Genomic DNA, 144,179 nt, shown 5'->3' with positions numbered 1-144,179 from the left:
AATTAAATGATCTGCTGAACGGAATGAACAGTCTAATGAGTACACAGTATGGTTTGAGAGTAAATCGGAGAAAGACGAAGGTAATGTGAAGTAGTAGAAATGAGAACAGCGAGAAACTTAACATCAGGATTGACGGTCACGAAGTCAATGAAGTTAAGGAATTCTGCTACCTAGGCAGTAAAATAACCAATGACGGACGGAGCAAGGAGGACATCAAAAGCAGACTCGCTATGGCAAAAAAGGCATTTCTGGCCAAGAGAAGTCTAGTAATATCAAATACCGGCCTTAATTTGAGGAAGAAATTTCTGAGGATGTATATCTGGAGTACAGCATTGTATGGTAGTGAAACATGGACTGTGGGAAAACCGGAACAGAAGAGAATCGAAGCTTTTGAGATGTGGTGCTATAGACGAATGTTGAAAATTAGGTGGACTGATAAGATAAGGAATGAGGAGGTTCTACGCAGAATCGGAGAGGAATGGAATATGTGGAAAACACTGATAAGGAGAAGGGACAGGATGATAGGACATCTGCTAAGACATGAGGGAATGACTTCCATGATACTAGAGGGAGCTGTAGAGGGCAAAAACTGTAGAGGAAGACAGAGATTGGAATACGTCAAGCAAATAATTGAGGACGTAGGTTGAAAGTGCTACTCTGAGATGAAGAGGTTAGCACAGCAAAGGAATTCGTGGCGGGCCGCATCAAACCAGTCAGTAGACTGATGACAAAAAAAAAAAAAAGTTAAAACTGAGCACTGAAGGATGCTGCCTTATTAGAGCGTACATGATTGGTCGGTACGTGGATGAATTACTGTCATTGGTTATCGAAGTCATGCTCAAGACACGCTCACGTAGAGGGATAGAGAAAATCCAGTTGTTGGTGGGAGCGCTGTGTGCAAAGTACCTTTATCCTAGGATGTGAGAGAGGAACTTCGATTCTTGGCTCCGAAGCAGAGCAGTCTTTGATGCAAGACATGTAACTGTGAGTTTTGTAGCTACGACAGCAGCCACTCGCTGCCACTGGTAACTGTGTTCAGCAACACTAGTGTTGTCAAAGTGAGCTGTAGGAGGGGCGTGAAGACTTCAGGTTGAAGTTAGGACTTGCTCACTTTTAAATACGAAGTACGCCTATTGGCGATCACAGGTTCAACACGAGCTCCATTAAAACAGCAGGTGCATGTGTGATTCTTTCTGTTGTTGTTCCCCTCCTTCTTGATTAATAATCGGCGATCACTATGCAACTGCTCCGAGCTTAGTTGCTTCCCCAAATGTTTTTCTGTTGTTAACCTTTAGTTCTTGATCCATTATCTGACCTTTGCCATGGTGTTAATGCTTGTGTTGATATTTTGCGAACGTAACTGTTCTTTGGCATTTGCACACATTGAAACCCACAGGGATTTGAAATAAGTAGGGTTTTATAAAGACCACTTGTTTCATTCAGTAGTTGACTAATTTCAAATTTTTATCACATCTGTGAGGTACAGCACCCCTGTTTCAAAATGAGGCACTGAGAACCATATGGACCTGTAGTACTGATGCAAAGTTCTGGGAAAGATACATAACCGTGAAAAATCAAATTTTTATAGGAATACCTTTGATTTGTTTTTTAACCAAGTCTGCCGGCCGGTGTGGCCGAGCGATTCTAGGCGCTACAGTTTGGAACCGCACGACCGCTACGGTCGCAGGTTCGAATCCTGCCTCGGGCATGGATGTGTGTGATCTCCTTAGGTTAGTTAGGTTTAAGTAGTTCTAAGTTCTAGGGGACTGATGACCTCAGGTGTTAAGTTCCATAGTGCTCAAAGCCATTTGAACCATGTTTAACCAAGTCTCATTATCCTATATTGATCGAAACCCCGTCCGTATAGGCCTCGAAACGCCCAACGGTAGTGACCGATCGCCGTGTCATCCTCAGCCTGTAGACATTACCGGCTACAGTGATGGAAGGGCACGTGGTCAGCACACCGCTCTTCCGGCCGTTGTCAGTTTACGAGAACGGAGCCGCTACTTCTCAGCCAAATAACCCCCTCGGCTGAGTGCATCCCGCTTGTCAACAGTGATCGGTCGACCGGACGGTCATCCATCCAAGTGCCTTAACTTCGGTGATCTAAGGGGAACCTATGTTACCACTGCGGCGAGGCCGTTGGCACTATTCTTTATTGCCTATAAAAATACTGCAGCCATTTTATGTTACGGAAGTTTAATTAATGTTCAGGACTATTATCATAAACGTCAGTCCAAAAAAATTTCGTATATAATGATTAATAGACTATTGGCAATAGTGTCTTTTTGACTGTTGTGTAGTTTTTGATTAGTGTGAAACTAGAATGAGAACATGAAGAACAGAAACAAATGCACCAAACACATAATTATCACCTGTCCCTAAACTTTACGGCCGTCGCTATCACCATTGTCATTAAGTACATTCTCTGCCTTGTGGTTCAGATGAAACTGTTCAGTTCAGGCCTGACATCCAATATTTTTATGAAGTCTATGCCTTTCAAGTTTGATATAATAGTTTTGTTAAATCTTTGTGTTTCAAGGTTGATATTTGCCTTCCACTTATGTTGTAACTGGACGTTACATTGTGCAAGACGTCTAGAGATTGAGGGGAGAGAACAAATTGTGGTCGCCCTCGAGGTGACTTCATCAAAATGGTGGCCTCACACGCCTCGAATGAAGATGGTGTAACGTTTAAACAACATTTCATGGCAACCTTTTGGAAACTTCAGCCGGACGGTGTGGCTGAGCGGCTCTAGGCGCCTCAGTCAGGAATCGCGCGACCGCTACGGTCGCGGGTTTGAATCCTGCCTCGGGAATGGATGTGTGTGATGTCCTTGGGTTAGTTAGGTTTAAGTAGTTCTAAGTTCTAGGGGACTGACGACCTCAGATTTTAAGTCCTATAGTGCTCAGAGCCATTTGAACCATTTGGAAACTTCATCATTGTAAGATTTCTAAAACGTATTTTTTGGCACGAAAATCAACATTTTGTTCGGTGGTGAGGTCAGTATTGCTCCTGAAGGTTCTGCAGACCTGTCCGTTTTACAGACTGGAATATTGAAACTACGGAATTTGAGGTTATGCTGGGGCATTGCTTCCAGAGCTTCCCTTCAGCATTGAAAATTTGTGCTTTGGGCCGATACAGAAGCGAATATAAGAGAAATCGTAGAGTCAGAAAGTCACCAATGTTCACATACACAGTGTAGGGGTACAGGACTGATAAAGCTCGTTCACCGTAAGACCTACAGATGTCAGGAGCATGCTTACATGCCCAGAATCGTGCATGGTGTCCTTTAGGCCCTTATGGTTCTCAGCACCTCAGTTCACTTCATTAACTTAGCCGTTGTGCGACGACAGTAATTAATTTCACGTAAGCGTGTAGGTAGTGATCAATTTATCGGTAAGGTCGCGTGGCACAGGTCATTCTGACATCCACAGGGGTACTGCGACTGCGCAGTGACAGGCCCCCAAGAATCACTGTAAATCTTCGACTGTGTGGTCCTTATCTAAGAGCGCATGTTAAGGTTTCCAGCATTAAAGTCTCAGTGAGTGGCAACCACATCGGAACTCTTGTCTCCGAGGCCTATCCGGCGACAGACAGATTCGCTGGCGCCACAGAAGCGCTCACTGGCGCCATGAAATGCGGCGTGATGCCTTCATAACGCGCCAGCTGAAAACCGGAACGGCTTTCAGCGTGACTATTAACGGCAGCGGCGGCGAGCGTAAATCCGCATTAGCTTCGCTCGCTACACTCTGCGGCCACTAACCGCTAGCTAGCAGCATTCGCGCAGTTCCTAAACGGAACAAAAAAAAAGAAGAATAAAAAACACGAACAAATACCAAAAAAAAAAAGTTGGGGAAAAAATGGATGCAAATAGAACGGGGAGGGGTCGCTGCAGCATTAATCGCAGTCCGCAAAAAATGAGGCAACACCATCACGAAAAAGAGATGCACGGGTCTTGTTTTCCAGCCAGCAATGACTTTATTTGTGAAAAAAAATGTTGCGAGTACAGGAAAAAAACAGAGAGAGGGAGAAATGAGGCTTGGGGCCAATGGAGTGACGAGACCACTCCGGTAGCGTAACAGCGCTCCGGGCGATATTAAGTCATCAGCGGCCGCGTATACCCTGGTTTGGGAGGCCGTCGGACGGACGCTTGCAACGGCTCTCGGGGGCGAAATCCGGGCGGCGGCGCTATCTGCCGATAATTACCCGCCCCCACCGCCCCCACCGCCCCCGGCGCTGCTATATGGAATGCCGGCCCGGACAGCCCCCCATTAACAGGCGCTATCGCAACTCACTGCATCGATGGCCCCACGCGCGCTCTTCGTTACGCGCCGACAATTCCTCTTCAGCCCTCTCCTATTTTTTCCTTCCTTTTTTTTTTTTTTGCCCTGTGTTTTGTTGTCCACGCACGCAACCGTAGCTTTTTGTCACACAAACGGGCTGTTTATTTCGCTGCTCCGCTATTTTGCCTAGCCCGGAACTTGTTTTGTTTTCGTTATGCCAAACAGCGTACGTTCGCAGCTCATTTCTGTCGCGTTGAAAACTATGGTATTGCCGCTTCGAGAACGAGAGGGCAATGTGAACTACAATAGAAGCGCTAGAGTCCCGAGTTAACCCGCACTTATGTGTGCTTTAGAGCAGTCTATATGAATTCTTATGACGGCCCACGTTATGTGTTGTCTCAAAAAAGCAGCTCCTGACCATCGTAGCATTAGATATGGAGAGATTCAGATACAATGTCATAAGCTTTCAGGAATGCTTAGGAAAGATATATCAATGTGATGTGAAGGACACCGGTTTGCGAGACACACTGAGGTGACATTATAGAGATACACACGTATTCAGACGGTGGGGGAGTTTCCCCTGTCGTCTGTGGTCAGAGTTGTGTGTGAAAGGGAAAAAAAGAAACAGAATGAGACATTAAAAATAAGACCTATCTTTATTTCCAAGTACATTGAGACATTTGTCATGCCACTTTATAAGCTTCAAAAAGCCTTCCAGGAAAAAATTAGGGCGTTGCATACGGAAGAAACGTTGAACGGCTGGTTTGACGTCAGCATAGATGCCAAAGCGCCTTAAGCCGAGAGTCGTCTTCAAAGCAGGGAACAGATGGAAGTCACTTGGTGCGAGATCCGGACTGTAAGGCGGATGGTGTATGCGCTTCCAACTAAGAGCTGCAATATGGTTTTGCGTTGGTGTCGCCGTGTGTGGTCTCGCATTATCATCCAACAGCGGAACGCCAGATCTGAGAAGGCCAGGCCGCTTTTTCCGAATCACCTCTCTCCGACAGAGTGGCGCAATACCGCGCAGCGTTGATGGTTTCATCTTCCAGAAAGTCCAGCAGCAAAACTCCTTTGGCCTTCCAGAAAACGGTGAGTAGCATTGTACCTGCAGACGGAGTGCTTTTGAACTTCTTTCGGACAGGTGATGACGGATGTTTCCACTCCATGGATGCGGCCTTCGATTCGGGCGTGTAATGCTGGAGCCACGTTTCATCCCCCATCACAATCCGATGCAGAAGGTCATTGCCAGATTCATGGTAACGCACGAGCTGTTCCAGGCTGAACGCCATGCGTTGTTCCATTTGTGTCGGGGTCAGTTGGCGGGGCACCAATCGTGCTGACACATTCCTGTACCGAAGAATGTCGTGGATAATCTTGTGGGCTCGCTCATGTCAGATTCCAAGTTCTGCCGGTACTCCATCGATGGTGGTACGCCGGTTCGCTTCATTCATCTACCTTCCTGACATTTGCATCCGTAGTGGCCGTGCGCATCCGTCCAGGTCTCGGTATGTCATGCACTTGCTGACGTCCATCACTGAATTGCTGGCGCCGTCTCCGCACCATTTGCCTCGACATCACACCTGACCGCATACAGCTCAACGAGGCGGTTATGAACTTCTGTACTTGGTAGTCTCTACCCAATGGTGTATCGGTGTCTTGCACGTGCGCGTTCACTGGCCGTGTCGTCTTTCGCCCATATCACACAACTCTGCCCACACTCGACAGGGGAAACTTATTTTCCTACTCACCCTCGTAATATCACGTACACAGGGTGTAAAAGGGCAGTGCATTGGTGCAGCTCTCATTTGTAGTCAGGTGATTTGTGTGCAAAGATTTTCGACATGGTTATAGTCGCACGACGGGAATTAGCAGATTTTTGAGCGTTGAACAGCAGTTAGAGCTAGACGTATTGGACATTCCATTTCGGAAGTCTTCAGGGAATTCAGTGTTACAAGACCCAAATTGTTAACAGTGTGCCGAGAGTACCACATTTCAGCCACCACCTCTCACCACGAACAACACATTGGCCGGCGCCCTTCACTTAACGACCGACAGCAGTTGTGCAGCGTTGTCTGTGCTAATATACAAGCAACAGAGCGAGAAATAACCGCAGAAATCGATGTGGGGTGCACGACGAACGTGTCCGCTAGGACAGTGGGGCGAAATTTGGCGTTAATGGGCTGTAGCAGCAGACGGCCGACGCTAGGGACTTTGCTAACAGCATTACATCGTCTGCAGCGCCTCTCCTGGGCTCTTTACAGTACCTGTTGGACACTAGACGATTGGAAAAACCGTGGACTGGTCACATGAGTCCCGTTTTCGATTGGTAAGACCTGACGGTAGTCTTAGAGTGTGACGAAGACCCCACGAAGTCGTGTACCCAAGTTGTCAACAAGGCACTGTGCAAGCTGGTGGCGGCTCGATTATGGTATGGACTGTGTTTATATGGAATGGATTGGGTCCTCTGCTCTAACTGAATTGATCAATGACTGGATATGGTAATGTTTGGCTACCTGGAGACCATTTGCAGCCATTCATGGCTCTCATGTTTCCAAACAAAGACGGAATTTTTATGGATGACAGTGCGCCGTATGTAACACCCCACCCGTCACTTAGCTGGTTTTGGCGTGTGTTCACCCCAACTAATTGACTAACAGATCAACAGAGAGTGCAAAATTGCCGCAATATCGGATAACGCAAAAAAGTGATATGGCCCTGTGACTCCTGATTGAACTGCGGTGGGAGTGTTGACATTAATTGGTTCAGAATTGATCCCTTTTTAATAAAAAAGGGGAGCACATTGATGTTATATTCAGCTATTAAACACCAGATGCAAATGTGAACATAAATTTAATTAAGAAAGTGATTTGGGATTTCAACTACTTGATTGAAAACAGATGCAGTTGATTAGCACAAATTTATTTTAACTCACGACCTTCAATCATCACATTACATGTCTCTCCTAACAGGCAGTGGCAATAAATTACATTTGCGTGGAGTAAAGTGCGATAAATCAAAAGTAATTCCTATCGACTGACCAACGCGTAATGCGAAGTGCGAGAAGAATTCTACAATACATGACCCATGAAACCCTCATGGAAACTTTGCCGACGTGATCCAACAAATTAATCAGTGGCCGGAGCGGGCGCAATATCACCGACTACAGCGTGGCGGAGAGGCGTCGTTGTCTTGACGCCGGCCGACCTCGTGGTGCTGCAAGGCTGCGCTCGTCTATTCACTCCTAGCTATCTTGCTCAGTACATAGCTGAACCAAAACTTTCTATCTCCAATCTCAATCGTTCCATTTGCTAAGTCCTAAACTGCAGAGATGCTCACTCTTTCTCAGGCAAGCTGAGTAAAGAACGCCACATCCTCACTCTAGGCAAGCTGGGAACGGAAGACCTCTATCGAGACTTCTGCCAATCTGCTCTTTGCCTCGGTTTCCCCTCCAGCAAACTCACTTACGCCAACTGCAGCGCAAGTCGCCGACCAATGCCTGCTCTGGGAAGTGAACAAATTCCCACAAAATTTCCCTTCCTCTCAACTTCTTCTCTTTAGCTCCCTCCCAGGCCACCCATCAAGGTTAGCGTCTGCACAAACACCAAGTTATCCGGAATTCTGACTCCCAGGAGAGTACTTCAAATTCCTTGGTCCTACATTCCCATCAGAGGCCGTCGTATTTCATTCTGTCGCTCTTCACCTGATTTACTTCAGACTCTTCAGACCGTGAATTCAATGTGAAGTTGCTATAGTCACGAACACGCATATTTTGACCTCTGTTGACATCTCCATCGTAGCTTTGCACAGCTTTCTCGCATGTTTCACAGGAAACGGGACGACGGACATTTATCAACAGGCGTTTCCCGGTACACCAGCATGGAGTTGGGGTCAACCACCCCCTCACTGTCACTCATCTTAAGGCAGCTGGAGGCAGCGCACCGTTACCGCTTTCTCAAGAGTTCGAGTTCCCTAAGCTGCCTATTGTCGTTTCCCTTCGCCGCTCCCCCGCCGGCCGCGGTGGTCAACTCGAATACTTCCCTGGGGTAAACTAGCCTCCAGTACATTGACGTGTTTCCACAAAGTTTTCATGTCATGTGAATTACTTTAAAACCATCACCCGGCATTAATTATTCCAATACGTCCATACTATACCCTCTACAAGATGCATTGTGCCTTGTCAGTCATTTTTGTTCAGCCCTACTGTTCGCTCAACGAGAGTTAGGTGATCTTTAATGACTTCATGTAAGGGGCATAGTTCTTCGTGATTGATTTGAAGAACATTCTGGACAATTCAAGAGAGTGTTTCGGTCAGACAAGTATTAAAGCTAGAAACCGTGTGTTTGAGGCACCGTAAATAACGACTCGCATACTACGCCAACACTCTAGTCACCCAGTATTTGAGAACGAGAGAGCATTTTCTGACCTCCAACAATCTGTATTCCGAAACTACCTCTTCCCCCCTCGCCCACCCCCTTCAACCCCCACCGCGTCAAACCATGATGGCAAAAAATTTTATAGATTACTACATTTTCGCTGTCTATGAAGTAAAACGTCAGCAACAGGTACGAAGTTTTGACTTATTACGTCTTTACTATTCTGGTTCCCAGCACGAATCCGCCCGGCCTATTAGTGTCGAGGTCTGGTGTGCCAGCCAGCCTGTGGATGATTTTGAACGCGGTTTTCCATCTGCCTTGGCGAATGCGGGCTGGTTCCCCTAATTCCGCTTCAGTTACACTGCCCAAACCCTGTCTCCATGTACGCGTACACCATAATTACTCTACCACCCAAACATATGGGGTACACTCGTCTGGTAAGAGACATTCTCGGGGGGGGGGGGGGGGGAGAGGATGCCACGGCACAATAACCCTGGGTTTGGTGTCTGGCGGCAGTGGTGGGGGTGGACTGCTGTGGTCTGTTGTGAGTTTGTGGACCATTGAGGGGTACGGCGGGACGAAGCCTCTCCGTCTTTTCTCCGTCCCCGTTTCAATACACAATACACACACACACATTTTGTAGGCAATGCCCACATACGAGTTGCGACAATAAAGTAATGAGACTGCTTTTCTTTGCAAGATGTGGCAACCCTGCAGGCTTGCGTAGGCACAATATCTTTGACCTTGGTCTATAGGCTGCTTCTAGACCAAGCAGCACATCGATGCAACTGCTCAGTCTTGAGTTGGGCTGTAATAAGTCAACACGTGTTTGTGTCTCTCCTCACAGAAATGGAACCGCATAGTATTGCGCAACGGTATGCCATTCAAAATGGTTCAAATGGCTCTGAGCACTATGGGACTTAACATCTGTGGTCATCAGTCCCCTAGAACTTAGAACCTAACTAACCTAAGGACATCACACACATCCATGCCCGACGCAGGGTTCGAACGTGCGGTCGCGCTGTTCCAGACTGAAGCGCCTCGAACCGCTCGGCCACCAGCGGCCGGCATCTGTCTGTCCGTCCGACTGTTAAGAACCCTTTTTCTATGGAACGGATAGTTGTTTGTGTAACGATCTCTCTCCCTCTCTCTCTCTCTCTCTCTCTCTCTCTCTCACACACACACACACACACAAAATCTGTCATTTTATTACATGGCTCTCTGTCTGTTCGTCCGTCTGTTTAGACCTCTTTTGTCTGGAACGGGTAGAGGTATCAAGCTGAAATTTATGTCTCATACTAAGCTCATAGGGTCTTGGCGGTGTAAGAAATGTAAGCTCCTAACTCACTACAATCAAAACGTACGGCCTTTTATTTGATATATTTTGATACTGACAAACTCACTCATCAAAACCTATAGAGTACTTCCCGTTGATCTACAGTAATCAAAGTTGGTAAGAAGTAATATTTCACAATACAAATAAAGTAAAAAAGTATAAAACTGTTAATTTGTAATTACATAACAAAAAATATTTCATTTGTTATCTGTTTTCCTACGTGGGATTAAAATAATCATTAGTTCTGGATTCAGGCTGACTGGGTCGCAACAGTAAAACTTACCAGACAACGAATGACTTTATTGCTCATATGACACTTACCCGTGGTCTAGGGGTAGCGTCTTTGATTCATAATGAAAACGTCTTCGGTCCCGGGTTCCATCCCCGCCACTACCTAAATTTTGATAAATAATCTGCACTGTCGGCCGAAGACTTCCGGCATAAGAAGTCAGCCTTATTCTGCCAACGGCCTTGCCAAAGAGGGCGGACGAGCGGATAGATGTTCAGGGCACTCTCTTGTCCTAGGGGTGGGAAATTGCCCCTAAAGGCGGAAGAATCAGCAATGACCAAATGCAGCAGACAATGGAAACCACTGCATTAAAGACACGTAACGTGTATCCACAGAACATGTGGCCTGTAGTTAAAGAAGTGTATTGATGATCTCTCCATTGGCAAAAGGTTCCGGAATAGTCCCCCATTCGGACTGCCAAGGGGGAGGTTACCATGAGAAAAAGATTGAATAATGAACGAAAGGATAACGTTCTACGAGTCGGGGCGTGGAATGTCAGAAGCTTGAACGTGATAGGGAAACTAGAAAATCTGAAAAGGGAAATGCAAAGGCTCAATCTAGATATAGTAGGGATCAGTGAAGTGAAGTGGAAGGAAGACAAGGATTTCTGGTAAGATGAGTATCGGGTAATATCAACAGCAGCAGAAAATGGTATAACAGGTGTAGGATTCGTTATGAATAGGAAGGTAGGGCAGAGGGTATGTTACTGTGAACAGTTCAGTGACCGGGTTGTTCTAATCAGAATCGACAGCAGACCAACACCGACAACGATAGTTCAAGTATACATGCCGACGTCGTAAGCTGAAGATGAGCAGATAGAGAAAGTGTATGAGGATATTGAAAGGTTAATGCAGTATGTAAAGGGGGACGAAAATCTAATAGTCATGGGCGACTGGAATGCAGTTGTAGGGGAAGGAGTAGAAGAAAAGGTTACAGGAGAATATGGGCTTGAGACAAGGAATGAAAGAGGAGAAAGACTAATTGAGTTCTGTAACAAGTTTCAGCTAGTAATAGCGAATACCCTGTTCAAGAATCACAAGAGGAGGAGGTATACTTGGAAAAAGCCGGGAGATACGGGAAGATTTCAATTAGATTACATCATGGTCAGACAGAGATTCCGAAATCGGATACTGGATTGTACCTAGGAGCACATATAGACTCAGATCACAATATAGTAGTGATGAAGAGTAGGCTGAAGTTCAAGACATTAGTCAGGAAGAATCAATACGCAAAGAAGTGGGATACGGAAGTACTAAGGAATGACGAGATACGTTTGAAGTACTCTAACGCTATAGATACAGCAATAAGGAATAGCGCAGTAGGCAGTACAGTTGAAGAGGAATGGATGTCTCTAAAAAGGGCCATCACAGAAGTTGGGATGGAAAACATAAGTACAAAGAAGGTAGCTGCGAAGAAACCATGGGTAACAGAAGAAATACTTCAGTTGATTGATGAAAGGAGGAAGTTCAAACATGTTCCAGGAAAATCAGGAATACAGAAATACAAGTCGCTGAGGAATAAAATAAATAGGAAGTTCAGGGAAGCTAAGACGAAATGGCTGCAGGAAAAATGTGAAGACATCGAAAAAGATGTCGGAAGGACAGACTCAGCATACAGGAAAGTCAAAACAACCTTTTTGTGACATTAAAAGCAACGGTGGTAACATTAATAGTGCAACGGGAATTCCACTGTTAAATGCAGAGGAGAGACCTGATAGGTGGAAAGAATACATTGAAAGCCTCTATGAGGGTGAAGATTTGTCTGATGTGATAGAAGAAGAAACAGGAGTCGATTTAGAAGAGATAGGGGATCCAGTATTAGAATCGGAAATTAAAAGAGCTTTGGAGGACTTACGGTCAAATAAGGCAGAAGGGATAGATAACATTCCATCAGAATTTCTAAAATCATTGGGGGAAGTGGCAACAAAACGACTATTCACGTTGTGTGTAGAATATATGAGTCTGGCGACATACCAACCGACTTTCGGAAAAGCATCATCCACACAATTCCGAAGACGGCAAGAGCTGACAAGTGCGACAATTATCGCACAATCAGCTTAACAGCTCATGCATCGAAGCTGCTTACAAGAATAATATACAGAAGAATGGAAAAGAAAATTGAGAATGCGCTAGGTGACGATCAGTTTGGCTTTAGGAAAAGTAAAGGCACAAGAGAGGCAATTCTGACGTTACGGCTAATAATGGAAACAAGGCTAAAGAAAAATCAAGACACTTTCATAGGATTTGTCGACCTGGAAAAAGCGTTCGACAATATAAAATGGTGCAAGCTGTTCGAAATTATGAAAAAAGTAGGGGTAAGCTATAGGGAGAGACGGGTCATATACAATATGTACAACAACCAAGAGGGAATAATAAGAGTGGACGATCAAGAACGAAGTGCTCGTATTAAGAAGGGTGTAAGACAAGGCTGTAGCCTTTCGCCCCTACTCTTCAATCTGTACATCGAGGAAGCAATGATGGAAATAAAAGAAAGGTTCAGGAGTGGAATTAAAATACAAGGTGAAAGGATATCAATGATACGATTCGCTGATGACATTGCTATCCTGAGTGAAAGTGAAGTATAATTAAATGATCTGCTGAACGGAATGAACAGTCTAATTGAGTACACAGTATGGTTTGAGAGTAAATCGGAGAAAGACGGAGTCAATGAAGTTAAGGAATTCTGCTACCTAGGCAGTAAAATAACCAATGACGGACGGAGCAAGGAGGACATCAAAAGCAGACTGGCTATGGCAAAAAAGGCATTTCTGGCCAAGAGAAGTCTACTATTATCAAATACCGGCCTTAATTTGAGGAAGAAGTTTCTGAGGATGTACGTCTGGAGTACAGCACTGTATGGTAGTGAAACATGGACTGTGGGAAAACCGGAACAGAAGAGAATCGAAGCATATGAGATGTGGTGCTATAGACGAATGTTGAAAATTAGGTGGACTGATAAGGTAAGGAATGAGGAGGTTCTACGCAGAATCGGAGAGGAATGGAATATGTGGAAAACACTGATAAGGAGAAGGGACAGGATGATAGGACATCTACTAAGACATGGGGGAATGACTTCCATGGTACTAGAAGGAGCTGTAGAGGGCAAAAGCTGTAGAGGAAGACAGAGATTGGAATACGTCAAGCAAATAATTGAGGACGTAGGTTGAAAGTGCTACTCTGAGATGAAGAGGTTAGCACAGGAAAGGAATTGGTGGCGGGCCGCATCAAACCAGTCAGTAGACTGATGACCAAAAAGAAAAAAAAAATGACACGTTTCGGATTCATCCATCATCAGATATCCAGGAGCGAATACTGCATTTAGATATGGCGTTTCAAGTGGTATGTGAATAAAATATTCGACGTGTAGTCTGGATATCTGACGAAGGATAAGTTTCAAAACAGGTCATATGAGCCATAAACTCATTCCTTGCCTGATGTTTGTGTTTTACTATTCCGATCCATTCAGCCTCCCTGGATAATTGCTAAGTATTTTAATAAGGGTAGCCTGACTTTTGGCGGCCGGAGTGGCCGAGCGGTTCTAGGCGCTACAGCCAGGAACCGCGTGACCGCTACGGTCGCAGGTTCGAATCCTGCCTCGGGCATGGATGTGTGTGGCGTCCTCAGGTTAGTTAGGTTTAAGTAGTTCTAAGTTCTAGGGGACTGATGACCTCAGAATTTAAGTCCCATAGTGCTCAGAGCCATTTTTTTAGCCTAACTTCTATATAACTACATGCCACATATACATTACTGAAATTATAACATTTTCGAAACTCTTGGGACTGATATCTTGTCAGTATCAATGTCGATGACAGGCAAAAATGGTCGATTTTCTCGATTCCCGTTGTGGGTTAGCTGTGTTTATAAGTAACCAAGTTTGTACGAAACCCCCAGTGCGCGATTGCTACTCGCACCTGGACAATTTATTTTACGTGCTGCCAGTTTTTAAATAAAATATCGTCTATTTACTAGAAGTAGTTTCTCCAGGATTCGAGAAGTCCGCAGCGAATCATGTAATCGAATACTATTGGGGTCTCTGTCTTCGTCACCGGCACTATCTTTTCTGTTAGCTTCATCTACGTGATTGCTCTGCTATTCACAATAAAGTGCCTGGCAGAGGGTTCAATGAACCACCTTCAAGCTGTCTCTCTACCGTTCCACTCTCGAACGGCGCGCGGGAAAAACGAGCACTTAAATGTTTCTGTGCGAGCCCTGATGTCTCTTATTTTATCGGGATGATCATTTCTCCCTATGCAGGTGAGTGAAAACAGAATGTTTTCGTAGTCGGAGGAGAAAACTGGTGATTGCAATTTCATGAGAAGATCCCGTCGCAAGGAAAAACGGCTTTGTTTTAATGTTTGCCATTCCAATTCACGCTTCATGTCTGTGGCACTATGTCCTCTATTTCGCGATAATACAAAAGAGCGGCCCTTCTTTGTACTTTCTCGATGTCATCCGTCAGTAATATTACATCTTAAGCTGCATCCCACATCGACTATTTTTTAAAATTATGATAATTTGGCGACGAAGATACTACATCATCACCCATCTAATCTAGCAAAGCATGGCGGGGTGGCGGTACCGTATTTCTGTTCCCTGCAGTGAAGAGTCGCACTGAGGGAATATTTTTTTAAAAATATTTTTCCCTTTAACTCGCACATCACATCGCATTCCCCACGGGCGTATCCCCGTTATATCGTGCGGACACAAGCGCCTTAATGACTACACAGAATGTTTCGGCACGCTAAGCGTCGGCCACTTAGCTTAAATTACTCGAGCGCTTCGCTGCTTCGTTTAAAAATGCACCCTCTCGTGCTGCCAGTCCTCCCCCTACCCCGACATATCCGACCGCAAGAAAACAATTTTTCTTACAGCCTTGTCCCCCCCTCACGCACTCGCGCACAAACAGCGCGCATTCTGACCTTCGCTAATGATCCAAATTACAAGTCGGCTTTAACGTAGCCTCGCAATAGCCCTATTTAAAAGAATAAATAAAAGTTGAAGGAATTAGAGGAATGAATGAAATGAGAACAACACGCACTCCATCTCTGTGGAAGCTCTCTGCTTTACACAGGAATTCGACCCTCCCATTCTCTGCTACTCTCCTTTTTTTTTCTTTTTTTTTTGCCACCCCACTCTTTCCGAAATTTATTTGCATTGGCAAGTAATTACAGAGCGGGAGACTCAAACAGAAGAGGGGTGAGATTGCTGGGGAGTTCGGGGTTGGAAGGGGGGGAGGGAAGGGACCTTTCGACACAAAACAGCCGGCGGACGAACAGTTGCTCGCCCAAAATTAATTCTGGTAAACCTTCCGAATGCCGACGGCGTTTTAAATTGTAGCCGAACTGGCAGGGGACCCAAATTATTTATTATTACTTTTTTCCCCCTCTGTGAGTCCCGTCTTCTGTTCCTCCCCTTCAGATCACCGTGCCATCGGGAATGGGCGCATTCGACGTTCTTGAGAACAGCCCCCTCAACATATGCTCCTCCCTCATCCCCCATCCACCCCCAACTCCACCCAGCCGCTCTTTTTTGCTTTACGAGTTGTTGCGATTAAAGTATTCTTTTACATTCTGCGAGGCCCTTCCGTTCCGTTAAATTTCACTTAAGGAAAACATTCTGCAAGGGCGGAAGTAGTGCGGGCGACAGCTTGTGCTGCTACCCTGGCCTCTGACGTACGTTCTGCTGCCCCCCCCCCCCCACCCACCCACACCCTCTGCTAGCGTCAAGACGCCTATTGGCAGCGGAGGGGAATGAATGAATAAAAACAAAAAAGAATTTATTGGCAAAGCATTAAAAGCAGATCAGTAGCGGAAATTAGACTCTCGTACTTCAATGAAAGAAGCAGAAATTTTAATATAGCGTCTTCACGATCCATACACTGGAGCTAATGGTGTATTTCCATCTTCAGAGTCTTTGATATTAAATTACGAAGCACTGGAGTTGCAAATGACGTTTCCACATAAGGGGCAAGAGTCGTTTAGTAAGGAAAGAAAGGCGGTGAATCAGAGGACGTCTGTGTAAACCGATGATTCAATTACAGAGACCATGCGAGGCTGTGTAGATGTAAGTTTCCCGTGCTTCACAGAAGTCGGATATGTTAGGTGCCAGATTAGCTCCTCTGATAAGGAGACGGACGGTTTCCTTCCGAATTGCTACGGCCAATCAGGTTAAGCCTCTTAATAAAAGGCAGTGTTCTGGGCCAGCACAATCGCTCGTTGAAAATACTGACGAATTAGCTCTACTGGAGTGTTCATATGAAACAGATTGCTCAAAGAAATATCGGAGATTTTACTGAAGTGAAAATATTCTGGGTTGTTAGACCACGTCATATTTCCTTCTAAAATAACCGACGTTTCGACCCTTCTGCATATTATAAAAATGTGTGCGTGTGTGTGTTGTGAGTGTGCGTGTGCGTGTGCGTGTGCGTGTGCGTGTGCGTGTGTCTGTGTTTCTTCCATATCTCCTCATAAACCACTGGATCGATTTTAACCAGACTTTGTACACATATCCCTTACTGTCAGGCGACAGTCAGTGTCGGGGTACGACTCACCTGCCTACCATATTTCAAGAGATATGACGTCATAAAGAGGGAGGAGCGTGAAAAATTGCCGCATCATGCATGACTTACATTTTTTTTTTTTACTTTCGTGCTACTAACTCTATTCGCAACATATTTCGCAGACAGTGTCCACATATCCACCTGAATGTACCAATACAAATGTATCGTTGAACGATACAAATTTCAAAAGAGATGAGGTCATAAACAATGAAATGCATGAAAGAACCCTCCTTCATCCAAGAAGTCTTAGTAGATTTGTTCCTTACTAATAAGACACTCCTCCGGTCGGGGCCACTTCAGAAAATCCACCACACGTGGTAGAGATTTTGACAGTTTTCAACTGCGAATCGCAAACCGCTGCAGGCGAAAACAGTAGCCGTCTACAGAGCTATGAACAGACGTTGCCTTGGAGACGTCTACAACATCTCGTTGTCGACGTGCAAAACAGCAGTGCTCAGCGTACAGAAACTGTCCAGGATTACCTCACACCGAGTCTATTGCAAGAGTACATATAAGCTTTCGTTTCTGATGGAAAATTGGCAAAATGAATATCCGGGCCAAACTGGCTTTGTTAGATAGTAAATACAACATTTTCAGCATTATTTTGGTTTACTTTCGGTATAAGTAGCGTACAAACTGTAAATTAAAGCACAAAAGAATTAAAAAATGTTTCTGCATAGGGACTCGATGTTGCGAAATTCAGATTACTGTTCTGTACTCCTTCCGCTTTAGGAGAGGTAAAGGCTACAGAGAGGCAATTCTGACGTTGCGGTTGATAATGGAAGCAATACTGAAGAAAAATCAAGACACGTACATAGGATTTGTCGACCTGGAAAAATCATTCGACAGTGTAAAATGGTGCAAGATGTTCGAAATTCTGAGAAAATTTGAGGTAAGCAACAGGGAGAGGCAGATAACATACAGCATGTACAAGAGACAAGAGAGAACAGCAAGAGTGGACGACCAAGAACAAAGTGCTTGGCTTAAAAAGGATGTAAGACAGGGATGTAGGCTTTCGCCCCTACTGTTCAATGTGTACATCGAAGAAACAATGATATAAATAAAAGAAAGGTTCAGGAGTGCAATTAAAATTCAATTGAAGTGATATCAATGATAAGATTCGTTGATGACATTGGTTCCTGAGTTAAAGTGACGAAAAATTACATGATATGTTGAATGTAATGAACAATCTAATGAATACAGAATGTGGATTGAGAGTAGATCGAAGAAAGACGAAAGTAGCAGAGATGAGAACAGCGAGAAATTTAACATCACGAAGTAGACGAAGTTAAGAAATTCTGCTACCTATGCAGTAAAATAGCCAATGACGGACGGAGCAAGGCAGATATAAAAAGCAGACTAGCACTGGCAAAAATGGGATTCCTGGCCAAGAGAAGTCTACTAGTATCAAACACAGTCCTTGATTTGAGGGAGAAATTTCTGAGAATGTACGTCTGGAGTACAGCATTGCATGGTAGTGGACTGTTAGAAAACCGGAACAGCACAGAATGGAAGCATTTGAGATGTGGTCCTACTGAGAAATGTTGATCATTATGTAGACTGATAACATAAGGAATGAAAAGATTCTGTGTAGAATTGGAGAGGAAAGGAAGATATGGAAAGCACTGGCAAGGGGTAGGATCATACGATATCTGTTAAGGCATGTGGGGAATGACTGCCATGGTACCAGCGAGATCTGTAGAGAGAAGGAAACTGTAGAGGAAAACAGATATTGGAATATATCCAGCAAATAATTGAGGATGTAGGTTGCAAGTGCTGCTCTGAGGTGATTAGGCTGCGGCAAGAGAGGAATTCGTGGCGGGCCTCATCAAACCAGTCAAAAAACTGACGAGCCCCCCCTCCCCCCCCCCCCAAAAAAAAACCTCCTTCCGCTGCGCCGACCGCTACCTGTTAAGTACTCTAACCTAAATGACTCTGGCCTCGCCCGCCCTTCGCCAGAAATGCTATTTTCTCCAAGCACAGCCATGTGGAGGTCCCACTTCCCCAACTTTCATTTCTGGTCAAGCCCTGTGGACGAAATCGTTAACGACGAGTAGGCGTGGTCCTCTTGTTAGTACTGCTCTATGGAGTAGGGTACCGAACAGGTAGCATCGATGTAGTCGAACGCGAAGTGTGATATTTGTGTAACAGCTACGCATGACTACCTTCATCTTTAAGAACCAACTTCTGGCGTCTTTTCAGTCCTGCAGCAAATTTATTGAGAGCAGTCCAAGCTGTCAGTGATTTGAAATCCCTAATATTTTTATAACTAATGCCTTTCGACTTATCATTACGGAGTGAAAGAGTACTCTGAATTTATTTCCGATTTTGCTGACATTTAAACACAACTGCATGCTATTCCTCTCTTCAGTAACAGCGTTTAGTAGTTCTTGCAGATATTCCAACATGCCTGAAGCTAAGACAGTGTCGTCGGCGTATGTGACGTTGTCGTTCTTGATAACTAAATTAACTACTAATTGTTGGCTGTCTCCATATAAAACATCTCGGAATATCTTTTTCAGAGTAGACGTTGGAAAGCAATGAGGAGAGAATGCAGTCCTAGAGAACTCCTTTTATAATCCATACTACGAGACCATGCTGAAACGTATTGCCGCCAAAGTTTTTACGTGAAAACTCTTATAGCTTTTTAAATATAACAAACTTTATTAACGTTCTAAATCTTTATTCTTCATTTCTACATATTCATTTCTGAATACAGCCATCGTGGAGGAGAACGCATCCTGAGACGGCAAAAAATCGTCCGTTTTGTAATGGAGGGAAGTGTAAAGCGTAAAAATATTGGAGGGACACTGTAAGGGGTCTGTAGGCCCCTACTATAAATTTGCACTCGGCACAGGTCGATAGGGCGAACAATCGATTGTGTCGTGTTGCGAGAGCGAGTGTGGAGTTGAGCGAGTGCCATGTTGCGGGTAGAGGTGTGTGGAGGCCAGTTGTTGTAATGCGAGGCTTTAACGGAGAAGGGAGCCGCCATCGCCGTGGTTAGACCCCTTTGTACTAGAAATAATACCGGGAAAGTGAAGAAGTATCGTTACGGAAGTGGTCAGTGACATTTCTAGCGCCGATATTTTGGTTTCGCGTCTACCGCGCCGGCATCACCTTGGATTTCAGTGTTGGATTGCAGTGTTGGATGCAGTGATGGACTAGCGTGTGATGATAATGGAAAATGAAGAAGCCTGTGCTGAGATTAGCCGTAATTAAATATGTATTACGAAGGCAGTGGCTGTCTCCTCCTTTTTGTGTTTTGAGACGAATATAGGTTCGTAATTAGTGAAACTGTGTTGGCGTTTTTCTTGTTACCAGACATTTCATTATTACAGTATTGAGAAGGGCGAACTGGAAAGTAACAACTTCCGTAGCAGTCAATTCCGATTGCCAGCCGCATTAGGTACACGGTCACATTAATAATAATTATTGGGCTGCTATTCGATCAGATCAGGTCGGGATAAATAAACGGAGGTAATACAACACCCAAGCAGACTGAAATGGGTAAATGTTGCAGTAACTACGGAGAGATGAAGAGTCTTATACACAAGAGACTAGTGCAGAGAATTGAATCAAACCAGTATTAGGCCGAAAACAATAACAACAACAACAACAACAACAGGATTTTGAATCATGTATTGTGTTGAAACATTATGCAGTACCTCGAAGGTATCAGTCTGTTGGCACATAACCAGCGGGCAGTGACAAAGAATCGTCCTCATGGAACACAAATGTTTCTCTTTTCGCACAACCTAATTAATATTACCGAGAGAAAATCTGGCCTTGGTTCCACTTTTTCAGATTTCCAGAAGGCTGTTGACAAGAAACATGACCAATAGTTTTTAGTCACATGGTGTAGTTTTACTTGTACGACTGGATTAATGATGAACTACCAAAACTATAGAAAACGGGGATCTATCCTGCGCAATCCATGAAAGTAGGTGTATATGATAGGGCTTTTAATGTTCTTGAGAAATGATATAAAAGACAACGTGAGCAGTCGTCTAACATAATTTGCTGATGATGCCGCCGTTACCGCCATGTGAAGCCAACAGTAGATCAAAGTGAAAAAGAAAATGGCTTAGACAGTATCTCAATGGACGAAATGTAGCTGGTCATTCTCAACAAAAAAATGTGGGTTCCTCGAAACGTACACGAGAAAGTGCGTTAACCTCATACGTTGTCGTTTAAATCAAATTTCTAGCTATTACAGTTAGGAAGAATCTGAACCGGAACGATCATATAGCAAGTATTGTAGGGTAGCCGAACCAAAGCCTACATATTATCTTCAAAACGCTTAGAAAACGCAATAAATCCACACAGCAGTCCATTAAAATTTGCAACAGCATGACGGAGGGAGGCAACGAAAGTATAATAGCCATGAAGTGTGATGTGTCGGCAGCTGGGCCAACACCTTGTAGATAGAGGTGGCTTAAAAAGGCACGCGAGACTAACGCAGACAGGCGTGAAGTACTGGAACAGGATACGTAATTAATGCTATGAAGAAAAGAACGGAGTTTCTCATATACTTATCTTTAATTTCTTCTTGTACATCTCTATGGTGAAGACAAGTGAGACTCTAATTACAATCACTGTAAGGCTAATGGCGCCTTGCTAGTTCGTAGCCATTAACTTAGCTGAAGGCTATTCTGTCTCTCGGCTAATGAGAGAGAAAGGCTTCGTACGTCTAGTCGCTAGCTCTGTCGTCCGTACAACTGGGCTGAGTTCGAGTCAGTCTCTCGAGACCTACCTTGTGGTGGCGCTAGGTTTGCGATCACACAGTGGCGACACGCGGGTCCGACATGTACTACAGGACCGCGGCCGATTTAAGCTACCACCTAGCACGTGTGGTGTCTGGCTGTGACACCACAAAGTGTAATTCATGCTTGGAGATGTTAGTGATTACATTTCAGCGCAGCCACACACAGAATGAATACGTATGTGTACATTCTGCATACAGGATGATTCCCTGACCCTGTTACAGTTTTTAAGGGGTGATGGAGAAGGGTAACTGAATCAATTTGAGGTAACGACGCTGGTCCGGCAATGATGGGATCGAAAGATATAAGCGAAAATCTAATGAAGTTGCGCCATAGCATTGCGCACCACTCAGACTGAGGGCCCCAATTTCCGAATCCGGATCACGACTACAGAATTCTTGCTGAATACTCTCCAATAACCTCAAGTAACTTACTTTGTTGACGAGATAGTAACGCCGCACGTAACTTGATGTCACAGAGGCCGACGATTTTAATGATTCCACAACCTGCTACATTTACACCTGTCGTTCAAAATGGTGTCCCCCAGCGTCAATGTAAGCGCGGCATCACCGCACAAATCACGCGGAGTGAGGCTTGTTGACGAATAACAAGAGGGATATGTTCCAGAAACCAGGATGCTATATCTCTGATAAACACTGTGTGTGCACTTGAGAGGGAAAAAGAAGAGATGGACCACGTAGGTAATCATTCACAACGCCTACCCACACGTTGACTGATAATCTTTGTTGATGACTCTTCGCAACTGTAGCGTGGGGATTCACATTGGCCTAAACATGATTATTCTTCTTTTTCTTCTTCTACTTCTTCTTACGTTACAGCCTCTATACGACCACGTGTAGCCCCTTCGTGGACTGCATTTTCCTCTTCTTCTCCCAGAACCTCTTCATTCTTTCTCTTCTCCTCTCCCGCTCTTCTTCCGAGATCTTCAGTTTCCGTTTCTCCTGGCGGCTACACTGGTGACATTCTAATCATTTCCTGTATTGTTCTCTGTCATTGATCTCCGGCATATTTGTCGGTGTATCCTTGTTCCTCCAATTTTCCTTTCCTTCGCCCTTGATCCCCAGTTCCAACCAGTCCTTCCGAAGTTCAAGAGTCCACTTGGATCCTGTATTTCACCTTGTCCTCCCTGTTGTTTCCCACAATCTCTTCCTCATTCTGTCCATACTCATCCTAACTACATGCCCAGCAAACCTTGCGCTTTTGAGTCTGATTTCCCCGGATACTGTTCTCATGTTCCTGTACAATTCTTCTCTAGGTCTTCGCATCCACCTCTCTCCACCTCTTTTGGGATCTAGTACTTTTTTAACTATTTTTCTCTCTTCTTTCTCTAGTTGTTCTGCCCCATTTCTTCCTAGTGTCATCGTCCAGCAGCATATAATACTTCATTCCTCACTGTTGCCTTGTAGTGGCTAATCTTTGCGTCTGTGTATATATTCTTTTTATTGTATATCTCTCTTGGGCTTTTGGTCTCTGGAAAAACAGGCTTCATCTAGTTCATACAAGGGGAAGCAAGGGTCGACTGTAAAGTGGTGCAAGAACCATTGGCTAAACACGAAACGGAGAGCTGAGTCATCAGTAGTTAGAGGATTCGCTCTGTCCGGGTGGTAGGAGTGCAGCTGCATGTGCGTAATACTAGCCACACAGCACGCTTAGAAACATTCATTTCGCATGCAGCTGGTGAGTGCTCGTTGGGGCTCCCTACCGGTACATGCATTCCACCTTCAGAGGTATCAGAACGATAATCGCTTGTAAATTTCTACCCGGTCATTTCCGGACCTGGGTCCTTTACCTCAAATTCGTACATTTTCTCTACTCCATGATCCATGAAAGCTTTTAACATCATCATCGAAATATCCTGCATAAGGAGAAGCTCCATAGCAGGTATCTCTTTCAGAAAGCCCATTTGTGTTATGCCTCTTGTAAGAAGCAACAGTCGGGTTTCGACAGCTATAGGGTCGTGCAGTTTATCGTTACACAACATTACTGTCGCATCTGTTGGTATCGCATTACTATCATGCAAACATGGAATCGATGCATTCAGAATGGCCGTACTCAGTATCATGTAGGATCTCAGCAACCCCACTCGAATGGGGCGTGAGACGAGATGCATACTGATCGTTCGGCCTTGCGGGATCACGACGTCAAGTATCTGTGAATCAGAAAATCGGCTTTGTTGCTGGACGGCAAGTATCCACACAGACAGGGTGAAGACACGTAAGATACCACGGACTCCCGGTGCAGCACCCACTATTGCTGCTTCGCTTGACGCGGAGGCAGATTGGGGAGCACGAACACCGGCGGGCCGAACGACAACAATTTACACACAAGTGCCAGCACATCATCTGTTTCGACGAGTATCCGGTATGCGTATAGCTCACGATAGACGCAGCCAAGGGGTTGAGGCTACGAGGAGAAGCAATATTGCCAGATTTCATTCGTAGTCAGATGCCGGGACCCAGCATTTGGCATGACGGTATAGTGTGGGTATTGGGTACACAACTGTATCACCTCAGCTGTGAACAGCCGGTAGCATAATAGCAGGCTTTACATTTCCGGCATGTTAAGGTCTATGGATGAGCCCTATCAGAATGGTTCAAATGGCTCTGAGCACTATGGGACTTAACAGCTATGTCATCAGTCCCCTAGAACTTAGAACTACTTAAACCTAACTAACCTAAGAACAGCACACAACACCCAGCCATCACGAGGCAGAGAAAATCCCTGACCCCGCCGGGAATCGAACCCGGGAACCCGGGCGTGGGAAGCGAGAACGCTACCGCACGACCACGAGATGCGGGCTGAGCCCTATCGTCGAGGCCGTCATGAATTATTTTTACAACAAATTAACACAAGACGGTATGTTGCTAGTGCCTTCCTGAACTAGCTCTGGGCCGAGCATGGTAGCCGCATGGTCTTGTATCCCTTGCCGCGGTTCGCGTAGCTCCCCCAGTCAGAGGTTCGAAACCTCCCTCAGGCATGGGTGTGTATGTGTTGTTCTTAGTGTAAGTTAGATTAAGTAGTGTGTAAGCCCAGGGACCGATGACCTCAGCAGTTTCGTCCCATTGGAATTTATCACAAAACTAGCTCTGTACAATGTGTGTGACTGTTGCCTGGCCAGTACGCTGGCCTTATGTCTCACTCGCCAGCGACTGCAACTGATGAACTCTGGCCCAGAGTTGAAACAACATGGGACAGCATACCCGTTATCTGTCTTCCAGGTTCAGTTCAACATGATGGGTACCCGCACTGGACCAGTTGCTGCTGCCGGAGTTGGGACCTCCGTGTACTAATTTCGCACCTTGCGCACCTTCACATCATCTATAAATGGAATCAACACATGACGAGTATGGGAAAAGGCAAATTAGTTAACTAGTAATCAGCTATAAACAGAAGTGACTGTTGTAAGACGACCGAGGAACGAGTGGTCTCAGTGAAGGCAGAAAATCCTGTACGCCTATTCCCTAAAGTGAAGAAGTGCTATACTGTATATGTGCAGAAATAAATATTTCGTTTTGTGGATGTCCTTCCTACTGCATGGACGAGGGCATTCAGCTGATGATATAATTACCACCACAGATCTATCTTGATAATGTCTTTATTATCTCACACGACTAGTTTGGCCGACACATTACCGCCAGCCTCACACCCCACCATTGGTAAAAGGACATTAGATTTTCTTGGCGCATTTATTGTGGAGTCCCTGAAAATTGTGGTAATGTGCCGCCGAAACTAGTCGTGTGAGACAATAAAGACACTTGAAAAAAGTGACAGCTTTGGTCGTATATTTTTTACTATTGCAAAATCGATTTTCTGTCACTGAGTGACCATCTTCAGTGCTATATTGTTTAACTTAAATTGGGATGCACTGTTGTCACTAAGCTTATGTGATTGCCGTAAGCTTAGTGACAACAGTGCATCCCAATTTAAGTTATACAATATAGCACTGAAGATGGTCACTCAGTGACAGAAAATCGATTTTGCAATAGTAAAAAATATACGACCAAAGCTGTCTCTTTTTTCAAGTATACCTGTTATCTGGTCGTAGTGCACAAGACGACATGGAGTCGCCAATCAATAAAGACACTGTTAGGATACACCTGTGGTGGTACTTTTTCACAAATATTTCGTTATTTGCTTTTCTTTGTACTCTTGTGATACTTAAGAATGTCTATCACATTTACAGGTGATACCGACCAGTGAATTATTGCATCGATTAATCGTGATTAATCATAGGTACATACACAGCCTGACAAAAAAAGGAAGCGCCCAGGAAGGGAGGAGGAAACGAAATGACACTACATGGGTTGGGAGGATATGTGATACTACTTCAGAGATTGTAATTTAGAGAGTACTTGGGAGTTTAAGCCCACATATTAGGACCCAATAATGAGAGTTTCACACTCTGTCAGGTTCTCATAACGCTATCTGACTCAAGTACGTGGCATCTCTGTGACCTTCGCGGAGATGACTCTTTCATTTCCTTCACTTCATTTCAGAGGAAGATGACGGTAACGACCGAAGTAACTTATGTGTCGTCCCGTTGTCGCTGGAGGCTTGTACCATGGGAAGCAAGGGGGGATGTTGTTTGGTGGCCAGTATCCTCCTCTGTAACACAAACTCCAGCATGTATTTAAAGGGTTCTTTATTCATAAGAACAAGAAGTTACTTGATCTCAGATAGTCCAGGTGTTGTGGTACAAGCTCCTCTGTAATAGTCAGCCTCACTGGTAGTGAAGTACACGTCCCGCTATGCACACTGCTCTGGTCGCTAGGTACTGGCTGACTCTGAGCTAAAGACTGAGGTAACTGCGACGGCGACTCCCACTGACCGGTGACTGATGACTCGACTCGTTGACTCACTGCATGGCAGACTGGGCGTTGGTGGCGCGTTGTTTGCGAGTCTGTCATTGGCCTCTCGCCTGATAGGTTCGCTTACTCCACTGCCTACTATCAAACTTCTCACAATCTCTTTGCCAGTGCAGTAACAGTACAGACGATGACGACCAAAACCCCTTTGACCAAATCACTTAAGACCTGTAATGTAGATTCAGGTAACAGCGGCGGGCACATTGCTCGAGGTCTGTTTGAAGTATTCACACGCACCGTGGCTGGTCTTTCGTAGCCGAAATCTACAACTCATTCTAATCTTTCCTTCAGTCTTTAAAATTCCTACCCTTTCTACTAATAACTAAAATTCTTACTCTACTTAAAATCCTCCGTTTCAATTAATTACAATATTTTCTTAAAATGAGGAACAATTATGTTACCACATGAAAAATTATAAAATTTAAAATACTCGGAAAAATTTCAGGGATGATGGAGAAAGGTAAATGTACGAATTTGAAGTAAGGGACAATGAATCGGAAACAACCGAGTCGAAGGTTATAAGCGAAATTGTTCTGATACGTGTGACCGTGTACATGTACTGGTACTGTTGTTTCTAGAATTGTGAGACAGGCCAATGGCCTCGCCGCACAGGTAACACCGGTTCCCGTCACATCACCGAAGTTAAATGCTATAGGGCTGGGCCAGCACTCAGATGGATGACCATCCAGTCTACCGCGCGCTGTTGATTACAGGGCTGCACTCAGCCTTTGTGAGGCAACCTGAGGAGTTACTTGATTGTCAGTTTACGAGACCGGAGCCGCTACTTCTCATAGGGCCGTGAGAGTGGTGTGCTGATCACATGCCCCTCCATATCTACATCCAATGACGCCTGACGGCTGAGGATGACATGGCGGCTGGTAGGTACTTTGGGGCCTGTTCAGGCGGAGTTTAGTTTTAGGCAACTTTCAGAGGTGATAGTATGGATCAAAACCAGATAAAAACGTCCCGAAAACATGGGCTCTCAAATGCATACCTTAAGAGCTATCTTCGATACATCGAATCACAGTTTTTCTATTGCAAGCTCTTTAATTTCTATATTTTTGGAAGGTATAGTGTGAACTAAACAAGAAAAGAATGTCCAGTAAATGGAGGATCTAAAGTGCATACCATAAGAGATGTCAGCATGTGCATTTCAAATGGTGCAGGGACTGGAAACCACGAAGTGATGATGAATGGTGTCGTACTGGGTTCAGTGATAAATCCGCGATTCTGGACCGCAATGAATGACAGTAGTCGGTGGCTACGAAGGTGGCTTGGGGAAAGGATCGATTTTTGCCATGGTTCGGACGTCAACTCCATCCCAGTGTCAGTAACCAAGACAGCAATGATCAGGTACAGCAGTACTCTGCCAGTTTTCCTTATGAGACGATACTATGGCTTTATCCCATCCTGCCCAACTGAATCAATGTATGCACACAGGCCAGAAGTGGTACAGTGCCATAGTCATAAGCAGTTTCATAATGCCACGATTTTTAAAAATTTGACTCGATTTTGTAATCACTACAGTATCACCACCATGTACATTCTGAACCTATGGAGTTTCATTTCCCTTAATCCTTTCCACTGGGGTACTTCAATTACTAGTCAGGCACAGTATTTTGATACGTCAACGAGTTTAACTCTTGTAACTAGTTCAGTTACCATTGATGCCACTACAGCAGTGAGCGTTCATCAGTATACAGAAGAGGAAAATCACTTCAGAAAAGAGATCCCACTCTAATGGCACATTCATGAACATGGTTAAACTGACTATTTTCTAGGATGTGAAAAAGGTAATATATTTAATTACTACAGCAGTAACAAATTTCATAACAGGCGAGCGACGGACAAAACAGGCGAGCAACGGACGAAAAAGGCGAACAACGGACGAAACAGGCGAACAACGGACGAAACAGGCGAACAACGTACGAAACAGGCGAGCGACGGACGAAACAGGCGAGCTACGAAACTGGCGAGCAACAACAGTAACGCGCAACCACAGTCAGGAGCAACGAAAGTCAGGAGCAACGAAAGTCAGGAGCAGCGAAAGTCAGGAGCAGCGAAAGTCAGGAGCAGCGAAAGTCAGGAGCAGCGAAAGTCAGGAGCAGCGAAAGTCAGGAGCAGCGAAAGTCAGGAGCAGCGAAAGTCAGGAGCAGCGAAAGTCAGGAGCAGCGAAAGTCAGGAGCAGCGAAAGTCAGGAGCAGCGAAAGTCAGGAGCAGCGAAAGTCAGGAGCAGCGAAAGTCAGGAGCAATAAATACGTATGTGTTTCGACAATACTGAATACGAAAGTAACGAGTATCTACAGTAACGAGTAACAAATACTTTGTAAAGTCTTTGTGACACGAATGTATGAAATACTTCCGGCACCAAATTTACTCTTTACTTTCACAGGCTAGCTGATGATAATTCAGCAGCTCCCGACAGCCACAACTTTAAAGTATCGATACAACACGTCAGTACTAGAATTCGAGTCCCGTGGTTGGCAGATTTCCCCACTGTCCTGTAGACTCTAGCTGTGAATCCGATCACAGTGCACGGATGAGTTACACACGCAGTGTATTTATTTCTCGCCGCCGTCTGTTTAATGCCCCCTCCCCCAGCACAGTGGCTGTACGAGCGTCGCGTTTCGTTCCGCCGGCAGTTCGCAGCATTTCAAAGAGGAGCCGAGGAAAGCCACAGCTCGGGCAGGAATAGTTGCGCTGCGGGCGCGCATTATGGGGATTATGCCATAACGGCCACAAACTGCGTATTAAATTCTACTCCTGGTTGCCAAGTTTTAATCTGCTGAAATTTCGTCCGTCCCACTCCACCCACTGCCCTCCCCTCCCTGCGGCTAGCTGCCCCCCCCCCTCAGCCCGTGTGTGTGTGTGTGTGTGTGTGTGTGTGTGTGTGTGTGTGTGTGTGTGTGTTTTACGTAAAACAGACAGGGGGGTGAGGGGGCAGTGGTGGTAGGGTGGGGGCACATTGGAAAAGCCGCTAGCGCCGCTGTGTGGGTAGAAAAGGGGACGAAAAGTAGGATTTAGAGGTGAATTAAACTCATCCCGTATTCTCTGTCCCGCTTCGGTATTCACTACACACACACAACGGAAGGGTAATTCTCGCAGCCAGCCAATGTTACCGAAAGCGCACTAAGTCTCAATTCCTCTTTCCCTAGCTGCTGGAATAACGTAGCGCGTCCCGGCCCGAAACCACGTCGGCCAAACTCTGCATTATACGTCCCGCCTAAAAAGAGAAATGCACGAAAAAATGAGACCAAACCCACACTCTTGGGGAGAAAAAAAGTAGAAAGAAAAGAGAGAGAGAGAGAGAGACTAACAGGGAGAAATGGCCGTTGGCGAGGAAAATGGCCCCTAGATTGCATTTTAAGTTGAAATGATGCAGATTTTAAAGTATGCTGCGCTGTTTCCCCCGGAGAGCGGATTTTCGGCAGGTTTACCGCCTGACAATGGCCAGCAAAATGGGGGTCGAAACGTCCTTTACGCAGAAACCCTCTCCTCCCCCCATTTTTTTTATTCAGTCCGCCCCCACCGTTGCGCCTCTCGCTACCCGTTCGGAACTTGGCGGACTTCCCCATTGACAGCGGTTTCTATCGAAAAACCTACTTTTTTCGGTGGTGTTTAATCCTGCCGCGGACGAGCGATTAAAGCGATTTCGGGAGTACCATCCGCCCGCTTACATTTTATTCGGCGCTGGTATGTTTTCTCTCTCTCTCTCTCTCTCTCTCTCTCTCTCTCGAACACACACACTCGCGTATGTTGCTCACGTGTACGTGTTTGTGCGTGTGTGTGTGTGTGTGTGTGTACCTAGGGAATGCGGTGATCGGTAAGTGTGTGTGTGTGTGTGTGTGTGTGTGTGTGTGTGTGAGCTCGCCGCACCGCAGGCGGATTTAAATATACTTTGTGTTCGTCGGGCCGCGCGCGGACGCATAATGTTTCCGCTTATTCGGTAACACGTCGTCAGCGTAATGCAGGCCTGCCAACTTTACGGCCCCATTCGCTTGGTGCGCGGCCGACCCGTCTGCGGCGCCATTTTCATGGTGCTGCGAGAGGAAAAAAAAAAAATGAGAGAAAAGTGGGCGTGGAAGGAGGGAGGGAGGGAGGGAGGGAGGGAGGGAGGGAGGGAGGAAAGAAAGAAGGATAAAAAAATCGCTCACGCGTATTTTTAAATTGGCAATTAACGTTAAAAGCCTGCCAGCCGCGCTGTGTAAAGTATGGTCAACGGTGCCCACTGAAACACGTGCGGACGTGGTACGTAGCTCTTGCTTTCTCTATTACTGGCTCATTTTACCGTGAAAAACACTATTCTGTTCGTGCGGGGTGTTCGGAACGGACGGAGTTGAAACTGGCTGCCACGGAAACTCGTTAATGCGACAGAGCATCCGAGTGTGGACAGACTGAAAGGTTCACACACAAAATGAAATGCTAGTAAATCATCACTAGATCGGTATACTGACACTTGGTGCATCTTTACACAAATTTATTGAAAATTATCTGTTTATTCGGAATACTGAGACTTCAAATACATGCTTAACACACGAGCGATGCAGAGTGTCTGGTTTCTAGAAATTGTATTACTAAGAAAAGCTCGAGCAAGTTAAGTATGTAGCAGCCTTTCACTGTAGGGTTGTTGCGTCATGGAGAGAGGGTGTTGTGTTGTGTCATGGCGGAATGAGCAGCTTGTGTAGCTGATGTTCCGTAGGTGGGTTCTTATTTGCGATGTTCCATGATGTATACCCTTGAGGATGAAGGGCGATTTTTAAGGTGACTGGATAAAGAGACAGCTGTTTTGGAAAGAGAGATTTTGAGATTGTTATCTGCTAGCGCGAGTTAAGTTATTACTGCTGTGCAATGACTTCATTGTGAGCGAGAACATCTACGTACTGATAACCAGGGAGAACTATCAATCATGTGTTCATTGTTCTAATTAGCACTCTCCCATTTCGATCAGTTAAATAATATTGTATTAGCAATTCAAGAAAACAAATTTTTGTTATTTAAATATTTTCAGAAGCAAACATTACCGTGTGTGACAATACGGAGATAGAAAAAATGCTGATTGTTCGTATTAGTCGGAGTTCGCTTGCCTCTCATTAACAGACTTTCGAAGTGTTTCATTTTGTCATTTATTAATATTTCACAAAGCTTATTCGCACTGCTGACTATAGAAAAACGCTTCAATTTGCTTTGACACGCCTTGCACATCTGCGTGAACAGTAGTGGATAATTTTGAGCCGGCCGAAGTAGCCGAGCGGTTCTAGGCGCTGCAGTCTGGAACCGCGGGAGCGCTACGGTCGCAGGTTCGAATCCTGCCTCGGGCATGGATGTGTGTCATGTCCTTATGTTAGTTAGGTTTAACTAGTTCTAAGTTCTAGGGGACTAATGACCTCAGAAGTTGAGTCCCATAGTGCTCAGAGCCATTTGAACCATTTTGATAATTTTGAAAAGAGACTAAACAGTTAATTTGCTAAAATTTCAGTTTCAGAGAAATAACAATAAGAGGAAAACTGATACCTAGTGATTCATATCAGGTCATCTTTCTTGCAGTGCAGCCAGAACAGAATCAAGTTACCAGTTGCGAGGTAAGAATTTGTTGTAGGGCCCAAACGAACACTTCTTGACAGGATATTGGAACAGTTTTCAAGTAGCGAAATTTCGCCTAAATTCAACAGATGCGGTTTTATAATATTGCACATTTAAATTATGTAGTACTTAGTCGTTCCGAGTATTCTCGTGAATTGTTCTTTGAAGCAATCTAATTTAGAGACAATCAGGTGCATTTCAGATTCATTCCCAAAATGTAATTTGCATAAATTCATTTATTTAATCGTATGCCGTTCGCCGGGTGCCGGTCTTTCAATCCGACGCTACTTCGGCGACCTGCAGTCGATGAGGATGATAGGATGATGATGAGAATAGCACAGCACCCAGTCCCTGGGCGAAGAATATACCCCGACCTAGCCGGGAGTCGAATCCGGCCGCAGAGGATTGACAATCCGTCACGCTGACCATTCAGCTACCTGGGGGACGGACATTTGCATAGATGAGTTCACGTTTAAAAGTATGGCAGATACGCCGATTCTAGGTCTTAATCTGTAATCGAAGGTTAGAAGCAAAGACAGTATTCAGACAGTTAGCGATAAATTCAGTTACATACAGTTTCAGCATACAACTGCTTATAACTTCCAAGATGTGCGGTTGTATGTACAGGTCACTGAGATACGCTTTTATCTCGAAGTTTCCTGTAATACACACATCAAAAAAAGTTTTGTATCACCCCAGTTCCCAGAACTCAAGATAGACTGTCAATATTATATCACCCACAAACACATTCCCTTTGACTATCCACAGATGTCACTAAACCCTCCCAAAGATGTAAACAACCACGCATGCGCAGCGCCTGTAAGACGGAGAGGATCCTACAGCCGATCAGTTCCAGTCATTCCACAAGGAAGGAGGTACAGGGCTCGTGTTGTCTGTAGTTCAATCACGCCTAGACGGTCAAAACCGCAGTTCGACTGCGTCCACATCTTACTTTGTGCCAGGAAGGGCTCTTAAGGGGCTCCGGAACGCCCTATACTTGCAATGTTAAAACAACGCTTATAAATTACATCTTTCCTCACAAAGTATTTGAGGTAGGAGGTTGAACTTTTTACAGATTATTTATTGGAATATGGGCTACAAATTAACATAAGGATTTTGCAAAATTTTTGTTCAGTTATTAAAGATCATTTTTTTCAATTGTAATGAAAATTCACAACATTTTTTTGCAATTTTTTATTTATATATTCAAAAATATACATTTTTTTGGAAAAAGGCTGTGTTAAATTATGCAGAAGGTACTGTATAACATTTACTGAAAGTTTGAAACAAATATGTTTGGAAGATCCTTAGAAAACATGTAATTAGTATGAGAAAATAAAAGTTTTGGGAATCGAGCGACAAAGATTGGATTAACTTTTTAGTGCATTCCAGGTCCATAGGATGGATTATCTTCATCCTCTGCAAACCCCTCCTCCAGCTTCCTCTTGTTGCTCCTCCTGTTTACTCTTGCTTGTATTTCTAAACTCTTTACAGCCCTGTCTGCAGCCCGAAGGCGTTCCTTGTCTAAAGCAAGCATCACTCGTACCATGTTAGAACCTATCTTCATTCCCATATTTCTAAATACCTTGCACCTTACAATGGTGCCATCATTGAAAGTCGCAACAGCATCATACACACCAAAGTGAAGTGTTTCTATTCCAACAAATACAGTCTTGGGGGTTCTCGACCATATAACACTATTTACACTTTCATTGGGGTTTTGAGTTTTTCCGTGAATACACTTTTTCAACAGTTCAGGTGCTGCTAAGTCTCTGAAAATAGGTTTTATCACCTCCATTATTGCATGAGGCAGACTATGCTTATGAGTGTACACTTCACCAGTTAGCAATCCTTTGTTATATTTACACCAACTGTCTTCTGCTTTGGGACACAAGCTATGTTGGGGATTTTCATCGTCTTTATTGTTTACAGTAATAACACATACCTTTGGCTTTCCAACATTTCTCCTTTTCTTAAAAGCCTTCAGAGGATTTCTAATAACTTTACTTTTACTCATTATTATACTTCAACAAAACAGAGACTCAAGAAACAGAATTAATTACGAATATTTTCGAGATAACGACACAGTAAATAAACATGAAACAATCGACAATCACACCAGCGATATATATTGAACCATCACAGGTTAGCCACAACACATACTTTATCTCACATCACTGAAATGTCCCTGATGAACACAGACGTTAATAATAACACCATTTGACAGCAGTTTAACAGCGCCACAGTGGGTCACGCCCATGTAGAACACATTTCAAAAAAAATTTAAAAATAGTTGTAGTCTTCGGAATTGAATAAATTATATAGCTATTAAAAGGTAATAGTCTGCAGATTCAGAAAACGCAAAAAAGTAAAAATTGAACTTTTCATGATTCTGAGCCTTTCCGGAGCCCCTTAACAAGGTCATTGTCCATGCATCTCGTAGTGTACTATAGCGATGTTGTTCGGACATGGAATAGATACAGAGAGACAGGAACTCTCGATGACATGCCTCGCTCATCCCGCCCAAGCGCTACTACTGCAGTAGATGACCGCTACCTACGGATTATGGCTCGGAGGAACCCTGACACCAACGCCACCATGTAGATTAGTGCTTTTCGTGCAGCCACAGGATGTCGTGTTACGACTCAAACTGTGCGCAATAGGCTGCACGATGCGCCACTTCACTCCCGACGTCCATGGCGAGGTCCATGTTTGCAACCATGAAACCATGCAGCGCGGTACAGATGTGCCCAACAACATGTCGAATGGACCGCTCAGGATTGGCATCACGTTCCCTCCACCGAAGAATGCCGCATATGTCTTCAACCAGACAATCATCGGAGACGTGGTTGGAGGCAACCAGGGCTGGCTGAACGCCTTAGACATACTACCCAGCGAGTGCAGGAAGGTGGAGGTTCCCTCCTATTTTGGGGTGGCATTATGTGGATTATGTGGGACCGACGTACGCTGCTGGTGGCCATGGACTGTCCTGCACAGAGTCCTGAGCTGAATCTTATAGAACACCTATTGGATGTTTTGGAACGTCGACTTCGTACCAGGACTCACCGACCGACATCGATACCTGTCCTCAGTGCTGCACTCCTTCCAGAACGGGCTGCCATTCCCCAAGAAACCTTCCAGCACCTGACTGAACGTATGCCAGCGAGAATGGAAGCTTTCATCAAGGCTAAGGGTGGGCCAACACCATACTGAATTCCAGCATTACCGATGGTGGGCGCCACGAACTTTTAATTAATTTTAGCCAGGTGTCCGGATACTTTTGATCACGTAGTGTAATTTCCATTCGCAACACCACCAGTCAACCCAGAAGTTAAAGGGATATTGGGGGCACAGAGGAAGGCAGATAAGCAGTATCATCAGCATACCAGAGGACAAGGATTGAGGATCAAGGCGAGGAACATCATCTTGCCCGTATTTAAAGAGAGCTGCTGTATCTCGAATCTTTTGAAGCTTGCTAGCCAGATGACTCGGCCGGTGTCTGATATAGATACGGAACAGCAGCCAGGAGACACTTGTTGACGCTGGTGCTCCACAGTGCTGGGTGGTTCCACTGGGGGATTGGTTCAAATGGCTCTGAGCACTATGGGACTCAACTGCTGAGGTCATCAGTCCCCTAGAACTTAGAACTAGCTAAACCTAACTAACCTAAGGACATCACACACATCCACGCCCGAGGCAGGACTCGAACCTGCGACCGTAGCGGTCTCGTGGTTCCAGACTGCAGCGCCAGAACCGCGCGGCCACTTCGGCCGGCACTGGAGGATTATTGCCTCGGTAATTCCCTCTTGACTCTTCTGTACATTCACTTGTAGTTTCCTTATGTTACACCACAACTCGAACTGGAGATCAAGGATATGTTGGAGGCATGGCGGCATGCATGGGAGTTTTTTTGTTTTATTTTGTTATGGTTTTTTGGGCGCAAAACTACTACGGTCATTAACGCCCGGTCTGTGACTTAGGAAAAGGTAAAAAAACGAAACGAAACCAGCAGCAATGGGAGCGAAATTCAAAAAAGTGGGGAAACTAAAAACAGAAGGAAAGCTTAAAAACCAACTATGGAACGGGGGTTGTTTGGCCCCAAAAAGAGCTTCAAATTACTGACGTCATCTCACTGGCACTAATAAACTCGAGATCGTGATCGGCTGAGCGCGTGTCATCTGCTAAAATGGAAGATACATCAGGCGACAGCTGTAGACGGGCGCCTAACGGAGTAAAATAGGGGCACTCAAATAAAAGGTGTCTCACCGTCCTCAGCTGAGAGCAGTGGGGACAGAGTGGGGGAGGATCGCCGCTTAAAAGATGTCGATGGCTAAAAAGACAGTGCCCTATCCGGAGTCTAGTTAAAATTACCTCCTCCTGACGACGAGTTCGGGAGGAAGAGGTCCAAGCACAGAGAAGAGCTTTCACGTCGCGCAATTTATTATTGGGAAGTGTCGACCAATGTGCGTGCCATAAAAGAGCAACACGACGACATAAAACACTCCGCAGATCGGCGAAGGGAACCATGCGAATAGCAGGCTGAAGAAGAGAGACTGCAGCCTTGGTTGCTATTCGGCCGCCTCATTTCCACAGATGCCAACATGTCCCGGGATCCAGAGGAACGCCACAGAGACGCCCCCCAAGTGGAGCAAGTGGAGGCAGTCCTGAATCCGGTGGACCAGAGGGTGGACAGGGTAAAGAGCTTGGAGACTGACGAGAGAGCTGAGCGAATCTGAGCGGATAACATACTATATCCGCTGATGGTGACGGATGTGTTGGACAGCCTGGAGCACAGCGTAAAGCTCCGCAGTAAAAACCGAACACTGGTCGGGAAGCCGAAATCGGTTTGGGGTGTCGCCAACAATATAGGCACTCCCAACACCAAACGATGTTTTTGAGCCATCAGTGTAAATAAATGTGGCATCCTTCATTTGTGCGCAAAGAGCAGCAAATGGCCGACGATAAACAAGAGAAGGGGTACCATTCTTGGGAAACTGACAAAGGTCACGGAGCAGGCAGGTCCGAGGCCGGAGCCGTGCATGGGAGAGTGTGACGGGCAGGTGAGCAGTGTTGGCAGCACTGGATGACCTAGATAGGGGGATATGATGGAGGGAGATAACGTTGGCCTTATTTACAGAGTGCAGCCGTATCTGGAAGCTTTTGGAGTTTGCTAGCTTGACGAGTGGACCGGTGTCCGGTACAGACACGCTCCATGAGCCTGGAGAGACTTTTCGGGACTGGAGCAGCGCAGTGCTTGTCGGTGCCGTCAGGGGGCCGCGGCCGCCGTCGCCCCAGGAAGTCCGTCTCTTCTTGTGCAGGAGCAGGTGCCGAGAACACGAGCGCGCGCTCCAGACGGCCGCTTCTGCTTCCTGTCCGGCAGCCAGCAGGTGCCACCAGGTGTCACCGTCTCCCAATGGCCACTTCCTGGCCGGTCCTCGCGCCGCCATTTAGAGATTACCTTCAGGCGGGGCGGTACGCGCCGCCGTCCGTATCCTCATGGTCTCATTACGAGACACGGGTGCAGCTGCGACCGAACGCAGCCAGTGTGTGTGTGGTGTGTGTACTGCCGTCTCGGTAGCACGGAAGTTGTATCGTTTAACAAGTGCCTTTCTTTCTTTTGCACAGACGCAGGATGGCGGCTCAAAATGCACTAAACACTTAACAGCTACGACCGATTACTGGACTGCTCTTTCGAATTTTTCTAAGTAGATTTAGACGCTGAGGTCGCTACTCCACCAAGTGCCGCCGTGCAACTTCCGGTGTATAGTGGAGGGTACTTTTGGTTCCTCTGTTCCCCCTTCCTCCCCCTCCCCCCCCTCCTCCCGGTCAAAAATAAAAATAAAACCCACTGCATGCATACTTTTCACAAGCAAATTTTCCTGTAGCACAATAAATGTTTTTAGACCCTACAACTTTAACATCGCTTCCACAGCACATTAAAAACTGCAGCACACAGACACAACATAAACACACAGACGCATAAATACAAACGATCAGGCATTTACAAAATAATCATCTTGTGGTGCAGTTCTTCTTGTTGTCTCCGTGCTTGCTAAGAAAATGGGATGAGAAGTTCCGCCTTATGCAAGACACCTTTTTTTCTTTTGTTTCACCCATACATGTTTCAGCACTTTTGTGCTATCATCAGTGGGTTTTATTTTTATTTTTAACTTACATTATATTATTGTCCTCTTGTTTTGGTAGCTGTTATGCTACACAATATACAACATGTCATAGTTTTAAAGTTGTGGTACGTTTTCCTGTTTTGTTGGAGAAGTAAATGGGCTTACTTCTTTGCCTGTGTTCGTGTGGTACTGTATTACGACACGAACACAGGCAAAGAAGTAAGCCCATTTACTTCTCCAACAAAACAGGAAAACGTACCACAACTTTAAAACTATGACATGTTGTATATTGTGTAGCATAACAGCTACCAAAACAAGAGGACAATAATATAATGTAAGTTAAAAATAAAAATAAAACCCACTGATGATAGCACAAAAGTGCTGAAACATGTATGGGTGAAACAAAAGAAAAAAAGGTGTCTTGCATAAGGCGGAACTTCTCATCCCATTTACAAAATAGTCTGTAGCACATACAAAGTCTTCTATGTTGAGCAAATTGGTACGGACATGCAGCTTCCAAAAAAGATAAAACGTACACGTAAATGAAGAATGATGTTTGGTAAAATCCTTATTAAACAAGATCGCATACAGGATATTTGATAGTCAGTTTCGATGATTACCAGACATATTCAGATCAAAATGTCACAGCAGCGTCTAAGATCAGAGGACACTTTGTCAACTGGCTGTTAACAACGCAAGTAAACAAGTGTGCGGCCACTTTAGGTGAACTTTGACGTTGTCTCCATAAGCGGGGTTATCGTGTTTGTCATTCTGAACTGCACGACGACAGCGCCCGTCTGTATTTAGTATTTACAAGCATGAGTTCGAAGCTGACATTCCCTTACGTTGTTAACAACCAACTGACAAAGAGTCATCTTACCGTAGACACTGCTGATGACCGATCACGATCGAAACTGGTTACCAAATTTCATATATTCGAGCCTGGAAAATAAAGATTTTACGAAAAATCAGTCTTCATAAACACATCTCGTCTCTACGCTGACAATATCAGTATCTAGAACACATAAATGCCTGCTACACAAATAATTATATTGAATCAACAATAGCTACCCCCCACTAAGAATACTAGTCGCTCATCCCAGGGTATCGCAAATGATCTTCGTGTATATAAATGACATGGGAAACCAAATTAAGTTGTATGAAGAGCTAAAAAATTCTATTCATCGCGTAGTACGTGTTAAAATTTCTTCAGAGTGGTACGCTTGTTTCATTTACATAAAAAGTTTTAAAAACTATTGTCGTAACATTACTGAACAAGCAATAAGTATGAAATAATCAAATACTCCTTCCCAGCTTCACACCCCACCTACATTAATGGAGAAATTTTTGAAAATAGCCGATCGCTGTGGCCGAGCGGTTCTAGGCTTTTCAGTCCGGAACCGCTCTGCTGCTACGGTCCTAGGTTCGAATCCTGCCTTAGACCTGGATGTGTGTGATGTCCTTAGGTTAGTTAGGTTTAAGTAGTTGTAAGTCTAGGGGACTGATGACCTCAGATGTTAAGTCCCATAGTGATCAGAGCCATTTGAACCACTTTAAAAATGCTAAATCATAAATGTCTCTAATTAAAACTCTATCTATCGTGACACTTCCTCCATTAACAAAAGGCAAGTATTTGAAGCCATAAAAAAAAAAGATAGTTGAAACTTCCTGGCAGATTAAATCTGTGTGCCGGACCGATAATCGAACTCGGGACACAGTTTTCACAGTTTTAATCTGCCAGGAAGTTTCATAGCAGCGCACACTCAACGCAACAGAGTGAAAATCTCATTCTGAAAAAAAAAAGAAGTTGTAATTCCTAAAGCTGAAATATTTAGCTAAATATCGCATATACACTGAAGAGTTGTGCGATATAAACTGAAGTCGGTAGGCCCGTTTCTACACCTGAATGGTGATACTTATAGAGATTTCACTCCAGCTGCATCATAGCGGCGCCTGTACCACCACCACCATGTGGACGCTTATCGGAATTGCATTAAATACCCGCTGTAGCAGTCGTGTTCGCTACTTAGCTTTGACAATCAACTTCGTCAGTTGATGTTAGTCAACAATGTCTTCAGGCGACAAAGACGCCATTATCAACACCTTACTGGGTTTGACGAGGTGCTGGAGATGCTGGTGGTTCCCTCTGCCATACTTCAGAAAGAGTTGGCAGTAATGTAGCCACTGCGTGTGACTGTTGGCCGTGGTGGTTACGGGAGTGTACAGTTGCAAGAAGGCGTGCTACGGACGACCACGTGTTACCACTGAGAGAGAAGACCACAGTGTTAGTCGTATGGTTTTGGAACATGGTACTGCATCATAGAACCAATTTCTACAGCAGTTGGCACAACGGTGACGCAACGAAATGTTACAGAATGGTTATTTCAAGGACAGCTCTCAGACAATCTCTCTGCAGCTTGCATTCCACTGACTCCAAACCACCGCTATTTATAACTTGTGTCAAGCGAGAGCTCACTGGAGGGTAGACTGGAGGTCTGTTGTGTTTTTTGGAGAAAGCTGGTTCTGCCTCGGTGCCAGTGCTGGCCGTGTGTTGGTTAGGAGGAGGTCATTTGGAGGCCGGTAACCAATGCGTCTGCGTGCTACACACACTGGACCTACACCTGGAGTAGCGATTTTGTATGACATCAGGACTCTGACTGGAATTTTATCCGTCTGGTGATTCGAACTATTGTACTCCCATTCATGAACAGCATTCAAGAGACTGGAATGAGATTTTCACTCTGCAGCGGAGTGTGCGCTGATATGAAACTTCCTGGCAGATTAAAACTGTGTGCCCTACCGAGACTCGAACTCGAGACCTTTGCCTTTTGCGGGCAAGTGCTCTACCATCTGAGCTACCGAAGCACGACTCACGCCCGGTACCCACAGCTTTACTTCTGCCAGTATCTCGTCTCCTACCTTCCAAGTTTCATATCAGCGCACACTGCGCTGCAGAGTGAAAATCTCATTCTGGAAACATCCCCCAGGCTTTGGCTAAGCCATGTCTGCGCAATATCCTTTCTTTCAGGAGTGCTAGTTCTGCATGGTTCGCAGGAGAACTTCTGTAATGTTTGGAAGGTAGGAGACGAGATGCTGGCAGAAGGAAAGCTGTGAGTACCGGGCGTGAGTCGTGCTTCGGTAGCTCAGATGGTAGAGCACTTGCCCGCGAAAGGCAAAGGTCCCGAGTTCGAGTCTCGGTCGGGCACACAGTTTTAATCTGCCAGGAAGTTTCATTCCAGAGACTTGCCTCCATACCGCTGCTGTACCCTAACATGCTCTACAAAATGTCGACATGTTGCCTTGACCTGTTCGATCATCACATCTGTCTCCAATCGAGCACATATGGACATCATCGGACGGCAACTCCGGCCTCATCCACAACCAGTAGTAACCGTCCCTTCATTGACCGACCATGGAGTTCAAAAAATGCTTCAACTGGCTCTGAGCACTATGGGACGTAACTGCTGAGGTCATCAGTCCCCTAGAACGTAGAACAACTTAAACCTAACTAATCTAAGGAGATCACACATATCCATGCCCGAGGCAGGATTCGAACCTGCGACCGTAGCGATCGCGCGGTTCCTGTCTGTAGCGCCTAGACCCGCTCAGCCACTTCGGCCGGCCATGGAGTTCCATCCCACGAACCGACATCCGGCACTTGTGGAACACAATGCATGTTCGTTTGCATGCTTGCCTTCAACATTCTTCCTGTTACAGCTGTTATGAATGTAGCAGCATTTCATATTTGCAGTGGCTTAAATATGTTACCTAGACCAATGAATTACCGAAATTTTATTACTCTACACAAGTATTTTTAGGTGTTGCAATTTTGTCCTGTAGTGTATGTCAAACTCAACAATGATCAGAAATTTTCTAAATTTGAGTTGGTGAGGTTAAAAATGTCAGTCATGGAGGTCACATTGGTCACAGTGCCCTGCACACGCACCAACTGAGGTTTTTGGTTGTACCCAACAGCCCACCCTTCCTGCACAACACCACAGACGCCATTTTTCAGCAAGGCAATGCACGGCCTAATGTTGCTGCACAAACACGTGCCTTCTTGGTGTCACAGGATTTAAGCCTTTTGCCCTGGCCCGCCAGATCACCAGACTTGCCACCAATCGAAAGTGTATGGGATATGGTGAAACGCGTGTGAAGCGCTGTTACCCAATGCCAACCACCAAAGATAAACTTTGCACCAGGCGAATGCAGCATGGATGGCTATACCACGGGAGGCCATTCGCGCCTTATATGCATCGGTGCCCTCACGCATGGAACACGTTCTCAGGGCCCATGACAGACCCTTGGCCTATTAAGCAACAGGACACAATCTGAACCGAGGTGACTGAAATGCTAATCATTTCTGTGGAACACATTAATGTACGTGTCCTGTGAATATGAACGTTCTGTCTCTAGTCGCTCAAGGGGCTGTATGTTTTTTTTTTTTTTTTTTTTTTTTCGGAACATGAGTGTACTAACACTCTTATCTCTGACTTTCTCATCGTGATCACTTCGTCACGCGTATGTGGGAGGAAGTAATATGTTCCCTGACCTTTCGTGGAATGTTCGCTCTCCTTATTGTCATCTATTACACCCCCAATTTTGTTTCTATTTTTTTTCGACAGGGTATATGAGAGATTTCTACATGTCATCCAGGTTCTTCGTAAAAGGATATATACCACGGATATGTGTGATTAAAGATAAATGTGGCAATACAGTTTTGGAAAGAACAATAGGTATGGATACTGAAAAACAACAATGCTCCACGGAGAGATCGAATAATAGCTGAACTACTTAAAAAGGGAGGAGTTAGAAATACAAAACGAGTACAACAACTCGTGACCAACATTTCTGACCAAGAAAGAATTCCAGATGAGTAGACAGAAGCGATCGTAATTCCAGTCCAAAAAAAAAGGGCGATAACGAAGTAAGAAGTATTTATAGAGGCCCCTGATTAAGTAGCACATCCTAGAAAGTTATCTCCAGGATTCTTCGAAAAAAAATTGCAATTTTATTTAAAAGACATAATAGATGAGAAAAAATGCGGGTTTCACAAGCATCGCTCCACCACTCATCAGATTTTTATTCTTTGAAGAAGCCATATCAGAATATTGGAAATAAAACAAAACAATGCCATTTGTTGTTGATTTTAGTAAAGCCTACGAAAGGCTATACAGAGAAAAATTGTGGGAGAAAATGCAGCTTTGCAATGCCAATGGACATTAAAAATGTTGTAACAGTTATTCTGGAAGGCTCGAAAATGGATAAATTAAATTCAGAGTATTCCTGGGCTTCTAACACAAAACCAGTAGTCAGGCAAGGATATCGAATGGCACCTCTACTGTTCAACATTATAATGCAGGAAGCACTGGGTGCAGCAAACGAAATGAAAGAGGGATTTAGCACAGGAATAAAACATTCAGTGGCATATGCAGATGCTGTAGCACTAATAGCTGAAAATCAAGATGATCTGTAAGGACTGACAAGAAAGCTATTTAAAAATGCAAAGAAACTTGAATTAGAGGTAAATGACAAAAATCATAAACGGAGAAAGAAATTACAGAACCAAAAGGTGTAATACTCTTCACATTAACGGCTATGAGTTTGAAGAAGTAGATGAGTGTAAATCTGTGAGAGTGGAAGTAAAGAACAGCAACCATGAGAAACAAGAAACAGAAGCGAGGGTCAAAGCGGCATCCAGAGCGTCACATTCGATCAACAAATTACGGTTATGCGAAATCTCTTACAGAGGAACCAGAATAAAGATACGTAAAACTATTGTCAGACCTATATTTCTATGTGGGGTGGACTGCGGAGAACACATACAGGGTGTTTCAAAAATGACCGGTATATTTGAAACGGTAATAAAAACTAAACGAGCAGCGATAGAAATACACCGTTTGTTGCAATATGCTTGGGACAACAGTACATTTTCAGGCAGACAAACTTTCGAAATTACAGTAGTTACAATTGTCAACAACAGATGGCAGGATTCGAACCTGCGACCGTAGCAGTCGCCCGGTTCCGGACTGAGCGCCTAGAACCGCGAGACCACCGCGGCCGGCAGTTGATCGATAACCTAATGAGAAGGTGACGAATGCAAACGGGTAAAAAAGGAAATTTACTGCGCAACTTGACTAAAAGAGGGGGTCAGTTTTTAAGACACATACTGAAGCAGCACCAAGGAATGATCAGTACGATAACAGAAGCAAGTGTGGATAGTAAAAATTGTAGGGGAGCATCCAGACGTGAATACAGTAAGCGGTTTCGGATAGATGTAGGTTGCGGTAGTCATTCAGAGATGAAGAGGCGTGTATGGAATAGATTAGCACATAGGGATGTATTAAACTAGTCTTCGGGCTGAACACCAAACATCAGCAAACTCCGTGGGCGCCATCTTAAGCAAATAGACCGTTAGGGAAGACCAAACATGGTATGTGATGGGTCGACAATTTACTGACAAACAGGCTGCAGCGAACTACCCTTGTTGGAAAATGACTTGTAGGCAGTAATAGAATATCTAATCGTACGCCAGAGGAGCGTAATAGATTACTGTTGCGCATTAAAGGTTTAGCGAAAGCAATTACTTGAAACATTAAAATCCATATTTCTAAATTTCCGGAAAGCAACTGACACTGCGGATTAACGAAAGTACGATCATATGAAGTAGATTCCCAGATATACGAATGGAGTGTTAGGCTTGGACAAGAATATCGTCAGGAAATCTCCAGCGTAGTGTCGTAGCAGCACTGTTATTTCCTATATAAATAAATGGTATGGTGTGCAGTGTGGGCGGCAATCTGCTGATGGTGTTTCGCAGGGGAAGCTGTCGAAGGTGGGTGAATGTAGGAGGATAGAAGATGATTTACACACAATTTAGTAGTGTGTTGAGTGGCTGATAGCTCTAAATGTAGAAAAATGTAAGCTACCGCGGATGAATAGGAAAAACAAACCCGTAATGTTCGAATGCAGCGTTAGCAGTGTCCTGCTTGACGCAGTGGCGTCGTTCAAATACATAGGGGTGTCGTTGCACAGCGATCTGAAATGGAACTGTGTAAAACGAAATTTAGCTATACACTGTGTTTATTTATTACATAGCGTAATAATGCACGTTATAAGAAGCAGTCTGATGTGAATACAAGGCAGTGCACTCAACACCAGCACTGCATCTAGCCACACAACTTAAGGTTCTTGTAACACCTCCATCTGAAGATGGGCCTGCAGTGGCTCAAAAACATGTTCATCGTTGAATAAATCGTAAAAATTGTGACTGGCTGCACATTTACTACCAGATAAACGCCAAATGTTTAGTGATAGTTGTGGAAGAGATGCAGATGCCATTTGCTCATGAAGAACTGCGTTATCACCACTTGACAGTGTTTGCAAGGGTCTCATCGTGTGTGGGGCATTCATATGTGATGGTGACCCAATGTTCTACTATATGGGAACGAGACGCAGGCTTAGAGATCATCACAATAATTATCATCATCATCAAGGTTCCAGTCGAGTGGGTCTAATCCCTATAGGGGAGAATTGCCATACGAGGTGCATTCAAGTTCTAAGGCCTCCGATTTTTTTTTTCTCCGGACTGGAAAGAGATAGAAACATGCGCATTGTTTTAAAACGAGGCCGCGTTCATTGTAAATACGTCCCAGAGATGGCAGCACCGTACGGCAGATGGAATTTTACCGCCAGGGGCGAGAATGAGAACCGTTTTACATACTTAAAATGGCGACGTTTTCCTTACTTGAACAGCGTGCAATCATTCGTTTTCTGAATTTGCGTGGTGTGAAACCAATTGAAATTCATCGACAGCTGAAGGAGACATGTCGTGATGGAGTTATAGATGTGTCGAAAGTGCGTTCGTGGTTGCGACAGTTTAATGAAGGCAGAACATTGTGTGACAACAAACCGAAACCACCTCGGGCTCGCACAAGCCGGTCTGGCGACATGATCGAGAAAGTGGAGAGAATTGTTTTGGGGGATCGCCGAATGACTGTTGAACAGATCGCCTCCAGAGTTGGCATTTCTGTGGGTTCTGTGCACACAATCCTGCATGACGACCTGAAACTGCGAAAAGTGTCATCCAGGTGGGTGCCACGAATGCTGACGGACGACCACATGGCTGCCCATGTGGGATGTTGCCAAGCAATGTTGACGCGCAATGACAGCACGAATGGGACTTTCTTTTCGTCGGTTGTGACAATAGATGAGACGTGGATGCCATTTTTCAATCCAGAAACAAAGCGCCAGTCAGCTCAATGGAAGCACACAGATTCACCGCCACCAAAAAAATTTCGGGTAACCGCCAGTGCTGAAAAAATGATGGTGTCCATGTTCTGGGACAGCGAGGGCGTAATCCTTACCCTTTGCTTTCCAAAGGGCACTACAGTAACAGGTGCATCCTACGAAAATGTTTTGAAGAACAAATTCCTTCCTGCACTGCGCGTCTGCTGTTTCACCAAGACAATGCACCCGCACATCGAGCTAACGTTAAGCAACAGTTTCTACGTGATAACAACTTTGAAGTGATTCCTCATGCTCGCTACTCACCTGACCTGGCTCCTAGTGACTTTTGGCTTTTTCCAACAATGAAAGACATTCACCAGCCGTGCTGCTATTGCCTCAGCGATTTTCCAGTGGTCAAAACATACTCCTAAAGAAGCCTTCGCCGCTGCCATGGAGTCATAGCGTTGTGAAAAATGTGTACGTCTGCAGGGCGATTACGTCGAGAAGTAACGCCAGTTTCATCGATTTCGGGTGAGTAGTTAATTAGAAAAAAAATCTGAGGCCTTAGAACTTGAATGCACCTCGTATTGTGCTCCAAACGTATTGTAACCCTTTCACATTTATGTCTGCCACCTGAGAACAAGTAAGGGACTCCCTGGTTCCTTTCTGTTTCATCCAGCACCATTGGTCGGAGACTAGCAGCTATCGGACTAGGGAATTATCATACCACGCTTAAGCTCACGTTAGAACCACAACACTAACGGCTGTGTCTGGAGTGGTGCCGTCACAGGGAATCACAGACTTCAGAATATTCGTCGGTTGGTTGGCTGGTTGACCTGGGGGAGAGGACCAAACAGTGAAGTCATCGGTACCATCGGATTATGGAAGGATGAGGAAGGAAATCGGCTGAGCACTTTCAGAGGAACCATCTTGGCACTTGCCTCAAGCAATTTAGGGAAATCACAGAAAATCTAAATCAGGATGGTCGGACGCAGGTACGAACCGGCTGGTTATTGGCGTCGGCTTTCGCTCAGCGATTAACTGGAGTCCTGCACCAACCCGTGTGTCTGTAGTCAGAGAATCTGTTGCCAACGTTTGATTCTTCCAGTATTTTGGAGAGGCACAGTACTGTTACTCCTGGTGACGTGGTGTGTCAACCAGTCGACTGTGACTTCAAGTACACTTGTAATGGTTGAGGGACCTCTGACGGGATACAGTATGTGACGGACATACTTCTTTACCTCTCATGTGACGGTGTTTTAGTGCCATTTTTCTATAACATGTGTGTGTCTATGAATTGTCTCCATGATGTTGAGGTATTATCCCTGATAGAACATGTGTGGGTCCAGCTCGGACGTCAACTCTGTTCCACTGCCAGTATCCAAGATGTCAAGAGCCAGTTACAACGGCTCTGTGCCAACTTGTCTTCCCAGCTGAATCAGTGAATGGAGGGAATGCAACGTCATACTGATATGTTGGTGCATACTGCAGTGATCTCTAAAAATTTGACTCGATATTGTAACCACTGAAATAACGTCACATATCCTCTCAATCCGTTTAATTTCCTTTCCTCCGTCCTATCTGAGTTCTTCATTTCTTTGCTGGGAGCTATATACCAATACTCGGTGAAATTTTGGCAGCATGCACGAAAACCAGTGATTGGGTCTGAGCACTATGGGACTTAACATCTGAGGTCATCAGTCCGCTAGAACTTGGAACTACTTAAACCTAACTAACCTAAGGACATCACACACATCCATGCCCGAGACAGGATTCGAACCTGCGACCGTAGCGGTCGCGCGGTTCCAGACTGTAGCGCCAAGAACCGCTCGGCCAACCCGGTCGGCAAAACCTGTGATTACCGTAAATCAGCACCATGTAAAAGTTCATGTAAAATGAACGCCCCATTTTTGGAGGAAATGGACTAATTTTCAGTACTGTGTCGATGTATGAACAACGGTACTGTTTTTACAACAGCTTCTCGGTCTTCCAGCCACATGAAGTGCCTATACGTCCACAAGCTTTTGGCTGAGTGTTTATCAGGAGCTGTCAGGTGACGACTGACAGTCGAGAATCTCCTGGCCAAAAGCACACGAGTGTATAACCACTTGATGCTATAGGAAGACCGAGAGGTTTTTATTCAGTCAACTGATACTCTTTACACCAAATAAACGATGTTTCCCGTATTTCCATATATTATTAGTATCTCTAGACTCACCTCACGTAAGCGGCGTCCTCCGCGTGACTGCTGTGAAGTCTGCCACCTGAAATGTCAAGAAACAGGGTCTTAGAAGTGCGAAACTGAAGTGGTACGTTGTAGACAGAGACAAAATGAGAATGAAAGCTACACACTTTCCATATGAAAAATTTAACACCAGAGGCGCTATCTAACAACACGGCACATCGTTAAGGCTCTCAAATGGCTCTGAGTACTACGGGACGTAACTTCGGAGGTCATCAATCCCCTAGAACTTAGAACTACTTAAACCCAACTAACCTGAGGACATCACATACATCCATGCCCGAGGCAGGATTCGAACCTGCGACCGTAGCGGTCTCGCGGTTCCAGACTGTAGCGCCTAGAACCGCATGGCCAGCATCATTGAGGTATTTTAATGTATTTCATTGTATCCACTGTGAAATGACGAACTGCAAATGTGCTTTAAATTGGCGCTTTATATAGGTATCATATGCAACCAATCGCTTTTTGAATCTGATACGATTTACTGTACCACAGACCAGGTACCACTGCAGGCTCATCATGAGGTGGAGGTGTTATAGTAAAATTGCTTTTTGGAAAATGTGAATCTTGATGCTAAGCTCGCGAGGCTGGAGGAAACAGTAGAAATTTAGATGTAAGATAATGAAATGCCTACGAAACTGAAAGACTCTTGAGGTTTACGATCCTTACACTGCATTGCATGTTGCTATACACAATTAATTCATTGCCATAATGTACAGGGCTATTACAAATGATTGAAGCGATTTCATAAATTCACTGTAGCTCCATTCATTGACATATGGTCACGACACACTACAGATACGTAGAAAAACTCATAAAGTTTTGTTCGGCTGAAGCCGCACTTCAGGTTTCTGCCGCCAGAGCGCTCGAGAGCGCAGTGAGACATGGCGACAGGAGCCGAGAAAGCGTATGTCGTGCTTGAAATGCACTCACATCAGTCAAGCAGAAGCCTTACCGTTTACAATTGCTACAAGCCCTGACAGCCGATGACAAAGTCAAACGCTTTGAATTTTCGGCGCGGTTGCAACAGCTCATGGAAGAGGATGCGTTCAGTGCGAAACTTGTTTTCAGTGATGAAGCAACATTTTTTCTTAATGGTGAAGTGAACAGACACAATGTGCGAATCTGGGCGGTAGAGAATCCTCACGCATTCGAGCAGCAAATTCGCGATTCACCAAAAGTTAACGTGTTTTGTGCAATCTCACAGTTTAAAGTTTACGGCCCCTTTTTCTTCTGCGAAAAAAACGACAGGACACATGTATCTGGACATGCTAGAAAATTGGCTCATGCCACAACTGGAGACCGACAGCGCCGATTTCATCTTTCAACAGGATGGTGCTCCACCGCACTTCCATCATGATGTTCGGCATTTCTTAAACAGGAGATTGGAAAACCGATGGATCGGTCGTGGTGGAGATCATGATCAGCAATTCATGTCATGGCCTCCACGCTCTCCCGACTTAACCCCAAGCAATTTCTTTCTGTGGGGTTATGTGAAAGATTCAGTGTTTAAACCTCCTCTACCAAGAAACGTGCCAGAACTGCGAGCTCGCATCAACGATGCTTTCGAACTCATTGATGGGGACATGCTGCGCCGAGTGTGGGAGGAACTTGATTATCGGCTTGATGTCTGCCGAATCACTAAAGGGGCACATATCGAACATTTGTGAATGCCTAAAAAAACTTTTTGAGTTTTTGTATGTGTGTGCAAAGCATTGTGAAAATATCTCAAATAATAAAGTTATTGTAGAGCTGTGAAATCGCTTCAATCATTTGTAATAACCCTGTAATTAGCTAGCTTGAGCAGGCTAAAAACTAGTTGGTGATACAATAAATCGTACGAAATTCATGAAGCGACTAAATGCGTATTATACAAACAGAAATACAATTATTATAATAATACTCACTATTGGCAATTAGTTTTAAGCACTTACATTAAATGCACAGTTAATTAATGAAGCTCTCATCTGTTTTGAACTCTACTCCAGCGATCGTTCTGTTCAACACAGTAATATTTCTGTTTCAGCAACATATTATTTCACTAAGCCTGCTGACAAATCCAAAGCCATGTGAACACTAACCAAAAATTATTGTCATAATTGCCCACCACCCCTATCTAAGGTTTCATATTGCAGTGCAAATGCTCTATAGTCAGCTGGCACAGTGAAACATGTACATTATTACTGCTTGAATCTTGTGTATACTTAACTGGCAATCATAGTCAAGTCACTTAATTCCACCATTTCTGAAGGTTTGTAATGGCATTTAAGAACTGTACACTACTGTTTACAACATTGTCGAGGTCTTTACTTTTGCTTGTGCTGTTGATTTTTGTATCATATAATAATACTGCAAAAGAGAATGTTAGTGGAAGAGTGTGCGCCACACAGTATTTATAATTGACCACTGGCTCTCGCAGTCTTTTTGTTGCAAGTGTGTCGTGATTCGTCTTCAGTGCTTGAGAAGATGATTTGTGGAACATTCCAATAATGTGCCCTGTTTCATCTCCAAGATGGCGGCGAACACTGTTTGATCGTGTCGCTCCTTTTGAGGTGAAGTTTTGTGGGAAAATGTTTAAATGAAACATGAAACTTACAATTATTCGCTTTGAGTAATATATTATTATTTTTCACATTGTTTGTCTGGAGCAACTGTTCACATACAAAAGTAGTACTGTTGGCATCTCTGCTACAACCAGGATTTTCTTGTGTCACTGATTACCACTGGGGTCATGCAGACCCCAAGAAATTAACAGCGAATGTATTGGCAGTATTCTAATGGGATAACATGGAAATACACATTAGAGTTGTTGGATGTAACAGTAATAATCCTACGTTCATAAATATTACGTTCAAGAAGCAAAACGAAATTTAGACTCCGGTAATATTGACCACAGTGGTAGTCAGTGCAAAAAACAACGAATAACTGTTTATGTATTTCAAATACAAAACTGAACAAAACTATAATGGATACAGTTCACTCGGAGAGAAAAATTCATGATCTTGAAAAAATAAAAGAAAATACAAGAAAGATATGGTTTTTCACTGTTCTTATGGTTCACCATGACTTCAGGAGTACCCAGTGCAAAAACATAAATGAATTTTGATGTGTTGTAATTATGAAAGTGAACGATGCATCATTAGATGGAGAAAGTAATATATTTTTAAAATAATGGTTTTGAAAAGAAGGGTGACATATACAGGGTGATTCAAAAAGAATACCACAACTTTAGGAATTTAAAACTCTGCAACGACAAAAGGCAGAGCTAAGCACCAGCTGTCCGCGAATTAAGGGAGCTATAAAGTTTCATTTAGTTGTACATTTGTTCGCTTGAGGCGCTGTTGACTAGGCGTCAGCGTCAGTTGATGCTAAGATGGCGACCGCTCAACAGAAAGCTTTTTGTGTTATTGAGTACGGCAGAAGTGAATCGACGACAGTTGTTCAGCGTGCATTTCGAACGAAGTATGGTGTTAAACCTCCTGATAGGTGGTGTATTAAACGTTGGTATAAACCTGAACGTCAACTACCCGAGGCGATGGATCGGCCGCCAGGCAGCCCGTGACAGAGCACTTCATCACTGGCCTCCAAGAAGCCCTGATCTTACCCCCTGCGATTTTTTCTTATGGGGGTATGTTAAGGATATGGTGTTTCGGCCACCTCTCCCAGCCACCATTGATGATTTGAAACGAGAAATAACAGCAGCTATCCAAACTTTTACGCCTGATATGCTACAGAGAGTGTGGAACGAGTTGGAGTATCGGGTTGAAATTGCTCGTGTGTCTGGAGGGGGCCATATTGAACATCTCTGAACTTGTTTTTGAGTGAAAAAAAACCTTTTTAAATACTCTTTGTAATGATGTATAACAGAAGGTTATATTATGTTTATTTCATTAAATACACATTTTTAAAGTTGTGGTATTCTTTTTGAATCACCCTGTATTTCCAATGTGCTTATGGGATCATGTTGAACCCAGTAGTACTTTCTCAATTCATTATTGTACTTGCAATGCTGACATCTTTCTTGCACTCTAGATACTCCACATGCAAATTTTGGCAATGTTTTTACGCACATCCATCGTCTATCCTTTCTCTGCCGCCGTCTGACTCACACTGAGTTGTGTTGTAGCTTCCCTCGTGCGCGTCCACCTGCGATTCACAAGGTGATCACGTGACCAGCCCGCAAGGGTTGACAGAAACAAAGCAAGAAACGAAACAGTAAGCTTCCACGTGGTCGTCAGAAGAGCTATATATTCTGGTGGACAGTTTCTTTTCTTCACGGTATTTTTGTAACCAAACAACTGTGTGAAAGGAGCACTGGATTCAGATATTCATTTTCATATATGATTTTAGCCATCCACAGTGTTCTTCTTCTAGCACAGAGTCCAGTTTATGTGTTTGTATTAATTAACTGCGCAGACACTTCAGAGGACACCTCAGCACGCTTTCCACGATCGGTTCTGTTCCTGACGCAACAGTCGTCCAATGTAAGCAAAGAGAGGGCAGACGTTTGCGCCATCTGTCTGCCTGTGAACCGTGTAAACTTGTATTCTATGAGACCGAAGATGGGTACCAGCACAGCATTTGCCTAAACGGGCTTGGGAAACCACCTAAAAGCCACATAATGCTGGCCAGTGTACCCGACCACGGTCGTTAATCTGTCGCACAAATTCGATCTATTTATGGCTCACTTCCCCATCTCTAGCAAGCGCAGTGCACTTTACACTAAACGAGCAGGTCATTATCTGCACTTAATGGCAATTTGTATTATTATTCTTTCTATGTTTTTATCCTATTGGCTGTGAGATGTTAGCATGTTTCCTTTTACACTGTACTCTCCATATCTATGTATATATATTTTATGGTATATATTCATTCTATTTCTATGTCTAGCGTCGATTTTTTGCAGCATGTGTTAGTTATTTTTAAGACTGACTGCATGAAGCAACACTAGCTCAATCTTTGGTTTGGACTCTTTTTCGTAATACGTATCTATGTTTGGTTACTCTTATGCCTACTTTACAATTAACTGTTCATCAGTTACACTTGTGCTTTTACATATGACACTCGACCTCCTGGGATCATGTTATACTCATCTGTTCATTTGATGTTCAAGTGTTCTGTTGGTGCTGTATTAATAAAGTTGCTGTATTATTTTGACATGAGATGATACGTAAATAATATACGGACTTTTGTAAGTGTTATTAAATCAGCGGGAAAATGTTCAGGTCAGAGCGCAAAGAAAAAGGCGAATATGTTCCTCTTTAAAGGAGATTGACAGGAGAGTGGGGAACCATCTTCCTCAATTCCCATTCCGCCTTCCTCACCATTAATGTTGGCATTTGATCACACAGAATATTCCAAATCCTTTTACTTAGTCTGTCTTTGAAGGTAAGTCATCATCCTCATCATCTCCCCTTCACCGCCACTCTACGTATGTCTCTCTACCACTGTCTCCTTTTTCTTCCATTAATTTACAGTATATTCCACACCTACTGTCTTCTCTCTCACATACAGTGTCTCCTTTCGTCTTTCTTTTCCACTGTCGTCATTTCTCAGCAGTTCTCACTTTTTCCGCTATATCCAAATTCTTAAAATATCGGTCAAAAATACGTAGGCTACTATGTGTTATAGGTCGTCGCTGGTGGGACAGGTCCAGACACCCTAAGCCAAAGTATGGTCTCCGCTCATCCATATTTTTCATTTCCACCTCTGTAATTTCTGTTTGCCTCAGATCGTCGGAATTGTTGCCATATGAAGGACTTAGGTTCAAATTTACCATACTTATGCAAGTAAAATATGTACGAGATATCCGGCCTGAGCCGTAAATGCAGTTTTAAGTGACGTAGTGAACACATGGCAAGCGATTCTAGGGGCATCACAATGGTTCTCAGGTCACCAAACTATCTTTTCAGTCAGCACATTTTTCGGCAAGATAACTTTATAACGCGCTGTCTCTGTATAATGGACACTTCACACCTGTTCAAAACTGCACAAGGTGGCACCGGAGTAACAAACAGAAAATGAGCTGAAGTGGGTCTCAACACGATTAAAAGAACTTAAAACGAGTACCAAACTGCAAGGGCTCAAAATTCAGTAAAATATTTCTAATAACAGTTTTACTTTTTCAAGTTACCAGTCGTAAGTCGGGCGTTTCCGTTGTACTTTCTCTTTTTCACCCTTTTTCACCTCCATCCACCTCTCTTTCTGTTTCACTGCTACTGTCTGAGCATCGATGTTTCCTCTGTATCTCGCTCTTACTTATAGTGTCTTCACCAACCTTTCTTTCCCTTTCCCTACCACTTTTTCTTTCGCACCATCACTGACTCCTCCTTCTTTCTCTCGCACTGGCACTGTCTGCTCTCTTACTCTCTCTTCCACCGACACTGTCTCTCTGCTACTCTCTTGCAGCACAAAAACGCGTGAATAGGTTACGTTGTCAAAATTTTTGGCTAGGATGGTGGAATGAGTATTGAGGCAGCTGGTTCCCCACTTTTCTGTCAGAGTTTTTTTTAAAGAGTTACGTATTCTCCTTTATCCGCTGTGACAGAAACATTTTTCCTCTGTTTATCTTCTTTCACTTGCTACAGCCGGATTTGAAGTTTATGCAAAACGAATTTTATAGGTGAAGTTTATGTGTATTCTTCAGAGCATTTCTATAGTTTGACATATATAAACAACAAATAAATACACAGGATTAACACAGGTGATTTGTTTTACATTGTTTCTGGATGCTTTGCTCTTCTATCACAGTACATCAATAATGCCCAGCTTATGAATAGTATCTTAAAAGAGAAAAAAATGTTAGTAAAAATATTTTACAGAATTTGCTGTCATTCCAATTTTACAAAACTTTTGACAGTCGTTCTAATTCTTTGCAGGCATGTTAAAACCCATTTTAGCCAATTTTTTGTCAGTGCACTACCAAGCTGGACATATTTGTAAACGCACGAAATGTCCATTATGCAGAGGTAGCGCGTCATAAAATTGGGGAAAAAATGCAGACGAAAAAGATAATTTCGTGACCTCTGAACGCCAGCGATGATCCTGAAACCCTCACCATGTGTTCATAATGTCGGTTAGAACTATGTACACGCCTCAGACCGGACATTACGTTCATAAATGAAGTACCTTTGAACCTCTGTCTCGGTAACGGATAAAGATACAGAAAAAAGTTTTCGAAGTTCCTCGAGAATATCATCTCAAGGATGTATGGTAACAATTTCGATGATCTTCCGTAAATAGAAAGTGTCTACTCGCACAACTGGTATGTTTCGTATACAAAAGTAGTGGTTTTTTTAAGTTTTGTCAGGAACCGCCATGAACGAATGGCGAAAAGCCGCCTGAGGTCCACCCTAGACCAGATCTAATGCAAAAGAACCAATTTAATTTCTCAGTTCGCCTGGGCTGGAGCAAGAGTGTAGAGTTCGAAATTTTGATCCTGAGTTATAGAATAGCCTCAATATGCCATTTCTTCCGATAGGTACACGAATTGTCACTACGCCAAGGGCTATCCATGCCACTTAACCGTTTATATCTGTGATCAATGGAACTGGAGGTATTGCTCCCTCAAAAACCGCACTTTCGTGTACGGCTTTTTGGAACATTTCGGCAGCGCATAGTGCACTGTCGTGCACCGACTGGTAACACCTCATTACACTCTATTCATTCTTGGTCGTTTCATACTTTTTTTACTGTTTAAAGATACTCTGGCGTTTATAAATTTGCCAAACTTGGCAGTGCACTGACAAAAAATTGGCTAAAATTGGTTCTAACATGCCTGTAAAGAATTAGAACGACTGCCAAAAGTTTTGTAAAATTGCAATGACGACAAATTCTGTAAAATATTTCCGCAAACATTTTACTCTTTTTAAGATACTACTCGTAAGCTGGACGGTATCGATGTACTGTGATAGAAGAGCAAAGCATCCAGAAACAATGTAAAACAAATCACCTGTGTTAATCCTATGTGTATTTATTTGTTGTTTATATAGGTCAAACTATAGAAATGCTCTGAAACACACACATAAACTTCATCTATAAAACTCGTTTTGTGTAAACTTCAGATCCTGCTGTAGCAGGTTAAAGAAGAGAAACAGTGAAGAATGTTCCTGTCGCAGCAGGTACAGGAGAATAAGATCCTTTTTTTTTTTTTTAAAAAAAAAAAACCTCTGACAGAAAAGTGGGGAACCAGCTGCCTCAATACTTATTCCACCATCCTCGCCAAAAAGTTAGGCAACCGAACCTATTCACGCATTTTTGTGCTCCAAGAGAGTGGAAGAGTGACAGTGACGGTGGAAGAGAGAGCAGAAAGTGCCAGTGGGGGAGAGAGAGAGAGAGAGAGAGAGAGAGAGAGAGAGAGAGAGAGAGAGAGGAGTCACTGATGGTGGGAAAGAAAAAGTGGCAGTGAAAGTGAAAGAAAGGTTGGTGGAGACATTATAAGTAAAACAAAACATAGAGGAAACATCGATGCTCAGAGAGTGACAGTAGCAGTGAAACAGAAAGAGAGATGGATGGAGGTGGAAGCAGAGGGTGAAAGAGAGAAAGTACATCGGAAACGCCCGACTTACGACTGGTAACTTGAAAGAGTAAAACTGTTATTAGAAATATTTTATTGAATTTGGAGCCCTTGCAGTTTGGCACTCGTCTTAAGTTCTTTTAAGGCATATTGAGACCCACTTTAGTTCATTCTGTGTTTGGTATTCCAGTGCCACTTTGTGCAGTTTTGAATGGGTGTGAAGTGTCCATTATACAGAGACAGCGCGTTATAAAATTTTCTTGCCGAAAAAGTGCTGACTGAAAAGATAGTTTGGCGACTTGAGAACCATTGTGATGTCCCTAGAATCGCTTGCCATGTGTTCACTACGTCTCTTAAAACTACATTAACGTCTCAGGATGGATATCAGTACATATTTTACGTGCATATTTTACATGCGTAAGCATGGTAAATTTGAACCGCTGTATGTCGGTAACTGATAATAATACATAAAAAGAGACGTCCGAAGTTCTTCAAGAATATCATGTTAAGAACATATGGCAACTGGCTATGATAGTTTAGCGCGTATCTGTGTCACACTTCATGAAAACTTTCTTCAAAACTTATTGTCAGAATGAAGTTGTCAGGTTCTCAGTTATGAAGTACGAGAAGGAAGCAATAGCTTTCTAAAATTCAAATGAAAGTGTCACTTGAACGTATTACGAGCTGCTCTTTACTTGGTCTGCTAGAGTGGCGGTCGCCGTTCGGGGCCACGATACACCTGCCATTCGAGGCAGCAAGGCACCGTGTATTCTGACTGGCTAACGTTTTAGACGTGATAAGAAAGGCAGCTTGGTCACTTAGTATGAACCGATAGTTGTGTCTGAGGTGTTTCTAGTTTGCTCGTGGTGCCCTGCACAACGGTAATACTGAACATATTAAATCTACTACTTTGCATCTGCTGTCTTACAATAGATGGCAGCAGTGGCAAGTGATGATCCACGCGGTAGGTTGTAAGTATCATAGAATAAGTTTAGGCATTTGTAAACATAACGCGATCGAAATGGGAGGGGCGTTCAGTAAGTGATGTGAATTTTTTTTTTCTGAAAGCAGGTTGGTTTTATTAAGAATCCCAATTCGTCATACCATCCCCCATTCTTCTGGCTACAAAATCATATTTTTCAACATAATCTCCGCTCAATGCGACGGCCTTACTACACCTTACTGGGAGGGCCTAATGGTGTACTGATTGAGTCGGAGCCAACGTATTGCTGCATCGGCTGTAACCTCCGCATCATCCACATAATGCTTAACTGGGCCATATAGATGGTAATCGGAATGTGTGAGATTCGGGCTGTGGACTGGATGAGGAAGAACAGTGCAATGAAGTTTTGTGAGTTCCTCTCGGATGCGCAGACTTGTGTGAGCTCTTGCATTGTCCTGAGTCCTTGCGTTGTCATGCTTGAAAGGAGAATCTCGTTTTCATTTTTGTGGTGACGAGCAGGCTAGAGTCGTTTCTTTAATTTCCTGATGATGGCATGATACACTTCCGAGTTGGTTGTTGCGCCAAATAGAATAAGCCATTCAGAGTCCCATAAGACCGGCAGTATGACTTCACTGGCTGAAGGTGTGCCTTTGAACTTTTTCTTCAGAGGAGAGGACGTTTGGCGCCACTCTATGGATTGCCGTTTTGTTTCAGTTTAGAAGTGATGGAGCCATGTTTCATCGGCTGAGACGACCAGCCTCGTAACGCACAAGCAATAACGAACAAATGGCCCTACGTTCCTCTGTACAGTTTTCTGTTAGGCGGCGAGGAAGCCATCGGCCAAGTGGTGGACCAGAGTATCAGCACTACCAGCAGAAACGTCCAGTTGAGCAGCCAAGTGTTCGACTGTGATCCGTCGACCTCTCGAATGAGACTGTCGCTACGTTCCAACATTGCAGGAGTCACAGCTGAGTGCGGCCGGTCGACAAATGAGAGGTCGAACAGGCTTGCCTTACTTTGTTGCGATGATGACAGATTCCTCGTCCAACGACTCGCCGTGCTTTTGTTCACTACCAGGTCTCCGAAGGCAGTGTGCAAATGCCTATGAATACCTGCGATGTTGTGGTTTTCCGCCAATCCTAACCTCATACAACTATATGGGCTGAAGAGGGAATATTCCACGATGTCGCACAACAAATTACGCATTTTTTCAACCAAAACTGACCCAGGAAATACGTGTTTGAATTAGTTATAGAAAGCCCTCCCCCCTTTAGTCCATTTGTGGTTGCATCATAAAGTTATTTCTGATTGTTCTCGTAATATGCGTGCAGTTTGAATTTTCTGCCTTATCATGAAATATGCAGCTGTAGCTCAAATAATGCTGACAAGGGAACCTCCCTATCGCACCCCCCTCAGATTTAGTTATAAGTTGGCACAGTGGATAGACCTTGAAAAACTGAAAACAGATCAATTGAGAAAACAGGAAGAAGTTGTGTGGAACTATGAAAAAATAAGCAAAATATACTAACTGAGTAATTCATGAGAAGATAGGCAACGTCAAGGAGACTGGGAACGCAGGAGCGCCGTGGTCTCGTGGTAACGTGAGCAGCTGCGGAACGAAAGGTCCTAGGTTCAAGTCTACCGTCGAGTGAAAACTTTAATTTTTTATTTTCAGTTTATGTGACAAACTCTTATGTTTTCATCACTTTTTTGGGAGTGATGATCACATCCACAAGAAAACCTAAATCGGGCAAGGTAGAAGAATCTTTTTACCCATTCGCCAAGTGTACAAGTTAGGTGGGTCGACAACATATTCCTGTCATGTGACGCACATCCCGTCACCAGTGTCGTATAGAATATATCAGATGTGTTTTCCTGTGTAGTAATCGGTTGACCTATGACCTTCCGATCAGATGTTTTCGGTTCCCATTGGAGAGGCACGTCCTTTCGTCTACTAATCGCACGGTTTTGCGGTGCGGTCGCAAAACACAGACACTAAACTTATTACAGTGAACAGCGACGTCAGTGAACGAACGGACAGATAATAACTATGCAGAAATAAAGAAAATAAAATTTTCACTCGAGGGAAGACTTGAACCAAGGACCTCTCGTTCAGCAGCTGCTCACGCTACCACGGGACCACGACGCTCCGGAGCTCACTTTGTCCATGATGTTGCCTATGCGACCCGTGGGCTACTCAGTTTGTATATTTTGCTTATTTTTTCACAGTTCCACACAACGTCTTCCTGTTTTCTCAATTGATCTGTGTTCAGTTTATCAAGGCCTCTCCACTGTGCCAACTTATAACTAAATCTGAGAGGGGTGCGATGGGGAGGTTCCCTTGTGAGTAAGATTTATTGTGACGCACTGATTAGTGAAAAAACGTGCTGAGAATGGTTTTAACGAATCAAGATCGATCATTCTGAAGCCGGAGACTGACATGGCAGTGGTAGAGAGAAGTTTTCCGGACGTACTGAAACCGACGGGAACAATCACAGGAGATCATTATCGAAAGCAGTTGATAAATCTGATCCGAGCACTGAAAGACAAACGGCACAATACAGCGAAAAACATGAATAGGTGATTTTGCAGCATGGCAATTCTTGTACATGGAAACGTTGAAATGGGAAGCTCTACCCCACCCTCCGTATTCTCCAGACATTGCTCACTCTGTCACCTTTTTCGATCAGTGGCATACGGCCTGGGCGACCATCAGCTCCGGCCATATGAACGAGTTGTTCTGCCACGGCATTCGTTTACTTGCCGGGAATATGAGAGAAAGTAGTCGGCAGCGATGGCAAATACGCTGAATCGTGAATGTTTCCTAACTTCTTCAGAATAAAGTCTCAAACGGTGGAAGCAAAGACCTAATAGATCTGGTAGCGATGTGCTGAAATAGTTTCGAAAGCTCTCAAACTCGTGCGTTTCTGCTAAATGGATGTACGAAATTTGCCGTGGGAACATCGTAAGTCATACAGGGTTTCGTGCTTCATTCGAATAGAATCGTCACGTTTATCGATGGATGATAAAGTGGCGCCTGTGAAATTTTAGTTTGTGGTGACTTTCCGAATGAAAATTAACGAAAAAAACTCCACAGGCGTTGATGAAACATACGATTACTATGGAGACCGAGATCTTCTGATCAGACAGTGCGACCTTCGGAAAAAAAGGGTGACCGCAATTTAAACAGGAAAGTTCTACAGCTCTGTGAAGCAGCATGCTCCACGAACAAGTCAAGAGGGCATCTGACAAACAGGACTGGTTATATAGCACTCGCGTGTATCATCTTCAACAAGTTTTGAAGCATGTATGAGCCACACCAAATAGGACTAAGAGGGGACACTAATCCAACTTGAGAACTGCCTTATCCAGCGGACTTTGTGCCGCGCTGCACCCTGGCATTCTTGAAGCTAATAAATCGTTGCAACAGGTGAATGAGGCGCTAAAATGACAAAAAAATCAAAAAAGTCAGCACGAAACAGGATTGAACCCCAGTTCTTCAAATCAGCAGTTCTCTGTTTTTTGACTTAGCTACTAAGCGTACTAACAAGGGAACCTCCCCATCGCACCCCCCTCAGATTTAGTTATAAATTGACACAGTGGATAGGCCTTGAAAAATTGAACACAGATCAATCGAGAAAACAGGAAGAAGTTATGTGGAACTATGAAAAAATAAGCAAAATACACAAACTGAGTAGTGAATGTGCAACATATGCAACATTAGGGACAATGTAAGCTGAGGTGCGCCGTGGTCCCGTGCTTAGAGTGAGCAAATGCGGCACGAGAGGTCTTTGGTTCGAGTCCTCCCTCAAGCGAAAATTTTACTTTCTTTATTTTCGCAAAGTTACGATCTGACCGTTCATTCAGTGACGTCTCTGTTCACTGTAATAAGTCTAGTGTCTGTGTTTTGCGACCGCACCGCAAAACCGTGCGATTAGTAAACGAAAGGACAAGCCTCTCCAATGGGAACCGAAAACATTTGATCGCAAGTTCATAGGTCAACCGATTCCTCCACAGGAAAACACATGTTCTATACGACACTGGTGACGGGATGTGCGTCACATGACAGGAATATGTTGTCGACCCACCTAACTTGCACACTAGGCGAATGGGTAAAAAGATTCTTCTACCTTGCCCGATTTAGATTTTCTTGTGGATGTGATAATCACTCCCAAAAAGTGATGAAAACACAAGAGTTTATCACATAAACTGCAACAAATGAATGCAACAGTTTCACAGTCGCACATTTTTCCCTGTGCTCTGTCAAAACATATGTTTTTTACGTTTTCAAATGATTCCGTGTGTAGACCGTAAAATTGTGCATATGTCCAAGCAAATCTGAACATGCCTTGGAATTTTTGAGAGCGAAGTTGATTATGTGTGAGAGCCTGAACTTTGATAATCGTCTGAAAAAAAAAATTAAACTCTTCTCTGGAGAGAAGGTTTGAACCGAGGACCTCTCATTCCGCAGCTGCTCACGCTAACCACTGCACCACGGCGCTCGTAGGCTGGCGCTCTCCTTGATGTTGCCTACGCTGCGCATGGACTACTCAGTTTGTATATTTTGCTTATTTTTTCATAGTTCCACACAACTTCTTCCTGTTTTCTCGATTTATCTGTGTTCAGTTCTTCATGGCCTATACCTGTGCAACCTTATAACTAAATCTGAGGGGGGTGCGAATGGGAGGTTCCCTTGTAAGTAATGCAACACATGCAAATGCAGTATTTTACAGTTGGAATCACGAACGATGGCGGTCGACTTCAGGCTTGTTCGGCGCACCTACGACACGCGTACTCCGACAGCCAAAGAGCGTTCAATAGTGTTCTGAACACTCTTTTCTGAATGCTGCAGGTAATGGAAGCATTAAACGCGATCGTAGCTAGTTGTTTAGTGAATTTCTCTTTCATTTGTTGCGAGTTGTCGTCGCTGACGGTCATGGTAAGGGATAAATTCTGGATTAGCAAGCGAGAGACGTAATTTCCGGGATATACGCTTCATGCAAGCGGAAAGCACGCGCATTCGCGTACCGCAACTGTTGCTTGAAACGACGTCAGTCCCGTCCGTACTTTGAAATGCACTAACCGCCGTCGTTCGTGGATCCGAGTATACAGAGGGGTCCAAACAATCCGTCCACTGTTTTGAAGTCCATAACTGGCAAACTAATTGACGGAGTTGTCTCATCTTTGGCGGTGTAAAAGTTTGTAGTTATGGCAATCGTCACACAAGCTTTGTATTGCGTTGTTTTGTTTTGTCAGATGACAGTCGGCAGAAAGTCAGTGTATTGTTCTTAGTTGCCCCTAGTTACTCGAGTAAACATAGCTGGCGCAAGGCTTACATTCGATGAAAGGAGGTCAGTTTTGAAGTGGTATTTTAAGTACGAAAACAGTAATGAGGTTCAACGGCAATGGCGAAATGCGTATCAAACAGAGCCACCGACACGTTTAACGATTCGTCGCATTCGAGACAAATCTGAAGCCGAAGGCCGTGTTAAAGATGCACTCAAACAACGATCTGGACGACCTGTAACAGTAACAAGTCCAGCTAACTCCCGTCGTGTGTTACAACAATTCACTCGCTCACCACAGAAGTCTGTGAGACAGTGTGCCCGTGAAACTGGAGTGAGTCGCTCAAGTGTTCGGCGAATTTTGAAGAGAGCAAAGTGGAAGTGCTACATCCCACGATTGCTACACGCAATGAACGAGGACGACCCAGATCGTAGAATGGAGTACTGCGAGTGGTTTACTAACATGGTGCGCAACGATGAAGAGTTTGCAGAGATGATTGTGTGGTCTGATGAGGCACAGTTCAAACGTGGTACAGTAAATCGCCACAATTGCATCTACTGGGCCGCCGAAAATCCGAACGTCCGTGTAGACAAAGCCGTAAATTTGCCAGGAGTAAATGTGTGGCGTGGGTTGTCTTACCGGGGCTTGATTGGGCCATTCTTCTTTGGCGGCACAGTTACCGGTGAGTTGTACCTTCAGAAGCTTCAGACATCCATTTTACCTGCCATCCGAGACTTGTATGGAGACGGAAGAGTTTACTTTCAACATGATGGTGCCCCAGCCCACTACCAAAATCGTGCTGGGCTGTATCTCGACGAAAATCTACCAGGAAGATGGATAGGCCGTAGAGGAGCTGTGGAGTATCCACCACGTTCCCCAGACCTAACTCCTCTGGACTTTTACCTGTGGGGGAACACTACAGGACGTCGTTTACCGACAAAGGTCACGCACTGGATGAACTTTGAGAACCCATCGTACATTCATGTGCAAATATCCAACTGAAAACGTTGCCGTCAGTAGTTCGTGCCACCCTTTGAAAATCGAAGACAACCTCGCAATTTTACACAAAGTATGAAAAAGTAAAAGAATGGATATCATGGAAGAAATGGAAATTCTCATACATAACACAAAGCATGGAGATAACATTCATAATGAAATAACCGTATTCAAAAACTCAAAATTCTTCAACAGTCTTAAGCCAGTTCTAACTCAATAGATTGAAGAAATGTCAAAGTAAATAACTGACCTGAACCAAGAATATCGATACAAAACCTCGATAATCGATACAGACTCACATGCTACAGTCCGCCATCTTCTGTTGTGTGTATAACATCGAAGCAATTTGTCGAGTGGCAAACAGTGAGAAAATATAATGTGCAATAGTGTAATGTCAATCAACAGCTCCGCCATTACACCAGTGATGAAACTGAAGCAGCAAGATGATGAAATTGTAAGTGATCAACTGTCATATAAAAGCCATTCACACTATTTTCGTAACACATAACTCATGCATATCTATCAGCATCCGATACAGGCTGTGATATACATAGTCAACAACAAAGAAGAAAACCGGCAGAAGACATCACTGACTTCGATTTCTAGATATACACTGCCCCCACCCCCTTCTTCCCCCCAAATGCCACACCAGCAGCTACAGTAAAAAACAAAGTGTTCTAGATTAATCTAATTTAAGACTTTATTTTTAAGTAACATTTCTCTATGTATGTATGCATGTATGTATGTACAGGGTGTTTCAAAAATGACCGGTATATTTGAAACGGCAATAAAAACTAAACGAGCAGCGATAGAAATACACCGTTTGTTGCAATATGCTTGGGACGACAGTACATTTTCAGGCAGACAAACTTTCGAAATTACAGTAGTTATAATTGTCAACAACAGATGGCGCTGCGGTCTGGGAAACTCTATAGTACGATATTTTCCACATATCCACCATGCGTAGCAATAATATGGCGTAGTCTCTGAATGAAATTACCCGAAACCTTTGACAAAGTGTCTGGCGGAATGGCTTCACATGCAGATGAGATGTACTGCTTCAGCTGTTCAATTGTTTCTGGATTCTGGCGGTACACCTGGTCTTTCAAGTGTCCCCACAGGAAGAAGTCACAGGGGTTCATGTCTGGCGAATAGGGAGGCCAATCCACGCCGCCTCCTGTATGTTTCGGATAGCTCAAAGCCATCACACGATCACCGAAATATTCATTCAGGAAATTAAAGACGTCGGCCGTGCGATGTGGCTGGGCACCATCTTGCATAAACCACGAGGTGTTCGCAGTGTCGTCTAAGGCAGTTTGTACCGCCACAAATTCACGAAGAATGTCCAGATAGCGTGATGCAGTAATCGTTTCGGATCTGAAAAATGGGCCAATGATTCCTTTGGAAGAAATGGCGGCCCAGACCAGTACTTTTTGAGGATGCAGGGACGATGGGACCGCAACATGGGGCTTTTCGGTTCCCCATATGCGCCAGTTCTGTTTATTGACGAAGCCGTCCAGGTAAAAATAAGCTTCGTCAGTAAACCAAATGCTGCCCACATGCATATCGCCGTCATCAATCCTGTGCACTATATCGTTAGCGAATGTCTCTCGTGCAGCAATGGTAGCGGTGCTGAGGGGTTGCCGCGTTTGAATTTTGTATGGATAGAGGTGTGAACTCTGGCGCATGAGACGATACGTGGACGTTGGCGTCATTTGGACCGCAGCTGCAACACGGCGAACGGAAACCCGAGGCCGCTGTTGGATCACCTGCTGCACTAGCTGCGCGTTGCCCTCTGTGGTTGCCGTACGTGGTCGCCCTACCTTTCCAGCACGTTCATCCGTCACATTCCCAGTCTGTTGAAATTTTGCAAACAGATCCTTTATTGTATCGCTTTTCGGTCATTTCGTTACATTAAACCTCCGTTGAAAACGTCGTCTTGTTGTAACAACACTGTGTTCTAGGCGGTGGAATTCCAACACCAGAAAAATCCTCTGTTCTAAGGAATAAACCATGTTGTCCACAGCACACTTTCACGTTGTGAACAGCACACGCTTACAGCAGAAAGACGACGTACAGAATGGCGCACCCACAGACTGCGTTGTCGTCTATATCTTTCACATCACTTGCAGCGCCATCTGTTGTTGAAAATTGTAACTACTGTAATTTCGAAAGTTTGTCCACCTGAAAATGTACTGTTGTCCCAAGCATATTGCAAAAAACGGTGTATTTCTATCGCTGCTCGCTTAGTTTTTATTGCCGTTTCAAATATACCGGTCATTTTTGAAACACCCTGTATGTACAGACGCTTGAAGATGAACAGAACATGTTCGAAACGCGTTGCATTATGTTAGATTAAGCATAAAGTAAAAAGTGATTGGTTGCAGAAAATTTAAATAAATAACCTACAGTGATATCTTTAAATTGGACTTAAAGCTACACATTCACCAAAAATGAGACAACTCCGTCAATTAGTTTGCAAGTTATGGACTTTTAAACAGTGGATCCATTTTTTCGCCCCCTCTGTAGTTAGGTGGAGGACGGAGGGGGGCGGTAAGCAGAAATCTATTTCCTTCCATAAAACTCCTGGCACGTTCTCAGTTACGAAGTAAGAAAATGTAGCGTTCGACAACTGCCACGAAGTGCCACCTGAGGATGTAACGAGTTGCTGCAGCATAACGCTAACCTGGTTGCACAAGCGTCTCTCGGTTCGTGCGCGACGGAGCTGCTTATCTTACGGCGTCATGAACGCCACCCTGGCTGCATCTCCACGATAACCTGACCTCAGCAGAGGCGTCTAGCGGTTCGTTCTTAACCACAAAACAGCAACTGTTATGACGTCCACGAACGTTAGCCAATCAGCAACACCACCGCACGCCGATGCCGGTCTGCCCATAAAAGGGAAGCTCATGGGGGGGACTGTTGCACAGAAGGCTACACAGCTCCGGCTGTCGCCGGCCTTTAAATCGATCCTCCGAATCGGCGCAGACGCCAGCGAGCCAGCAGTGGGACGGGCGGGCATCCGGGCTTCGGCTGCAGCGCACCGTGCGCTGCGCCGTCAGGCGGGCGGTTTCCGGGAATTCCCCGGAAAGCGAAATGCGAGGGGGAAGCGCCGGGGGGCGCTAAAGGTCAGGGCGGCACGACACTGTGCACTGCTCCCCAGGGGGCGCTGCCGTCTCTCACTGAGACACACAAGGCAGGCGCCGCCCGCGCACCTGCTACACGCCACACACCGCCGGGGCACAATCTGCGAGTTGCGTGCGTGGCTGCGGACGCGGTTTCATCACCGCGGCCTCAAACAGTCAGAACTGACATGTGATTGCATTTTCACGCCATTTGGATGCGTAGATCCCGAGAAATCAGTACCCCGAACAACCACCTGTGGCCGTAACAACGGCGTTGATACGCCTGGGCATTGAGTCAAACAGAGCTTGGATGGCGTGTACAGGTACAGCTGCCCATGCACCTTCAACACGACACCACAGTTCATCAAGAGTAGTGACTGGCGTATTGTGACGAGCCAGTTGCTCGGCCAACATTGACCAGACGTTTTCAATTGGTGAGAGATCTGGAGAATGTGGTAGCCAGGGCAGCTGTCGAACATTGCTCCCTGCCGCCGTTGGATAAGCAGCTGCAGCAGCAAGTCGTATACTCCTAGCTCACTCATTTGTTACATAGTTTAATTCTTAATTTCTTTGCGTGTTTTTGGTACTTGCATTGTTTAATTCATAAATTTCGGGCGTATTATAGTATTTGAGAGTTGAAGCATCGCGTTTTAGTACCTGAATAGTGTAAATTCGCGTAGTCGTTTGCCTTCTGTTTTTGTTTTGAATGGCCAGTGTCGGTTGGTCACAGTCAGTGTGCTCCCTGCCACCGTTGGATAAGCAGCTGCCGCAGCAAGTCGTATACTCCTAGCTCACTCATTTGTTACATAGTTTAATTCTTAATTTCTTTGCGTGTTTTTGGTACTTGCATTGTTTAATTCATAAATTTCGGGCGTATTATAGTATTTGAGAGTTGTAGCATTGCGTTTTAGTACCTGAATAGTGTAAAATCGCGTAGTCTCCTTCCGCCGCCGAGCAGTGTGTCAGCAGTGCGCAAGTAGCAGCATTACTGCATTTACTAGGCAATCTTGTATTTTAATAACCGTTTAAATTTTGTCGATTTGTTTGCGCTCTCTGTAGATTAGTTCAGAAGTTCTTTGCACAACAGTTTTTAGCATGGATAGGGACTGCAACTGCTGTGTTCGGATGCAGGCTGAGTTGGCATCCCTTCGCTCCCAGCTTCGGGCAGTGTTGGCTTCGGTCACACAGCTTGAGGCTGTTGCCAATGGGCATCACTGTGGTGGTCCGGATGGGGGTTTGTCGGGGACGGCCAGCTCGTCCCACGCATCCCCCGATCGGACTACGACTGTGCTTGCCCGGGATACTGCCCGCATTGAGGCTGATCCCTCACCTGTGGTAGAGTGGGAGGTCGTCTCAAGGTGTGGCAGGGGGCGAAAGACATTCCGGAGGGCTGAACGGAAGGCCTCTCCAGTTTGTCTGACGAACCGGTTTCAGGCTCTGTCTCAGGCTGATACTGATCTTTGGCCGGACATGGCTTCTTGTCCTGTTCCAGAGGTTGCCCCTCAGTCTGCAAGATCCGGGCGGTCGCAGAGGGTGGGCTTACTGGTAGTTGGGAGCTCCAACGTCAGGCGCGTAATGGGGCCCCTTAGGGAAATGGCAGCAAGAGAGGGGAAGAAAACCAATGTGCACTCCGTGTGCATACCAGGGGGAGTCATTCCAGATGTGGAACGGGTCCTTCCGGATGCCATGAAGGGTACAGGGTGCACCCACTGCAGGTGGTCGCTCATGTCGGCACCAATGATGTGTGTCGCTATGGATCGGAGGAAATCCTCTCTGGCTTCCGGCGGCTATCTGATTTGGTGAAGACTGCCAGTCTCGCTAACGGGATGAAAGCAGAGCTCACCATCTGCAGCATTGTCGACAGGACTGACTGCGGACCTTTGGTGCAGAGCCGAGTGGAGGGTCTGAATCAGAGGCTAAGACGGTTCTGCGACCATGTGGGCTGCAGATTCCTCGACTTGCGCCATAGGGTGGTGGGGTTTCGGGTTCCGCTGGATAGGTCAGGAGTCCACTACACGCAACAAGCGGCTACACGGGTAGTAGGGGTTGTGTGGCGTGGGCTGGGCGGTTTTTTAGGTTAGATGGCCTTGGGCAAGTACAGAAAGGGCAACAGCCTCAACAGGTGCGGGGCAAAGTCAGGACATGCGGGGACCAAGCAGCAATCGGTATTGTAATTGTAAACTGTCGAAGCTGCGTTGGTAAAGTACCGGAACTTCAAGCGCTGATAGAAAGCACCGAAGCTGAAATCGTTATAGGTACAGAAAGCTGGCTTAAGCCAGAGATAAATTCTGTCGAAATTTTTACAAAGGTACAGACGGTGTTTAGAAAGGATAAAGGATAGATTGCAATTCTATGTACCGACTTGACAGAAAATCCTAGGAAGTTCTGGTCTTACGTTAAATCAGTAAGTGGCTCGAAACAGCATATCCAGACACTCCGGGATGATGATGGCATTGAAACAGAGGATGACACGCGTAAAGCTGAAATACTAAACACCTTTTTCCAAAGCTGTTTCACAGAGGAAGACCGCACTGCAGTTCCTTCTCTAAATCCTCGCACAAACGAAAAAATGGCTGACATCGAAATAAGTGTCCAAGGAATAGAAAAGCAACTGGAATCACTCAACAGAGGAAAGTCCACTGGACCTGACGGGATACCAATTCGATTCTACACAGAGTATGCGAAAGAACTTGCCCCCCTTCTAACAGCCGTGTACCGCAAGTCTCTAGAGGAACGGAGGGTTCCAAATGATTGGAAAAGAGCACAGGTAGTCCCAGTCTTCAAGAAGGGTCGTCGAGCAGATGCGCAAAACTATAGACCTATATCTCTGACGTCGATCTGTTGTAGAATTTTAGAACATGTTTTTTGCTCGAGTATCATGTCGTTTTTGGAAACCCAGAATCTACTATGTAGGAATCAACATGGATTCCGTAAACAGCGATCGTGTGAGACCCAACTCCCTTTATTTGTTCACGAGACCCAGAAAATATTAGATACCGGCTCCCAGGTAGATGCTATTTTTCTTGACTTTCGGAAGGCGTTAGATACAGTTCCGCACTGTCGCCTGATAAACAAAGTAAGAGCCTACGGAATATCAGACCAGCTGTGTGGCTGGATTGAAGAGTTTTTAGCAAACAGAACACAGCATGTTGTTATCAATGATGCTGTAAACAGAACCTGGATTCATCCCAAAAAATGACGTTTTCCCATTCGTGCACACAGGTTAGTCGTTGAGTACACCATCGCAGGCGCTCCTGTCTATCATGTAGCGTCAAGGATAACCGCAGCCATGATCCTCCAGTTGATAGTCCATGCTGCTGGAAACGTCGTCGTTAAAGTAACCTCTGGCGTGCCACAGGGGAGTGTTATGGGACCATTGGTTTTCACAATATATATAAATGACCTAGTAGATAGTGTCGGAAGTTCCATGCGGCTTTTCGCGAATGATGCTGTAGTATACAGAAAAGTTGCAGCGTTAGAAAATTGTAGCGAAATGCAGGAAGATCTGCAGCGGATAGGCACTTGGTGCAGGGAGTGGCAACTGTCCCTTAACATAGACAAATGTAATGTATTGCGAATACATAGAAGGAAGGATCCTTTATTGTATGATTATATGATAGCGGAACAAACACTGGTAGCAGTTACTTCTGTAAAATATCTGGGAGTATGCGTGCGGAACGATTTGAAGTGGAATGATCATATAAAATTAATTGTTGGTAAGGCGGGTACCAGGTTGAGATTCATTGGGAGAATGCTTAGAAAATGTAGTCCATCAACAAAGGAGGTGGCTTACAAAACACTCGTTCGACCTATACTTGAGTATTGCTCATCAGTGTGGGATCCGTACCAGATCAGGTTGACGGAGGAGATAGAGAAGGTCCAAAGAAGAGCGGCGCGTTTCGTCACAGGGTTATTTGGTAACCGTGATAGCTTTACGGAGATGTTTAATACACTCAAGTGGCAAACTCTGCAAGAGAGGCGCTCTGCATCGCGGTGTAGCTTGCTCGCCAGGTTTTGAGAGGGTGCGTTTCTGGATGAGGTATCGAATATATTGCTTCCCCCTACTTATACCTCCCGAGATCACGAATGTAAAATTAGAGAGGTTAGAGCGCGCACGGAGGCTTTCAGACAGTCGTTCTTCCCGCGAACCATACGCGACTGGAACAGGAAAGAGAGGTAATGACAAAAAAAATGGTTCAAATGGCTCTGAGCACTATGGGACTCAACTGCTGAGGGCATAAGTCCCCTAGAACTTAGAACTACTTAAACCTAACTAACCTAAGGACAACACACACATCCATGCCCGAGGCAGGATTCGAACCTGCGACCGTAGCGGTCGCGCGGTTCCAGACTGTAGCGCCAGAACCGCTCGGCCACCAGCGGCCGGCAGGTAATGACAGTGGCACGTAAGGTGCCCTCCGCCACACACCGTTGGGTGGCTTGCGGAGTATAAATGTAGATGTAGATGTAGATATCCAGAAAGGCCCGTACAGGACCTGCAACATGCGGTCGTGCATTATCCTGCTGAAATGTACGGTTTCGCAGGGATCGAATGAAGGACAGAGCCGCGGGTCGTAACACATCCGAAATGTAACGTCCACTTTTCAAAGTGCCGTCAATCCGAACAAGAGGTAACCGACACGTGTAACCAATGGCACCCCATACCATCACTGCGCGTGATACGCCAGTATGGCGATGACGAATACACGCTTCCAATGTGCGTTCACAGCGATGTCGCCAAACATCGATGCGACCATCGTGATGCTGTAAACAGAACCTGGATTCATCCCAAAAAATGACGTTTTCCCATTCGTGCACACAGGTTAGTCGTTGAGTACACCATCGCAGGCGCTCCTGTCTATCATGTAGCGTCAAGGATAACCGCAGCCATGATCCTCCAGTTGATAGTCCATGCTGCTGGAAACGTCGTCGAAATGTTCGTGCAGATGGTTGTTGTTTTGCAAACGTCCCCATCTGTTGACTCACGGATCGAGACTTGGCTGCACGGTCCGTTACAGCCATGCGGATCAGATGCCTGTCACATCGACTGCTAGTGGGACGAGGCCGTTGGGATCCAGCAAGGCGTTCCGTATTACCCTCCTGAACCCACCGATTCCATATTCTGCTAACAGTCATTGGATCTTGAGCAACGCGAGCAGCAATGGCGCGATACGATAAATCGCAATCACGATAGGCTACAATCCGACCTTTATCAAAGTCGGAAACGTGATGGTACGCATTTCTCCCCCTTACACGAGGCATCCCAACGTTTCACCAGGCAACGCCGGTGAACTGCTGTTTGTGTATGAGAAATCGCTTGGAAACTTTCCTCATGTCAGTACGTTGCAGGTGTTGCCACCGGCGCCAACCTTGTGTGAACGCTCTGAAAAACTAATCATTTGCATATCACAGCATCTTCTTCCTGTCGGTTAAATTTCGCGTTTGTAGCACGTCATCTTCGTGGTGTAGAAATTTTAATGGCCAGTAGTGTACATCTCCATCTACACGGCGTACGGCGGAGAGCACCTTGGAACCATTTGTCACTTCCCCTATTTCCCTGTTCCAGTCACGTTACGGTTCGCGGAATGAATGACTGCTGATAACTGCCCGTGTAGCTTCTAATCTGTCTAATGCTATGTTGATGACCTTTCCACGACACGTACCTCGTGGGAAGCAATACAGTGGTTGACTTCGTAGGAGTGTCTGTTCTCGTATATACACTCCTGGAAATGAAAAAAAGAACACATTGACACCGGTGTGTCAGACCCACCATACTTGCTCCGGACACTGCGAGAGGGCTGTACAAGCAATGATCACACGCACGGCACAGCGGACACACCAGGAACCGCGGTGTTGGCCGTCGAATGGCGCTAGCTGCGCAGCATTTGTGCACCGCCGCCGTCAGTGTCAGCCAGTTTGCCGTGGCATACGGAGCTCCATCGCAGTCCTTAACACTTGTAGCATGCCGCGACAGCGTGGACGTGAACCGTATGTGCAGTTGACGGACTTTGAGCGAGGGCGTATAGTGGGCATGCGGGAGGCCGGGTGGACGTACCGCCGAATTGCTCAACACGTGGGGCGTGAGGTCTCCACAGTACATCGATGTTGTCGCCAGTGGTCGGCGGAAGGTGCACGTGCCCGTCGACCTGGGACCGGACCGCAGCGACGCACGGATGCACGCCAAGACCGTAGGATCCTACGCAGTGCCGTAGGGGACCGCACCGCCACTTCCCAGCAAATTAGGGACACTGTTGCTCCTGGGGTATCGGCGAGGACCATTCGCAACCGTCTCCATGAAGCTGGGCTACGGTCCCGCACACCGTTAGGCCGTCTTCCGCTCACGCCCCAACATCGTGCAGCCCGCCTCCAGTGGTGTCGCGACAGGCGTGAATGGAGGGAAGAATGGAGACGTGTCGTCTTCAGCGATGAGAGTCGCTTCAGCCTTGGTGCCAATGATGGTCGTATGCGTGTTTGGCGCCGTGCAGGTGAGCGCCACAATCAGGACTGCATACGACCGAGGCACACAGGGCCAACACCCGGCATCATGGTGTGGGGAGCGATCTCCTACACTGGCCGTACACCACTGGTGATCGTCGAGGGGACACTGAATAGTGCACGGTACATCCAAACCGTCATCGAACCCATCGTTCTACCATTCCTAGACCGGCAAGGGAACTTGCTGTTCCAACAGGACAATGCACGTCCGCATGTATCCCGTGCCACCCAACGTGCTCTAGAAGGTGTAAGTCAACTACCCTGGCCAGCAAGATCTCCGGATCTGTCCCCCATTGAGCATGTTTGGGTCTGGATGAAGCGTCGTCTCACGCGGTCTGCACGTCCAGCACGAACGCTGGTCCAACTGAGGCGCCAGGTGGAAATGGCATGGCAAGCCGTTCCACAGGACTACATCCAGCATCTCTACGATCGTCTCCATGGGAGAATAGCAGCCTGCATTGCTGCGAAAGGTGGATATACACTGTACTAGTGCCGACATTGTGCATGCTCTGTTGCCTGTGTCTATGTGCCTGTGGTTCTGTCAGTGTGATCATGTGATGTATCTGACCCCAGGAATGTGTCAATAAAGTTTCCCCTTCCTGGGACAATGAATTCACGGTGTTCTTATTTCAATTTCCAGGAGTGTATAAGTTCTCTGGAACTGGGGAGGGGTGCCACAGTTCATTACTGTCTCCTCCGCCCCTCCCCTCTTCCCACACCAAACAGAGCATGCTGTCAGCTTCACTTGCCAGCACGCTACAGATGCCAACTTCTTTTAACACCATCATCATTAAAACATATAAGTGTTTAAATATGATAGTAATAATCGACCGTTTAGCTTCAGCTGACGACCTGACAATCTCAGCAGGGAACTAACAAACTGCAACGAAACATGTGAACGTTCTCCAAGAGGCAGCACAAAAACTGCATTACAAATTTCTTTCGAAATTATTCGTTTCCTCTACAGCGATCACTCGACATGTGACGATGTTCACGCCCTTACGGTGGTTCATAATTCTGGTAAAAAAGCAAGAAAATATTTGTTTGCTAAATAATTCACTTTACTTCACAACTAGTTTCCTTTGAGGGCTATACACTTTGTCCAGCGATCCTTCGTTTTTCATTAAATCGGGGCAAACAGGTTCTGCCAGAATCTGCACAATACTCATTGACGGCAACCGTCACTTCCGCATTTCACGAAAATTTCGTCGCAGAAAGCAAATGTTTCAAGGTGGGGAACCAGAAAACGTTCCGGGTAAGTCTGCTGAACAGGGAAGGCAAGAAACCAATTCAAAGTCCAATTCATGACTTTCGCCATTACTTTGGCTGATGCGCTGTCGGTCCATTATCCTACTGGAAGAGCACATTTTTTCGTGCCAATCTTGGTCTTTCTTAGCCACGACAAGTTTCAAACGATCCAGCAATGAAGCATAATCGGATCAAGTTATGATTCTTTTCTGCGTGTAATCTGTATGGATTATTCTTTTGGGAGTCCCAATAAACAGTAGCTATCGCCCTGCCAGTTAAAAAATTGGCCTTTGGCTTCTACCGTGCACGTTTACCATCTCATGTACGTTGCTCCGACTGCAGTTTTTACTCTGGTGTGTAACGATGGATCCAGGTTTCATCAATAGTCACAGATCGGCGAAAAAAGTCCTTTGGATTGCGACTAAACATCGCCAGAAATTTTATTAAAATATATGAATATGTTGTTGTTGTTGTTGTTGTTGTTGTGGTCTTCAGTCCTGAGACTGGTTTGATGCAGCTCTCCATGCTACTCTATCCTGTGCAAGCTTCTTCATCTCCCAGTACCTACTGCAACCTACATCCTTTTCAATCAATTAGTGTATTATCTCTTGGTCTCCCTCTACGATTTTTACCCTCTACGCTTCCCTCCAATACTAAATTGGTGATCCCTTGATGCCTCAGAACATGTCCTACCAACCGATCGCTTCTTCTAGTCAAGTTGTGCCACAAACTTCTCTTCTCCCCAATCCTATTCAATACTTCTACATTAGTTATGTGATGTACCCATCTAATCTTCGGCATTCTTCTCTAGCACCACATTTCGAAAGCTCTATTCTCTTCTTGTCCAAACTATTTATCGTCCATGTTTCACTTCCATACATGGCTACACTCCATACAAATACTTTCAGAAATGACTTCCTGACACTTAAATCTATACTCGATGTTAACAAATTTCTCTTCTTTAGAAACGATTTTCTTGCCATTGCCAGTCTACATTTTATATCCTCTTTACTTCGACCGTCATAAGTTATTTTGCTCCCCAAATAGCAAACCTCCTTTACTACTTTAAGTATCTCATTTCCTAATCTAATTCCTTCAGCATCACCCGACTTAATTCGACTACATTCCATTATCCTCCTTTTGCTTTTGTTGACGCTCATCTTACATCCTCCTTTCAAGACACTATCCATTCCGTTCAACTGCTCTTCGAAGTCCTTTGCTGTCTCTGACAGAATTACAATGTCATCATCAAACCTCAAAGTTTTTATTTCTTCTCGATGGATTTTTATACCTACTCCGAATTTTTCTTTTGTTTCATTGACTGCTTGCTCAATATAAAGATTGAATAACATCGGGGAAAGGCTACAACCCTGTCTCACTCCCTTCCCAACCACTGCTTCCCTGTCATGTCCCTCGACTCTTATAACTGCCATCTGGTTTGTGTACAAATTGTAAATAGCCTTTCGCTCCCTGTATTTTACCCCAGCGACCTTCAGAATTTGAAAGAGAGTACTACAGTCAAAATATGAATATATGAATATGAATATATGAATTTTGTGACGGAGGCGGTTTCGGTCGATTGTGAGCAACCGCGACACACACCGCACCCACAGCTGTTTCATAGCTAATTCTCCTTGCAGGATATTATGCACTTGCTGTCTTGAGATGCCCACAGTCTCCCCAATATCACGACTTTATCTTCGGCAGTCTGGCATTACCATATCATGGGTCTTTACGGTGGTTTCCTGTCTGGTGACCTCAGCTGGACGGCTGGAGGGTATTTCGTCTTCGGTGGTTCTACGATCACGTTTAAACTCGTTAATACAAAAGTAAATCTTCTTCAGTGATGGTGCAGAGCGCGCATGATCGTCATCCAATTCTGTTTTGCTTTGTGCGGCAGTCCAACTCTTCTTATGAAAATGTTTAATAACAACACGGAACTCTGTTTTTCTCGACTTCAGTTGCAGACGACACCAATCCAGACCGCTTTCAGCAACGAACTGTAGGCCGTACATTCCTGAAATTCTTTACCCATCCTTGGAATATACAAGCTTAACAAACAACAAAAATGTGGCACTCTTTCACGGAAATTTGCCAGACTTATCAAACCACCCTCGGGCACCCTATCAAGCCACCCTCCTTTTTCTTTTTCTGAGTCATCACTTCTGACTGGCTTAATACTGCTCACTACGAACTGCTCCCACCTCTTCTTCTCAGAGTAGCAATTACACCTAACTTACTCAATTATTACGTGTATAATATTCCAATTAGTGTCTTTCTCTGCATTTTTGACTCTCTATAGCTGCCTCAGTGTATGTAAAATGGTATGACGCCAATCTCACAGATTCTACACTTCTACTTGAGTAATTGTTTAACTGCTTCAGAAATTCCAGTGGACTGCTATGTACCCCTTCTGTCTTGCTTAATCACAACTCTTCCAAGGCTTAAATTCTAACTCTAGTATTAGACTCACTATCTCTTGCATATCGTCTCCAATTTCTTTTTCTGCCACATCTTCAGAAAGGCCACGTAACAACTTTAAACAACGCCAGTGCGCCCTGGCGGCCGTTGTTCCTGTCACACAGAATTGCAATCTTTTCATTCCCGCCAATGGTGTGTACGTGTATGAAGTTACGTTGACTTCTGACCACATCTTCTGGACTATTTCTGTTGGAGATTGTGTTTTTAATTTCGGTCGGCAACGCCTACATAAGACAACAAGTGTCTGGCCCAGTTTTTAGATCTGCTACTGCTGCTACAACGCAAGTTACCAAGATTTAAGTGAGTTTCAACGTCGTACTACAGTCGGCGCACGAGCGATGGGACACAGTATCTCCGAGGTAGCGATGAAGTGCGGATTTTCCCCTACGACAATTTCACGAGTGTACCATGAATAATCCGATAAAGCATCAAATCTCCGACATCGCTGCGGCCGGAAAAAGAGCCTGCAACGGAAGATAATCGTTCAACGTGACAAAAGTGCACTCCTTCGGCAAACTGCTACACATTTTAATGCTGGACGTCAACAAGTGTCAGCGTGTGAACCATTCAACGAAGCATAGCCGATATGTGATTTCGGAGCCGAAGACCTACTCGTGTATCTTTGATGGCTGCACGACACAAAGCTTTCCACCTCGTCAGGGCCCGTCAACACAGACATTGGACTGTTGACGATTGGAAATATGTTGCCTGGTCGGATGAGTCTCGTTTCAAATTGTATCGAGCGGATGGACGACGTGTACGGTTATGGAGACAACCTCACGAATCCAAGGACCCTTCATGCCAGCAGGGGACTATTTGGTGGAGACTCTGTAATGATGTGGGGCGCGTGCAGTTGGACTGATATGGGACCGCTGATACGCATAGATACGACTCTGACAGGTGACACTATGTAAGCATCCTGTCTGATCACCTACATATATTCATGTCCATTTTGCATTCCGAAGGACTTGGGCAATTCCAGCAGGACAATGCGACACCAAACACGACCAGAATTACTACAGAGGGGCTCCGGGAACACTCTTCTGAGTGTAAACACTTCCTCTAGCCACCAAACTCCCCAGACATGGACATTATTGAGCATGGGATGCCTTGCAACGTGCTGTTTAGAGGAGATCTCCATCCCCTCGTACTCTTTCGGATTTATGGACAGCCCTGCAGGATTCTTGATGAGAATTCCCTCCAGCACTGCTTCAGACATTAGTCGAGTGGACGCCAAGGTCGTCTTGCGGCACTTCTACGTGCCTGCGGGGTCCTAACACGATATTTGGCAGGTGTACCAGTTTCTTTGGCTCTTGCGTATTTATAGATCCTCAATTTTAGTGAATTAACTTTATCCTTAATGATTCAGCGTATAGATACGTAAAAAAACCTCTGGTGCAATTAAAAGCAAAGGTGTCAGTGTTAATAGTGCAAGAGGTAATATACATTTAAACCCAAGGGAGAGAGTTGACTGGTGAAAATACAAGGTTCGGCCAAGATGTAATGCGTCAGTTTTTTACGTTTGTCAAGAAATTCAAAAGCAACTACGTAGGTTGAAAACCGCAACATTGACGCTTGATTTTGTGACTTTTCAGTACAATTTCAGTTCATTTCTACAGTTTTGGTCCATCTTTGAAAAAGGGCAAGTGCTCCGGTGTGCTTCAGAAGCCACTGACGCACGGACGTCTCCACGGGCTCCTCATCCTCGAAGTTAACTTCACAATGAGCTTCTTTTTAGTGGCCTGAACAGATGGAAGTCTAATGCTACCAGGTCGGGGCTGTGTGGGGGGCTGATGTAAGACTTATTATACAGTTTTCACGACATCTGCAGCGGTGTGACTACTGACGTGTGGTCTCACATTGACATGCAGAAGAACAACATCCGCCACAGCATTTGCTGGGTGAATTCGCTGCAGACGTATTGGACAGAATTTATTTTGCATCCCTGCTCCAGAAATATCAATCATAATCACATCCTGCCAGTCGTATATGTTTCTCCTTCGGTGAGTTTCTGCGATTCCATTCCACAGACTGCCTCTTTGCTTCTGGTTTAAAGAAATGAACCCCCGTTTCATCTCTGATACAATTTTTTTCCGGAAGCTCTTTTTCCTCCGAATGGAATTGCCACAAGAGTTGGGTGCAATTACTTTTCTTGTCTCTTTATTCTAGTCTGTTAACATTATTGGTAATCCAAGTTGCACAGTCCTTCGAGTATCCCAGTTGCTGAATAATCGTCATCCCACTACCTTTACTGAGGGAGGTAACGTGACAAAAAATCACCCGGCGTTCACCATGAGTGATGTCATCGACTGAATGTTGTGTGGAATCACTGCGGTAACCGGTTCACGGCTTCGCGTTTCGTCAGGAAGTGGTGTTCGACCTTCAGTTTCGTTACAGCAAGGAACCCATAGTCCAACAGTGCTGATATCCACTGTTGCATCACCATACACATTTTTCAGTCCTTCATGAATGAGAATAGGCGTTTCACCTTCTGCATTCAAGAATGCTACCGCAGGACGCTGTTTTATACCAACATCTGTGTCAGCCATTTCGCAAGCAACTGCAGTACTGACATATGTTGATGCAGAAACTTACTACTGCAGCGCACGGGAGCTTTGCGGAACTGCGCCAAATTCTGAAATTTTCACTTAACTGATTTCGTATAAGAAGGAAAAAATAAAAAAAAAAGTCCATATGTGAGTAGGGCTTCCCCACTGGGGGTTCAGTAGAAATTTAATTGGAACTTCCTGGCAGAGTAAAACTGTGTGCCGGATCGAGACTCAAACTCGGGGCCTTTGCCTGTTTCAATCTGCCAGAAAGTTTCATATCAGCGCCGATCCGGTGCAGAGCGAAAATTTCATTCTGGGGAAATTTAATTGAGTATGTAGACCGTTCTTGTGGCCAAGATAGACACGAAGCCCACGCCTACTACAGTAGTACAAGTTTATATGCCAACTAGCTCTGCAGATGACGAAGAAATTGAAGAAATGTATGAGGAAATAAAAGAAATTATTCAGATAGTGAAGGGAGACGAAAATTGAAGTCATGGGTGACTGGAATTCGGTAGTAGGAAAATGGAGAGAAGGAAACGTAGTAGGTGAATATGGATTGGGGCTAAGAAATGAAAGAGGAAACCGCCTGGTAGAATTTTGCACAGAGCACAACTTAATCAAACCTAACACTTGGTTCAAGAATAGTAAAAGAAGGTTGTATACATGGAAGAAGCCTGGAGATACTGACAGGTTTCAGATAGATTAAATAATGGTAAGACAGAGATTTAGGAACCAGGTTTTAAATTGTAAGACATTTCCAGGGGCAGATGTGGACTCTGACCACAATCTATTGGTTATGAACTGAATATTAAAACTGAAGAAACTGCAAAAAGATGGGAATTTAAGGAGATGGGACCTGGCTAAACTGACTAAACTAGAGATTGTACAGAGATTCAGGGTGAGTATAAGGGAACAATTGACAGTAATGGGGGAAAGAAATACAGTAGAAGAAGAATGGGTAGCTTTGAGGGATGAAGTAGTGAAGGCAGCAGAGGATCACGTAGGTAAAAACACGAGGGCTAGTAGAAATCCTTGGGTAACAGAAAAAATAATGAATTTAATTGATGAAAGGAGAAAATATAAAAATGCAGTAAATAAAGCAGGCAAAAAGGAATACAAACGTCTCAGAAATGAGATCGACAGGAAGTGTAAAATGGCTAAGCGTGCATGGCTAGAGGACAAATGTAAGGATGTAGAGGCTTACCTCACTAGGGGCAAGATAGATACTGCCTACAGGAAAATTAAAGAGACCTTTGGATAAAAGAGAGCCACTTGTATGAATATCAAGACCTCAGATGGAAACCCAGTTTTAAGCAAAGAAGGGAAAGCAGAAAGATGGAGGGACTATATAGAGGGTCTATACAAGGGCGATGTACTTGAGGACAATATTATAGAAATGGAAGAGGAAGTAGATGAAGATGAAATGGGAGATACGATACTGCGTGAAGAGTTTGACAGAGCACTGAAAGAACTGAGTCAAAACAAGGCCCCGGGAGTACACAACATTCCATTGGAACTACTGACGGCCTTGGGAGAGCCAGTCCTGACAAAACTACCATTTGGTGAGCAAGATGTATGAGACAGGCGAAATACCTTCAGACTTTAAGAAGAATATAATAATTCCAATCCCAAAGAAAGCAGGTGCTGACAGATGTGAAAATTACCGAACTATCACTTTAATAAATCATAGCTGCAAAATACTAACGCGAATTCTTTACAGACGAATGGAAAAACTAGTAGAAGACGACCTCGGCGAAGATCAGTTTGGAATCCGTAGAAATATTGGAACACGTGAGGCAATACTGACCCTACGACGTATCTTAGAAGCTAGATTAAGGAAAGGCAAACCTACGTTTCTAGCGTTTGTAGACTTAGAGAAAGCTTTCGACGATGTTGACTGGAATACTCTCTTTCAAATTCTGAAGGTGGCAGGGGTAAAATATAGGGAGCGAAAGGCTATTTATAATTTGTACAGAAACCAGATGGCAGTTATAAGAGTCGAGGGGCATGACAGGGAAGTAGTGGTTGGGAAGGGAGTGAGACAGGGTTGTAGCCTCTCCCCGATGTTATTCAATCTGTATATTGAGCAAGCAGTGAAGCAAACAAAAGAAAAATTCGGAGTAGGTATTAAAATCCATGGAGAAGATATAAAAACTTTGAGGTTTGATGATGAGAATGTAATTCTGTCAGAGACAGCAAAGGACTTGGAAGAGCAGTTGAACGGAATGGACAGTGTCTTGAAAGGAGGGTATAAGATGAACATCAACGAAAGCCTAACAAGGATAATGGAATGTAGTCGAATTATGTCGAGTGATTTTGCGGGAATTAGATTAGGAAATGAGACACTTAAAGTAGTAAAGGAGTTTTGCTATTTGGGGAGCATGATGATGGCCGAAGTAGAGGGGATATAAAATGTAGACTGGCAATGGCAAGGAAAGCGTTTCTGAAGAAGAGAAATTTGTTAACATCGAGTGAAGATTTAAGTGTCAGGAAGTCGTTTCTGAAAGCATTTGTATGGAGTGTAGCCATGTATGGAAGTGAAACATGGACGATGACTAGATTGGACAAGAAGAGAATAGAAGCTTTCGAAATGTGGTGCTACAGAAGAAAGCTGAAGATTAGATGGGTAGATCACATAACTAATGAGGAGGTATTGAATAGGATTGGGGAGAAGAGAAGTTTGTGGCACAACTTGACTAGAAGAAGGGATCGGTTGGTAGGACATGTTCTGAGGCATCAAGGGATCACCAGTTTAGTACTGGAGGGCAGCGTGGAGGGTAAAAATCGTAGAGGGAGGCCAAGAGATGAATGCACTAAACAGATTCAGAAGGATGTAGGTTAGAGTAGGTACTGGGAGATGAAGAAGCTTGCACAGGATAGAGTAGCATGGAGGCAGTAGGTACTGGGAGATGAAGAAGCTTGCACAGGATAGAGTAGCATGGAGAGCTGCATCAAACGAGTCTCAGGACTGAAGACCACAACAACAACATAGACCATCTATTCCGAGAATCCAGCATTTCAGGCATTTTTTCCTGTTACTGACATTGATACTGACAGAATATCGCTCCCAAGGATTCCTACATTTTAGAGAATTTTTATGTTTCAGTAGGGTACAGCGAAAGGGGCTAATCCGCCCGAAATAAGAAATGTTGCAACACTGCCCTAGTTCACTCGCAGAGTCGAGGTCATTTTGTTTTCAGTGTATGTCAGTATCCTTGTATCACCGCCTGTGGTTGTAGTAAGCGTGCTTTGTGTTACGTACTTGACAGGACAGAAGAACAAACTCAAGAGGTAAGCGAACTGTGATGGAATATTGCCATATTTAAAGAATACAACTTAACAAATTAAGATGTACCAGGCACAATAACGCGAAAATTTGAACTCTTATGGTTAGCTGTACAAGAACAATGGTTATGCAGTGTGTATCAATAAATGTTGCTGGGTTTTTCTCCAAAGGTCTCATTCGCCGCATCTGTCGAAATCTCTGCACATGGGCCTATTTTGCCCCATACACGTCGGGCTATTTCCGCTCAGTCAAATTATTACTTTATTTGATGTTTTACCGCGAAGTTCTCGACAACACGTTTTCTTGTTTTCTTTTCAGATAGTCCGCGCATACAAGGTGAAAAAGCTAAGTGCTTCATGGTTCGAGGAAGATATGAAACAAGTAGTAACAAGCGTTATAGGCAGTTTCTCTGGATAAAGTAGGAGGAACGGGTTACAGGGTTTCATGGAGAGTGTGTGTGTGGGTGCAAAAGAACGAAAATAGTTTACTTGTGATACATGCTTGCATTTTGACACTGAAATACACTGGGCGGATTACCTTCTTCAGTGGGTGGAAGAGTCTAATCATTTTTATATACAGTGATTTCTGCCTTCTTCAGATGTTTGTTTAATATTTTGTACGTGTACAAGATTTTCGACGTTTTGTATGCTGGAATGTATTCGCAATTGACATACCGTAATTTGATCACACTGAGAGACTTTTTTTTTTTTAAAAAAAGCTTAACGTCATATTACATAGGGCGTACTGTTGAAAGGGGCGAATTATCCCTGCTGTACCCCTAATATAAATGAGACAAAGCAATACACGAGGCGGGCGACCATTATTATAATAATCGGTAGTTCTGCATTCAGGAGCACTGGGTCGCAATGATAAAAGTCGAACATCATGCAAGGAATGACTTTATACCTTATATGGCGCGCTTCGGAATTTATCCATCATCAGAAATCCATGAATGATTGCTGCACGTAGATACGGTATTTCAAGCTCTATGTGAAACAGACTAGATGCGAATGTTTGTTTCAAATACAGATTCAAACGCCATATCTGCGTGCAGCAATCGCTCCTGAAAATATGATGAGGGATAAATTGCGAAACGCGCCGTATGAGCAACAAAGCCATTCCTTGCCTGATGTTAGACTTTCACCATTGCGACTCAGTACGTCTGAACGCAGAACTACTGCGTGCTTTAATTTCGTGTCTCACGTTGGATAACAAAAGACAAACGAAAGATTCGTTAGACAGACAGACAGATAGAGAACAAAATGACACTGTAAGGATTCCATTTTTGTCGACTGAGGCACGAAGCACTACAAAGGAGGCAATACTAACTGACTAAACCTCGCAGTACAGTCAAGACCTCTGCGAGAGAGGGGAACTGTCTCATGGCGCGATAGAAGATGGAATGAAATGGAAGATTAGAATGTAATGTCCCGTCGACAAAGAAGTCATTAGAGACGAAGCGCAGTCTCGAGTAAGAGAAAGACTGTAAAGGAAACCGACCATGTCCATTTGCTCTAACCATAGCTTAAGCGATTTAGGAAAATTACGAAAAACTTCAATCTGTATGACTGGACCGGGACTTGAACCGTCGTCCTCCCGAATGCGAATACAATATGCTAATCATCGCGCCACTTTGGTTGATAGAAGAAGAAACGGTATCTGGTATGGAAGACGTGCTGCAAGGACGGGGCCAGGCCGTGGGGGGGGGGGGGGGGAGGGGAGAGGGGGAAAGGCGGGGGTAAAGGGGGGGGGGGTAAAGGGGGGGAGGAGAGTGGTAACCGATCTAGTATTCGAGTTGGGTTGTAGGATCTGAGTCTCGAGACATGCTATCGGATTTTTGGAAAGTTATGATCCACACTGTCTCGAACGCAGCAGCGACAGATGAGCTCCAGAGATCTCGCACCATTAGCTTAACAGCTCATGCATCAAAACTGCTGACAAGAATAACAATAGGAGAATGAAAAAGGAGACTGAAAAAATATTAGACGGTGGTTAATTTGGCTCTAGAACATGTACACGCGGCAGATAGCGCTTTATGATGCTGCGGTTGATAATGAAAGCAAAACAAATCAAGACAGGTTGATAGGATTTGTCGACTTAGAAGAGGCATTCGATTGCATGAAGTGATGCGAGGTCATGACAAAACTCTACCATCTGGTGAACATGATGTATGAGACAGGCGAAATACCCACAGACTTCAACAAGAATATAATAATTCCAATCCCAAAGAAAGCAGGTGTTGACAGATGTGAAAATTACCGAACTATCAGTTTAATAAGTCACAGCTGCAAAATACTAACGCGAATTCTTTACAGACGAATGGAAAAACTGGTAGAAGCGGACCTCGGGGAAGATCAGTTTGGATTCCGTAGAAATGTTGGAACACGTGAGGCAATACTAACCTTACGACTTATCTTAGAAGAAAAATTAAGAAAAGGCAAACCTACGTTTCTAGCATTTGTAGACTTAGAGAAAGCTTTTGACAACGTTAACTGGAATACTCTCTTTCAAATTCTGAAGGTGGCAGGGGTAAAATATAGGGAGCGAAAGGCTATTTACAATTTGTACAGAAACCAGATGGCAGTTATAAGAGTCGAGGGGCATGAAAGGGAAGCAGTGGTTGCGAAGGGAGTGAGACAGGGTTGTAGCCTCTCCCCGATGTTATTCAATCTGTATATTGAGCAAGCAGTAAAGGAAACAAAAGAAAATTCGGAGTAGGTATTAAAATTCATGGAGAAGAAATAAAAACTTTGAGGTTCGCCGATGACATTGTAATTCTGTCAGAGACAGCAAAGGACTTGGAAGAGCAGTTGAACGGAATGGACAGTGTCTTGAAAGGAGGGTATAAGATGAACATCAACAAAAGCAAAACGAGGATAATAGAATGTAGTCAAATTAAATCGGGTGATGCTGAGGGGATTAGATTAGGAAATGAGACACTTACAGTAGTAAAGGAGTTTTGCTATTTAGGGAATAAAATAACTGATGATGGTCGAAGTAGAGAGGATATAAAATGTAGACTGGCAATGGCAAGGAAAGCGTTTCTGAAGAAGAAAAATTTGTTAACATCGAGTAAAGATTGAAGTGTCAGGAAGTTGTTTCTGAAAGTATTTGTATGGAGTGTAGCCATGTATGGAAGTGAAACATGGACGATAACCAGTTTGGACAAGAAGAGAATAGAAGCTTTCGAAATGTGGTGCTACAGAAGAATGCTGAAGATAAGGTGGGTAGATCACGTAACTAATGAGGAGGTATTGAATAGGATTGGGGAGAAGAGAAGTTTGTGGCACAACTTGACTAGAAGAAGGGATCGGTTGGTACGACATGTTTTGAGGCATCAAGGGATCGCAAATTTAGCATTGGAGGGCACCGTGGAGGGTAAAAATCGTAGAGGGAGACCAAGAGATGAATACACTAAGCAGATTCAGAAGGATGTAGGTTGCAGTAGGTACTGGGAGACGAAGAAGCTTGCACAGGATAGAGTAGCATGGAGAGCTGCATCAAACCAGTCTCAGGACTGAAGGCCACAACAACAACAACAACAACAACAACAAGAGGGAAACAGAAGAACAGAAGACCAGGAAGAAAATGCGCGATTTAGAAACTATGCGAGACCGGGCTGAAGTCTGTATGCCCTACTGTTCAATCTGTACTTCGAAAAAGCAATGACCGAAATAAAAGAAATTTCAGGATTGGGATTAAACTCATGATATCACTGATAAGACTCTTTAATGGTATTGCTAGCCTAAGTGAAAGTGTAGAAGAATTACAACACCTGTTGAATGGAATTTTAGTAGTGAGCAGACGATCTGGACTGAAAATTAACCAAAGAGAAACGAAAGTAATGACAAGTTGTGAAAATGAGACTAGCGATAAACAAAATTGGGGATCCCCAAAATAGTTGAAGTGAAGGTATTACGCTACCTTGCAAACAAAATAACTTACGACGGACGAAGTAACGAGGACGAAGAAAGCAAGCTAGTAAAGATAAGGAGGGTATTCCTGGTCAAAAACAGTCCACTTATGTCAAAATTATATCTTAATTTGTCAAACAAATTACCAAGAACCTACGTTTGTAGCACAGGTTTGTACAGAGGGAACTGTGTACTGTGGGAAAACCTAAAAACAAGAGAATCGAAGCGGAAGAGATGTCGCGATTTAAAGGGCTTCAGAAAATACGAAATGAGTAGGTTCTCTCCAGATTCGGTGTTGAGTGGAACACGTGAAAGACATTGACAAGAAGAAAGGATGATACGACTTCCATGACACTTGAGGCACGGGAGTGTAGAGCATAAGATTGTAGCGGAAGTCAATGACTGGAATGCATGTAGAAAAAGCGACGCACCATGAAGGAAGTATCTAAATAGGACGGAAATCGGTGATATGATGTATATGTACAGACAAACGAATTATCACAATTTCAGAAAAATGCGTTGATTTATTCAGGAGAAAGAAGTTCACAAACTGAGCAAATCAATAACGCGTTGGCTCTTGCGTGAGCAATTATTCGTCCCTACATTGACTGATACAGTTGCTGAATGTCCTCCTGAGAGGTACCGTGCCAAATTAGAATGAGAAACAGATTGAATTAAGATTTGAAGAAGAACAATGGGAAGAAGAAACAACAATACTGAAATAAATTGTGTCGCATTTGCAGATGACTTCGCTATACATACTTTAAATGTGACAGCTGCTGTAATACGAATTAATCTTTTACAAGAAATAAGCAGTAGTAGAATTTCAGCAGCAATTTTTAACAAATATTGAAAATATCAGAAGACAGATATTGAGATAATAGATACATTTAAGAAATTTAAATATATTGGCGAGATAACACAAGTTTGGTAAAAGCTACTGTAGATGTAAGAATAGATAAAATTGGAAGGACATATTGTATAACTAATGAGTTTTTAACAAAAAATGCCTCTCCAAAAATGCAAAATTCAAACGTTAGAATACAGTAGGAATCGATAACGTCTAAATGCAAGCGAATGTCTAGCATTAAACTATAATTTATGCAAATTATGGTTACTAGAAAAGGGAATATAGAAAATACTAGACTCACGAAAAAGTGTACAACGTTGGAAATTACGAAGTAATGGTGGAATTTCCCGGAACGTAGTACGAATATGAATTAGGAATGGAAGACTGGAATTTTCTGGACATTTATATGGAATGCAAGACAGCAGATTAACCAAAAATATCTTCAAATATTTGTGCTATAAAAATTTAACAACAAGCTGGATCCACAAAGTAAAAAATGATTTAGAGGGAAATAATACCAAATCCGACGAAGTAACGTAAAGAAATGTGTTTAGTGAAGAAGTATTGATTATGGAAGAATTCCGAAATAGGGGAGTGATGAAAACTAGTGGTCAGGAGAAAAGGAATAGAAAATTAAGTGAACAGATGGAAGACTATAAGAAAAGAAAGAAATGAACAATATCTTTTTTATAAGGCCTGCTGTAAAGTACGCCGAAATACATTTACAAGAACTTAATTCCAGGAGCTGAAATGGATATTTATTTGCTTATCTATAGATATATATTTGTTATTATAATCTCATAGCAGCTATATCATGAAACGTTTTCGTGATGATAATGGTTGGGCAGCTATTAGACAGCGGGATCCTTAGAGGTTCTCTGTTGAACACATACACATACACTGAAGCACCAAAGAAACTGGTATGCATATTCAAATACAGAGATATGTAAACAGGCAGAATATGGTGCTGCAGTCGGCAACACCTATATAAGACAACAAGTGCCTGGCGCAATTGCTAGATCGGTTACTGCTGCTACAATGGCAGGTTATCAAGATTTAAATGAGTTTGAACGTGCTATTATAGTCGGTGCACGAGCGATGGGGCAAAGTATCTACAATGTAGCGATGAAGTGGGATTTTCCCGTACGACCATTTCAAGAATGTACCGTGAATATTAGGAATCCGGTGAAACAGCAAGTCTCCGACATCCCTGCCACCCGAAAAAGGCCCTGAAAAATGGGACTAACGAGGACCGAAAGGGTCGTTCAACGTGACAGAACTGCTACCCTTCCGCAAATTTCTGCATATTTCAGTGCTGGGCCATCAACAAGCGTCAGCATGCGAACCATTCAACGAAAAATAATCGATATGGGCTTTCGGAGCCGAAGGCCCACTCGTGTACCCTTGATGACTGCGCGACACAAAACTTAACGCCTCATATAGGCCCGACATTGGACTGCTAATGGCTGGACACATGTTGCCTGATGGGAAGAGTCTCGAGCGGATGGACTTGTACGAGTATGGAGACAACCTCACGAATCCAATTATCCTGCATGTTAGCACGGGACTGTTCAAGCCGGTGGAGGCTCTGTAAGGGTGTGAGGCGTTTTCAGTTTACGTGATATGGGACTGCTGATACGTCTAGGTACGACTCTGACAAATGACACGTACGTAAGCATCCTGTCTGATCACCTGCATCCATTCATGTCCATTGTGCATTCCGACGGACTTTGACAATTCCAACAGGACAATGCGCCATATCACACGTCCCGAATTGCTACAGAGCTGCTCCAGGAACACTCTTCTGAGTTTAAACACTTCCTCTGGCCACTCAACTTTCCAGACATGAACATTATTGAGCATATCTGGGATGCCTTGCAACGTGCAGTTCTCCTGCCCCGCACTCTTGAGGATTTTTGGACAGCTCTGCACGATTCATGGTGTCAGTTCCCTCCAGCACTACTTCAGAGATTTGTCGAATCCATGCCACGTCGTGTTGCGGCACTTCTGCATGCTCGCGGGGGCCCTACACGATGTTAGATTGCTGTTGTACCAGTTTCTTTGGCTCTTCAGGTTATGTTGATCATATGGCGTCTAAAAATCCCAACTGTCAGATAGCTTGAATGTTTAACATATAGGATCTAAGGATGGTAGCTATCAAATAGCTGTCAAACCATTATCACAAAAAAATTATGTTACAACAGTTGCATGGTTATAATAACAATATTTCACTACGGAAAGCTCACTGTTGACCCTTAGATGCCATGTAATCGTCAACACCACCTAGACGTGCACCTGAAAATGGCATTGTGAGCCGAAACAGGCAAGCTTGTTGTGCAGAAATACCTATGGAGACGCATATATTACGTTGCAGCTACTGGAACTGACTTCTAGTAAAACGAACAGTAGATTAAGGAACTGAAATTAGTACATATTCGTAGCTGTCCCATCTCAGAAGAAAAAGAAAATGTGAAAGTAGCATTACGTAATACTGATGGTTTCAAGGAAAGAGAAAGTAAGATACAATGACAATTCTAATGCGGTTGGAGTTTGATTAATGGGATTATAGGGATTGTAGAGTGGGAGTATGTGGTTGGTTGACTGGATCATGTGAAAATTGAGAGCGGGGATGTTCTGAGCTGTAATTGAACGTTTAGAACCAATATTGGCTTTTGGGCTAGTTCCTTGTTTTAAGTGCTTCTAGAGCCTTCTCGCTCTGTTTCATGTATGAAGTCCTTCTCTTCTGACTTTGTATGTATGATTTATTATTCATTTGTGATAAGATCCATAAGATGAAGGTGAAAGTTCTTTATTGAAGTAACAGTAGCAAGCAGTTGGTTGTGTGGCGGTGAAAGAGGCAGGAAGTAGGTGGCTGAGCAGCGCTACATCTGGCCCGTTGTTAAAAGGACACTGGGGTAAGTGCGGAGCGATGCCGGGATTCCTTTATGACGCAGGAGAACAGCAGAGGTGTCCGTACTGTGGCGGCGCTTCGCCCATACCGGCCGGTGCTTCCGCAAAGTGCCTCCAGTACAGCCGGCGGGGTGCGTCCGGGCGCCGGCTCTGCGCATGCGCGGTCCAGGCGAGGCTGCGCGGCCATATTGATTCAGCGCGCACTTTGGCAGAGGGACGGCGGAGGGAGAGCGCAAGGGAGGGGGCGGAAAAGAGAGACAGAGAAGTAGAAAGAGAGGGAGAGGCGGAGAGCGGGGGAGGCAAACGGAGATGAAGATGGTGAGAAGCGAGGGCTGCCGCGGCGCAGGGGGTGGCGCGATACGGGCAGGGGGTGGGTGGCAGGGTGAGGGTGAGTGTAAGGGGGTGGGGGTGACGGATGGCCCCGCATTGTGCGCACTGGGGGTGAGCCCAGCCCGGCGCGGCGCAGGGGCGGAAGGTAAAAATTGGAGAGGGCGTCGGTGGACGCAACGCAGACGCCGTCACATTCGCAGATACGCGCTGCTTCTGCGTCAGAGTCTGTGTTACGCCCGACGGACGGCACCCCACCTTAGAGACTTGGCTTAGTGACAAGGTTGTAGGCGACCGCAAATGGGCCTCAAATGGTTCAAAGGGCTCTGAGCACTATGGGACTTAACATCTGAGGTCATCAGTTCCCTAGAACTTAGAACTACTTAAACCTAACTAACCTAAGGACATCACAGACACCCATGCCCGAGGCAGGATTCGAACCTGCGACCGTAGCGGTTGCGCGGTTCCAGACTGAAGCGCCTAGAACCGCTCGGCCACCACGGCCGGCAAATCGGGCTCAAACCGACCACTTACCGCCTCCCGTCTCCAGCCCCCTCCTTAAACCGGGAGTACTACAGAGTTTTTATTCATTACAGTCTTCTAAATCACTATCAGTTCTCAGGGATGTAATTCGTTCTTCGTGTTACTTACAAAATTTAGTTCTTGTGGCGTAACACGTTTCAAACCTAACCAAAAATGTGCCAATTTTCGACTCTTCTTCCCTTCCCCCTGAACAAATTTCAGCAGACGCTCGGAGATAAGGCCGCCGAGACTACTCCTGAACGAGATATACTGCTAACGACCTCTGCCGATCGTAGAGGGTGATTCTACAGTAACTGTACACGTTTCGTAGCTGTAATGTTTCCATCAGTTGTAGAATTTTGGATGGTTCAATGGTTCAAATGGCTCTGAGCACTGTGGGATTTAACATCTGTGGTCATCAGTCCCCTATAACTTAGCACTACTTAAACCTAACTAACCTAAGGACATCACACACACCCATGCCCGAGGCAGGATTCGAACCTGCGACCGTAGCGGTTGCGCGGTTCCAGACTGAAGCGCCTAGAACCGCTCGGCCACCACGGCCGGCAAATCGGGCTCAGACCGACCACTTACCGCCTCCCGTCTCCAGCCCCCTCCTTAAACCAGGAGTACTACAGAGTTTTTATTCATTACAGTCTTCTAAATCACTATCAGTTCTCGGGGATATAATTCGTTCTTCGTGTTACTTACAAAATTTAGTTCTTGTGGCGTGACACGTTTCAAACCTAACCAAAAATGTGCCAATTTTCGACTCTTCTTCCCTTCCCCCTGAACAAATTTCAGCAGACGCTCGGAGATAAGGCGCCGCCGAGACTACTCCTGAACGAGATATACTGCTGACGACCTCTGCCGATCGTAGAGGGTGATTCTACAGTAACTGTACACGTTTCGTAGCTGTAATGTTTCCATCAGTTGTAGAATTTTGGATGGTTCAATGGTTCAAATGGCTCTGAGCACTGTGGGACTTAACATCTGTGGTCATCAGTCCCCTAGAACTTAGAACTACTTAAACCTAACTAACCTAAGGACATCACACACATCCATGCCCGAGGCAGGATTCGAACCTGCGACCGTAGCAGCAGCGCGACTCCGGACTGGAGCGCTTAGAACCGCAGGGCCACCGCGGCCGGCTACGAATGGTGGAAGTTGAATCAAATATTTTCTGGGGCAGGTTTTCTCCCACTCCTGTGTATCAACTAGCAGCAAATGTATCCAGAGGCTTCCGCTGTGAAATCTCGAAACTGTTTCGCCATTCGGACAGAATCGCTCTATAATGAGCAAATGAGAGGTGTTATGGTTCAAATGGCTCTGAGCACTATGGGACTTAACATCTGTGGTCATCAGTCCCCTATAACTTAGAACTACTTAAACCTAACTAACCTAAGGACATCACACACATCCATGCCCGAGGCAGGATCCGAACCTGCGACCGTAGCAATCGCGCGGTTCCGGACTGCGCGCCTAGAACCGCTAGACCACCGCGGCCGGCTAGAATTTTGGAACACGTATTATGTTCGAGTATAATGACTTTTCTGGAGACTAGAAATCTACTATGTAGGAACCAGCATGGGTTTCGAAAAAGACGATCGTGTGAAACGCAGCTCTCGCTATTCGTCCACGAGACTCAGAGGGCCATAGACACGGGTTCCCAGGTAGACGCCGTGTTTCTTGACTTCCGCAAGGCATTTGATACAGTTCCGCAGAGTCCTTTAATGAACAAAGGAAGAGCATATGGACTATCAGACCAATTGTGTGACTGGAATGAAGAGTTCATAGATAACAGAACGCAGCATGTCATTCTCAATGGAGAGAAGTCTTCCGAAGAGAGTGATTTCAGGTGTGCCGCAGGGAAGTGTCTTAGGACCGTTGCTATTCACAATATACATAAATCACCTTGTGGATAACATCGGAAGTTCACTGAGGCTTTTTGCAGATGATGCTGTAGTATATCGAGAGGTTATAACAATGGAAAGAAGGATCTGCAACGAACTGACGCATGGTGCAGCGAATGGCAATTGAATCTCAATGTACACAAGTGTAATGTGCTGCGAATACATAGAAAGAAAGATCCCTTATCATTTAACTACAATATAGCAGGTCAGCAACTGGAAGCAGTTAATTCCTGGGAGTAGGCATTAGGAGTGGTTTAAAATGGAATGACCATATAAAATTAATCGTCGGTAAAGCACATACCAGACTGATTTTCATTGGAAGAATCCTAAGGAAATGCATTCGGAAAACAAAGGAAGTAGGTTACAGTACACTTGTTCGCCCACTGCTTGAATACTGCTCACCGGTGTGGGATCCGTACTAGATAGAGTTGATAGAGGAGATAGAGAGGATTCAACGGAAAGCAACGCTCTTCGTTACACGATCATTTAGTAATCGCGAAAGCGTTACGGAGATGATAGATAAACTCCACTGGATAAATCTGCAAGAGAGACGCTCAGTCGCTCGGTACGGGCTTTTGTTGAAGTTTCGAGAACATACGTTCACCTCCTACGTTTATCTCGCGAAGAGACCATGAGGATAAAATCAGACAGATTAGAAACCACAGAGAGGCATACCGACAACCTCTCTTTCGAAGAATACGAGACTGAAATAGAATGGAGGACCGATAGAAGTACACAAAGTACCCTCCGCCACACACCGTCAGGTGGCTTGCGGAGTACGGATGTACATGTAGATGTAGATCAAAAGAAGCGTGAAACTGTAAACAAAGTTTTGCCTGAAATTGCTTCAAGGTTATGCAGTAGAGTAGAGATCACAAGTGCAACAATAACAACAAAAAGGTAATTCTTCTTAGAAAGCAACGACACGAATGGACTCGAAATTCAACAGAACTTCGTACTTTACATTTACTCCAGGACATGTTCGAAATGATGTCCATGTAGACGATGACAGTGACGTGGTGCCAGTGTTTGTGCTCTCGGAATGTTTCAGACTCCGTTCATCTCATTCTGCACAGCGGCACAGCCATTTTTAGTTGGCAGCTGTAGTTGTGCTACATTCTCAATTGTAACACCATACACTAACCCCTTGAGACGGCCAATTTCACTGACATCGATTTGTTCTAGAATCATGAAAAATATTTTGTGTTAAGACGTGATGACCTTTCTAGACTCTGAGAAGCTCATCTGCAGAAACCAGCACGGTTTTAGGAAACAGCGGTCATGCAGGACACAGCTGGCCCTCTTTGTGCATGATATACAACAGGCTCTAGGTACAGGCTCCCAGGTTGATGCCATATTTCTCGAATTTCGAAAGCCGTTCTACTCAGTTCCGCACTGTCGCTTGCTACAAAATTTGCGCGCTTACGGTCTATCCGATGACATATGCGGTTGGATAGAAAGTTTTCTAACAGACAGGGAGCAGTATGTCGTCCTGAACGGTTTAACTTCAACAGAAACAAGCGTAACTTCAAGAGAAACAAGCGTAACTTCAAGTGTGCCCCAGCGCATTTACATAAACGATCTGATTGATGGTATTGACAGCGGCATTAGACTGTTTGCCGATCATGATGTAGTCTACAGGAAAGTAGTATCACACGACAGTTGTGAACAAATAAATGAGGATTTGCAGAAAATAAATGCGTGGTGTAATGACTGGTAGTTATCTCTCAATATTAGTAAGTGTAACCTACTGCGTATAACAATGCGAAAATCCCCATTAATCTATGATTACAAAATAAATGATCAGTCTTTGGAAGCGGTAACATGAGTCGAGTATCTGGGTGTGACTATTCGAAATGATCTCAAATGGAATGATCAGATTTCACACGTAACTGGTAAGGCGAACTCTAGATTCAGGTTTATTGGTAGAATCCTGAAGAGATGCAGTCCTTCAACAAAGGAAATAGCTTAGAACACTTTAGTTTGTCCAGTCTTATTGTTCGTCTGTATGGGACCCTTGCCAGTTGGGTCTGATTCAAGAGCTTGGGAAGGTCCAAAGAAGAGCGGCAAAATTCGTGACTGGTACATTTAGCCACGCGAGAGCGTTACGAATCTCATAGAAAGTTTGAAGTGGGACACACTTGCAGATAGACGGCGCGCTAAACAGAAGGGGCTGCTCACTAAATTCAGAAATTCAATCTTCGCCGAGGATGTAGAGCATACATTATTATCACCAACTTTCAAATCGCTTAATGATCATCATTCAAAGATAAGGGGAATAAGAGCTCGTACTGATGCGTTCCGACAGACGTTTTTCCCCTCACGCGATCCGCGAGTGGAACAGAGGGGGAGAAATATGAATTTGGCGCGAATTGTGCCCTCCGCCCCACACCGCTTGGTGGCTAGCGGAGTAGATATGTAGATGTAGAGGGTGAAGATCCGAAGATCCGGCGGGCCGATCATCTGGTTCTGCAGCACCTGTCCAATTATCAATGTAAGTAACATTAAGATACTTCCTTGCCTCGCAACTGAAATGTGCAGACGGGGACGTCGTACATAAACTCTAAGTTGTTTCGTGTAGCGAGATGATAGGCCTATCATCATAAGGTCGAAAAAAAAATCTGTTCTAATCAGCTTTTGTATCTGTCACGTCATGCACCACAGGTCTAGAATATTAAACTCATTTTCGGCTCATGATGGACAGCCAAATTCTACCTCTTTCATAGGCTGCCTCCTACCTTAAAATAACCAAATGCCTCGCCACATATGAAGTCTCTTCAGGTAACACCCCAGCAAGCTGTAAGTATCAGTTTATTCTACGTATCACTTTATAAATTCGGTAACACATCTGATTTGATTACAATGGTCGTCTCTCTCTGTGTAGGCGGGACATTGAAATTTAGTTAAAAAATATCGTAGCAACAAAAAGAATGCCTGATTACGCACCAACTCAAGAATAATATTCGTGGTACCCTAGTCATCCATCTCACAAGGCAAGCGGCACGTCATTGATATCAAATTGATAGGCTAATTAATTCAATTGATCATGAGAGTCATTTTGCATGGCGAGTGATTTTTTTCTTTCAGCGATCAGTCTACACTCACCAGGTAGTCTAAATGGCAATCCCTGGAGGGTAGATGATGTCGTTTTCGAGGAACGGTATTGAGAGCCAACATTTGAAGCTGACCACTGAAGGATTCTACCTCTGGCAATACACATTTTACTTAAGGACCACTCTATTAAAACCACAATCACAATGTCTCTGTTAATCGTCAGCCTGCATAAACGTGCCCCTGCCTACAGCCACACACAAGAGTTGCTGATAGTGCTATGCCTTCTGGTAGAAATGCTGTCTGCACTTTGAAATGAATTCCCTCCATTCAACCACACATGTTCCCTAGTATCCTATGGAGATGTCTTTAAATGATTACAGCCACTAATGAATCATATTCGTGGCAATCTCGAAACGAGTCATCCTTTTTGAACCCATCTGCTAAAGATCCCATACTGCAAAATTCCGCCAGCCGGTGTGGCCGTGCGGTTCTAGGCGCTTCAGTCTGGAACCGCGTGACCGCTACGGTCGCAGTTTCGAATCCTGCCTCGGGCATGGATGTGTGTGATGTCCTTAGGTTATTTAGGTTTCAGTAGTTCTTTCTAGGGGACTGATGACCTCAGATGTTAAGTCCCACAGTGCTCAGAGCTATTTGAACCATTTTTCGCGAAATTCCAGCGTGGTTGTGCCTCTCTGCATCTTGTAACTCTTCCTCGGTCTCTGTCCCACCCTTTCTACAGCTTTGTCCATGTGATCGTCCTAACATGTCAGAACTGAAACGAAGTTGTAGAGCTCTATGTCTACTACCTTCTGCAACATGTGGAGAAACGCGGTGACCTGAGTTAATGCGACAGGATTGTGTATGGCCACTCAGTGGAAAAGCGAACATGTTCTCGTAGCTCAGACAACTACGTACAGTGTGTAAGGCCAGAGTCAAACGAAGCTTCCTCCACCAACACAAGGTAGTAGAAAAGACAGTACGAACAATTACGGTGGTGTTTCTCATTGGGAAAATTAGGAAGACTCCACATCAAACAGCAACTGGGAGGAGAAATAGGATTTTGCTACTGTAGCGCGGTGCACCTCAAAACTACGAACGGTTATTGCATTCGGAAGGAGATCTGCATCTTCCAGGGTGCATTCATATCTGTCACGCAAACATTCTCTCTATCATCATTATTTTGTACCATCCAACAGGTAGAAACTACAAACTATAAAAACTCCGCTAACATCACCCAGTTGAGAACTCGATAAGATATTACCACATCTCTGTCTTCCAATAGCCCGCATCTCGTGGTCGTGCGGTAGCGTTCTCGCTTACCACACCCGGGTTCCCGGGTTTGATTCCCGGCGGGGTCAGGGATTTTCTCTGCCTCGTGATGGCTGGGTGTTGTGTGCTGTCCTTAGGTTAGTTAGGTTTAAGGAGTTCTAACAAGGGAACCTCCCCATCGCACCCCCCTCAGATTTAGTTATAAATTGACACAATGGATAGGCCTTGAAAAACTGAACACAGATCAATCGAGAAAACAGGAAGAAGTTGTGTGGAACTATAAAAAAATAAGCAAAATATACAAACTGAGTAGTCCATGTGCAAGATAGGCAACATAAAGGACAATGATAGCTGATGAGCGCCGTGGTCTCGTGGTTAGAGTGAGCAACTACGAAACGAAAGGTCCTTGGTTCGAGTCCTCCCTCGAGTGAAAATTTTAATTTCTTTATTTTCGCAAAGTTACGATCTGTCTGTTGATTCATTGACGTCTTTGTTCACTGTAATAAGTTTAATGTCTGTGTTTTGCGACTGCACCGCAAAACCGTGCGATTAGTAGACGAAAGGACGTGCCTCTCCAATAGGAACAGAAAACATTTGATCGCAAGGTCATAGGTCAACCGATTCCTCCACAGGAAAACACGTCTGATATATTCTTTACGACACTGGTGACGGCATGTGCGTCACATGACCGGAATGTGTTGTCGACCCACCTAACTTGCACACTTGGCGAATGGGTACAAAGATTCTTCTACCTTGCCCGATTTAGGTTTTCTTGTGGATGTGATAATCACTCCAAAGAAGTGATGAAAACGTAAGAGTTTGTCACATAAACTGCATCAAATGAATGCAACAGTTTCCGAGTCGCACAGTTTTCCCTGTGCTCTGTCAAAACATATGTTTTTTACGTTTTCAAATGTTTCCGTGAGTAGACCGTCAAATTCTGTATATGTCCAAGCAAATCTGAACATGTCCTGGAATTTTGGAGAGCGAAGTTGATTATGTGTGAGAGCCTGAACTTTGATAATTATCTGAAAATAAAAAATTAAAATTTTCACCCGAGAGAAGATTTGAACCAACGACCTGTCGTTCCACAGCTGCTCACGCTAACCACGGGACCACGGCACTACTGAGCTTATAATATCCTTGATGTTGCTTATCTTGCGCATGGACTACTCAGTTTGTATATTTTGCTTAATTTTTTCATAGTTCCACACAACTTCTTCCTGTTTTCGCGATTGATCTGTGTTCAGTTTTTCAAGGCCTATCCCTGTGCCAACTTATAACTAAATCTGAGGGAGGGTGCGATGGGGAGGCTCCCTTGTAAGTTCTAGGGGACTTATGGCCACAGCAGTTGAGTCCCATAGTGCTCAGAGCCATTTGAACCATTTTTTTGTCTTCCAATATATTGGGAAACAAATACCATCTGCATGTTGGCCATACATGGTGATTGCAATAAATATATATGTCCATTGGAGGAGGCATCTAGTGATTGAAGTCACTTCCACAGACGATCGTAAAATCATGAAGCAGACTATCCAGTTTGTGTTCCAAAAACTGTCGATACACTCTGGCAGTCAGCCGCTGTGGATTAACATGCGGTACGAGTAACTGATTGTCCACTATGGTATTTATATCTGTGATGTTGATATTCTCGTACAGAAGTTACGTGATGATTGTCTTGTGCATATTGTGAGCATTCACGGCACCCGCACGGGTAAAGGGGCTCTCATTCGTAAACAGTACCCGATAACCGAAAGGTGGAACAGTTATTCGAGTAACTATTTACAGAAGTTTTGATTGTCTATACTAGTCTCCAAGTGTCAATACTTTCTGCACGTGAAATGGGAGGAACTGCTGTCTCCGAAGCAGGCGCCATGCAGCAGATTGAGGAATCCCTACAGTGGCGCTTACACGGTGGGTACTTATGGTCGGATCTTCATGTACCATTTCCAAGATATTCTCAAAACTCACGTCATCCAGTTGACGCCGACCTAAACGCGACGCACCACGAACGCCATATTACCGTAACACATGTCCACAGCTGTGAAAGTCAGACGTTTTTCGAAACATTTCCATATACCGTCGTCTTGCTGCTCATGCATCGCCTTCTGATGCGCCGTAAAGGAGGTGGCATATTCACGTATTCGGCCTTTGAGTACGCCATACTACCGTACACAACGACTGCAGCCTATGGACTACCGACAAAATGAATGTACGTACGTAGCAAAAATGGTTCAAATGGCTCTGAGCACTATCGGACTTAACTTCTGAGGTCATCAGTCCCCTAGAACTTAGAACTACTTAAACCTAACTAACCTAAGGACATCACACATATCCATGCCCGAGGCAGGATTCGAACCTGCGACAGAAGCGGTCGCGTGGTTCCAGACTGTAGCGCCTAGAACCGCTCGGCAACCCCGGCCGGCTATGTAGCACAACGGACCACAAAAAATTCAAGTAAACATAGATATTTCGTTCTAGAATCAATCCAGAAGTGTAGACGGGTGTACAACGCAACATCAGTCGATATGCACGTGAACACGACACGCCAAAAGCCTGTACTAGCGCATGATGTAATTCCCATGAAATGCCCTGCTTAACCCGCATGACAGGACAGATAGAAAAATTGTGGAAAGGGGCCAAAATAAGGGGCTGTGAGTTAAATTCGAACACGCAACTTTATTATTTGATCAAACACTATAAGAGCCCAAAAAAATTTTTTAAACCCACAGCTTTAATCGTTGGGACTTAACTACCGGCTGAAAGCCACTTTAATTTAAAAATGGCTGAAGGCCAATAATTTAAAACGCAAGCATAATCAGAAATTTTAAAGACAAGCCTTATCTTAAAAGAGTTCTTTAGGTAGTAGGCTGAAGTAAACAAGTGAAATTCAGATCGGCTGAAGGCCGAACAGTTAAAACTCCAAAACATTATTTTTATTAAATACCGAAGTCCTTACGTGAAACAGTTCTTTAATTTAGGCTGAAGGCCTTAAAACCAACAACTGAAACTCAAATTTAAAACACAAAACCGGCTAGAAGCCATACATGTACAACAACAATAATATTTTTTTTTAAAAAAAGAATAAGGCATTACACACAAGGGCGCCCAGACGTTCGAGGATCGGCCTGTAATTCAAACACTAACGCTCGCTTAGGTGAGACAGGCAGTCGGGCCAAACATTCACGATCCGACGACAACCCAACCGACAGACAGTCAATTGACCCACCGACAAGATAACTTCCACTCCACCCGACCAGGGCACAACAGGGAGTTCAACGGAACAACGTGGAAGATATTGGAGCCCACAACCAATCATACACTCCTGGAAAATGAAATAAGAACACCGTGAATTCATTGTCCCAGGAAGGGGAAACTTTATTGACACATTCCTGGGGTCAGATACATCACATGATCACACTGACAGAACCACAGGCACATAGACACAGGCAACAGAGCATGCACAATGTCGGCACTAGTACAGTGTATATCCACCTTTCGCAGCAATGCAGGCTGCTATTCTCCCAGGGAGACGATCGTAGAGATGCTGGATGTAGTCCTGTGGAACGGCTTGCCATGCCATTTCCACCTGGCGCCTCAGTTGGACCAGCGTTCGTGCTGGACGTGCAGACCGCGTGAGACGACGCTTCATCCAGTCCCAAACATGCTCAATGGGGGACAGATCCGGAGATCTTGCTGGCCAGGGTAGTTGACTTACACCTTCTAGAGCACGTTGGGTGGCACGGGATACATGCGGACGTGCATTGTCCTGTTGGAACAGCAAGTTCCCTTGCCGGTCTAGGAATGGTAGAACGATGGGTTCGATGACGGTTTGGATGTACCGTGCACTATTCAGTGTCCCCTCGACGATCACCAGTGGTGTACGGCCAGTGTAGGAGATCGCTCGCCACACCATGATGCCGGGTGTTGGCCCTGTGTGCCTCGGTCGTATGCAGTCCTGATTGTGGCGCTCACCTGCACGGCGCCAAACACGCATACGACCATCATTGGCACCAAGGCAGAAGCGACTCTCATCGCTGAAGACGACACGTCTCCGTTCGTCCCTCCATTCACGCCTGTCGCGACACCACTGGAGGCGGGCTGCACGATGTTGGGGCGTGAGCGGAAGACGGCCTAACGGTGTGCGGGACCGTAGCCCAGCTTCATGGAGACTGTTGCGAATGGTCCTCGCCGATACCCCAGGAGCAACAGTGTCCCTAATTTGCTGGGAAGTGGCGGTGCGGTCCCCTACGGCACTGCGTAGGATCCTACGGTCTTGGCGTGCATCCGTGCGTCGCTGCGGTCCGGTCCCAGGTCGACGGGCACGTGCACCTTCCACCGACCACTGGCGACAACAGCGATGTACTGTGGAGACCTCACGCCCCACGTGTTGAGCAATTCGGCGGTACATCCACCCGGCCTCCCGCATGCCCACTATACGCCCTCGCTCAAAGTCCGTCAACTGCACATACGGTTCACGTCCACGCTGTCGCGGCATGCTACCAGTGTTAAAGACTGCGATGGAGCTCCGTATGCCACGGCAAACTGGCTGACACTGACGGCGGCGGTGCACAAATGCTGCGCAGCTAGCGCCATTCGACGGCCAACACCGCGGTTCCTGGTGTGTCCGCTGTGCCGTGCGTGTGATCATTGCTTGTACAGCCCTCTCGCAGTGTCCGGAGCAAGTATGGTGGGTCTGACACACCGGTGTCAATGTGTTCTTTTTTCCATTTCCAGGAGTTTATATGCAGCTGTCAAACTACACGCCGTGCTGGACAGTAACAACACGATGAGGAAACCACACTGCCTGAAATTTACGTCAACGCCCAGGGCAGGTAACCGGAACATTAACGGCCACAAGGCAGAAGATTCCGCTGGTACACTTCAATACAAATAATCAGTGAAACTCCACCAGAGGGTGGCTAGAAGTTTCCAGCTGGAAAACCACGTTGTTGCTCGTGGGAATATCCCAACAGCCGACAACGAACTCCAAACGACACAGCGTGAACAGTCTTGACCTGCTGGTAGGTTAAGTCAAAACTCAACTTTCGTGTCCAGGGTCGATGAGCCACGGACCTCATACCAATGGGAACAGCGCCACACTCTCCCACACCGCGTAGAGACCGCCAGCGCGCCCCGCGGCCAAACAACGCCCCGCCAATAACTCGTCACTGCTCAACGCCAACCGACCGATTCCTCGCACACCGCCCAGCCGGAAACTGTAAGCACCAGGTCAAAAATAGTCCAAGGTGCGAATATCGATACACACAGCTGCTGCCATCCACGGAAAGAGAGCATAACAGCATAATCGCGATAGCTGCGGGAGACTAAATACAGAATAGCAATAAAGGTTTAATCCAGCGCATAGCATCAGCCAGCCTCGGCTCAGCCCACCGCAAATGACAATTATGCATCATAACTCGTAAATAAACCAATTTCAGACAAAACTTTATTTGCAGTTTTTCTCTTATAATTGCGTGTACCTCACACTGACGAAGTGTGTACAGTTGCTTATGACTCAGTGCAGGGGTACATTCCTTCTTGTTTCTCTAACTGGATTGGTGCGGATGGCCACAACCTGGTCTCCTGTAAAAAATCCTTCATCTCAGAGTAGCACTTCCACCCAACACGTCCTCACTGATTTGCTGGATATATTCCTACAGCCGTGGAAGCTGTTACCTGATCTCCGAACACATCCTGTCTTCCTCTCCCTTCTTATCACTTTTGTTCCATATATCTTTTTACTAGCCGATTCTCCGCAGAAAAACCTCATACCTTATGTTACCATCATCGTCGTATCTAGTCTAGGCTATCTTGTCTGTCCCAATTTCAGTTAGACTACAACGGATCTTCCCATCTATTCTTAGGACGCTCATCATTTGTTTGCTCTTGCGGTGTATATTTGTATTCATTCATCTGACCTCGTTTGAATATTTTCGTGATGTTTCTTTCGGACCTCCTCTATTTCTGATGCATACTTATGAATCCCAGTACATTTATTATTTCACTAGTATTTCTCCGATCTATGATCTATCTGCTTCAATGCTCCCCCTTTTCCGCAATTGGTAAAAGGTCCATGTTAACACGGGTAATGTATCACGAAGAAAATACCGTCCGCACTGGCGTAATGTTACGTGATACCACGTACTTATACGTTTGTGACTATTACAGCGCCATCTATCACAAAGCGAAAAAAAGTGGTCCAACTAAAACATTCATATTTCTTTACGTACTAAACGAATATGTAATAAAAAATGGGCGTTCAAAACAAAAAAACGCAGTTGGCCTATGGCAGCGCCATCTAGCGGGCGAACCATAGCGTTATCTGGTTTCCCCATTCAAGCTAGACAAGTTTCATTCTTTGTAGTTTGTTCGTTTGACGCTTATTTCGTAAGATATTTGGCCCAATCACGATCAATGGACCACCCTGTATACATTAAATACGAGTCGTAAATGACATCCTTGTATCGCTCCTTGAGAGACGATTCTTGCAAAAAGACTTCCTTTTTGTACTTTTATTTCATTGTCTATGTACGTACTCAGATTTACACTTATTAGATGCTGAGGTATACCATATCTTGTAAAATGTTCCACAGTTTAATTCTGTTAATTTTATCCAAGGTTTCCTCGTAGCTTATAAAGGCTATGTCTGTGGGATGATTGTATTCTCAGTGTTTTGCAGTGATTTTTGCAGACTGCAAAACATCTAATTTTTCAGTAGTCCACCTATTTTTCAACATCCTGCTACAGCACCGCATTTCAGATGCTTCGCCTCTCTTCTTTTCCGGTTTTCTCACAGGTCACCATACACTAACAAACAACGGTGTCCTCCAGAAATTAGATAATCAAATCACCTTCTTTCAGCTCTGAGTATCCTTTTTTGCCTGTCCTGAGGTCTCTTTATTATAACTTCCTTGCTAAGTTCGTTCCTTTTTTCCTTCTGAGATAGAAGAATTCCTTCATCTCAAATATTATGTGGTTCTCAACAACTTTGATGTTAAATTTACGGCTAACCTGATATTTTTATATTCCTCATTACTTTGATTCACTTGTTCCATGCACTGCGGTCAGTGAACGTTCATTCCATTCAACAGATGCTATAATTGTTCCGGACTTCCACTTAGGACAGAAGTGTCATAAGCGCATTTTATCACTCATATCATTTCACCTTGGATTTCAACCCCACTTCTGATGCGAGCTATGATTTCTGTCATGGCTTTTTCCAGACACTGTTTGAACGTTAGACCACAGATGCATTTAGAACATGGACGCCCCTATCTCTGACGGGTTAAGAAGGTTAACCAACACACCAGTCACGTGGCGGAGGGAAAAATTCCGAATTTCTGTCGTTAAGCACTGTGCGAAATGGAGCGGTCAGTTGCAGTCTTTCTCATTTGCTGGTGAAATAGAACACTGAGTAACATTTGAACGATTTGTTAGATCAGTGTGATAAATGTAAAATCACAGCCATATTCCCGATATTAATGCAATGTTATCGTTTTAACGTTTGGCCAGCTGAAACGATAAGAAACAGTACGAAACATTGTATTGACAGTCTTTCTTTTTACAAGTGGCAGAACTATAGTTCTTCAGTAAATTCCTGTATTTGTGGCATTCATTTCAGTGCTCCCGCAGGAGTATTTTAGACAAAGTAATCTCTAAAGCTGCATGACTTTCACTTAATCCAGTACGGAGATGAAGAATTTTAGAAAATGATTATAGAGAAAAATCTTTTGTAAAGTAGGTATCAACATTTTCTGATCTCAAAATTTTTGTCATTTATCGAGTTTCAGATTTGCGACTAAAGCACTTTTACGGCGCCTTCAATTTTGCATGGTAAATTTAATGCGGGAGGCATTTGAGAATGAACATTTCACTTCCAAGCAACCTTCCATTTATCTGGAAAGGATAGTCACCACTATGCGTGAGTGTGGGACAATGAAAATCCCACTGAAATAGTGGCGCATGAACGGGATTCGCCGATGGTCAATGTTTCCTGTGTAGTGTCGCAAACGAAGCTGTGTGGGTCTTTCTGTGAGATGTCTGCAACAACGCCAATGCAAACTTTGTGAAGTTGCAGTTCTATTCACGCATCAATCGTTTTTGTACATGTACGAGTGCGTGCTGGATAGTAATTCCTCCAATTTTTTTTTAATGTAAAAAGTCTTCAACCTTTTTGAAACAAAACAAACACTATTTACATTCTAAATCCTTATTCATCAAGTCTACGTATTTGTAGCCTCTGATAGAGTGCTCCCTATTGTAGCGTCTGAGATGCCGGTTTGGAACGTAGCCAGGTAGGGACGTGAGAAGAAGCGTACCGTAATCGAGTATCTAATTGATTCGAAGAATTCGTCCACTCAGGAACGATGACGACGACGACGACGACGACGAGGATGATGATGGGTAGTGTCTCAGGGCGCTAAACGGCGAGATCATCAGCGCCCTTGCTTGGAATAAATACAGATAGGGTGGTGAACAAACACAGAAAGAATAACAATAAAATGGAACTCCAAATGGTTTCCTCAGGTACGTAGTGAAAACGACAGTGTGACATGGTGCACTCTCTCCTTCGTCATGACAATGCCAGACCACACATGAGCGCTGGCCCCAGCCTATTTTCATGTGTCTGCAAAACTTAAATGACACCTTCAAAGATTTCACTTTGATAGTGATGAAGCGGTGCAGGGAGAGGTGAGGTTGAGGCTCCATCAACCAAATCAGGCAATCTACAGTGATGGTTTCAACAAACTGAAAGAAAAGTGTTCGTAATCAGCGTGCCTATGGTGGAGGGTAATTATGTAGACATGAGGAATAAAGATGTAGAACGTTAATAAATTTTGTTTTATTTGATAGCTTTGTTTTCACATAAAAAGTTCGGAAACATTACTTTCCAACACAGACCAAACCCTCGTAATTTCTGGAAAAAAAATAAAGCTTTGAAAACAAATAGCCCTTTATCACCTAACCCTGTAGAATGACCCTATCAATCAGATCGTACTATTTAGACACTAATAAATATTCTCAAACAGAAGATCTTTCGCAGCTGCTTCGTAACGATATCACTCGTAACTTCAAACCTGTAATTTCATTGACTGATTCTGGAAAAATGTTTTCGCAAATTGTTTTGCCTTTTTAAGAAACGATTATCTCTGGAACGAAGTATGACTTACTTTCACATATCTTTCGGTGCGAGAAAGCGCGGCACACTATTCCACCAGCACCGCAGTAACGAATTCTTTACTGAAAATAATACATGTAATGTAAGCTGAAGAGGCTGTCAGAACTCACCTGCAAATATACTCCCCCACCCCAACAGTCAGCTGATCGAGATTTTAGTTTCATCACGGGCGGTCTAAGGACTGAATCCTGGGAGGGGGAAGTGCGTCTTTACCGTATGCCCTCCTCATTAATCGGAGAACTTTTTTCTTGGTCCCCCAGCCAAAGACTTCTTTGCATACCGTATGTCAGCTGACTGCAGATTCTGGACTCCTGGAAAACTTTCAATGAAATTCCAGATTGTCACCCAACAGACAAAATAAGTGCCGGGAGACCATAGTGCGTTTAAAATTAGTAGCAACTTTTGACAGTTAGGTACGGCGCAAACGGAACGAGATCTAGCTGTGCTGTGATAAATGGCAGCCAGCCCTTAATGTGGAAAAATGTGAATTAATGAGAATGAGTAGGAAGAACAAACCCGTAATGTTCGGATACAGCATTTGTACTCCCTGCTCGACACAGTCAAGTCACTTAAATATCTCCGTGTAACTTTGCAAAGCGATATAACGTGGACCTCGCATGTGAGAACTGTGGAAGGGAAGGCGAATGCTCGAATTCCGTTTATTGGGAGAATTTTAGGAAAGAATGGTTCACGTGTAAAGGAGCCCGCATATAGGACATTGGTGCGACCTATTCTTGAGTACTGCTCCAATGTCTGGGATCCGTGTCAGGTCGGATTAAAAGCAGACATCGAAGCAATTCACAGCCGGGCTGCTAGATTTGTCACCAGTACGTTCAGACAACACGTAAATGTTAGAGAGACTCTTCGGGAACACTAATGGGAATCCCTGGAGGGAAAGCGATGTTCTTTTCGAGAAGCATTGGAGAGCAAATTCAGACAACCAGTATATGACGGTAACTGCCGAAGGATTCTACAGCCGATAACATACAGGGTGATTGAAAAAGAATACTACAACTTTAGGAATTTAAAACTCTGCAACGACAAAAGGCAGAGCTAAGCACTATCTGTCGGCGAATTAAGGGAGCTATAAAGTTTCATTTAGTTGTACATTTGTTCGCTTGAGGCGCTGTTAACTAGGCGTCAGCGTCAGTTGATGCTAAGATGGCGACTGCTCAACAGAAAGCTTTTTGTGTTATTGCGTACGGCAGAAGTGAATCGACGACAGTTGTTCAGCGTGCATTTCGAACGAAGTATGGTGTTAAACCTCCTGATAGGTGGTGTATTAAACGTTGGTATAAACAGTTTACAGAGAATGGGTGTTTGTGCAAAGGGAAAAGTTCTGGACGGCCGAGAACGAGTGATGAAAATGTAGCACGCATCCAGCAAGCATTTGTTCGCAGCCCAGGAAAATCGACTCGCAGAGCTAGCAGAGAGCTGCAAATTCCACAATCAACTGTATGGAGAGTCCTAGGAAAAAGGTTAGTTATGAAACCTTATCGTCTGAAATTGGTTCAAGCACCACCAGGCAGTCCGTGACAGAGCACTTCATCACTGGCCTCCAAGAAGCCCTGATCTTACCTCCTGCGATTTTTTCTTATGGGGGTATGTTAAGGATATGGTGTTTCGGCCACCTCTCCCAGCCACCATTGATGATTTGAAACGAGAAATAACAGCAGCTATCCAAACTGTTACGTCTGATATGCTACAGAGAGTGTGGAACGAGTTGGAGTATCGGGTTAATATTGTTCGAGTGTCTGGAGGGGGCCATATTGAACATCTCTGAACTTGTTTTTGAGTGAAAAAAACCTTTTTAGATACTCTTTGTAATGATGTATAACAGAAGGTTATATTATGTTTATTTCATTAAATACACATTTTAAAAGTTGTGGTATTCTTTTTGAATCACCCTGTACATTGAGCGTTAAAAGCTTAAGATGTTACGAGCAATTAGGGCTCATATGGAGGCATATAGACAGTCGTTTTTGCGAGTGGAGGAGGGAAGGGAATGACCAGTGGCGGTACAGGGTACCCTCCTCCACGCACCGCACGGTGACCTGCGTAGTTGCGAGCGTGTCCTGGGCGCGTCGGCAGGTGACCACAGTATAATGCCAGGCCTACTCGGCGCGGAACCTCTCAACCTCTCCTGACTTCGTGTACAGCAAGCCGCGCAAGGCGGCCTATTTGCAATCTGACTCAAAAGATTTTGAAGAAACTGTTCGGTAAAAAACTCTGACAGTGGCGCATCTTATAGCTTAATTCGTCAGCTTCTTGATTAACTGCTATCACTTCGTTAATGGCCACAGTTATTGCGATGTTGTCCGCAGCTCGTGGTCGTGCGGTAGCGTTCTCGCTTCCCGCGCCCGGGTTCGATTCCCGGCGGGGTCAGGGATTTTCTCTGCCTCGTGATGACTGGGTGTTGTGTGATGTCCTTAGGTTAGTTAGGTTTAAGTAATTCTAAGTTCTAGGGGACTGATGACCTCAGATGTTAAGTCCCATAGTGCTCAGAGCCATTTGAACCATTTTTTATTGTGATGTTTTGAAGTAAACTACTGGTAGAAAATCTTCAAGTCTCCAGCGAAACATTGGGGTCGCTATGAATGTGCGTTTGGTGCGCGCTACATCATTTGTTGCTGTATATGAAATTTAGACACAGTATTGAATTATTCTTTAAACTTTCAAGGATATCGGCATCTGTCTCCAGTGTCGAATGTGTGCAACAGCGCGACCGCTACTGTCGCAGGTTTGAATTCTGCCTCGGGCATGGATGTGTGTGATGTCCTTAGGTTAGTTAGGTTTAAGGAGTTCTAAGTTCTAGGGAACTTATGACCTCAGAAGTTAAGCCCCATAGTGCTCAGAGCCATTTGAACCATTTTTTGTGGAATGTGTGGAATGTTTGTAAAGCGCTCCGTCACGAACGCACGCGCCAGTAAAAAAGCCAGATTGAAATACTCACAAATCCTTCATATCTCACAAACGGTCTCATATATCGAAACAAGATTTTGCCAAATGATAGCACGTAAAGAGGAGAGGGTTTTGTCATACGATTAACAGGCGAAACTTCAAAAATCTAACGCGATATCCGAGCTACTACAGCTCCTTTTTTTTCATGGAAATAACATAATTTTTAAGGACCATCATAAGTCGTGAAACGAGAATTGCTATGGGTTTAGCAATATAAATGAAGAAGTTATACGTTAATTTTTATACTGAGAATGAGCTTTTTCGTACCTTTTGACCTGTCTTGCCCTAAGTTGCTAGTTTAATAACACACTGTTCCAGTATTCTGTCCCAATCTCACCTGCATTAAATGTCAGTAAGATGAACATTCGTAAACTCTTCTGTGTTTTGAGAAAAGAAGCAGATTTCAACATGGCAACGCGAGAAGTTACATGTTACTCAAAACTCGTCATAGACATTCATTAATAAATGTCTTCTCAAATATTGCTTGGTACGGCTGAGAACTCGAGACCAGTCCTGTACTGCAACATTTGCAATAATGGCTTCTTTTGTCAGCGTTTCAACCTCAGTGAGCGTAAATTGCCGGCCGCGGTGGTCTCGCGGTTCTAGGCGCGCAGTCCGGAACCGAGGGACTGCTACGGTCGCAGGTTCGAATCCTGCCTCGGGCATGGATGTGTGTGATGTCCTTAGGTTAGTTAGGTTTAAGTAGTTCTAAGTTCTAGGGGACTGATAACCACAGCAGTTGAGTCCCATAGTGCTCAGAGCCATTTTTGAGCGTAAATTTCTTTTTTTTTTCCCCACATTACTTCTCACCCAGTCGGATTTAAATGAGCATGATGCTGAGGAAGACTCATTGAACTATGCTCTTTAGCGTTAGCCAGTTCGACGTCCCGGTACCGTGGAGTGTTTCGCTTGTACAGCAGTACAAGTTCCATCAACTCCGCCATTACTTTGCAACCAGAGCAAAACATCCAGTTTCCTCCACTGCGTTGTTGGAGCTTTATCCATCACATCACATGGCGCATTGTCCATTACTATTGTCGAATTGAGAGGAATATTTTGCAGCAGAACAGTATCTTCATAGGCGGTGAACGTGTTCTTGGACGACAACTTTTATTGCGAATATCGTGTTCAGACGTTCTGAACTGTTATTACTAATGCAGTGCTACACAAAACACTTGTTCACAGTACCTGACGACTGCAGCGCCGGAAAATACACTTTACAAATAGAGCATATGAACGGGGATGCTTCTGACGCGCCACACCACGTGGTACTGTTTGTCCATGACGTGGCATGACCAACCAAACTCCTGGCGGCATGGTCGGTCCCGGCTCGCCAATGGTTGGTCGGTTGGTTTATTGATTCGGGGGAGGGAACCAAACAGCCCCATCGGATTAGGGGAAGACGGAGAAGGAAGTCGGCCGTGCCCTTTGATAGGAACCATCCCTGTATCTGCCTGAAGAGATTCAGGGAAATCAAGGAAAATCTAAATTAGGATGGCCTTCCGAATGCGAGTCCAGTCTGCTAACCACTGCACCACCTCGCACGGTCGCAGGGTGGTGTTAAGTCTCCTCTGCTGAGACGAACGTCAAAAGTTGCAAATAATTTGAAACACTCTATAATCCTCAAGCCTACATTCGGGTCTCTGCAGCGTCAGAGATCACAACGTTTCGGTAGGCGACCACGTCGGCATCTTCAGTTACGCTGGCGAACTGACTGTCGACGGGCAAGCGAGGGATTTGTATCTCCTCTTCCTCCGCCTCTTGTTGACTTACGGTGGTCTGTGGTAGGCGCAAGCAATACGCGACGTGTCCGTCGATGCTCTGCCCACATCGGAAACGCATTCATCGTTATTGGAAGAGAACTCTTACGACTTTTACTTAACGCAACAGCCGAGTCCCCGCTGTTACTCAGGTTGTAGCTCCAACTTCGGTTGATTAAACTGTCCCTTCGTCGTAACTCGATCAATCCTTTTTAGGTTCAAGCGAGGTGATGTAGTGCAACGGACTCTCATTTTGGACGACGACAGATCAAGTACGCGTCCCAGGGATCCGTACGTCCATGTAAATGTATGTATGTATGTATGTACGATCGTACGGTTTTCAGACTGTATGTTATAGCTAATATCAGGAACCACTATAGGGGGTAGTTTTCATTAACAGACTTATTCACGAATAAGTTCTGTGCATCTATTTTATTGTATGTGGTAATGATTAGTGTGTAATAAACGAGGTCTTACTGAAAAATAATGCGGCCGAATTTTTCATTCATTGAAGGTCATGCATGTTATTCGATCGAGTTCCTCGCTTCGATGACATACTGAAACCCTCTAGCGCTAGATGGCGCCGGATTCTAACGTGTAACATTGTTGCATTTTGTTCTTACTTGCGTGTCCGTTAATTGGTATTCCGGCACCAAGCGTGCCTATAAATTACGTAAACTTGGGTATAATAGAGATCATACTTCCGTAGGCAAGCCAATGAAATAAGAATACGTAAATGGAATTTAATACTGTCTTCGCATTTACTTTTTGTTGGTGGGTTCACTTTATCACACAAAACGCCTAAACAATTTGCGCGTTTAAAATTCTCTCGTTCGTAGTCAAGGCTAAAGCTGCTGTATCTAACTTAGATTTAAAATATTGTAAATACTGCCACTGTAATAAAATAAACTCTTTGATATGCAAGTCATTATTAAATGAAATGCCTCAAACTGCTTTCTGGCTGCTGTCGTGGGAATAGACAGGAAATATTTTGTAATATTTCAAATTGCCGCGTAATGGCGGCTGATTATTGCACACCAGCGATGTTTTGTTTCCTGGCGCTAGAAAATGTTTAAATGTTCAAGACCTTGACATGAGGGATCAGAAGGTTACTTTCGATAATAACAAGGCCAATGTTTCATATATATATATATATATTAACAATCACAACATACACACCTCCGCAACGTAAATGACTCTTTGTCCAAGAACAGAGAAAACAAAAGTAAAACAGAATGGAAGACATAACGGCTATTACGACTGCTTCTTCTAGAGAACAAGGAAAGATATTATTATCCTCAATTTCAGTTGTCGGGACTGGTAGCTATATTGTTCAGACTATGTCTCTGTTGGAAGATATTTACTGTACACTTCAGATATTTTAGTAATAAGTTACAAGAATCACGCAGTCTTCACTGCGCATTGATGGTGTGTGAAGCAACTACACTGCGCAACAGAATTATGGAATAGCTTTTTCTAAAGCCCGTAGTTGTCTTCCATTACGACGCAGAAGTTTCAAAGTCGGCTCAAAGGTGCCTACAACCTTCCAAAGTAACGGTGCAAGAGCGTGTTGCCCCATTATGTCACTCTCGGGCTCGACGTTGCTTCGAACTGCACGGAGTCGACACATGCGTGAAACAGGGCCACAGTTCAGAAGATGCGCTAAAGATGTCACGTTGGCACCAAGTTTGACCACAGTCTGCCCAATGCCGCACTGGGTATGCCACATCGTCTCTTCCCCACACCTCTGCGATGGAGGTCAGAACTGCGACATCCAGCGTTGGAAATCACGCGGTTTTCTTATGAGTGCCAGGGGACGAGATTTCAGACACACCGCCGGTCAGAATCTGGTAACCAGTCCCTCACACCAGCTTCTTGATTCCTTCACTGTTGTCCAAAACCATTCAAAATCCAAGACCGCACAAAATATATTTTTATTCAAGAGGACCAGTTTCGACCATCTTAGATTTCATCTTCAGGTTCTTAAACATCTTTTTCTGTACTGCATATGTCGAATTTACTCTGAACCTCATGTACAAGATGTCAAGTGGATAAAACTCAGCACCTGACATCTTGCATATGAGGTTCAGCGTAAAATGAACACATTTCACTACAAAATAAATGTTTAAGACCTGAAGATGACAGCTAAGACTGTTGAAACAAGTTGTCTTGAATAAAAAGATGTTCTTGTATGGTCTTGGCTTTTGAATGGTTTTTGACAAAACAGATCGCCCTTCAGTACTCTCATAATGAGAAAATACAAGCTTCACTCTTGGCTCTGCCTAGAACTGCCTTCTTCGTGTCATTCCAACAAGTGGCCAGTTCCAGCATCTTCCAGCGCAGTCCGCCGTAACTGACACCATGGCCTCAGTGCAAGGTAACCCAAGCAGACGTGCTCTGCCATATTACTCAGCTCTCCCAAAGTCGACGGCACTGGCCTCGAAGATGGTGCTCGCTTCAATCGCACCTCATGATTATCACAATCCCAGCTTCTTTCCAGCTCGGCCGTCGCCTCCATCACGAGCCCAAGCCATACACCCTCTCGTGGCACGAGCGCAACACTCGACTCGAAAGAAGTCGCCGGGCCAGAGTAACCGACCGTGCCGTTTGAGACTGAAACGATTTTTCTCGCAATTTCAGCTTCGCGAATTCCTTATCTTACATCTTTCTCTTATCCACAAATTCTGCTGTGTGTTCCTTACTTCCACGTTTGAGTACTTCATCTTTTTTCGTGCAAAACGAACCCCATTCACTTACATTGCACCTATCTCAGGGGCTAACGTTACACATGCTTGCCACACTTGCATTTATCTTCTATAAAACATTTTTAGCAATATAAGTAAGGCGTTGGTAATGCAGCTCTTCCGGTTATAGGGTGACGGCCACGACGTCATCGTAAATTGTTGTTTTCAACACAGAGGCTTTTTATTTTCAGGTTATTAGTCGGTTACACGAAGAAGACAAAAACATATGCTGTGCAGAAATCTAGTACACAGGGCGCGATTTACTACACTTTGAGGCCGTGGAGTACAAGGTGTGTTACTTGCGAGTAACATCACCTCATTTCGTTGAGCTTCACGTAAACTCAGCCATGTTGGAATTCGATTCCAACTTAGATCACGATAAAAATGGGTCATATTCAGTGTCTGGAGGTATATTTTACGGCATAAACTTAGTTCATCATCTTATACGAATAAACAGTTGTAGTTACGAAATGCCCGATATGCGGGCCACAGTACAGCAAAATTCTCGCCATTTTGGTTATCACTGTTAGCATTCAACCGCGATTCTTATACATATATTTTAACAACGCGTTTCAAGAGACAATGCTCTCATCATAGCGATGAATAACGGTTACAAAATAGATATGGTTAAAAAACTGTCACGGGAAAGTAATAAGCGCAAAAAGAAAAAACCTGATGGAGAGAAAGTGACAATTACCACGATGCCATACTACGGAACAGTCTCACAAAAGATAGCACATATTTTTAAGCCATGCGATGTTAAAATAGCTTTTCAGACTAATAACCTAGTGAGGTATAGCCTTAAGCACGATATTGGCGAGAAGAGAAATAAGTTTGAAAGATCGGGAGTTTATAAGATTCAGTGCAGAAGTTGTGATGCAAAATATATAGGGCAGACAGGAAGATCATTCGCGATCCGGTATAAAGAACATAAAGATGCGTTCAGGTTAGGAAATTATGACAAATCAGCTGTTGCGAACCATATATAGGAAACAGGCCATCCGATTAATACGAGGCCTGTTCAGAAAGTAAGCTCCGATTGATTGCCAAATTGAAACCACAGTGAACATCAGAAATGTTTTACTTGTAACAATTAGCTACACCTTTCAGCTACTTCTGTACGTAGTCGCCGTTCTGACTTAGACTTTTGTCATAGCGTTGTACCAACTTTTCAATAGCCTCATCATAGAAGGCAGCCGCCAGTGCTTTCCGCCAATTCTCCACGCTGGCCTACACCTCGTCTGTGTCAAAATGTTGTCTTCAAAGACAGCGGTTCATGTGACCAGAGATGAAACTCAGGGGAAGACAATTGCGGACTGTATTGTGGGTAATCTCACATTTCCATTTGAAAACGATGCAGGAGCATCTTCATTGCCCCTGCAGAATGCGGCTGAGAATTGTCTTGAAGAAGAAACAGCACGACAGTTATGTAATGTTAGCTGCATTGCTTCAGGCGAAATTTCTCACCAGGCCCTCGTACTTGGCGGCAGACATTATTTTCTAGACATCTTTACGCACTCACTGCGAGCTCAGAAATGAGAAGAGCGACGTGATGCTAACTGGGGTTATACTAGAGACACTACCCAACACATCTGTGCAAAGCTTTATCGGATTTTCATAGTCGTTTCCATTTCGCGACCGATCGGAGCTTACTTTCTGAACGCCCCTCGTAGCATAGAAGATAACGTAGAAATATTGCATGTAGAAAAGAAAGGGAGGAAACTTGATTTACTAGAGGAATTCGAGATAGCTATCCATGAAAAGAAACAAAGCAATATTCTAAATGCAAAAGATAATTTTAAAGAAATGACATTTTTTTGCGGGTTTTTAGAATTATTTTATGGTAGGTATGCGACTTTAAACTTGTAGCATGTCACTGACGGAGTTGCGAGAGGCTAACGATGGCAGACCATTGCAATAAGGAAATAAGGCGCCCGATAGCATAGCGTTACCGTCAAGCACACGGCTGTAACCACGCCACAACACCTAGGCACGTCAGCCCACAACAGCTCCCGAGCCGGCACAATGCGACAGCATACTTGGTAGCTATGGGACGGCCATCGACTTGTGTCAACAACTTCAATGTAAGACGAGGACCCACAGTCCAGTATACGTTTAATTCTGTTTTACTCTATGGACTTCCCAACTATTTGTGATGGTATTTTGTCTTTTTAGTCCGTTTAATTTCATGATACAGACTTTACAACCTGATGATGAGAGCATTGTCTCTTGAAACGCGTTGTTAAAATATATGTATATGAATCGCGGTTGAATGCTAACAGTGATAATCGGTATAACGACAACTGCTACCTCGACTCCATAATGGATTATATTATCTCGCCATTTTCGTGCTTGGACAGCCACCAGTAAATAGCTGTGTCATCCATAACCATTGCCTCGATGTCCTACGTGTGTGCCTAGGCTCAGCACACATCGCGGGCCACAGAAAGCTTGACATACGCGGAGAAATTCGACAAATGGGCGCTAGAACGTGGAAGGAGGTCGTCGGGATGGAAGAGGCAGTTCCCCCTAGCACGCCGTCATGTCAGTGTACGAGAACGTTGAAAACTTCATGAAGAGACACATGGCGAGATGTTTACTTGGATTCAGAAAGAGCCCATTATATGCTACTATACAATACCACCAATTACTTACTTACTTCCGTTTGTTCTCATACCGTGCCTCAGTCCCGACTCTCAACTTCAGCAGGACAATGCATCATTGCACTGCTCTCGAATTTTGTCAGAACGTTTAGATAAAATAACTGTGGATATTAGGGCGTCGTTAACCGCCCTGAAGAGCACCGCTGCAAAGCCAATAAAATGTCGTCAGTGCGGTTGTTTCAGTGTTTTATAAAGGCGTTGTCTCGGTGAAACAGCACACGCGCAGCCCTTCCCGGACGTTTTTGTTGCAGTGCAGGAAGGAATTTGTTCTTCAAAACATTTTCGTAGGATGCACATGTTACCGTAGTGCCCTTTGGAACGCAATGGGTAAGCATTACGCCCTCGCTGGCCCAGAACATGGACACCATCATTTTTTCAGCACTGGCGGTTACCCAAAATTTTTTTGGTGGTGGTGAATCTGTGTGCTTCCATTGAGCTGACTGGCGCCTTGTTTCTGGATTGAAAAATGGCATCCACGTCTCATCCATTGTCACAACCGACGAAAAGAAAGTCCCATTCATGCTGTCTTTGCGCGTCAACATTGCTCGGCAACATGCCACTCGGGCAGCCGTGTGGTCGTCCGTCAGCATTCGTGGCACCCACCTGGATGACAGTTTTCGCATTTTCAGGTCGTCATGCAGGATTGTGTGCACAGAACTCACAGAAATGCCAACTCTGGAGGCGATCTGTTCAACAGTCATTCGGCGATCCCCCAAAACAATTCTCTCCACTTTCTCGATCATGTCGTCAGACCGGCTTGTGCGAGCCCGAGGTTGTTTCGGTTTGTTGTCACACGATGTTCTGTCTTCATTAAACTGTCGCACCCACGAACGCACTTTCGACACATCCATAACTCCATCACCACATGTCTCCTTCAACTGTCGATGAATTTCATTTGGTTTCACACCACGCAAATTCAGAAAACGAATGATTGCACTCCGTTCAAGTAAGGAAAACGTCGCCATTTTAAGTATTTAAAACAGTTCTCATTATCGCCACTGGCATTAAAATTCTATCTGCCGTACGATGCTGCCATCCCTGGGACGTATTGACAATGAACGCGGCCTCATTTTAAAACAATGCGCGTGTTTCTATCTCTTTCCAGTCCGGAGAAAAAAAAATCGGAGGCCTTAGAACTTGAATGCACCTCGTATGTCACAATGGTTTGTGATACACTCCATAGTCAGGAAGTACCTCTGAAATACTTAAGACGATCTAATATCAATTTAGTTGGTACCGTATCTTACCAGCAATAGCTTGTTTCCATCTGTTCACACACCATACCTCAGCATCAACTCTCGCCTTCAGCAGGACAATGCACCATTGCATTTGTCCTGAATCATGTCAGAATGCACTGTGAAACGCTGCCTGATCTAGGGGTGCTTCTGTATCCCATTACATCGGATGTCAATCTTGTTGGTGTAGTGTATCTTACAGAAATTATTTGTCTCCGTTTCTACACGACGTACTTCACTCCCGACACTTACCTTCAGAAGGACAATGCACCACTGCATGGCTCCCGAACTGCCACAGAATGGTTTTTAAAACACTCCAGGGGCAGGGCGTGCTTCAGTAATCTTTGAGACCATTTGGTATCAGTCTTCTTGGCGCATCTGTGACGCATTTTCACAAGGTATGCCCACCATGGAATCCACCTTAAACAGACACTGTGCTGTTATCAGCTGTCGAACAATCACGAAACAAAGTTGTTACCTATAATTCCAGGCTGCGACTGTGGGTTCGCCTTCTTGTATACGATGGTCGCTGGAGCCTATGTCTGGTATCCGTTGGAAGAGGATGCTTTGTGCAGGCTGAAGATGGTGGTTCGCACATAATCTGCATCTACATCTACTCAAGTACTCCACAAGCCACCGTACGGTGAGTGGCGGAGGGTACCCTTGTCAAACTTGACACAAACATCGTATAATGGGTGGTTCAAATGGCTCTGAGCACTATGGGACTTAACATCTGAGGTCATCAGTCCCCTAGAACTTAGAACTACTTAAACCTAACTAATCTAAAGACATCACGCACATCCATGCCCGAGGCAGGATTCGAACTTGCGACGTAGCGGTCGCGTGGTTCTTGACTGTAGCGCCTAGAACAGTTCGGCCACTCCACATCGTTTAATATTCACATACGCAATACATGTTCCAATAATGGTCTTGCAAGTAAATATTTGCACATGTAGCTCGTGGTGGGCAGCAAGATGTCTTTCAACAAACACAAGATGTGTAGCATCCACCATAAAATGTGGTAAATAGCAAACTAAAAGTGACTGTTACAAATATTTAAGTAAATGTAATTTTTTTGTGTAACGATCAATTCTTCATAATTTTAAATGGGATCAGATAACGTAAAAAAATTATTTCCACTCGAAGGCTGACGGAATGACACGGTATATTGCTGGCAGCCCATTTATTGCGCCCCTATCGAGGGCACGGATGCGTAAATATTACGATATGTTCAGCACATAATAAAGCGATCCACACATAGTGTGGCCAGCCTGGTGGACCCAAGTTATATCTGGTTCACCTCACGTTCCCATTCAGTACGAGACAGGACCACTGTCACATTCGAACACCTGACATGTTCGGACAGTTTGCAATCCTGCCACCCGTCCAAATGCAGAACCACAATTGCGTCCGGTCACGAGCTGAGAACGTCGTCTCAGACTAAGACGCCTTCAGATAATCGTATCCTGGTTACCTGTGCCGCAACTTACTACCATCGCATGTAACAAAGGGAGAAAAACACCGGGAATGGCTCAGAAACCGTCCCCCAGTCGTTGGCTCCACAGATACATAACCAAAAAACCGCACCACGAAGGAATATTCCGAATACAATGAAAATCAGTAGATATGATGTACGTATAGAGACAAACAAATGATTATTTCAGGAAAATGGGACGATTTATTCAAGGCAAAGAGCTTTACAAACTGAGCAAGTTAATAATGCGTTGGTCCACCTCTGGCCCTTAAGCAAGCAGTTATTCAGCTTGGCATAGACTGATAGAGCTGTTGGATGTCAAACTGACCAGTTACATTGTCAGAATCCCGATCTGGTTGCGGGGCCCTGCTGCCCATTATCTTCCGAGCGTTCTCAACCCAGGAGAGACCCAACGACGTTGCTCGCGAAGGCAGGGTTTGCCAGTGCGGAGGCAAGTAGCAGATACCCTCGAAGTGCGCGGGCGGGAATTATCTTGCTGAAATGTTAGAACATAGTGGTTTGTCATGAAGGGCAACAAAATGGGGCGCTGAATATTGTCGACGTGCGGCTGTGCGGTAAGGGATGACAACCAAAGCCGTCCTGCTACGGAAAGAGATGAAATCCCAGACCACCACCCTTGGTTGCCGGGCCGTATGGCGGGTGGTATCAGACGCATCTCCAGATGCGTCTTCGATGGTCATCTGGTCTGGAATCTCCTTGGGGTAGAAATGTCTTAAAGGGCAAGTCCCGCTTCCAACCGAGCCCGATGTACTGCGAAGGTGTGTTTGAAGACGCGCTAGGCAGTACGTGATAACAAACAGACTGTCGCCCGCCATGCGCTTCGACAACCAGGTCTAATACACTCCTGGAAATGGAAAAAAGAACACATTGACACCGGTGTGTCAGACCCACCATACTTGCTCCGGACACTGCGAGAGGGCTGTACAAGCAATGATCACACGCACGGCACAGCGGACACACCAGGAACCGCGGTGTTGGCCGTCGAATGGCGCTAGCTGCGCAGCATTTGTGCACCGCCGCCGTCAGTGTCAGCCAGTTTGCCGTGGCATACGGAGCTCCATCGCAGTCTTTAACACTGGTAGCATGCCGCGACAGCGTGGACGTGAACCGTATGTGCAGTTGACGGACTTTGAGCGAGGGCGTATAGTGGGCATGCGGGAGGCCGGGTGGACGTACCGCCGAATTGCTCAACACGTGGGGCGTGAGGTCTCCACAGTACATCGATGTTGTCGCCAGTGGTCGGCGGAAGGTGCACGTGCCCGTCGACCTGGGACCGGACCGCAGCGACGCAAGGATGCACGCCAAGACCGTAGGATCCTACGCAGTGCCGTAGGGGACCGCACCGCCACTTCCCAGCAAATTAGGGACACTGTTGCTCCTGGGGTATCGGCGAGGACCATTCGCAACCGTCTCCATGAAGCTGGGCTACGGTCCCGCACACCGTTAGGCCGTCTTCCGCTCACGCCCCAACATCGTGCAGCCCGCCTCCAGTGGTGTCGCGACAGGCGTGAATGGAGGGACGAATGGAGACGTGTCGTCTTCAGCGATGAGAGTCGCTTCTGCCTTGGTGCCAATGATGGTCGTATGCGTGTTTGGCGCCGTGCAGGTGAGCGCCACAATCAGGACTGCATACGACCGAGGCACACAGGGCCAACACCCGGCATCATGGTGTGGGGAGCGATCTCCTACACTGGCCGTACACCACTGGTGATCGTCGAGGGGACACTGAATAGTGCACGGTACATCCAAACCGTCATCGAACCCATCGTTCTACCATTCCTAGACCGGCAAGGGAACTTGCTGTTCCAACAGGACAATGCACGTCCGCATGTATCCCGTGCCACCCAACGTGCTCTAGAAGGTGTAAGACAACTACCCTGGCCAGCAAGATCTCCGGATCTGTCCCCCATTGAGCATGTTTGGGACTGGATGAAGCGTCGTCTCACGCGGTCTGCACGTCCAGCACGAACGCTGGTCCAACTGAGGCGCCAGGTGGAAATGGCATGGCAAGCCGTTCCACAGGACTACATCCAGCATCTCTACGATCGTCTCCATGGGAGAATAGCAGCCTGCATTGCTGCGAAAGGTGGATATACACTGTACTAGTGCCGACATTGTGCATGCTCTGTTGCCTGTGTCTGTGTGCCTGTGGTTCTGTCAGTGTGATCATGTGATGTATCTGACCCCAGGAATGTGTCAATAAAGTTTCCCCTTCCTGGGACAATGAATTCACGGTGTTCTTATTTCAATTTCCAGGAGTGTACATTAAAAGTATTCGCATTGGGCAACCATTAACTGTATAATGGAATGGTGACAGTGAGACTTTGTGCCGGATCGGGACACGAACACGGATTTCCCGCTTATCGCTAGCGGTCGCCTTACATTTAGGCTGTCCGATCATGACTCACCACCAGACCCAAACTTCCATATGTCACCATCTCACGTGCCGACAACCTATACTCGACAACCTGCTCTTGCTCAAAATGGTTCAAATGGCTCTGAGCACTATGGGACTTAACTTCTGAGGTCATCAGTCCCCTAGAACTTGGAACTACTTAAACCTAACTAACCTAAGGACATCACACGCACCCATGCCCGAGGCAGGATTCGAACTTGCTTCCGTAGCGGTCGCACGCGTCCAGACTGTAGCGCCTAGAACCGCTCGGCCACACCGGCCGGCTATACCATTGCTCTTTACATCTTTAAACCGACTTCAGTTCCTGGTACCACATTGTCTGTATGTCTGTAAAACACGTATACAAAGTTTCACGGTACTTCTGTAGATGATCTACCTGTAGCAGCGGAGTAATAGCACTCAGAATACACTAAGCGCTGTACGGGCTAAGATGCGCCATCCCAGACCCCCGTGACTTGAGCAGCAGGAGACGTTGCGGTCAGAGTTCCCGTTCTGCGCATCTGGAAGCTCACTCCACGGATATTTACGTCTTGTGCCACCTCCATTGGAAAACATTTCCAGCCATACGTACATTCGTCTTTTTCTGCTCCTTATCCGCTCAGGGGTAGTTTTCTGTAGTTTGTACCCCTTATCGAAATAAAATCTCCCACTATGTGTCATCTTCTTCTTTATCGTTGCCTTGTCCCACGTCACGTGGGATCGGCGTTGCTCTTCTGGATCCTTCTCCCCCATAGTTCCATATCCATTGCCTCTTCCTTCTTAAATCGTTTCTCCCTTAGGTACCTGGATATCTTATCTTTCCACCTCTCCTTCTCGCTCCTTCAATCTTTATATCTTCAACTCTGTTTCCGATATACTCTTCCCCTTTTCCCTGTAAGTGTCCGTCCCACCTTAGTCTACTCTCTTGTATCTTTTTCCCCATGGGTCCCACTTTCACAGCTCCTCTAACAAATTCATTTCTATTCCTGTCCTTTCTTGTTACCCCAGACATCCACCTCAGCATTCTCATTTCCGCCACTTCCATCTTCCTTTCCTGGGCTACTGTGATTGGCCATGTCTCTGCCCCATATATCATAGTAGGCCTTGAAACGTCCCCTTAGGAAAATTAATGAATTACTGTGCTGATAAACCCCTTACGTTATTGGATTTTCAAACATCTGAGTAGAACTGAACGTACTCAGATATTTCGCTCTTTACCTATTCTGAACAACACTAAACTGACACACAATGTTTTTAGCGCAACGCAATCTGACATTCAATAATCCCTACAAAAGAATGGCCCTGACTAACATTAACCTATACCTTTCACGAATCACTTACCTCACAAAAATCTTCGTTACCCGAACTACTGCAATACAGCGAGCGCCACTACTGCTAGCTAAATAAAAGATTCTTACTACTGAAGGCACTAACTATTGATAGGCATAGTTAGCAAATGAAAGATTTTGATAGGGAACAAGCAATGTATTTACCTTAATAGTGTTCAAAAGTCATAATACGAGATATCAGTCCATGATATCTAATATTACAAATTTACTCTTTCTGATGGACACACGTCCAGATCGTCCGCTCTCAGAATTCCGCCCTCTCTCTTCCCCACATCCACCACTGCTGGCGGCTCACCTCCAACTGGGCAACGCTACGCGCTGTTAACAGGCAACTGCCCAACACTACAATAACAAATTCCAACAATGCACACCAGCCTCAGACTGCACACAGCACAGAGAGCGCTACGTGGCGTTAACAACATAAAAACCTAAACGGCCTACTTACAGCCTCAGCACCGACTTGTACACTTTCCCTTAGAACCCAATGCTCACCTTCTTGTCACACAACACTCCACTCATTTTCCTCCAGATGTTCCAACCGTAATTTATTCGGTGTTGTATCTCGCTTTCCAGTCCTCCATCCCGTTGTACTTACGACCCCAAGTATTTAAATTTGCAGACCGATTTCAGCTCATCATCCTGGATCTTGCAAGACCTGATATGCACATCCTTCAGTGCTAAATATTCTGACTTTGTCCCACTATGTGTACCGGTATTACAAAGCGGGAGCAAAATGCTGCACGCTTCCTTAACCCCCCCCCCCCCCCCCCGCCCTCCCATGTGTTAATGATGAAAGTTGCTGCCATCTCTCCAGTTGTATCTATCATGGTTGTTTTGATACAGGTTTGTTACACAAAGAAAAAAAAACAGTACCTACTGCTGACTAGGTGCCCACTGTTAACCAGTTCCACGGGATCAGAGCGATCTTAAACTGGCCTTATAACGGGCAGCTGAATCACTGCAAGCATTAACAGCGGGATCGTTGCTTCAAGCGAAGTGCAGCATGGTCAGCATATGCAGCACTCTGATTCGGCATTCTTCGAGCGGACGATGTGAAAGCGAACATTTCGCTGCCACATCGAGACAGGACACACATAGTGGAGGAAAGAGACCGTATTCTCATTTACGCAGCCGCCCCCGCCGCCGCCGCCGCCGCCGCCGCCTCCCGAAGTTTGGCTCCAGCTGCCAGGAGGCAGCAGGGCGGCGGCTCCGGGGGTGGGATCCGCTTCTGCCGCCTCCAGGGGCCGCGGCCGGCTCCAGGAATGAGTTTTGGGAGTCCTAACGCGCCGCCGCTATTGCATTAAAATGGATATCTCGAGCAATTTGAATTTCAAAATTTTTCCTCGCGCGACGTTTCCTTTCCATGCCGTATCTCTCTCCCTCCCTCCCTCTCTCTCTCGTTACTTTCCTTTTCTTCTTCCTCTCTTTCGTCGTCTCCCCGCCTCTCCCTCCCACCCCACGTCCCATTGCTTTCGCAGCGCACGGTTCATTTCACGTATTCCGCCGGCGGCTCCGCCGAGGAAGGAGGAATTGTGAGCATTACGAGAAGTTTCAGCTTTCTCGTTTTTATTCTTTTGCTTCCGTATTTTATTTTTTTTCCTCCTTCTTCCTTTTTTTTCCCTCCTGCGTCGTGTTGTCTCCCGGCCACGTCGCGTCTTCCGCGTCGCTATAGGAAAGGCATCCCGGCGGCGTTTTTACCGTCGGTATTTACGTTTATGGGGTGCTGTTGCGCGTTCTGAGAGAGAAACAAACCTATCAAAGCTTCTTTTTTTCCTTTTGTTATGCGTCCCCCCCCCCCTGCCCGCCCCTTTCCTTTGTTTTTCTTCCCCGTATTCCCGCCCTGTATGCGCGTTTTGATGTACTGCGAGTCCGTTCCCGGAATCTTTACATTCGTTACGATTCTCTTTTTCTTTTTTTTCTCCTCCTCCAATCCCGCTGCGGCATCGTCACGCCACGTGGTCCCTCCAGCCGTGTCGTCCGCTCAGCATTTCTGTGAAGATCGTGTCTTCCGAGAACGAATAAAGGCAGACGTACGAGGGTCACTTCAAACGAAATGCAGAATGTTTTTTTAAGCATCCACTTTACTTTCCATACCTTTGATATTTTTACAGTGTGATGACACGTTCTTGAGAGCTAAAACATTTTTACACGTAATCTCTGTCCCCCTCAAATGCCTCACGCCGACGTGGAACCGAGGCACAGTGAACGAAATTCCGAGCACAGGGAATAGGTCCTCAGGTACGTGGGTGACTTGAAGACTCTTTAAGTGACAGAAGCCAGTACATTGTCATCGAAGGTGAGTGCTCATCAGTAACAAGTGTATCGTCGGCAGTGCGCCAGAATGTGAAATGGGGTCGCTCTTGTTTTCTATAAAAATAAATGATCTGACGTACGGGGTGAACAACAGTCTGTACAGCAAAGTGTCGTCGTTGAGTAACTGTGGAAGAATAAAGGATGAGAATTTCTATTTCGTGTGATGAATGGAGTGATGAATCGGAGCTCGCACTGAAAACGGAAAAAAATCTAAATTAATGCAAACGTGTAGCAATAACAGTCCTCTAATTTTCGAATACAGTATTAGTGGGACATTGCTTGAAGAAGTCACGTCGATTAAATATGTGAATGGCATGCGGCAAAGCGATAGGCAATGGAACGAGCTCGTTAAGGAACGTAATAGGAAAGGCGAAAGGCCGATTCCGGTTAATTGGGACATTTTTATGAAAAGTGTAGCTCATCTACCAAGGAAATGGCTAGTAGAACACCTGTGCGACACATTGTCGAGCTCTGCTCTAAGGTTTGGGATCCGCCCCAGGTCGAACTAAAGGAGGACATCGATGCAATTCAGAAGTGTGCAGCTAGGTTTGTTACCGGCAGATTCAATTAACTCACGAGCGTTACGGTGATGCTTCGCTAACTCAAATAGGAATCCCCGGAGACAAGGTGACGTTGTTTTTTGCGAAACACTTTAGAGAAAATTTAGAGAACCTGCATTTTCTGCCGACTGCAGGAAGATTCTACTGCTGACCGTGTACATTTCGCGGGAAGACGAGGTAAGAGTAACTAGGGCTCGTTCGGAGGCATACAGACAGTCGTTTCACTCACACAGCATTTAGGAGTGGAACAGGATAGGGAATGACTAATAGTGCTACAAAGTACCCTCTGCGATACACCGCACAGTGACTTGTCTCGGGTCGTGCGGTAGCGTTCTCGCTTTCCGCGCCCGGGTTCCCGGTAGAGATGGGTAGTTCGCGAACGAACGGGTGCAAAGGAACGGTACACCAAGATGAGCGAAAGGACCGAGGAACGAATTCCAAGGAACGATCGGTTCATAGTTCACTTCGATCGCGGTGGTCTACTTATAGTTCCCGGGAACGAGGAACGATCGGTTCATAGTTCACTTCGGTCGCGGCGGTCACTTCGGCTGTTCTCGTTCCAGCCTCGGTCGCGTGCTCGTCCCAGTCTCGGTCTCCCTCGGCCGCTCTCGTCGTTCTTCGCATGACCACCTGTCTCAGTTCCACTGCCGACTGCTCCTAGTTAGTTCAGTATCCAGTTGTTCGTTTCTTTCACTGCGCTCGCCTATTTTACATGGTTTCCAAACTGTTCTTGCACTTGGTTCTGGTTATTCAGCGTCCACGACCGGTAATCAAAAAGTATTTTATAGTTACGTAAATTACATAAAAATTACGTTGTATGTAATAGGTACGTCTTTTCAGGTAATCAGATATGGATGAGCAGCAGAAGACATATTTATAACAAGGCAAGTTTTTTTTTTGTTATTGATATAGTTTTTGGTTTCATCGACTTGATTTAGCAGCTAACTTTCAATAATTTGCTTAATTTTTAGTTTAACAAAATTCATATAAAACGATTTTCATGCATCTTTCATATACGAAACATTACATTTCGGAAGGCTCTAATTATTTTTAAGTTTGGTTGTTTCCAATTTGCTTTACCTGCTAGTTTCTTAAAAAAAAATAAAAAATAAAAAATAAAAAAAATGGGTTGCGGGTCATTTTGGTTCAGTAGGAGAAGCGGTGCGTCTCCAATTGAAAAGACATAGATTGCCGTAAAATCGTATTTACTTATTATCTGAAAAACATTTTTTCAGAAGGAGCTTTCAGACCAAAAACTTTATTACTGCGAACTTAATTATTATTATTTCTGCGTTAACTTTAATAATGCAACATAAAAACCAAATTTTTAATAAGCGTGTGACGCAAGTATGAGAAAACCACATTTTATTTAATGCTTCCATAAAGTTTCTACTTCGCCTACGAACTCAGAGACAACGTGAAGTATATATAGGGTGTAAACGATTATTGTTTACGGCGTAGCATAGCTATGTAGTGGAAGTCGAAACGAAGAATTTTATACACGACACTTGCGGTCTGTTAAGTTGGGAAACAGCCACCAACAGGTTTACAAGACTACATGAGCTTTAGCCCATGCCTGTCGCGTGAGATCATCGATTGTTTCGCAATTGTTGCTTGCATTAGCTTGTTATTTTTTCACTGCCTATTTATTACATGTTTGTCTGTTTGTTGTATCTGCTCGTAACGGGCAACACATCGTCCGCAATTGGCGAGCAGTCTGTACTCGGGGTCGGTTTTCCGTGCGCCACCCTATATTATTTCCTGCGATCAGCCACACAAGGCTAGTTCGCTAAACGAGAGGTTCTGCAGAATCACAGAAATTACTTCTAAAAGTGTGTAAGAATTCTGTAATGAATAAAAACTCTATACTCCAGGGGGGGAGGCAAGTGCCCCCTCTTGGAGCCCTCCATCCTTCAGTCACCTACACTACTAGTTTTCAGTTTTTCATAAGAACCATATACCAAGCACAAATGAACGGTGAACGAGTAAAAATGAACGGTTCCCAAAAAAGAACGATCAGCAGTGAACTAGTTCCAAAGGATGAACGAGTTTGCCCATCTCTAGTTCCCGGGTTCGATTCCCGGCGGGGTCAGGGATTTTCACTGCCTCGTGATGACTGGGTGTTGTGTGATGTCCTTAGGTTAGCTAGGTTTAAGTAGTTCTAAGTTCTAGGGGACTGATGACCATAGATGTTAAGTCCCATAGTGCTCAGAGCCATTTGAACCATTTGAACTTGTCTCGTATAGACACTGATGAACCAAAGAAACTGTTACACCTGCCTAATATCGTGTAATGGCGCGAGCAGGCAAAAGTGCCGCAAACGCCGTGGCATGGACTCGAGTAGTGTTTGAAGTAGTGCGGGAGGGAACTGACACAATGAATCCTCCAGGGCTGTCCATAAATCCGTAAGAGTACGAAGACGTGGAGACCTCTTCTGAACAGCACGTTGCAAGGCATCCCAGATGTGCTCAATAATGTGAATGTCTGGGGAGTTTGGTGGCCAGCAGAAGTGTATATACTCAGAAGACTGTTCCTGGAGCCACCCTGTATCAATGCCGGACGCGTGAGGTGTCGCATTGTCCTGCTGGAATTGTCAAAGTCCATCGGAATGCACAACGGACATAAATGGATGCAGGTGATCAGATATGATGCTTACGTACGTGTCACCTGTCAGAGTCGGATCGAGACGTATCAGGAGTCCCTTACCATTCCAACTGCACACGTCCCACACCATTACCCAGGGTCTCCACCAGCTTGAGTAATCTCCTGCTGACATGCAGTGTCCATGGATCTATGATGTTGTCTCCACACCCGTATACGCAGTCATCAAGGTTACAAGAGTGGGCCTTCGGCTATTGAAGCCCATATCGATGATGTTTCGTTGAATGATTCGCGCGCTGACACTTGTTGATGGCCCAGCATTGAAATCTTCAGCAATTTGCGGAAGGGTTGCACTTCTGTCATGTTTAAAGATTCTCTTCAGTCGTCGTTGGTCACGTTCTTGCAATATCTTCTTCGGGACGTAGCGATATCGAAGATGTGATCTTTTACCGGATTTTGATATTCACGGCAGACTCGTGAAATGGTCATAGGGGAAAATCCGCCCTTCATCGCTACCTCGGATATGCTGTGTCCGATGCTCGTGCGCCGATTATAATACCACGTTAAACCTCACTTACGAGGTGTGGCTAGAAAAAAACCGGACTAGTACTGGTGAAACAATAAAACGAATGCAATAAGGCTGAAAGTCGCGTGGCCTGTCACGTGACTCTCGCTCCGCCTACTGCTCGAGTTTCATCTGCCTCCTGCACTCAGTCTACCCGTGGCGTCTGTTTTAAGTAGTTGACGTTTTGTCTGTGCGTCGGAAAATGTTGAGTGTACAGAAAGAACAGCGTGTTAACATCAAATTTTGTTTCAAACTAGGAAAATCTGCAAGTGAAACGTTTGTAATGTTACAACAAGTGTACGGCGATGATTGTTTATCGCGAACACAAGTGTTTGAGTGGTTTAAACGATTTAAAGATGGCCGCGAAGACACCAGTGATGACACTCGCACTGGCAGACCATTGTCAGCAAAAACTGATGCAAACATTGAAAAAATCGGTAAACTTGTTCGACACTTTCCTTGTCAACTCCTGTTAACTCAGACACTGCTCTGATTGTTAAACGGCGATCTTGTCGAACAAGTTTACCGATTTTTTCAATGTTTGCATCAGTTTTTGCTGACAATGGTCTGCCAGTGCGAGTGTCATCACTGGTGTCTTCGCGGCCATCTTTAAATCGTTTAAACCACTCAAACACTTGTGTTCGCGATAAACAATCATCGCCGTACACTTGTTGTAACATTACAAACGTTTCACTTGCAGATTTTCCTAGTTTGAAACAAAATTTGATGTTAACACGCTGTTCTTTCTGTACACTCAACATTTTCCGACGCACAGACAAAACGTCAACTACTTAAAACAGACGCCACGGGCAGACTGAGTGCAGGAGGCAGATGAAACTCGAGCAGTAGGCGGAGCGAGAGTCACGTGACAGGCCACGCGACTTTCAGCCTTATTGCATTCGTTTTATTGTTTCACCAGTACTAGTCCGGTTTTTTTCTAGCCACACCTCGTAAATCTTGATAATCTGCCATTGCAGCAGCAGTAACCGATCTAACAAGTTGCGCCAGACACTTGTTGTATTATATAGGCGTTGCAGACCGCAGCGCCGTATTATGCCTCTTTACATATCTCTCTATTTGAATGCGGATGGATATACCAGTTTCTTTGGCGCATCAGTGTAGACGGCAGAAATGTAGGACAGCTCATCTGAACCAATATTTACAGCCCCAGAATAGAGTCTTCACTTCGCGCCGCAAAGCGATTCCTGTAGTTTACCTAAGAGGTGGTGATAGCATGGTGCGAGAGCAGAGTTGTGGCGTGGGTGCTTCAGTGTTTTCCGCCCAAGCTTTGTGGTACTGGTGGTTTTCCCATTGACTCGTGGCGAGCGTAGTCATCCAACACTAAAGCACCATGCTTTTGCCGATGTTGTCGATCGCAACACATTGGAATATGAAGTTCGTTTTAATGGTTGTCATGTACGTGTCAAAATTGACAGTGGTTTAGCGTGTGTGGCATGATGTCCAGAAGCAACAGCTCAAAAAAGGTTCAAACGGCTCTGAGCACTATGGGACTTGAAATCTTAGGTCGTCACCTAGAACTTAGAAGTACTTAAACCAAACTAACATCCATGCCCGAGGCAGGATTCGAACCTGCGACCGTAGTGGCAGCGCGGTTCGAGACTGAAGCGCCTAGAACCGCTCGGCCACACGGCCGGCGAAGCAACAGCCCATCTGAATCAAAAAACACAGTATCCATCACCTTTCCCGCGGAAGGGGGCAGGTTTGAATTTCTTCTCCTTTTGCGAGTTTGCACGGTGCCCTTTAATTGCCGTTTCGTCTCCTGTTCGGAGTGATGCATCCAGGTGTCATTCCACACCACAGATCAGGCAAGGACTTCATCTCCGGAATTCGCTGTACACTGTCTTCCATGTTTGTTTGAGCGCCCAGAACCGCACGGCCACTCCTGCCGGCCACTTGAATGATGGGGAGCGACTCTAAGGCTACGTTGAGATTAAAAACGGATCAAAAGCCCAGATCGCACAAAATACTTTTTGTTCAACACAACCGGTTTCAACAGTCTTCAGGTCTTAAAGATTTTTGTGTAGTAAAACATGTTCATTCTACACTGAACCGCCGCCCGTAGTGGCCGAGCGGTTCTAGGTCCTACAGTCTGGAACCGCGCAACCACTACGGTCGCAGGTTCGAATCCTGCCTCGGGCATGGATTTGTGTGATGTCCTTGGGTTAGTTAGGTTTAAGTAGTTCTAGGGGACTGGTGACCTCAGATGTTAAGTCCCATAGTGCTCAGAGCCATTTGAACCATTTGAACACTGAACCGCACGCACGAGATGTGAAGTGCATAAAACTCATCGCATTATAAACGTTTGTCATCGCTGAATTATTTAAAAACACACAGCACCTTGTCTAAAACGATATGCCCATACACACATCGCTCACAGATGCTTGTTACATGCTACAAATACGGAACACAACGTAGTCTGTTTACATATGCTAAACACACATTGAACAGTGCAGACCCAATTTAAATGGCGCTAAGTTGCGTAGTACCTTATACGCCATTTAAAGCGATTAGTACTGTTTAGTATGCGTCCAACATATGTAAACAGATGTGCTGTTGTGTACCGTATTTGTAGCATGTAACAAGCACCTCTGAGCGATATGTGGATGGACATATCGTTTTGGACAAGGTGCTCTGTGTTTTTAAATAATTCAGGGGTGAGAAACGTTTATAATGTGTTTAGTTTTATCAACTTGACATCCTGTGCGTGAGGTTCAGTGTAGAATGAACATGTTCTACTGTAAACAATGTTTGAGACCTGAAGACGACAGCTAAGACTGTTGAAACCGGTTGTCTCGAATAAAAGATATTTTCTGCGCCCTTGGATTTTAAACAGATTTTAACAAATAAAACAGACCGCTCTCAGTACTCTCATAACGAGGAAATTCAATCAATTATCTTTCTGCTTTGAGCTGTTCAACAGAATATGTGTGAGCACTTCTCCTGATGAATGTTTGTCACTGAAAGGATCTCTATAGCAGCAGATCTACAGCTACATCTACGTCTTCATGGCTACTCTTCAATTCACACTTAAGTACCTGGCAGAGGGTTCATTGAACAATTTTCATACTACCTCTCTACCATTCCACTCTCGAATGGCGCTTGGGAAAACGGAAAACCTAAATCTTTCCGTTAGAGCTCAGATTTCTCTTCTTTTATTGTGATGACCATTTCTCCCTACGTAGGTGGGTGTCAACAAAATATTTTTGCATTCGGAAGAGAAAGTTGGTGACTGAAAACTTCGTAAATAGACCTCGCCGCAAAGAAAACCGCCTTTGTTTCAGTGGCTGCCACCCCAACTCGCGTATCATATTAGTGACACTCTCACCCATTTTGCGCAATAATACGAAACGGGCTGCCCTTCTTTGCACTTTTTCGATCTCCTCCGTCAATCCCACCTGGTAAGGATGCCACACCGCGCAGCATTATACCAGCAGAGGTCGGACAAGCGTAATGTACGCTGTCCTTTTAGTGGGTTTGTCCATCTTCTAAGTGTTCTTCCAACAAAGCGCAATCTTTGTTTCGCCTTCCCCACAATATTATCTATGTGGTCTTTGCAATTTAAGTTGCTCGTAATTGTAATTCCTAGGTATTTAGTTAAATTGACAGCCCTTAGATTTGTGCGATTTTTCGTATACCCAAAATTGATCCCATTTCTTTTAGTAGCCATGTGGATGACCGCGCATTTTTCTTTGTTTAGTGCCAACTGCCACTTTTCGCACCGTACAGAAATTCTCTCTAGGTCATTTTGTGATTGGAATTGATCGTCTGATGATATTACCAGAAGGTAAATTACAGCGTCATCTGCAACTAATCTAAGGGGGCTGCTCAGATTATCACCTAGATCATTTATGTAAATCAGGAACAGCAGAGGACCTACGGCACTACCTTACAGTACGCCAAAAATCACGAATCCAGTCACACAACTGAGACGATACTCCATATGCATGCAATTTGATTAATAGTCGCTTGTGACGAACGGTATCAAAAGCCTTTTGGAAGTCTAGAAATATGGAATCGATCTGAGATCCCTTGTCGACAGCACTCATTACTTCATGGGAATAAAGAGCTAGCTGTGTTGCAAAAGAAGGATATTTTCTGAATCCGTGTTGGTTATGTATCAATAAGTCATTTTCTTCGAGGTGATTCATAATGTTGGAGTACAGTATATGCTCCAAAGTCCTACTGCAAATTGAGTTCATTGATATGGGTCTGTAATTCAGTGGCCTATTTCCTTTCTTGAATATTGGTGTGACCTGTGATACTTTCCAGTCCGTAGGAACATATCTTCCGTCAATTGAGCTGTTGTATATGATTGCTAAGAAAGGCGCTATTGTGTCTTCATACTCTGAGAGGAACCTGATTGGTAAACCATCTGGACCGGAAGACTTGCCTTTCTTAAGTGATTTGAGTTGTTTCGCGACACCTAAGATATCTATTTTTATGTCACTCATGCTAACAGCTGTTCTGGTTTCGAATTCTGGAATATTTACTTCGTGTTCTTTGCTTCAGACGAACGTCAGGTGCAGCAAGCAGCTTGACTGTATGTTACTACAGAGCGAATTGGGGAAACAGGCTGAATTAAAATTGAAGAGGGGAGAATGTTTCTATGACCGCCATGAATAGCAAGGTGGGAGAACGAGAGTTGGATACTTGATGAAAAAAATTCTGTGCATTTATTTTGGAGTGATCCCCGTATTTTATCTCGAGAAATGGCATGTGATCTCGCATTGTCGTTTAGTCAACAAAACACTATCTTACGGAGCAGCAAACCAGATATGTGACTGCGTACAGAACGTTCTAGCAGATGAAACATATCACGAAGTTATAAATGAGACTAAATCGACAGATGTAAAGGTAATTAAGGAAGTATCGCAAGGGAGAGCTGCAGGGCCGCTACTGTTCACAGTTTAGGGCATTAATGATTTAGTGGTCTACGTCGGAATCTCCATGGGGCTGTCTGAGACGATACCATTGTCCGTGGGAAGTTTTCAACGCCACTAGACTGATGCAAAAAGCAGGAAAGTGTACGGAAGATCGATGGTTTGTGCAAGGACTCATAGTTGACAATGAACGTAAATAAATGCCAAATATTGAGCATAATTAGGCGAAGGAATCTTCTATTGGACGACGGCATTATTGGTGACGAGCCACTGGATACAATAACTCCACTACATTACTGAAACCTGGTTGGTAGGTACTCAGAGAGCGCACAGGATTAGGTTACGATTGTGGATGGGGCCGTAAACAGTTACTGTGACTTACACAATCAAACACAAAACTTTATTTTTCGAAGAATCTCTTATTTACACACTTCTTTAAAATATCGCAATTAGACAATACAGCTGAAGGCCTAGTTAAGGAAAACTTTAGATGCTTTCTAGGTTGAAGGCCCAAAACCACAACAAAAACAAGATCGGCTGGATGCCTGGCTTAGAAATCAAAAGCAATTAAAAATAGAAGGTAAATTAAAAAAAACATGCAGTTGATAAAAATTAGCAGCTGAAGACCTACACTACACGTCTGAAAGACAACTATAATTAAAACACATTAATTAAACAATTTTTCCTAACCAAGAAATTTCCTTTTAAACTTACAACAGAATAGCCGAAAGCCTAATTAAAGAAATATTAGCTTATTGCACGGCTGAAGGGCACAAACAAATTTGAAACAACGGCTGAAAGCCTGAACAACAAGTTCTTATTAAAAAAAAATTCCTTTAAAGATTACACATGGCTGTAGCCCTTATTAAATGGGGTTCATGTAAATCCTAGGCTGACGGCCACACATAACACATCGAACAACTAACGGCTTAGGGCCTGGATTACGAACAATTTCAGATAGAACAAATTTTAAGGAAAAAATATTTTTTACACAAATCAATCTTCAAAATTTTAATTTAAAACGCCTGAAGGACTTTATGCAACATTTAAAAAGCACTGAATAAATACACGGCCGAAGACCTCGCACAATACTTCAAACTAAAATGAAAATCATAATCGAAAACAAACAGAACAAGTGGTGCTCAGAAGTGTTCCAAGGGTCGGTCTGAGAAGGTAGCTCAAACGTAAGGTGAGGTGAGACAGGCAGCCAAGACCTGAAGTTTAATAATCGGATGCCAACCCTAACTAGGGATGGCCCAAGGACCGACCAACAATTTAACCACTTCCTTTCTGCCCGACCAATGGCTCAAGCATGGAAAACATCGGCCGAGGACAAGGATACGAACAGCACTACGTCTTCAGAAATTGGTTTCTAACAACAGCCAAGGGAACAATAACCACTCTAAGCAAAATATGAACCAAACAACTTAAAAGGCTGTCGAACTAGACGCTGTGCAGGACAGCAACAACATGATGAGGAAAGGGCACACTGCCAGAAAACTACACTAACGATCAGGGCAGGTAACTGGGGTGTTAACGGCCACAGGGCAGAAAATACCGCTGGTGCACTTCACTGGCAAGTAACAGTCAATTTAATAATTAATCACAATATAGGAAGATGGCTGCAAGGTTCTGCCGACTCCAGCATATCATTGTTGTTGTTGTGGTCTTCAGTCCTGAGACTGGTTTGATGCAGCTCTCCATGCTACTCTATCCTGTGCAAGCTTCTTCATCTCCCAGTACCTACTGCAACCTACATCCTTCTGAATTTGCTTAGTGTACGCATCTCTTGGTCTCCCCCTACGATTTTTATCCTCCACGCTGCCCTCCAATACTAAATTGGTGATCCCTTGATGCCTCAGAACATGTCGTACCAACCGATCCCTTCTTCTAGTCAAGTTGTGCCACAAACTCCTCTTCTCCCCAATCCTATTCAGTACCTCCTCATTAGTTATGTGATCTACCCATCTAATCTTCAGCATTCTTCTGTAGCACCACATTTCTAAAGCTTCTATTCTCTTCTTGTCCAAACTATTTATCGTCCATGTTTCACTTCCATACATGGCTACACTCCATACAAATACTTTCAGAAAAGACTTCCTGACACTTAAATCTATACTCGATGTTAACAAATTTCTCTTCTTCAGAAACGCTTTCCTTGCCATTGCCAGTCTACATTTTATATCCTCTCTACTTCGACCATCATCAGTTATTTTGCTCCCCAAATAGCAAAACTCCTTTACTACTTTAAGTGTCTCATTTCCTAATCTAATACCCTCAACATCACCCGATTTAATTCGACTACATTCCATTATCCTCGTTTTGCTTTTGTTGATGTTCATCTTATATCCTCCCTTCAAGACACCATCCATTCCGTTCAACTGCTCTTCCAAGTCCTTTGCTGTCTCTGACAGAATTACAATGTCATCGGCGAACCTCAAAGTTTTTATTTCTTCTCCATGAATTTTAATACCTACTCCGAATTTTTCTTTTGTATCCTTTACTGCTTGCTCAATATACAGATTGAATAACATCGGGGAGAGGCTACAACCCTGTCTCACTCCTTTCCCAACCACTGCTTCCCTTTCATGCCCCTCGACTCTTATTACTGCCATCTGGTTTCTGTAGAAATTGTAAATAGCCTTTCGCTCCCTGTATTTTACCCCTGCCACCTTTAGAATTTGAAAGAGAGTATTCCAGTCAACATTGTCAAAAGCTTTCTCTAAGTCTACAAATGCTAGAAACGTAGGTTTGCCTTTCCTTAATCTTTCTTCTAAGATACGTCGTAGGGTCAGTATTGCGTCACGTGTTCCAACATTTCTACGGAATCCAAACTGATCTTCCCCGAGGTCGGCTTCTACTAGTTTTTCCATTCGTCTGTAAAGAATTCGTGTTAGTATTTTGCAGCTGTGGCTTATTAAACTGATTGTTCGGTAATGCTCACATCTGTCAACACCTGCTTTCTTTGGGATTGGAATTATTATATTCTTCTTGAAGTCTGAGGGTATTTCGCCTGTTTCATACATCTTGCTCACCAGATGGTAGAGTTTTGTCAGGACTGGCTCTCCCAAGGCCGTCAGTAGTTCCAATGGAATGTTGTATACTCCGGGGGCCTTGTTTCGACTCAGGTCTTTCAGTGCTCTGTCAAACTCTTCACGCAGTATCGTATCTCCCATTTCATCTTCATCTACATCCTCTTCCATTTCCATAATATTGTCCTCAAGTACATCGCCCTTGTATAGACCCTCTATATACTCCTTCCACCTTTCTGCTTTCCCTTCTTTGCTTAGAACTGGGTTTCCATCTGAGCTCTTGATGTTCATACAAGTGGTTCTCTTATCTCCAAACGTCCCTTTAATTTTCCTGTAGGCAGTATCTATCTTACCCCTAGTGAGACAAGCCTCTACATCCTTACATTTGTCCTCTAGCCATCCCTGCTTAGCCATTTTGCACTTCCTGCCGATCTCATTTTTGAGACGTTTCTATTCCTTTTTGCCTGCTTCATTTACTGCATTTTTATATTTCTCCTTTCATCAATTAAATTCAATATTTGTTCTGTTACCCAAGGATTTCTACTAGCCCTCGTCTTTTTACCTACTTGATCCTCTGCTGCCTTCACTACTTCATCCCCAGGGAGCAACAACCTGCAAATGAACGAAGAGATGTCACAATAGTTGAGGTTTCACAACAGGTTAACTGATCGCTCAACTTCAGCTTCCAGGTTTGGTAAGCAAGGAACTTTGTCCTTCTCGCAGCTAGCGCCTCACGATCCGACAGTGCGTGCACGCCGCCAGCGGTCCCGGCCTGTCCTCGCGCCGCGGAGACTTCCTCGCTGCTCCGTCCCAACCGACTGACCACCACGACCCGTAAATACTAGCGGTCACACCAAAGATAGTACGACAATACTAGTATCGATAAGCGCTGCTGCTGCCACTCAAGGAAGCAAGCCAGCAACTTCTTTACACGAGTAAGTAAGGGAGAAACAAGAGGCCACTAGATGTGACATAATGCCATAGAACAAATGGGATGAACGTGAGCTGCATGCAGCTCAATTACGTAGAAGTAACCAACGATAAGGAGGTTTCAGACTGTGACTGATAGGAAGAATCTTAAGGAAATGTATCTCATCCACGGAAGAAGTGGCCTACAGACCACCTGTAAGACCGATTCTAGAGTACTTCTCATCACTTTGGGACGCTTACCAGGCAGGACTAATAAAAGAGATAGAGCACATCCAATGGAGAGCAGTGCGTTTCGTCACACTGTCGTTTAGTTGGGGCCAGAGCGTTACAGAGATGCTCAGCAAACTGCAGTGGCAAGCGCTCTAAGACAGGCGTCGTGAGTCACGGAATAGTTTACTACTGGAGAACCGGAAGAGTATGTCCCGGCAAGTGTCGGGCAACACGGTACTTCCTCTGACAAACGTCTCGCAAAATGACCAGAACGACAGATTTCGAGATATTAGACGTAGTACTGAGGCTTACGACAATCGAGGTACTCACGTGCCATTCGCGAATGGAACAGCGAAGGAGAGGGAGGGGGGGGGGAGATCAGTTAGTGGTACCAGAATTACCCTCCAATACATACCGTCGTATGGCTGGCTGACAACTGATGTAGACAAGGAGTGTGCAACAAGAGGACTATTTTAACTTATACCTGACATTTTTATTACATTTTCTAGTCTCAGTTAACTATTCAACGTACTGAAATCACCTGACGATGACTTGGTAACAAGTATAAACCGATAACGATACCATTTGTGTGAGATGATGACCAATGATGAAATTATGGAAACTATTGACTAATTTACATACCTAGGACAATTAGAAAAAAGAAGCGAATGAGCACTCGAAGAAATAAACAACGAACAAGGGTGGACGGATAGGGGGGGGGAGGGGGGGAAGATATCTTGGACCTCATTTGGGCAACTGAACGTTCTATTCAGCAGCAAATTCCTAAAGTATCTTAAACGCAAAATGCGTAACCTTGCTAACGATGGAGTAGCGTCGTCATTAAATGCGCAAATACTTCAAAAACCCAGGAACGCCCCACGCTCAATGGAAATATGTATGTTGCACATGACAAGGACAGGACAAATAAAGAAAACAAATCGATAAGAGAAAGATTGTAGCTGATGACGTGACAGTGTCAAGAACCCGCCATCCAGATTCGATGGAGCATATAGCGAGACGGAATGTGGGAGATGAAGGAAGGGAACACCGTTGTGAATTCCTCGTGATGGGAGAAGATTTAGCGGACCGCCAAATGGTAGGTGGACTGATGATTTAAAGAAACAAGTAGGACAAAACTGGTTGCAAAAAGGCGTGTGACCTTATACGCAGCTCCGTAAATAAAGTTTTCTCTCCTCACCAAGGCTTCTGGAAAGATGTGTGACACCTAGATCCTTTGGCACCAGGTTGTCTAGGGCAGGGTTTTCCAAATTGTGTTCATTGAAACGCTGGTCTTCAGCGGGAAGTGAATTAATGCTCCGCGAAAAATTGTTAATAACATGGCGATATTTTCGACGTTTTGATAATACCGACTTTTAAAAAATTTTATTATCATTTCTTTGTTATTAGTAATGATTTAAAATCACTGAATAAGACAAGTTTTCTCATGTCTCAAAATTTAATTAATCTTCAAAGAAGCATGGTGTTCCATCAACGTACGAGGATTTTCTAAGCGTTCCGTCAGAAGAAAAGTTTGGAAACCCCTGGTCTAGGGGAACGACCACCCACAGTCGTACTATGTCCCACTCACTTTCAAAGTTTGTGCTTCTGACACGTGAGAATATTTATAAAGAGGAAGTGGGCAATCAATAACTGTAGCTTACACACGAAATTCGTTTGACAAATTGAAGATGAACTGAAGCCGGACGAAAGTAATGAGATTAGCAACGAACTAAACACCAAAATTGGAAACTACGAAGAACAGAGAGTTCCTGTTACCTAGGTACCTTGGAAGTGAAGTTACACATGACAGACGAAAAAGCGAGGACATGAGAAACACACTGGCAAACCACAGATATCATTCTTGGGCCAACGATTCCTACTAAGTATCAAATATCAGATTAAATATGAAGTAATAATTAATGTACGTCTGGGACACAGCATTCTACGGTTGTGAATCATGGACTACGGGAAGACCGGATAGAAGACAATCGAAGCGTTTGTGATGTGGTGCTATAGAAGAATGTTGAAAATCAGGTGAGCTGATATGGTAAGGACCAGGAGATTGTCCACGGAATCGGCAAAGAGAGGAGCGTATGGAGAACACTGGCGAAAAGAAGAAACAGGATGATTGGACATCCGTTAAGACATCTGGCAATAACATCCATGGTGGTAAACGGAACTGTAGAGGATATAAACCATGAGGGAAGAGGGAGATTGGAATACAGCCAGCAGATGATTGAGGGCGTAGGTTGCAAGTGCTACTCTGAGATGAAAAGTTTAGCACGGGAGAGGAATTCGTAACAGGCCGCATCAAATCAGCTAGAGGACTATTTATACATAAATGAAGTATGTAGTCTGTACACCCTTCTCCTTTACAACGAAATCTGCTGTGTAGACCTTAGCCATAGCTTGGGGGATGCTTCCAGGATGAAATATTCACTCTGTAGCGCTGATATGGAACTTCCTGCAACATCAAAACTGTGCGCCGGATCGAGACTCGAACTCGGGACCTGAAACTTGCCCAGTAATGACAAGGGTTCCAATTTCGGTTAACAGTCCGACACACAGAACTTATCTGCCATGTAGTTTCAGAAGATTGACTATGGCAAAATAAACAGATACCGGGTGAAAATTTTTTTGAACTAGTGGTTTTGAACGGAAGTGGAAAATGGATAAATAACAGAGCAGTGTCATTGTCTCGTACCAGTCTATTGCTCTTTCTGTGTTTCCTAAACCTAATACTCTAGGTAGCGTTATCAGTCGATGATTCATAACGGCGTTTTACTGACGAAGCGCGTTATCCCGGTATAAAGCACCCGACGGCGACTCCTTAAGCACGATTAACAACTTACCCAATGTTCACTCCCTCAAAATCAACGGCTTGGAATGGACGCAGTGCTGAGATACGTCCCAGCAGGTCCACGCAGGGGTGCGCTGGCCGGAATAAAGCGGACGCTAAATTTTTATCACCGCCACTGCCGCTGTCTCCACACGCCGTTATTCTTCGTTTCTGAGTATTTACGCAGACAGGGGTGTGAGGCGCCTCTCTGTCCGTCCGTCTCTCTCTCTCTCTCTCTCTCTCTCTCTCTCTCTCCCTGCCCCCTACTGCCGGCTGCTCTTCACCCCACATTCGGACTCCCCCACGTGACGCTCGCTATGTTACTGTACAATATGTGTCTGTATATATACATCTGTGTGTGTGTGTGTGTGTCCAGCAAGTGAGTGAGTGCGCAATGTCTGCCTGTTCCGCACCATTTCGCTCCGCGTTCTTTTTTTCCCTCCTGTTTTGTTTTGTACGTATCGCTGGCGACCGTGATAGGATTACTCTGTTTTGTTGGCCGATATATGCCCACGGCCCTTTCGGTGCTGCTGCTGCTGCTGTTCCTGCTACGTGGTTGAGAACGCTTGAACACTCTCCCGTGTGTGTGTGTGTGTGTGTGTGTGTGTGTGTGTGTGTTTGAACGTTCATGTGCACGCCGAGGATACAGAGCTGGAACTGTGTAGGAGGAGGAAGACAGCTGAAGAGGGAACCGGCGAAAAAACGCACAGACACGAACGTACTGTCGCATCCACACGCTCACGCTCACGTGTGTGCAGAACCCTGTCGAATACGCAACCTGCGCCGCAGAGTTCAGCGCTGTTTGTTGCTGCGTGCAAAGAGGGAGCCCAGCGACCGTGAAATGGCTACCCACCCCTACACACACACACACACACACACACACACACACGGAACGCAGCCGGCGCTTCACTCCGCTCCTGTTGTTTCCGCAGCCTGAGGGTGGTACCGTCGCGTGGCTTTATTTATGTCTTAATCCAACAAGAGAACTGTGAAAATCGAACACGGGCGGTCGGGATCCGGTAGTAGTAAACTCTACAGTTACTCCGAAGCTTCGCTGCAGAATAAACTGTCTCCCAGTAACCCTGTGAGAAACTAATGGCTGCACAAGGCAGAAAGCATCCATTTTGTTTATTTTTTTCAACTAATTATTCAGACCGACCTGATGCGTCTCACCATGAATTATTCTCATGTGCCATCCTCTTCATCAGTCCACAATTATTTATTGGATATATTTTAATCTCTGTCTAGCCTTACAGTTCTTATTCTGTATGGCTCCCTCTAACATCGCAGAAGTAACACCTGATGTCTTACTTCACGTCCTCCCATCCTCTCTCTTTTTTCTAGTCAGAGTTTCACACATATTCATGGCCGATTCTGCGCAGAACCTTCCTCATTCCTCACCTAACCAGTTCACATTATTTTCTTCATTCTTCTGTAGCATCAAATTCACACGTTTCGACCCTGTATGCTGGGACGATTGTGTTGGACAGAAAGGAATTTGGGCTGATGGGAAAAGGTGTTTCTGCAATGTTTTTCAGACATGAGCGTTATGGTCGAGAAGAGATATGTGGGACGGAGATTGTTCATAACACAGTATAAAAAAAGCACTCCGTGTTCAGGCCACGAGTGGCCTACCGGGACCATCCGACCGCCGTGTCATCCTCCGTGGAGGATGCGGATAGGAGGGGCGTGGGGTCAGCACACTGCTCTCCCCGTCATTATGATGGTATTCTTGACCGAAGCCGCTACTTTTCGGTCGAGTAGCTCCTCAATTGGCGTCACGAGGCTGAGTGCACCCCGAAAAATGGCAACAGCGTACGGCGGCCTGGATGGTCACCCATCCAAGTGCCGACCACGCCCGACAGCGCTTAACTTCGGTGATCTCACGGGAACCGGTGTAACCACTGCGACGAGGCCGTGATAAGACAGTATGAGGTACAGAAATCTCTGCGCCTGTCTCCATGCTGCCAGGATTGCTGTGGACATGACGGTGAAATATAATCAAAGATTAGAGTATCACAGATGTAACGAATACTGACATTCATAACTAGTTTCACGAGCCGTGAGCTTTTCCAAGATACGTCTCGTAGGA

The sequence above is a fragment of the Schistocerca nitens genome, chromosome 12 (genome assembly GCF_023898315.1).
Source record: "Schistocerca nitens isolate TAMUIC-IGC-003100 chromosome 12, iqSchNite1.1, whole genome shotgun sequence".
Classification (NCBI taxonomy): domain Eukaryota; kingdom Metazoa; phylum Arthropoda; class Insecta; order Orthoptera; family Acrididae; genus Schistocerca; species Schistocerca nitens.
The sequence above is the reverse complement of the archived record's forward strand: the minus strand, read 5'-3'. Positions refer to the sequence as shown.